The sequence below is a fragment of the Onychomys torridus genome, chromosome 11 (assembly GCF_903995425.1).
Source record: "Onychomys torridus chromosome 11, mOncTor1.1, whole genome shotgun sequence".
Taxonomy (NCBI): Eukaryota; Metazoa; Chordata; class Mammalia; order Rodentia; family Cricetidae; genus Onychomys; species Onychomys torridus.
The window spans coordinates 38,782,495-38,895,963 of record NC_050453.1 but is presented as its reverse complement, the minus strand read 5'-3'; the positions used below and the strand labels follow the sequence as shown (position 1 = coordinate 38,895,963).

The following is a 113,469-nucleotide window of genomic DNA, read 5'->3' as shown; positions in this document are numbered from 1 at the left end:
TTCTGGTCTCTGCATGGTTTAGCTTTGATCCCTTGGTGGCCCTCAGCCTGTCTTGGGAAGGAAATGACATAAGCAAACAAAAAGGCACTCTGCACCAAGGGGACCCGTCAGACTGTGTGAAGATCCAGAGTCACTCGGCTCTCGTCTCAGTCACTTGCGTGGAAGCCACTTCTTGCCATCAGGGGTTCAGCAATACAGATGGGATTTTTTTTTAACCCCAGACCTACTCTGGGTCACACTTGCAGGTAGGAAAAGAGTCATATTTTCCACAGCAACCAACAGAATGGGGTGGGACCATTTTTTATATCACACTGTGGCCATCAATGTTTTTAACTAGCCTTTCATAAGTGACTTTATTTTGAAAATGAGGGTGTCATCAAGGTGGTCCAGAAACCATTTTATTATTCTCAAGGGCCGTGGTGCCTCTCCCTCAGGAATCCTGGTTCTGGTTAAAGCAGTGATTTTGGAGGCAAAGTATGAGCTTTGCCGGAGCAGAGTTCCCAAAGGCCAAGGTGGCCTGTCGTGGTCACCTTGTGCTGCCAAAGCACTGAGCAGCCAAAGCCTCGAAGCAAGGTGAGAGGGAAGGGAGCCCATAAGCCAGCGTCCCTAGAGCTCTAGGCTGTCACCCCTGTGCTGTGGCTGAGATGAAGATGCTCTGTCATCTCCCAAGAAAGCGGTGTCCTAATACCGTCTCAGCCTTCTAGGAACAGCAGAGGATTTCCATTGAAAATAATGGAAATTCACATTGGTGTACTTTCGATCCGTAAGAGGCAAATCTCTTTTGATCCTTGAAGATATGCATTCTCTCAAGTCGGGAGGATAGGTAAGGTGGGGAGGAGAGTCTAAAAAGGAGGATGGTCCATTTCATCGAGCCAAGAGGCTGGGCTAGTTGGAAAATCGGGGTAGCCTACACTGCTTCCTGTGGAGAGGTCAGAGGTGGGTCCCCCGGCCATGGCTCTCAGTGTCTGGCTTACTCCCTGCCCTGCATGCGCAATGATGCCCAGATTACTGTCCACTGGGTAATCCAGCCCATTGAGCAAAGGAGCATGGGATGGCAGGGACGATATGGAGGATGGAGACTGGGGGATTCCGTAGGGGCTCCCATCCCTCAAGTCCTGATAGGATTGTCCTGTCCCATCCATGGAGAAGCTCCCATTCATTAACTGTCCGCCTGTAACGTCCCCCACGTTGCCATAAATCCTATTGGTGTGGCCAAGCTCTGAAAGAATTTGATCCTCTGTGGACAAAAGAATGGAGATACATTGTCAGCTGCCAGGACTCTGGTGGTTCCTGCCCTTCACAACCAGCAATACAATGACCAGGAAGGATGCCCACAGGCTGCAGCTGCCTCCCTGCCAAGCACAGGTCAGACACCAACATGTCAGCCTACCATCCAGAGACCAACCCAGACCAAAGGGAAAACAAGGATCCCCTGTACCTAAATCCCCAAGCACCATGGGCTGGGAAGTGTCTGGTGACTGTGGTGGTCCTGAGTGGCTCTGAGATACCCTGGTTACACTGAGCAGTGTGAGTGCCTGGGTTTGGTGGGTCGCACTGTCTGTATGACAGATGGAAGCTGTGTAGGGTTTACTCTGAAGGCTTTCAAACCAAGGAAAAGTGCTTGGTCGGGCTGCTTGGGAAACAGGCCTGTATGATAAAGGGGCTGGAAACCACTCTTAGACCTGTATATAAAATCCAGATCCACCCGAAAACGGAGTTCCGTATCAAAGAACTCAGTTTCTTTCTATATCCAATAACCTACTTACTGAGGATAAAAAATGACTTGATTAAGGCAAATGGACCTCCTAGTTTCTTGAAGAATTTCATTAAGAGGATCTAATGAAATTTGCTGAAAGAATTTCTCTCTTCAATAGGGTTGAGCAGGTTTAGTCTTAAGAATTACAGGATTGTGTGATACCCAGAGAGAGACCCACTCGTACCCAAGAGAAATGAGCCACAAAACAAGGTCTGGTATTCCAGACGTGGATTTGAGCAGCTCAGATGAGATGAACTGGTTTCCCCAATCCTGCCAAGATGCCTGGGAAATGGGCATAAATCTCCTTGGCTCTCCTTGGGTCCTAAGTGTCTAAGACCACTGAGTTTGAGCTCTGCAGACCCCTGGGCTAAAGTCAGAGAGTTTGCAGCTTTGTGCTCATGGTAAGTAACTTGCTCCAGTATCTTTTCCCCCCTTTCTACCTGGGCCTACACATTTGTCTGCTACAAAAGGTCACTTTCGACTGGACTTCAATGCCCTATCTCTCTGATCCCCACATTCCACTCAGGAACATAAAAAGGGGGGAGCGTGTGTCATTCAAAGGGAGCAGGAAGGTAAGGACTTATACTCAGATCCACCTTGGCCCTTCACCTGGAACCTGCTGCCCCCTACGATGGGCTCTTAGGGGACAACCATGCCATCCATTCGTCTTCCTATACACAGGTGTGCTTAGCTTTCCCCGGGCACATCCACAGTTGGCTATGTTCACTGCTGCCCAGGACAGCTCTGAGATGCGTAAGGATGTGACACTCCCCTTGTTTAGACTGAGACTTGGGAGAAACAGATGGCTTTGACCGAGCTACACTAGAAATCAGGTGTCTGGTCTGAGGACTCTTCCCTCCCCGACCCACAAAAAAAGATCTTCTGTTTTTGAGGGCTCAGTGACCAAGAACAAACAGTCGTGGTTATTTGCAAACAACCTGAGGATCCACTCATGCGGTCATTTGCAGTTTTGCTGATGCACAGATTTGGATGTAGCGCATGCTGCGAAGCTTGTATGCGGAGGACAGGATGGAGTGAGTGGTGGAGCGGGGGAGGGATTTCAGAAAGGCAGCCAGTTCCCCATCATGCACTCACATTATTGATTTCCCAGGAAAAGGCCTGTTGAGCATGTCCTCCTGCCACCAGGATTGGAGGAACGGCTCACTCTAGGGGACCGTGGGAGGAGCTTAGTGTCCCTGCAAAGGGAGAAGTGCAGGAGGGCTGGTGCAAAGCCCGAGGCGTGGCCATCTGTTCGCCACTATGGACTGGTGAGGGCGGGCGCCTCTGGCAGCAGGAAAGTGGGGGAGGCCTCTGGGCCTGGACAGGGCTAGGCTGGGTCCCGGGGACCCCAGCCTCGGTATCTCAGCAACAGCGGTCTCTTGCTCTCTACTCCTCACCCCTTCCGGAAGGGCCACTAACACCCTTCCCACCCTTTACGGAAAGTCTAGGAAAACCCTGTGCCCGGGAGGGCGTCATCAGAAAGATCCCTCCTGCGGCTGGCAAGGATGACTGTCCCCCAGGGCCTCACCGAGGGCCTCAGCCTCACCCCTCCAGCCCTGCTCACCTTGGAAGCTCAGCTCACTGTCACTAACCCCACAGTCCTCTGCCGAGCTCTCCTTCCCCTGCTTGCTACCTCCTCCCCGGGTCCTCTTGACGCTCTTGTAGAACTGTCCCCAGCGATGCCGCCCCGCGTCCTTCTTCAGCCGTTTCTCTTTGGCCCTTCTGTTCTGAAACCAAACCTGCCCACAAAGCACAGAGAACACATCCAGGGGTTGCCTAAAGACCCCGGCGCCACCCCCCTCCCCAAGCACTCAGGAGGTACCTAACCCCCACCACCACCGCCCTCGGACCCTCAAGGCAAGTGGTTGGAAATGGACCAAAGCTTTGGTGGTGGGCCAGCACGAAGGGTAGGGAAGCCTCATGCCCAGGGCGGTGGTCCTGAACTCATGCCCAGGGTGGGGGGTTCTGAACTCCGTTCCCTATAGACTCAATGCCACCCACTCACCAGATGGTGTCACTCGGGTCCCCAAGCGTCCCTTAGGTGGAGGGCGCAGACAGACCTGCCCCAAGCCCGCATCAGTCAGGGGCAAAGCAGTTGGGGGGTCTCACCTGTACCACCCTCATGTCCAGGCCTGTCTCGGAGGAGAGTTGCTCCCTCACGTGCCGGGCGGGCTTCGGAGAGTTCTTGTATGCGTTCTTTAGCGTCTCCAGCTGCTTTGCCGTGATGGTGGTCCTGGGCCGCTTAGCCCCAGCCTCCGAGTCATCTGCAGTGAAGACCACCTTAATGGAATCAGCCAAGCTGGAGCAGCTGGGCCTCCCCTGCCTCCCTTCCCTCCCCAGAACAACCTGGGGGAGGCAGTGCTGCCCACCCAGGGATGCCGACACTGGTGAGCAGCCTTCCTGTCTTCCCTCAGCTGCGTCTTCTCCCTCCCAGGTCATCTCCCTCCCAGGTCAGTTTAGCCACACAGAGGCCTGTCACAAACAGAACCCAAATAATTCCCCTCATTTCCCTGTCTCAGGGAATACTCTGTCTAGACACCTCGAGAGTCACTCACTCCCCAGGCTGTCAAAGGACAAAATAAGATGTATCCGGAACTGCCTCAGGCAGCCTGTCCCCTCACCTCTCCTGAGCTCCAGTTCACTGACCCATCCTAGGCCTTATCGCCTCTGCCAACCTGCCAGGCCTCACAACTGAGGGGGAGCCTGTGCTTCCCTAGTCATCTGTGTGTTTATAAACTATGGATCAGACCCACTCTCCCCCATCCCTCAAGTTAGGAAGGCAACTTAACCACAGCTCAAAACTCACAGGATAAATAGAATAAGATACACATCTCTCTGTGAAGCATGTGTTGCTTTCGGAGCGTGGCTGCACCCTTGGTTGGACAGGTCAGACCGTTTCACACTGTGGGTCACAGTCAGCTTTTCTGAAAAGCACTATTAATCAGGGCAAACAGTGGTCAGCCTCCAGTTCTTGTTAAAGCTGGGTTGTTACGTTTGGGCAGGGCGGCATCCTGGATGTTCAGTGATGCACAGTGAGGTGAAACGTTTGTCTGTCTCCCAGCCCTTAGACTCGGCTCTGCCCAGACTATGGGGGGGGGGGGGAGCCAGGAATAAAGTTGGCAAGAAACAAAGTGGCCCCCAACTTTTCTGGGCTTTCACATGTGTTCTTGCCTGCCTCCCTACCGTTTTCCCCCTTCCTTTCAATTAAAAAAAAAAAAAAAAAAAAAAAAAAAAAGCCCTCATTGAGGACCAACAATGCTGGCCAACATTTATTAAGTACCTACTGTGTACGAATTTGCTACGAGCCTTACATGCATTCAGTCCCTGGTTCTAGGAGATGCTGGGAGTCAACACACAGAGCTGGGTCTTCCTGGCGAGTGACTCTGATAAGCAGAGTCTAAAGCTGGGGGCCAAGTGCTTCCCCGTGTGGGGTTCCACGCCCTGGGGATTCAGCACACAGGGAAGGGTGAGGGCCTCAGTGTCTTGTCCTCCTCAATCACTGTCATCTCAGAATTGCTCTCAGCTAACTCAACCGACAAGGGGCAGAGTCCAGAGTCCCTCGGCGGGTCACTGCCTAGGAAAGCCCCTTCACTTTAAACGTAGAGAGGGCTGGGCTGGGCCCTCCCTGCCCAGATTCATAGACCTCACAACATAACACTGCTTAACACAACCTAAATTATATAAACATGAAATGATGTGCTTTCGAAAAGTGCAGATGCCCTTTATGTCCAAAAGTCCAAATAAGGAACCTTGAAAAAGGAGTGTAAGCCTATAGTCCCAGCTACTCAAGAGGCCGAGGCAGGAGGATCACTTGAGCCCAAGAGTTTGAGACCAGCCTAGACAACACAATGAGAATCTCTCACTCAAAAGAAACCAAGTGTTATGGCAGTGTGTGTGTGTGTGTGTGTGTGTGTGTGTGTGTGCGCGCGTGCGCACGGGCATCAGAGGAGGGGACCCAATTCATGAGAGTCAATTTCAGAACAAGTTGGCCAAGTGAATCAGAAATCATTTTTTCACAGCCCATGTCAGTGTCCTGTCAGGATGGCGGGTGGCTGGTTGGTCCAACACCACTGCTCACGTGCACAAGTCTTTCTTCGTGTGATTATGGGAACTATTATGCTGTTATTTTAACATTCGCTGTTATTATAATTTAAAATCTTTTTTATATCCTATAACAATGTCATCCAAGTATTCATTAAGTAGTGGTGGTAGTGCTCATACTGAAAAATGTACCCAAAAATCAATAACTTTGGTGCGGAAGTTAAATGTGATAAAAAACACTATGAGGAGGGCCAAGCAAGACCATGACACCCTGGGCTGTTAATTTAGGAGAGAGCATTCAGCAAGGTACTGGAGATAATGCTGAGAAAATAAAAAAGGAACATTAGAGCAAAATACACTTTGGTTATGGATTGGTGTGGCTGCAGAATACACCCTCACAGCACACACTGACAACATTAATTCCTGTGGAAAATTAGGCATAACATATGTTCATTCTGAATTATGCAGTGTCTCCTAAAACTTGATCCTGGCATAAAATGCAGCATCGTTGGAAATGCAGATATCGAAGGAGATGAGATGAACGAGCAAAATCGTTCCCACTGAGGTGCAAGTAGCTGTCTATATTCAACCCTTTCTTTAGCTCAAGGGAGGGAATTGTGAGCTTGGAAAAAAGGTTTAGAGAAACAAGAAGAGATGAAAATTAACAACAGCCAAACATGCTACAGCAGACAAATGTCCCCTACTATGTCAAGGCTCCTGGGATTGCCCAGAAGGGAAGGGACAGCTAGGGGCAGAGAGTACCTAGGGGACAAGCACAGAAGTCTTGAGCTACTTTTTACCCTTTAGCACACATCATCTCCTGTCTACATTTCCCTCCACTAAGGCCTCACCCTTATTTAATATCCCCTTTTATAAGCATCATCCTAGTTAGCCTCAGGAAACAGCAGTGCAGCAAGGCTTCCTCAGCTTGCCAGAGAAGCTGCAAATCTGTAAGCCACCCACCCAGCCTTGGATACCAAGACTAGAGGTGTCCATTGTCCTATGGAGGCCACAGTAGGACAAACTGCTTCCATGAGATGACAAGCCCTGCAACATCATTCTTGCCTCCCCTGTGACATTACTGCTTGTCTCTCTCTTCTCTGGAATTACCCACAGCACCAGGAGATTCTGGGCTACGAACACACAAGGTCAACATGAGGTCTTTGACTGTAAGGTCTAGCACAGGCCTAGGAGAGGCGTGCGTGGCTTTGGTGCAGGTCTGGTAGGGCCCAGCTCTAAATTGTCTTGGTATCTCCAAACCCAGCTGTGTTGACGCCCTTCTGTGACAACCTGGTGAATTCCAAAGCAACAGCATGGGATTTTAAGGAACTAGAGCAGTGGTTCTCAGTGTGTGGGTGGCAACCCTTTGGGGGTCACCTAAGACCATTGGGAAACACACATATACACATTATGGTTCATAGCAGTAGCAAAGTTACAGTTACGAAGTTGCAATGAAAAGAATTTTATGGTTGGAGGTCCGCACACCATGAGGAACTGTGTTAAAGGTTGCAGCATTAGGAAGGTCGAGAACCACTTAAAATAGAGTGACTGAGCTCATCAAGGCAGAGGTTTGAATAGGATCTATAGAGGTCTCCAGTCTCCAGGGAAGAAGGCCACTGTCCTTGGTCCACTAGTAAAGGCCAGAGCTAGGAGTCCCCAAGAGAGATGAGGCCCCTGTCCCATCATGCCACAAGCCAAAACCAAGGTTAGCCCAGCTGGCTCACCCCAGGGCCCTGAAGAATTGCCTCAGCCAAAAAAAAAAAAAAAAAAAAAAGAATTTTTCCATGAATTAATCAGACCCAGATAGCATGGGTAAGTGAACCCAGGAAAGAACTAGAAATACATGAAATTGTCTGTCTGTCTGTCTGCTTCCATCAGGCCCAGACCCATCAACAGATCAACAGAGCTGCCTTTCACAGAAATACCTGAATTGCTAAAAATGCTAGGCAAGGACAAAGAGCCCTGACGTTCTGGGAGCCCTGGCTGAAGAGCCCTAGGTTGGGGGTCTGGTCAGATTCTGAATTCAGAGGCAGGACGTGATACTCTCACCCTCTTGCCAGAGCTGTGACTGAGAAGCCAGGAATGGAGGTGCTTCAGGAAAGTGAGAGTCAGGACTGCCTTCCTGGGGGTAATATGGGGGACACGCTGGTCTAAGCCTTGGACAGAGAGAAAAGTCTCTGCTCTGTGAGGCCGGGACAAGGCAGGCAAGAGCAGCAGCTTCCAAGGGGGTGTCTGGGAAACACTGAGGGGTGACATCAGCCTGCACTGAGCTCTAAGTTGTCACTGAGCAGGGCTGCGGCCTCGAAGTAAGGTAAAAGTCATCACACTGTTGACTCTCCCAAAGTGTGTCTCCTCCCAGCCATTGATCTGAGGGACACACTTACTCCAGCTTCAGGGCTTCAGGCACTCAAGGGTCTGTTCCCCTGAGCCCACAGCCTGAGGACAGACAGGAAACAACTGAAAACAGGCCAACCTGCAAGTCCTGTGGCTCTTGCTGACCGCAGCCTGTGAGGCATAGGATGATGGGGAAGTGTGTGTGTGCATCTCAAACATCCCAGCCAACCAAACTCAGCAGCCCCGCTCCAGGCAGTGATGACTGAGTCCACTGCCTCATAAGGGCCTCGGCATCTCTCAGTAACTACCGCTTCAGTAATGCTTCACAGAGCCAGCCAGGTCTAAGAAGGGTGTGGGGGTGCTCAGAACTAACTCTCCCTGTGGAGCTCTGGTTACAATTCTCAGTGGGGAGGCTGAGTAGTGGCAGTGTCCAGAGGGCTGGCCAGGAGGGACCCAGAGAGACAAGCACCTCAGTGAGTAGCACACGGGCAGCAAAGCGCTGGAGGAGCTCGCGCGGGGCCATGCTGCTTACCATTTTGCTTGGCCGTCTCATAGTCTTCTTTACACACTAGCCGCCCGTCCTCCATAAGGTAGAACTCGTCCCCCGTGGCCAGCTGCCGGTTGCAGATGATGCAGGCGAAGCAGGGCAGGTGATAGACAAAGTCCTGGGCCTTGCGGACCACCTGGGTTGGGGGGATGCCCTGCTGGCAGGCTGTGCATTTTGTGCCAAAGCGCCTGTCAGGACAGCGGTAAAAGGGATAAAAACAAGAGGGTTGTGGTTGGAGTCGCTACCATTTATCAGCCCTCTCCCACCCCACCACTCCAGTGTCCGAGAAACACCAAAGCGCTGCACAGTACTCCGGGCCTTCTACTAGCTTCCTTGCTTTATGCCAGGGGTGCTGGTAAGGGATTGGACAGCAAGCTAAGGGATTGGACCAGAGTTAGAGTCATCAGTTCCCGTCCCACGGCTGACATCCCAGGGATCCACAGCGACACCCGCACTGTACAGAGGCAGAGGGAGGGGCTTCTAAGTGTCCCCCTGTGTAGGAAGTCACCCTTCACCTCCTGCTTTTCTCGTCTTTATGGTGCTTCCTAAAAGACCAGCCTGCCAGGGAACCATGTACGCTGTGGGCCACTCAGACTAGCATACACAGTCTTCGACAAAGTTTCCTTTTTTTTTTTTTTTTTTTTGTTTTTCCAGGCAGGGTTTCTCTGTAGCTTTGTGCCTTTCCTGGAACTCACTTGGTAGCCCAGGCTGGCCTCGAACTCACAGAGATCTGCCTGCCTCTGCCTCCCGAGAGCTGGGATTACAGGCATGCGCCACCACCGCAAAGTTTGCTATAGGAGAAAGCCCTGTGCGCGGTTGGCTGGGGGTCAGCACATGCCTGCATCCACACTGGCACTCAGGAGATAACACTGTCAGCAGAGTAAGGCTCTCCTGAACACTTCTCCTGTTCCTTCTGAGCCCTCACACACACACACACACACACACACACACACACACACACACACACACACATGCCCAAACCGCTCCATGTATCCTGGGATGTCACTGTCCCAGGAAGGCCCAGGAAGCCACACTGTCAAATCCTTACTATATCCTCCAGTAAGGAACCTGCAGATCTGACTTTGGAAAAGCCTTCTTTCAACAGCTCTCTTCTGCTGTACCCCTTCCTGGAATGGCACCAAGGCAAGAGGAAGCCAACCACTGCCACCCTTTACCAGGGCTGGCAAGGGAGGAGAAATAGATTCAGTGGAAGAAGCATCCAGCGAGGTCCTTGAAGCCCATCTCCCCATCCCAGACATAGGGAGGGCCACGCGGAGCCCTCGCGGTGGCTCCAGAGACGAGAGTACTAGAGTCGAGGCAGCGAAGGGGGTGGTTGGCCGCAGGTAATTCTTCCCGGGCCTGGAAGGAAAGGGGGGAGGCAGGAGGGGATGGGAAGCTGGGGCAGAGTTTAAAACGGCAATCAACCTAATTATTCATGACACTTCACACAGCAGAACTTTATCTTCTTCAGGATGAGAGACTTCGCCTAATGGATCTGGGGAAGGTTTGATTTTAATGGTCCTTTTAACTAATGCTTATAGGCAGCCCGATTTCCCCTGAAAGGACAGTACATATTTCATCCACATTAATACCAAATAAATTAATTATGGTCATGGCTATCATGATGAATCCCAGATTAATGCAGAATGATGGGTCTCTTATGCAGCAAGGATACCTGTGGAGGGGGCTGCACGGGCCTGCAACAGGCATGGACAGCTGTGGCTTCCACAGCACCCCCACCAGGGACATAGTGTCCTGGAGGGAAGTGGGGGGTCTCCATCAAGCGTAGATTCCCACCTGCCAGTACTGTGGTAGGGAGACTGCTTTTCTGAGAGCATAGGAAAAAGGGCTGCGTATGAGGGCCTGAGAGGTGCCTCTTAGTTTAGAGAAAGCTAGCCTCTTAGAGCAGGAGTTTGGGACCTTATGAGCCCCCCAGATGGTCAGAATCCTACATAGAGGGGCCCCAGCTTTTGTCAGATTTTCATAGGGATGCAGAACCCAGAAGAGCAGTTTCTATTTGCAGAATAACAAAGTTAGAGGATGTTCACAGAGCACTGAACTTGAGTGTGCAAGCACAGTGCCAGGTCTGCACCGGCCTCAGCTGCCCGGAACATGGGTGATGCCCAGGCTCCCTCCACAGGCAGCAAAGCTTTCAATGGAAAGGCAGGACAGCTCTGTCTCATGTGTGCAAGCGCCTGGGTGTCCCTGTGCGCATGGGAAGTGGGACAGGGAGGCAGACTTTTCCCATCCACCCCTGCCGATGAACAATACCTCCGCTATGCCCACTACAAACCCTTCCAAGAAGTTCTAGAAGGGATGGGAGAGTGCATCCACACTTGCAGGCCGAAGATGCTGGGGCAGGAGCCTCTCTAGGGAAGATGTCTCTCACGCCAGTCCTTCCCAGGAGAAGAGGGCGGAGGGGAGAGCCCAGAGCGGAGCAAGACCCCACAGCAGGCTCTCCCCAGAGAAAACCGCTTCTCCTGGCCCCTAAAAAGCAGCTGGACTTTCAATCGCCAGAAGAGCCCGGCTGACACGAGCAACAGAGACGTGAACGATACCGCGGGATAAACTTAATCTCATCCCGACAGTGATTCATGCCCGAGGGTGCAAGTGCACAAGGAAAATGAAAAATAAATGGACTTGCACACTAGCGTTTTTTTTTTTTTCCTTCCAGCCATTGAAGCAATTTTCCTGATTGTGGGATTTATACCAGTGGTAAGTGGAAGCTGCCCCCTCGCTACCTTTTTCTCCTGAAGTATGGCCAACAGGATCCTTGCCAGGGGCTCTCTGTGCACTGCCTTGTTCCTGTTGCTCCCCTGGCTTGTTCTAGCCCCACGGAGCACCCCAGGCACAGCCTGTGGTCCCAGAATAAGTAGCTCGGCTATTAGGGTGGGGCAGGTTGTACAAGGCGAGGACAACGGTCAGTGTCCAATCTCAGACCAGTCACAGTCACAGATGAAGAAGCTCTGGCAGGTGACACAACTGTCATGTGACCAGACAGAATGCAACACACGGCCATGTTTAAAAACCTCAAACAAACTAAAACTCTGAGCGTGGCTGCTACACAGTCAGTTTTAAAGGATGCTGGGGTGAGGGAGGAGGTGGACAGTAGCTAGGGAACATGGCTTCTGGGGGGAATTCCCAGGCAGCACCCCCTCAGTGCCCATTCCACAGATCCTGCATCTGGCTTCACTCTCTAGAAGGCCATTCCTGCCAGCTGTGCCCAACTAAGCCTCATAGGACGGTCAGTTTCCCACAGACAGCAGCTAGAGCTCATCCAAAATGAGCACAGAAGTGGCTTGACTTAGGGGTAGAGAGCTTGCCTCGCATGCCCAGGACACTCGGCCCACACAGTGCCACAAAGATAAAGGAATGCCAGGGAGAACTTGATGACGGCTCACCTCCTATTTGTTGTTCTCTTCCTCACCCAGCATGCAGTGGGGGGAGCAACAAGACCTGCAGAATGAATGAACACCCGAAAGGTGCACCTGAGTAGCCGGGAAGAGCAGCTCCCAAGAGCAGAAGGGCTCACTCCCATCAAAAGCTTTTCTAGTGAGGACATGGCGTCCTGTGTTGCAGTTCACTAAAACAGGAAACTTTCCACCCACTCTCATTGTCTTCACATTCATCTCAGAGATGTCTCCAGTGTCCAGGCTGAAAAGTGGGTGTCGTGATGCCCTGTAACAAATAGGAAACTGGGGGGGGGGGGGGGCAGAGTGGTAGCAAATGAGAGAGCGAGGATTTGAACTCAACACTTCCAAAGCAATATAGGTTGTGCACAGCTGGCATCCGAGGAAACAGACACAGATTTGGTGCCTGGGATGGCTTGATCTTGCTTGTCAACTTGATTGATGGAGAGACACCTGGGAGATTAGTGCAGCCCACTCTGGCTGTGTCTGTGACGGTGTTTGCAGAGAGGACTAACAAAATGTGGGAAGACCTGCCCTAGTGGAGATGGCATCGTCCTATAGATTGGGGTCCAGGGTGGAATAAAAGGAGAAGGCTGGAATGCAGGTCATTGCCCCATCTCCCTTCTCTGCCTCCTGATCAACACAATGCAATCTGCTCCTCCATGCCTTCTCTGCCGTAATGAGATGCGAACCCCTGATGTGGTGAGCTAAAGCAAGCCTTTCCCTTCTCGTGGTTACTTCTCTCTGGTATTCATTACAGCAACAGGAGGCTAACACAGTACCCCTGACCAAAGCCAAGCCTAAATACAGGACCTCATGCCCCTCACATGCCTCCAGCAGCTCCCGGGGCAGTAGAATCCCAGTCCCGTAAGGCTGGGGCTGCTGTGGTAGCCAAAATGTGTTCACCCATCACACAGCTCAGGGGCTAAGGAAGTGACAAAGACATCAGAGCCATCTCTCAGAGCTACCCGTGAGCCCAGGAAGGGCCAGGGCTTCTGTCCTTGTCCCACCCTCTGCTCTAGTGCCTTGCCTGAGTTCCTGCCTCTGTCTACCCACCCCCCTGATCTTGATGGGCCTGGCTTGGGCACTCACAAGTGCAAGAACAGTCACAGTGTCTGGATTCTATGGAAAGACAGCGGTGGGCAGGCCCTGCAGGCACAGAGCTTCTAGAACTAGGGTCACAGAAATCCTACACTACAGACATCCCACACTTGGACAGTTTTAAATGCTGCCACATGACCAGATCCACACAATTGTTTTGTGGTCCCTGAGACATCAGTAAGTGCCCCATTCACCAAGCTCCTACTGCGTGTCCTGCATGGTAGGTCCTGTGACATACATGAGCAACCATTCCTCACTACCAGGCCCTCAACTCAGCACTCTCTTGTCTTCCCCATGGCACCCACTGTCACCCCAGCACCTCCTACTCAGTCCTTGGTGACTACAGCTCCTGGCCCTGCCTCTGGGCCAGGACCTCCAGTGACTTCATTACACAGCCCTTCTGTTCTGCCCACTTGGGTACCTGATCTCCTCCTGAAGGTCATAGCCTCCACCCTTCCTCAGCTGCTCATTCTGAGAGTCTTCCCAAGATCTTGTCTCTAGTTATCCCGCCGGGGGATGACAGCCACCTGTCCATTAAGCACTCGTTCCCAAGTGCACTCTAGCATTGACTACAGGACACTCTGCCTGCATTATCTCTGCCTCTGCCTCTCACACCCCAGCCCTGTGGCCTCAGTTTCACCTCTACCCAGCAGAGTCCACGTCCATCTGACTAATCCTTCCCTCAAACCCTCTGGCTTTCCTGGCGTCTCTCTACCTTCACCTTTCCCCAAAGCACAGGTGTAGGGGCAGAGCTGAGGAAAAACACACCACTTCACTGCTTAGACTTCCTTCAAACAATAATCACACCCCAAGAGGACTGTAGAAATCAACACAGGCCCGAAGAGTTGCCCTAGACACAGACCAACCATGTGTTACCCCAACCCACCACCCCACCCACCATAGTACCAGGAGATTTATTTCCCCAGCCCTGGCTTCCGATAGGTGGCCTGAGCTACTGTTCACAGCCCACACAGAGTGTGGATTCCCCAGACAGCTGTGCCCTCAGCCTTCCACATCCTTCTACCTGTCTCCTTGATCCTTCCCTTCAACACACAGGACACATGACCCTATCTCTGATACTTGACCTGCACAATTCCTATCTACCACCCATGCCTCGACTTCCCTTTAGAGCAAACTCCATGCCCCATCTACACCACCTTCTACACAGCTCCCTCCTTTAGCAAACTCCTCAGAGAAGGTCTAGAATTGATAACTCCTGTGCTCCTGGGCCAAGCTTCTTTTGAAGCCAGCCTGTCAGTGTGCTGCCGGGCCAATCAAGCCTGCATGGATAGCCTTGTATTGCTAAATCCAGCAGTCAGCTCCAATCCCCACCCCCCCCCCCCCCCCACCCCCGCGCGCGTGCGCGCGCAACATCTTATCTCTAGAGCTGTGTCCCCTTCCCAGAGTAGGGCCTGGGTTCCAAGAATATGTGGAATAGCCACACAAGGGCCTATTAAAGATGAGAAGTGGGTAAGGTGCCGCCACCTCACAGCTGAAAACCACAGAGATGGGGTTGGATCCTAGAGCCCTTCCTAAGGGCTTCCCTCACGCTTGGCTGCTGGGAGGCAGGCAGTGGGCACCAAGCCAGGCCCCAGTTCAACCTCCCATGAGCGGGAGCTGCCACCTCATGACGCGCCATCCAAAGGAAACAAAATACTGCCTAACTTGATTTTATGCTTTAATTGCGTGGCGGTGATTTACTGCTGGCTGTATATTTTTTTTCTCGGCTGACACTTCCCTACATGTATTTCTTTTATCTATCACCACACTTGACAGGTGAGTTGCTAATATTTACTGTTACTGTATGTACCAATATTTCCAACATATATCACCACCCACTCTACGGCCACAACCATGTCATGGGCATGTAAAGTTCTGCCCGCGCTGTGGTCAGCCTGCTCCACACATAAAAAGGGGGTCACATCTGGAGAAGACTGATACCAGAGTACAGGAGAGGCTTTGGGATGGGGATCTAGCCCCGCTCACAGCATGAAAACCATACAGTCACATTCCCACAGTGCCAGGATTGCCCCATGATCTCATTTTTTTTAAATGTGTGTATACAATGTCTGTGCAGTATGTATACGTATGTGCATGTTCAAGGGGAGTGGTCATGCAGATGTTGCACATGTGTGTGGAGGGTCAGAGGGCAGTCTTGGGTATTAGTCCTTGCCTACCACCTAATGTGAGGTAGGGACTCTTTATTCTGATGACTGCCAGGATGGACTCTTACACCACCGCCAGCCAAAAGAAACCCTTCCTTCCTCAAGTTGTTGTTTTTTTGTTTTTTGTTTTTTTAGATTTATTTATTTATTATGTGTACAGCATGTATGACTGCAGGCCAGAAGAGGGCGCCAGATCTCGTTACAGATGGTTGTGAGCCACCATGTGGTTGCTGGGAATTGAACTCAGGACCTCTGGAAGAGCAGCCAGTGCTCTTAACCTCTGAGCCATCTCTCCAGCCCCCCCCCAAGTTGTTTTTAACTGAGCATTTTACCACAGCGACGAAGAAACTAAGGAATACAGAGGCCACATGTCCTCTCTTGCCTTGCTACAGTCATATGTACTTCCTAAGAAGAAGCGGGGCACAGAGAACCTGCACTCCCAAAGCTTTCAGAAGCTGAGCCTTTTTCTGTCTGTGGTCACCTCACCCCCATTGCCTCCTGAAACTTCCAAGCTCAGCAATCCTGTTCCCACAATCTGGCTCCCCTTCATCTCCTGCTGAATCTCTGGCCAAGGTCTCACTATGGTTGTCAGAGCCAGTGTCTGCCAATGCCCATGTAATATGCACCAAGAAATGTCATTTGAATAACCCTATTAAAGCATTCAACAGCCCTTGTAGGTAGATGTTATTAGTCTTCCCAAAGGCAAGAGACTTGGAACCATCAATTCGGTGCACAGTAGCCCTTCATCCCCCACTCATCTTCCCTAGGCCTAAAAGACCCTTTTCACTCTGGGTTGGTCAGCATCTGCCAAGAGGTTGGTGCCAACAACCATGGGCAGAAGACTCACCTTGTATACTTGATCCTGGGCCAGGGTCCAGGCTGTGACCAGAACCATGGTGCCACACAAAGCTGTGAACAGATAGTCTGTAGACCTTACACGCTTAGTTTGTTTCCTGCAGCCAGAGATTGCTGATCTCTGAGTCCCAAACTACAGTGGTTTGGCAGACACTGGCAGACAGTGGAAAGCGAACTTGGAGACAGAGTGCCACCCAGTCCCTCAGGATTTTTTTTCCCCTCTGCTCACTGCTAACACTGACCACAGAACTCAACCTTCTTCTGTTTCTCCCTCTCAAAGTAGGATTCTAGGGACATAGAATGTTCTCTGAGCAACAGAATCACAAATCAGACACTGGCTCTGACAACCATGATGTGACCTTGGCCAGAGATCCAGCAGGAGATGGACGGGAGCCAGACTGTGGAACCAGGATTGCCAAGCTTGGAAGTTTCAGGAGGTCGTGGGAGTTAGTTGACCAGAGAAGGGCCTGGCAGGAAGGGATGGGTGGGTTGATGGAACTGCAAGGGGAAAGGGTGACTGTCTGAAAGCATTGGTAGTGCAGAAGTGTCTACCAGGAACCTGTGGGACAGCAGCAGCAGGCATGACAAGGAGATGGCCCCGATGTGGCTTGCCACCCGAATAGGAGAGCATAAAAAGGCTTGCCTGGACTGCTGCTGCCCACAGCTGCCGCTTCTGTGTCACCCAGCTAGCTCTGTGATGCTTAGGGACCTGTTTATTCAGCCCACTGCCATCTGCCCCCCGGACTGATTTGCAACTGTTTAGTTTCAAAGCGTCCCCATGGCAGGAGATCCCGGGGTGTGATTTCCACAGATGTCGGGAGGCTGGGCTCTGGAGGGTGGACATAGGGCACAGCTGAACTCAAGGGATCTGGGTGGTCAGACAGATAATCCTGGGCTCATCACCACCTGATATATGGCTGCTGGTCCCCAGAGGGACCTGCTGGGCTAAGTAATTGCTTCTGTCTTGATTACTGGCTGTCACAAATGACTGTGGCTTGGTCCCTCCAGTGTGTTCAAGTCTTACAAATGTCCATGCACACAGGCACTATCAGGACCATCTGATCGTTACCTTAAAAGGTTTAATTTGTTTAGCAAGGGAATTAGGCTATAAACTATTCAGAAATTATGGAAAGCCACATGTCAAAGAGACCCTCCTGCCTGCAGGTTCCTTCTCTCTCTCTCTCTCTCTCTCTCTCTCTCTCTCTCTCTCTCTCTCTGTAGGTGGGGGTCTGTGTGTGTATGTGTGCATGTGTGGTGTAGGGGTGTGTGGTGTAGAGGTGTGTGTGTGTGTGTGTGTGTGTGTGGTGTGTTTGTGTGTATGTTTGTGTGTGTGTGTGTGTGTGGTGTGTGTGTGGTGTGTATGTGTGGTGTGTTTGTGTGTGTGTGTATGTGTATGTGTGTGAAGTGTGTGTGTGGTGTGTGATGTGTTTGTGTGTATGCTTGTGTGTGAAGTGTGTGTGTGGTGTGTGATGTGTTTGTGTGTATGCTTGTGTGTGTGTGTGTGTGTATGTGTGTGTGAAGTGTGTGTGTGTGGTGTGTATGTGTGGTGTGTGTGTGTCTGTCTGTCTGTCTGTCTGTCTGTCTGTCTCCCAGCAAGTATATAGTTATCAGGAATACAAATGGCAGAGCCAAAGTCTGGCCCCATACGGCATCTACAACCATTGACCAGCTCCAGAATGGTCTCAGCCTGGAGCAACAGGCTCCCATCCTACATCCACATCAGAACTGGCTCCAAGGATCTGACCTGTCATGGCCACAACTTCTGCCTAGAGTGCTGTCTGGCCCTGGGCTTTTTACAGCCCCAAGACCCCAGCCCCCAACCCTGGGACAAACCTTCTCTCTTCCTTTCCTACCACTGCATGGACATCACTGCCCTGATGAGAGTTCATAATGGTAAGTGGCTAGCCTTTGCTTCCTCTTACTCAACCCTACCAGTAACTCAGAAGCACTGGCCCTCTCATTCCCACTTCAGAGATGGCAAAGCGAAGCTCAGCGAAGTCTGACGCTTCAGGTTCACACGGATCATTAACACCTCACTCCTACACGGTCTAAGAAGCCCACCAAGGAGAGGCCAACCTCGTTCCTTAAAGACGAGCCCACATTCAAATCAGGTAAGGAATAGAGAGGTTCTGGTCACTGAGAGACTAGGTGGAGGACACCAGCGAGGAAGACCTGTGCTCAGCCAGCAAAACCACCCTGTGGCAGCCAAATAGCCAGCATGCTGCAACACAGCATCCCCAACCGCAGGGATAAATCACACAGCCCCAAGGACGCTGCCTACCTGCCCTTGGCTGACAGCCACTTGGAGATTGACTGGCTGGGGGAGGGGCCGGCGAGGCAGAGAGAATGCTCACCCATGTAGCTCCCTGGAGCTGTGTCCTTTGCCCCTTGGGAGAGCCCCTTAGCTACCTGTCAGAGTGAAGGCTGCAGGATTGGGGAGGTACCCCCTAAAAGCACTACCTTTCAGATAGAAGCCCTCTAGCATCACAGCCCCCAGAAAGCCCGAGCCTGTCTCCCACAGCCCCTGACAGACCCCTGGTGGCCCAGGGTAGACTGAAGCTCCCCACATCACAGAATGATCTTAAAGTCTTTCCTTTCCCTGGATGCTGTATGAACCTCACAGCCCTCCGCTCCACAGCCATGTTTGTTCTCACATCATAAGCATCCTGTTTTCTCTTTCAAACCACATCAATCAACAGGACCAGTTTCTCTGTGGCTTAGCATCTAACACTCTGCTAACACCCTCCCACACTCCACTCGCTGCCCTACCTGGATGTGAGCCACTCTAGGCAGATACGGGTCATCTCTACCAGACGCTCTCAGAGCTGAAGGGGGGAGAACAGGAGAGTTGGGAGCAGCCCTGGCCCAGAAAGGGGGGGGGGTCTAACAGCCATAGCCTCCACATCAGGGCCAGGTACCCAGAAATAGTCACAAAGCCCCTAGTGTCATGTGGACATGGTTTCCCACTACCTTCTCCCCCACTCTAGAGGTCAGTGTGTGCTCTGGAAAGGCAGAGAAAAGCTGGGTACTTGCTTTTTTTTTTTTTTCAGACAAGCAGCTAGTAAAAGATAGGACAGATGCCACCAAGCACCATCTAGGGTCACCAATCTGCTTCTACAACTCCATTTTGCAAAGTGATCCTATGCACTGAGGATCTTCTATAACAAGTAACATCAGAATTCTTACTTTTCCTAAAGAAAGCAATAAAGCCCAGAGATGTTAAGGGATCTGTCTAACCAGCATAGGAAGCCAGCTCCTGGGTGCACTGTGCTTCAGTTGGTGAACTCCCGGGGCTCCCTGCTTGATGGTGATGACACCCCTACTGTCCATCCTCAGGCTCTGGCCCTGAGACAAGGAGACACACTGGACAAATGGTCTGGAAAGCACTTGCCTAACAAACATGGTACAACAGGATTTAGGGTGCCTTCTGCATGGAGGGTGGCTCTCCTAGCCCGAGACTGGACTCAGTGAATGACATAGCCCCATTTCTATGTATTGGTACCTCTCCCCTTGGGCTTGAGGATTTTATCTCCTTTGGCGAAGAGAAACTAAAGGCTCAGAAAGCAAAAACAACAACAAAAGAAAAAAAAAAATCAACCCGTGATACCGAGCAAGCAGGTCAGAAGTCAACAACCCCGGAAGAAAAGAATGCAACCTCCCCGTAGTAATGTTTTCTTTGGGTTTATAACAACATCGCCCCCTGCTGCCTGTGGCCAGTACTACCACAGCTCCCTGGTGGAAGGACAGCCAAGTCCTGACCCCTGTGGCTCTCAGTTCCCACCCTTTGCTGCTGAGACAATACACGCTTCCAAGGGCACTCACTCTTCACATCACGTTCTTGACTTGCAAACTTCACATAGAACCCAAGTGAGGAATGCCCCTGTGACTATGCAAAGCAAACAGATTATTCCAGGAACTTAGAACCACAGTGAGGGTCAACAGAGCAGGTGAGTCCCCTCCCTGTCTAGGGGCAGGGCTATGCAGCAGCTGCCAGAAAACAAAAAACAAAACAAAACAAAAAAAACCACAGTTTTCTTCCTCTGTTCCTTCAAAGAGCACAGAGAAAGGATTTTCCCCTGCTCTGACCAGTGTCTTCCAAATTCCACACCAGAGAGCACACTGCAGTACGTGCTGATTCCTTTTGCAGAGTTCCCAAAGGTGTGACATCTGGTAGCCAAATGTGACTGGAGGAAATATTCCTGCCGCACCTCTAAGCTTCTCGAGGCAGCACATACTTGTATGGAAGCAGGTGACATCTAATGAGCTATAATAATGAGCAGATTGCCCCTGAACTCCAAATAGGCAGCAGATTCTAAAGTACCAGGAGATTGGGAAGTACAGCTCTAACTGACAGCTTGCTGACAGCCTGCTCCCTCCCGGTCTTTACCTGGGATGGGGTCTGCAGCATCATCAAGAAGCCTCAGTCCCAGGGAATTGGGCGAGATGCATAAATCAAGTCTCCTCACTGGACACTTGGAAGTTGCCAATCTTCCCCTCTGGTTAATGGCCTTGTCTTGACGTTCCTTCCACATGGCACCCCTCACAGAGCTAATGGCCTGCTTCAGCACTGAACCTGTGGCCAGCTCCCTCCCTGCCAACCCCGACCGATGCTGAGCTCTCTTGCAGAACAAAGGGAATAATTACCGCTGTGTTTCTCAAGACAAAATACAGAAGAAACGGTTCACCAAAGCCCCAGTAACCCCGCTGTGGAATTTACTACTGGTTTCTCAAACCCAGCAACGGTCTATGGGCAAAGGTTGGGTGTTTATGTGGAGGAACACACAGGTCCCCAGCCAACAAGGAAGATAAGACAGGCTCAGGGGATTTAGCTCAGTGGTAGATCGCTAGCCTGGCAAGCACAAGGCCCTGGGTTTGATCCTCAGCTTAAAAAAAAAGGCTCAGGAGGAATGAGCCTGCCCAAGTCAGCCTTGTGAGGAGAAGGGGACCACAGGAGAGGGTGTGATGCCTCTCCAGGGCTCCTGCTATCAGGGACTTGTCTCTGAGCTTCCATAGAGGGAACATCACCCTTAAGAGCATAGTCATCCTGCCTGGAGGAGGAAGCAGCCTGGAACACATGCTGAAGCAGGAGGAGAACCACAAGGAAGCAGTGAGTGTGGACCGGAAGCCCTGGGCCATGGAGAGTGCCACCAGGCAGTTCTACCGGAAAGGGGCCCTGGAGAAAGAGTGAGCTGGGATCAGGACCTGAGCTGTTAGGCAAGGCAGCTAATCTGGAGAGGCTTCTGGACTTCAAGGGGAGGGCCACTTAGAAGCTACTCCTACAAGGCCAGGAAAGGGGCCAAGTGAGAGCCAATGTGTGGGGAGACCATGGAGGCAGGGGCTGCTGGGGTACTGGCCGTAGTGAAGAAGGCCTGTAGCCTCCCTCCCCTGCCCTCACTCTAGGCCCCTCCTGGACTTAGGGAGACCCTCTTTCCTTGTTATTCCTTCTCCTAAACCCTTGTGTGCCCCCCCCCCCACTTTCTCAACCTAGAGCAGCTAGACACTGTCAAAACTAGACAGGCCCCTGAGGCAATACTGAGGAGCTCAGGGGGAAACTTCTGATGAGGAAGCCTGAACCCAAGGCTCTGGCAGCCTCTGCCTCTACCACACCTGCTACCCTCACCTGCCAGGCTAGATCAGCCAGAGTCCCTGTGGGCTGTGATGTCTGATCCAGGGACCTCTCAGTACCTGCCCCAGCTCTATCTCTCGGTGTCTGAGAGGGTAATTTAGACTTCGCCTCACCTCTGAAGCTCTCTGAGGCTGTCCCAAAGTTCAGGAACAAACTGGAGGGTGCTGCCTTCATCACAGAAGAAGGCCAACCCTTCCCCAGCCTCTCTGGCCCTCCTTACACACACACACACACACACACACACACACACACACACACACACACACACACACTACTGAAGGAATCCACCCCATAAGGGCTGCCAGGCTGCCTGGCCAAGGCATCACTGAGGCACCAAGACAGACTTTGTCACCCACTGAGCCACAGCATGAGTGAAACAGAGGAGTCAGAGGTGGAGAAAACCAGAGGAGGATGGGAAGAAGGAGAAGCAGTGACGGTCCCCTCCAAAAAAAAAAAAAAAGGAAGAGACGGGGTCGGTAATGTTTGATGAAAGAAATTAGAGGGACCTCATTATTCCTCCTCCTTGTCCCCAGAGCACAGGTGATCAGGAGGCTGTGCGCTGCCCCTCCATGGCTGGTCATTGGTCTCAAATGCTTCAGGACTGGGTGAGCCTCCCTGGCAGCAGGGGTGGGGGGGGGGGGGGGGTGGAGGGTGTTAGTCTGAGTGAGCACCAGGCTCAGGGTCACTAATGTGTCACTCATCCACTCCTAGCCCCGGGCTTGGTTTTCCTTTGGTTGGACAGTCCATGTTGACTAAAACATCAGCCTTAGGTAATGAATGGGTCCTAGGAAGGAACTAGGATTCAGGAAATAAATTCTGGGAGACTCTCCCTGACCCAAAGGCCCAGCAAGATTTTCCTGGTAAACTCTATCCCAGAACGAAAAGTCCAGAACAGCCTTGAGAGCCAATGTCAGGTGACCCTTCCTCCCAAGAATTTTACATATATCCCCCTATTTAAAGCCAATGTGAGATGAGAGCTCTATTTATAGCCCCATTTTACAGATAAGCAAATTGAGGTACACCAATGTTAACCAACTGATTAAAAGAACACAGCCAATAAGTAGTTTCAAACCCAGACAGGGCTGGGCTCTTAACTATCATATGAGACTGCCTCCTCACGTATTTCCATTCCAGACAACAAAACCCATCGAGCCTGGCTCAGATCCCTCAGAAGCAACCTTCCCTCACCTCTAAGGCCAGAAAGCAGCCAAGGAAACAGTCATGAACACTCCTCCAGGTGTAGGGCACAAACTAAAAGCATTTGCTCTGAGAGTCCCCGGAATGATTTGGCAAACCCTGAGCCCCAACTCATGGAGGCAGAAAGCACAGTTCCTCATACAAAGCCTGGCCCGTGCCCTCTGCTACATCCCCGCTCTGAAGAGCCCCAGAGAGGCCAGATGGTAGCAGTGGGGTTGAGGGGGGCCTCAGCAAAGGGCATCACCAGAATTCCTTAAGCTCCTTGGAAACTGAAGACCCTGTTCTCTTTACTGGCCGAGGGAAGGCAGGGCAGCCAAGTGAGGAGCGCAGGCTGTGACTCACTTGAAGAAGTCATCCTTGCAGTAGACGCTCCCGGCCCTGGAGAAGCACCTGTCAGCCAGCTGCATCTGGCAGTCTGCACACTTGAGGCAGGAGCTGTGCCAGTGTCTATCCAGGACCTTCAGGATGAACTTATCCAGGATGTGCTGATTGCAGCCAGCACACTGGGGGATCTCTATGGAGAGAAGAGAGAGAGAGAGACAGTGTGAGCCTTCCACAGCCAGACCAGGTCCTGAAATGGATGCCTCATGGACTCAACCCCCAGGCTGCCACATTTTCACGATTAGGTAGAAGTTGTATTGAAAAACACCAGCCCAGAGTGAACAGTGTCTAGGCATGAATGGAGAACATCTGGCCTAAAAAGCAAATGCTATCAGGAGTGGGGTTAAACCAAGGTCCAGGCCTGAGGGTGCTCAAGGGAATCTCAGCATCTTCATGAGCTGAAAAAGATGTCATGACTGGCCCAAGCCTGTGTCCCCTGGTGATGTTCTTGGCTGTGCTTCAGGCAAGAAACGCACACATCGGTTTTCCAGACTCCCTTCCAGCTTGGGTTCTGAAATGCCAGGGATGGAATCCAGGGCCTCACACATGCTGGACATACTCTACCACTGAGCCACATCCCCAGCTCCCAGTTTGTGTTTTGAGTTGATGGAAGCCCACCAATCAGAGGTACTGCGAGAAATTCAGACCTGAATGAAATGGATGACAGCTGAGGAACAGCCTTGCATCATACTGGTGTGGTCATAGCAGAGGCAAGAGGAGCCGTGGTCCAAACACCCTGAACCATCATGGCAGAGGCAATGACGTTCTGGAGGCAGGTATCATCCCTGGAAGCTCAGTGGTTAGCTGGCTCCTGCAGGCTGAAAGTCACTCAGCACCTGGTAATGGACCATCGTCTACTACAATAAGGAAAGTCGGTTCTGATGCCTGCAACTGAACTCTAACCACTGCCCCATCCTTTTCCTCAGCGAGTCCTGGTTTGCTTTTCCAACTAATCCTATCAAGGGATTGCTTGGAGGTTTGAAAATATCTTGGACCACTACTTCAAAATCTGTGAAATGATCAAGCTTCCGCACTGGATGAACAAAGCGTGCTAGTGTATGCAGTTATTTCCCCCATACTTCTACACACACACACACACACACACACACACACACACACACAACACACACACACGGGAGGTAACAGATAAGAAGACATAAAGGTCCAAGCATTGCCCTCCTCTAGGCTCCTCCAGATGAGCACTCATGGAGTTCACAACCACAAGTTTCCCTTCTCTGTTATAATTAGTTTTTTTGCTAATTGTTTGCACATAGCTGCTCTCACTGGAAAGAGGGATCCTCAGGGCCAGAGGCAGTGCCCTCTCTCACCAATTAGCAGGCCTGGCACAAGAGGACAATTCCACAAGGTTATCTACTAGACAGCAACTGCTCCCTCCAGCTCTCACTACCAACATTGGCTCGAAACGGTTCCCATGTTCCCTCCACGCTCCACAGTGTTGATGAAAGTACCAAATCCAAACAGCCCTTGAATCCTGCACGTTTCTCCACTCATGCCATGCTCAAGAGTGAGATACAAGTTTTAAAATGTCAGCATGGGGAAAACATTGAGGGGGAAAATGACATATCAAAATCTACATAGCCACTGAGATTTCACTCTCAGCTGAATGTCTGTCGTGGAGAAATGAACAGCAAATGTCAGGGAAGATGTGGGTGATGGGAATACAAGTTAATGCAGCCACTATGGAAAGTCCTGTGGATGTTCCTCAAAGACTAACACTAGAACTGGTGGGTGCCTAGCTGCACCATTCCTAAGGACATATCCTAAGCGACCACAGGTAGCACACAGTAGACACCCTGTGCCATGGTTAGTGCAGCACTATTCACCATAGCTGAGTTGGGGGATCAGCCTAGGTGTCCATCAAGAGGTGAATGGATAAAGGAAATAGGGAATGGGTCTAGAGAGATGGCTGAACAGTTAAGAGCACTTCCTGTTCTTCCAGAGGACCTAAGTTTGGTTCCCAGTACCTACACATCAGGAGGCTCTCAGACTGCCCATAACTCCAGCTTCAGGGGATCTAATACTCTCTTCTGCCCTCTGTGGACACCTGCACACATGTAGTATACACACACACACACACACACATGTATGTATATGTGTGTGTAGCATGTGTGTGTGTGTGTGTGTGTGTGTGTGTGTGTGTGTATGTGAGTATGTGTGTCTGAGTGTGGTGGTGTATCCCTTAAATCCCACCTCTCAAGAGACAGAAGAAGACAAGTCTCTGTGTTTGAGGCCAGTCTGAGCTACATGTTCCAGACCAGGCACAGCAGCAATAGGGAGACTGTCTCCAAAAGGGGGTGAATATATTTGCACAATGAGTTTTCATTCAGTCATAAATAATGAAATTAGGACTGAGCAGATTCTAAGGGGGGGGGGGAGATAGGACTGGAGAGATGGCTCAGCAGTTAAGAGTTCAGAGGACCAGAGTTCTGTTCCCAGGCCATGCATGGTATCTCACAACCATCCTTAATTCCATTTTCAGAAGATCTAATACCCTCCTCTGACATCTGCAGGCACCAGCCAGGTACATGGTGCACAGACATGCATCCAGGCAAAATACTCATACACATAAAATAAAACTGATTAACTAATTAAAAAAATAAGTCTGTAAGTAGAAGGAAGCTAGATATACCTGTAATTCCAGCAGCTGGGGGGTCGAGGCAGGAGGATCAGGAGTTCAAGGATAGCCTGAGTTACATAGAACATTTGAGGCTAGTCTGGATTACATGAGATCCTGTTAGAAGGAAAGAAAGAAAGAAAAGAAGGGAGGGAGGGAGGGAGGAAAGGGAGGAAGGAAGGAAGGAAGGAAGGAAGGAAGGAAGGAAGGAAGGGAAAAAGAAAGGTGGCTATTTGGCAAAAGAAAGGAAATGTGGGATCAGGGAACTAGAGAGATATGGGGACAAACAAATGTGATCAAAATACATTATATACGTGTATAAAAAGCTCACAATGAAGCTGGGCGGTGGTGGTGCATGCCTTTAATCCCAGCACTCGGGAGGCAGAGGCAGGCGGATCTCTGTGAGTTCAAGGCCAGCCTGGGCTACCAAGTGAGTTCCAGAAAAGGCACAAAGCTACACAGAGAAACCCTGTCTCAAAAAACAAAACAAACAAACAAACAAACAAATCTCACAATGAACTCATTATTATGTATTAATATATGCTAACAAAAAATGTCTTACAAACATCCATGTTCAGAGAAAGCTTTCTTAACTATCAAGACACTCATTTGAACTTGGGATGTTTGCTAAACATCATCAATAGTCCTGTAACACCCAAGTGGCCACCTTGAATCCAATTAAACCCCAGACTCACCTGCCCCTTTCAGAGCCTAAATACCGCCAGCATTTGTTTGAAAATCAGATCTGCTAGTGTGTGCCTTGCTCCGTGACTACTTTTTCAAATACCACAAGGGAGAGACACAGGCTGGACACTCGCTAATTATCCCAGTTTGCATTATAGGATTTCTTTTTTCTTTCTGCTTCATAGATTTTTTTTCCCCAAAGCCAGGAATGTGACACACACCTGTTATCCCAGCACTTAGGAAGCTGAAGCAGGATTGAGCGCTTGAGAAATTAGGCTATCTAGCAAGGCCCTGTCTCAAACAAAATTAGTTTTCCTCTGTGAGAAAGGCATTTTTTAACTGCTAAGTACTTACGGAAGAGTTCTAATTGCCAGTGATAGCGACTTAACAAGAGCGACCGGGAGGTCACAGTGTTAATTCGTGGATTCTAGAACCAGACTGCCTGGGTTTGAAAACTGGCTCTGTTCGTTCACCTTGGACAAATGACCACCTGCCTCAGCTCCTTACTTGGAAAACTGGGGAGGTGGGGTCAATATTGCGCACACAATGCCGCCCAGCATGCGCCCCAGGACTATGGCTGTGAAAGAACAAACACCGGGAAAAAGTCAGGAGAGGGCAGGGTACACAGCCAACCTCCATGGGGTTCTCTGTGGTTACAAGATGGACCAGCGCACTAAGGCGGGCAATATCCTGCCGGTGTGTCTGCAGGCTTGTCTGTCTGTCTGTCCCTTCATAAGCATTTCTCCACAAACTCACTGCCCTCCAGTGCAGATGCAAAGCATGACCATTGTAGGGTAACCCAGAAACACTTGAGGCATACCTGCCAGCCATAAAGTATTTATCCCCAACTCCTGTGGTCCCTCTCTCTCTCTGGCCACCAGGGAGTGCACCCCAGCCCCCAAGAGGCGAGGCAGGCTTGGAAAAAGTGCTGGCTAGGAGAGATTGCGGGGAGGCACAGCCCTGCGGTGGATAGCCAGTTCAAGCCTATCCTCCAGCAAGGGACAGTGGCTGGTCCTGTCCTGAGGTGGAGGGTTGGGCTGGTGGAGGTCAGTTAGCAGGGATGGCTGCTGTCACCTATCTGGCAGAGAGAGGCAGACAACTCAGAAGCCTTCCAGATCGAGTAAGTGAGTCAAGGACAGAAAGATGCAGGGCCCGGGGAAGCTGAACAAGGACCCTGCAGGCGGGTCACGGTGCAGCGCCGGTGGCCATTTGACTGCAGAGCAGGCTGCGCCAGCCACCTGCCACCATCGCCGCGGGGCATGGGCGCTGCTCCGCAAAGCACAGTTAGTGACACTTCGGACAGACGCCTCACCGGAGACTTCTTTGTGGAACCGAGAGAGCGAGTCAGCCGCAGGATTCCCAACAGGGGAACTGGGTGTCGCAGCGGGCTTTCTCTTGGCTTCCCAGGGCCTCAGCCTAATCCTACCCCCCAATTGTTTGAGGGTAGGATATGGCTGTATTTCTCCTCCAACCTACAAATGCATGTGATGAGGGCGAGGATGTATGGCCATAAAATTTATTTCGAGCAAGGTACCTAGCGGGAGACTTAATATGATGGGTATTCGAGAAAGAATACATTAGGGCTAATGTATGCAGGGAGCAGCGTCGGCGGCGGAGCGGGAGCTCAGGGCACACCGCCGAGTAGCAGCACCAAAGGCTGACTGGGCGATCCAGTCTGCAGCTAGGAGACAACACAGCTGGTCAAGCTGGGACACCCAACCAGGGGTGGCCAGAGGAGGCCCGGGAACCAAACTATACCCTTGGGTTTGGCACAAATGTAAGGTATAGATTAAGGGCACATTTTATGTTCAAAAGCCTTTCCAAATGTATTCTGCTATCAACCGAGAGACATGACGGAGACACAGAAAAGGGGAGATTTTTTTAAAGTAAAAAATAAGTTAGGGACAGTTGGAGAGACCTAGATGTGCAACAGTAAGAATAGTAAAACCAACCGGTGTGGCGGGCCTGCTGTAAACGGTAGCAGGTCTCAGGTGGATTTTAACTCCAAGTTCACACAACTAAGCAGAGAGGATTGTGTCATACCCCACCTCAAAGATGAAGAAATGCCTGCCGGGTCAGCAGTGTAGCCAGAGCCTAAGCCTGGCTGAACTCGGGAAGGCAGGCTAACCCCTGGCCAGTGCTGAAAGGGACTGACCCCCACACCCACCCACCTTACATTTCTAGACAGGAAATGGACTCTTGTGCTACCTAACATTTGAGCAAATGCAAGTATTTGAGACACACATTTAGGATTTGTTTCATCATGGGATAAATGCCTAATGCCCACAGGAGAGCTGGGAGCCAGGAAGACCCTGTCCATGAAGAGCTCCTGGGAGGAGCTGGCTTGTTGATGGCACCTGTCAAGTTCAGACCCATCCTTCCCCTCAGAAGGTGCTGATCTGGGAACTCAGACCCTGCATTCTAGGCTACCCAGCCCCATTTGATTAGCAAAAAAAATGAAAATTATCTGCAAAATTTTCAAACAGCTACAATGTCTTTTTTGGTATATGGAATTATTATTGTTGTTGTTGTTTGTTTATGATTTGGAGAGACTAACCAGGTCATGTAACCGTCCCACCAAGAAATAGAGCTGCACACACCATTTTAGAGGCATGAGACTTTCCAGCTCTTTAGTAATCTCAACTTCTGGCAGTTTTTAGAAACATCTCAAAGTCCTCCTTTGGAGACTGGAATTTAAGAAGATCCTTAGAGTCACTAAAGACAGATTCTGATCTGTAAAGTCAAGTCCCAGTAAGAGGAATCATTTCATTTGAAGTGGGACTTTTAATCCTAGGGCACACAGTATGTATCCTGTGGTGATGGTCTCTGCAGACAGCAGAAACTCAGAGATAGCAAAAGAAGGTAACAGTGATGCTGAACCACACACCAGAGCAGTCCTGCAGAATGGCATGGCTCAGGCATGGACTTAGGTCCAGCTGCATGTACACATAGGCACCCTAATTACCCATGCAGATCTCCTCACATACAGCCACACTCTCATAGTCTCAATAGACAGAGATGTGCACTACACACAGAGAAACACAATCACAGATAAACAAAGACACATCCTGAGACACATACACCTATGCACAAGCCTTATCTGGCTCAATTCTGTCATTTTATGGAGGGCAAATGAAGGCAGAGAGAGAGTCTTGAAACTGATATTTTGTAGAGTGACTAGAAGATAGATGAGCCACTGGCCAAAGGTTGCACACACACACACACACACACACACACACACACACTCACTCACTCACTCACAAATACTTAAAAACACACACATGTACACAAGTGCAAACAGGCCACCTGTTTTGCACAGATGTGCACACATGTGTAGCAATGCATATAAGCATGCATATATACATAAGCTAAGGCATTGCCATTTTGGCAAAAAGCTAAGCCTGAAGTAAATGAAGCATGGTAGAAAAAAAAGCCGCTACTGGCCCAAGGGCGCTGTCCAGCCTGGGTTGGTTGTGGGAGCAAGCGTGAAAGACACAGAAAGCTCTTGGGGAGGAGAGATAGAGGGATGGATGGATGGATAGATAGATAGATAGATAGATAGATAGACAGACAGACAGACAGAGAGTTCAAAACTCCTGGGTGGTTTTGAAAGCTCTTAATGCTGTCTCAAGTTTGGACCTCCACATCCTTAGGTCTGCCCTCTTAGAGACTGGAGCCAGATTTATATACAGATCCAAGATGTGAGCAAGTTACTGAACTTCTTTGAGCCTCAGTTTTCTTATGCATAAAATGGGAGTGATGGCACCTGTCTGTTATTGCCAGATCGTTCCCTGCCAATGATCAGGGAACACCCAGTTTACTATTGCCCAGTGGTTAGTTCCCCTCTCCATGATCTCATAGCCAGTCACAAACAAGGTGAGTTTACGTATTTGAGGAGCCTCAAGATGGCTTCAGGACTGGGGCTGTATCTCAGAGCAGCGGAGCATTTGCCTAGCATGTGTGAGCCTCCAACTTCAACCTTAGGTACTGTCAAGAAAAACATTACTTCGCATTTCTAGTGAACATGTAAACAAACCTTCTATCATTGTTCTTAGGGACATCTAAATGTCCAAAAGACTATAGAACCTTCCCTGGAACCATAAGCTATTTCTTTTCTTTTCCAGACAGGATTTCTCTGTGTATCCCTGACTGGAACTCACTCTGTAGACCAGGCTGGCCTTGAACTCACAGAGATCCATCTGTCTTTGCCTCCCAAGTTCTGGGATTAAAGGCGTGAGCCACCACTGCCCAGCTCAGAAGCTATTTCTTCATCAAGAGTCTACAAGCCCCACAACCTGCCCTCAAAGCCCCTGAAGTATTTGCAGAAGGGCCTGATGAGGCTTAGTTCACAGACTAGTCCAACAGAAGGTGGGCTGCGCTGCTTTTAAGGCCCCAATTCCTCCATCCGGAGTTTCAGGAAGCTGAGAAGTGGAAGAGGCCAAAAGGTCTGATGTGGTCTGTGGCAGATCAAATCATCCATGCATGCCCTCTTGTGCTATCTAAAGAGCACTGTCCATTTTCATCCCCTACCTGTGGGTTTTTTCACTTCCAAGAAACTGCTCTCAAGGAAGCAGAGGCCACCAGCAAACATTTCAGAGGGTATGTGTTTACTGGATCGATTTTAATTCTTTGAAAAAAAAAAATGGTGTTTTCTATCTCTTTGGTCACAGAAGGTCAACAGTGTAGAAGGGGAAAAAATCACCAACGAGACCCCAACACACCCACCAGTGCCTTCTAAAATGTACTTGAAAAAGTTCACCTTTCTGGGGAAATGAATCACAGTTTCAAATCTTCCCAGTGGAATCACAATGCTGATGCATGGCTCTGAGGTTTTTAAAGCAAGTTAGTTTGTACTGATAGGGCTAATGTCCATTTGACCATGCTCTGATGCCAGATTAACATTTTGCAAAATCTGAACTTGCAGTCTTTATGGGGCAATGCTTTTTAACTGCCTTGCGAATGGCTAGAGTCCAATTTCTCACAATTGGGCTCAGTGGTCTGATGGTCAGAATGGGATTTCTCCTGGCTGCTTTCAAGAAAGGGCTATGTGGAAGATGCTTCCTTGGTTCCCTGTTTGTGAACCCCACAATATACTCTCACTCAGTTTGGTCATCTTCTTGGGACATCAAGGAGTGCACCCAGCCACTCCATCCGCGAAGTAAGAACTGTGGGTCTAGTCTCCTGTCACCTCTGAACATTATCACTTACTCTCAAACTCTCATGGTCATTCAGTTATTTCCAGACACCTTTTGAAGGAGATCATTACAAGGTCGTGGGACTAAGGATCTTCCCTAAGGGCTGAATCAGGACTAGGACCTTCTTTGTCTCCAGGACAGTTTCTGGGGCTGACTGAAGGCCCTGGCTTCCACAGATAGCACCAAAACCACCTCTCCCTGAGACTTTTCTCCTCAAATTCTTTTATAGGTAACTCCACCTGAGTAGGTAGTTGGTTGATGTAAGTTTCAAAAAAAAAAAAAAAAAAAAAACAAAAACCAAAAAACTCAGTTTAAGTTTCTTTACTAACTCTTTAAAATGGGCACTAAGGAAATTCACACACCACTGAATTGTGCGCACTCCCTTCTTGAAAATTAGCACTCCTGCCATTGGTGTAAGGAGGAGAAAACAATGTTCCCTAAGAACAAAGTGGACAGCCCTTTCTTGTCTTTTGGGTTTTGGATTGTTTTGTTTTGTTTTGTTTTGTTTTGGCTTTGCTTTAATTCTGGGCTTGGGAAAATACAAATGTGGAGCCTCATCAGTTCACTCTGAGAATGACCAGCTCTAAAGTGTCCCCATGCGCTAAGACAGGACATACCAAGTGATAGCACACTTGGCCAACTCATCCCTGAATTCTGAAACATCTAAGTCTTGTGAGCATAGATCAGAGATAAAGCTATGTTGAAATTAAATTATAATTTTTGTGCCTGGACATTTGTCTCAAAAATAAACTTTCCAATTCAAAGGTGTCACCATTACTGCTGGCAATAAAATCCTATTTTCGAATCACATACTCTTTTTTAAGTTGTCTGATAATTGTGGCCTGTAGAACCAAGGGCTGGTTCAACCAGCAATTTACCATGAGGATGCCTAAGACCCAGGGTTGGGTCATATGGGACAAACTGTGATTAGATGCATGTGGCATTCCCCACCTTCTTCCTGACTCTTTGTTACTAAAGACATTTAGTTAAATTTTATTGAGCTATTTATAGTTACCTTTTTAATGTTTTTATTTATTCTAGTGTGTTTTCTAAAATGTCATAAAATCATAAGTGGTTTTTATAACCTAGTTCAAAGTAATCTCAAAAACAGCATTACTAGAGCACAGAATTCTGATGCTAATTATTTAAAAACAAAAAGAAAAGATGCATTGAACATCATAATATTTTGTGGTGGGAGAGAAAGGGCAAAGCCACAGAAATGTTGGGGGGGAGAGCCCAATTTAAAAATTGACACCACATTTAAGATAATCATATTCTCTAGATGATTATATCTGTTTCCATGCTTTAAATATATTAATCTACAAGCATCTTGATCACGAATTCCTACATTCCCCCCTAGTTTGTTTCAACAAATGTCTTACCAACTAGAAGAGAGCTAGGCAACCCTGGTGCCAGAAGTGACCCCTGATGGTGTCCTTCTATTTTCCCCAACAGATCTTACTTGTTTACTTGGCGGTCTGAGGTCCTTTTGAAAACCTCTTTTGTTCTGTTTCTGCTTAGACAGTGAAAAAAACAAACAAACAAAAAACAACAACAACAACAACAAAAAGGCTCCAGCCGGTTCTGGGGAATCAGCTCAATGTTGTCATTTTAAAGCTGTAATCTTGATAATATTTTCCTATGAGTTCAGCAGCAAACAACACTGGAGTGTCATGTGTATTGCAGAGAAAAGATTATCCTCCAGAAGATACACTGCCATGGAATTAGTATCCTTCACTGGGATATACAATATTCTGATAACTGTAAATAAAACAGAAAAATACACTAAACAAATCCGGGGTTGTCTGGCAGTGCTGGAGATACATCCCCATGTCTATTCCCCTTCCCCATCTAATCATTGCTAAATCTCCACACGGCATTTTTCTGATGTCACATTCTGTAGCAATAGCCCATATGTTTGGCAGCCTCTCCCTCATAAGAAGAAAGTTCCAATTAATTTGGCTGTGAAGTTTTGCTCTATTTGTCTATCCCCAGAACCAATCCTTTAACCCCCCAACATTATAATTAAAGCAAATTATAATTTAAGGGCATCTGGGGGTGAGGTACCGCAGTAAAGCATCTGTGACTAGACCCAGCTTGACAGAGAGAAGATAATGGGGAGTGTGGAGAAAGGAAATCTAGGAAAATAGCAGCAGAATCGAGGACTCACCTCAGGATAACCATCCAGTCTCCTCTAATACAGTTAACTCCAAGTATATTTCGTAAAGGAGAATCAATTTCAATTTTCCCAGTTAAACCCAATCTGGTTCTCTACCACCACCAACGGCCTTAAAATGGTTGATACATGCTCTATTTTGATGGTGGCCCCTATAAAACTGAGGGGGGGGGGAAGGTCGCATCTATTTGCAGTTGATTTTCTGCCACATACAGCGCCAGGGCCAGCTTATGTCCCACACCTGACATTTTGTGTCGTGTTGCCGATCCTGAGGACAGGAGGCGCGGCTCCCGTGGCCCTCAAAGTTGCTGGCACACACCTCTAAGAAAACCCAGGTGAGGTCAATTTCAGCTCCACATTCCTGCAAAGATTTCTCAAAGCATTGGAGGGGTGGAAGAAGACAGGGAGGGGACTAACCAAGAGGAAAGAGGACCTCTAAGCCAGCAAGCCAGGCTGGGCCCTGTCTGCACACATCTGTATTATGGGCATTGCTAATACCAGTTCCGGGAGGAAGGCAGGGAGAAAGGGCAGAAAATCCTTGGAGAGGTAAATCGGGCCCCCATCAAGCCATCTCCAAACCCGCAGTGCCTACAAAAGCGCCTAGTGCCGCAACAGCAAGCTTCGGAGTCTCTCTAACCTTGGGTTTCCCAAAGTGAGTAACATCACTCACTACTTCTTCCTCATCAGCGTCGTGCACCCAAAGCTTCTCAGCCCTGTTCTTGATAAATCTTCCTAATTGCAAGAAATGACACACAAGATCCCTTCATCCAACCCCATCCACCCTCCCGCATCCACAAGTCTTCAATTAGAAGGGCACACGCGTTTCCCAGCCAGAGAAATCCACCAAATAGTCACTATGTCAGCCCCAAAATTGGAGTCTCAAAGGACATTTCTTAACACAACAGAAAGTACCCTTAATCCCAGTTAATTAATTGTCCATTCCTGCAGAACCGCAAGCGCCTGCTCCTGGCCTCTGCCTCCGCCGCACTGGGCGCTCTCCGGCTCTCCAGCTCGTCCGCTAATGCGGGTGGTAAGTAATCGCTAATTGACTGTACTGTGGAGTGAAAGCGCACTGAAATCCGAAGCAAATGGGAAATTGGGACAATGCAAATATTTAGGACTTGAGACTCTCTACACCTGGTCAGCGGGGTCATCAGGTCACTGTTCAAACACTGTCGCCCATGTTTTTGTCTACTCAATGGGAAGAAATTGCTTTGTGGGTTTCCCACCTCCCCCGGTTCTCGCTTCACCTGCAAAAAGACTGGGTCTTAAAATCATTCCGGAATTTGCAGTCAGATGGGGCGGGGCGGGGGGGTGGTGTCTCAACGACGTCTAGGGGGGCTCCCGGATTCCTAATCCCCACCGTATTCAGCCACATTCTTGCCTTAACCTCCTTTGTCAGGGTGGAGGTGGTCCAGGCTGGCTCGGCCGCCTGCGTTCCCCTAACTTCCTGCGTTTTTATCCTAAGCCCGCTTTCCTAATAATTCCTTGTCGTTAGTTGCACCGTCGGGTCTCTTTAAAAGCACATTGCCCTTGTTGTATAAAAATAACTTAATTTATCTGTTAAAGTCCAGGCTAGGAAAAGGCGATCCTGGAGTGGCACTAGATAATGCCAGTGCCAGGTCGTAAGCCAGGCGCCGCCTTCTGGAAACGTGTATGTCACCCACGACCGGCGCGGGCTCGCCTTCCAGGGCTTGGGGTTACCAACTAGTCGGCCACAGGCCCAGCATCACCTCCTGTCCACCGACAGACCTTATTTTCTCTCGAGGCCGCGGCGGTCCAGCCCTCTCCAAGTCCTCAGCAAGGGGAGTGGAGACTCGAACCCGGAGGGAGGTGCGGGCCGTGCCACGGGACTGCCTGTCGCCTCCGGGCAGCTGGAGAACGCAGTGGCATCCAGCAGGCGAGCAGCGCTTTCCCAGGACGGCGACATCCTGCGGGAGCCCCTGGCCGGGGCTACGCTTCGGTTCGGTCTTTCCCGGAGTTGGGCACGAACTGGGCGCGGGCAGCACAGAAGGTCGCCCCGCGCGCGGCCTCTTGGGCACCACGCTCACGGTCGCTCGAGCGCCTGCCGCTCCTTCCCTCGCGGAGAGAGTCCGGGCCACAGCTCAGAAGCAAGAAGCGCGTCCCAGGCTCGGCCACCTTCTCGCTGGGGGTCCCAGAGAAGGAGGCGCGCGCGGAGCGGAGGGTAGAGAAAGGAGGCCGGGTGCGCAAGCGGGCGCAGCAGCCTCAGACAGTCCCACCCTTGCCCACTCAGGCCCGCGAGCGACCTCGACCTCCACCTCGCTCTCCCCGATGCAAATCACCCCGGCACCTGCCTGCACCGGGGAGTGTCCCCAAACCCAGGGCACAAGTCGAGCACACACGTCCAGGAGGAGCATCAGCCGCCTGCAGGTGCGCGGGAAGGAATCGGGCTTTGTCGCCCAGGCCACCCAAGCCCACGGTGCCCGCGGGGCAATGAGAGGTCACGCAGGTCGCGCTAACGGACCCAAACAATGCCACCCCCGCCTCACACCACTGCAGCCAAGCAAATTAGTCAGCGCCGAATTAGGGCCCGATTCCTTGCCTCGCTCCCAGCTCTGCAACTTCCCGGGACATTGAGGAACTGCTGAGCGCAGACCTTTGCCCTTCACCCACTTCACCCTCTCCCCCCGCGCGTCCGCGATGAGGGTTAATCGTTAAATCTACAGCCTAGGAGGAAGGGGCCGGTGACTTCCCAAATTTCCCTCCGCTCCCACCGCCATCCGCAAGGGGACTGCCAGAGCCGGCTGCCCCCCCCCCCCCCCCCCCCCAGGACGCCGGTTGTCCTAACTTTGATCTGCTGCGGTCACATTTTCTTCTTTTCACAGGTCTGGCCGAGGGCTGGACAGGGTTCGGTGGTTAGGGAAGACAAAACCCGACTCCCCAGGCTTGAAGCGCTAGCCGGGATAACCGGCCTGAACAGCAACAGAAAATAGGCTGGTCTTGAGTGTTTTGTTTGTCTGTCTGTTTTTGTTTTGGCAAGAATGAAAGGGAGGGCTGCACCGCACTGTACCGGGCTGAAATTCTGTATCGGAATCTGTTGACTTTCTCCCACATCTACGTTCAGTTTTTGTGGGGTCTTCCTCCCGCCGGGAGACAAAGCAGATACCGAGGAAGAAGCCCTGACCGGGAAAAAGAGTTCCTTCATCCCAAGCCAGCAGTCGGGGTAGTAAACACTGGTGGAGGGGTGGGTTCCGGACAAAACCGGCTGGGACAGGAAAGCTATGCACCTCAGTGAGTCTCTGGGAAGCGAGCGAAGGCAGCGGGGCTCTTCACTCTAGAGCCTACCCCATGCAAAGAAGAGTCGCCTCTTGCCACTGTTTGGATATTCTAGAGGGCTTACAGTCTTATTTTTTGCAGAGGAGAAGGGAGGCAGAGGTGCTGCTCCTGATTTTACCACGGCCGCCCCTCGGGACGTCTGGTCCCTCTGCTTCTCCCGCAGCGGCTTCCCCACTTGCCCGCCAGCAATCCCGGGATCGCGGGTGTCCATCGCCCTTTCCCTCGTTGCCGAGCAAGACATGTGAAGGGGGGTTAAAACCCAGGGCAAGGGGCAGACAATGCTCCCCACCTTCCTATGCATCCGAACTTTTCTAACTGTCCTTAGTGCGGGAAGGGGACCAACAGGACCCAAATGGTGTGACGGTGGGGACTGAGACCGGAAGCGCTCACCACACCTGAAGGTGCTGCCCGGGCCAGATGCTGAGAACTCACTCGCCCACAGCCCCAAAACTTCCACACCGCCCCCCCCCCAAGACACCTACGTGGAACCCTTTCAAAAAGGTCCAGGAAGTGACCTCGCGGTGTCATCAAAGGAACCCAAAGGTCACCCACCTTAAGGACTGGTGGTTTGGAGTTCCTTAGAAGGCCTGGCCCCCGAAGAGGAAACTGGGACCCAAGGAAAATCTAAAATCTAAGCAATAGGAACTCTGCTTCTCTACCCCAGGTTGCCTTGGGTATCACTGCCAGCCTTCTCTCTCCGGAATCTTTTGTAGCCAACATCTGGACAGCCGCTGGTAGAGGTGCAGTTTATCAGAGAAGAGCCGGGCCGCGTCCAGCCTGAGGCCACCTGAGCTGCGTGGCCAGGCAGGAGCCTCTGAAGGGAGAAGCACAAAGGGAGCCCCACCCCACCCCCTTAAGGACTGACCTGTGACAGAGAAGCACATAAGAGCTATACCGTCCTGGGCAGACCCGGAAGGGAGGGAGGGAGGTTACTACAGGAGAGGAACACTTTCCTGAGGGGAATGTGTTTATACCAGTCCTCAAACAGACACCCCCCCCCCCAAAGACCTGGATTTAAAGTCCTAAAATGTCCCTAGAGTCCAGGGCATCAGGGGTACCTAGGTTAGGGATCTATGCAATGCTTCCAAGTACTCAATTTATGGTAGTTCTGATAGATGGAAATGTAGATAGATAGCATCTGTAAGGAGGTTCAAGCCAAACTTGCTTGGCCCACTGGAGGGTCCATTTCGTGTGAAAGAGTCTGTGCTGTACCTTTTCCAGGGGTTGAGAGAGTCCATAGGCCTGAGGTTACCCTTATTTTTCCATCATGCCCAAGGATGTACCCCCACATTCTTCCAGCATGCTAATTCTTAAACCATTAAGTCCTACCACCTAGGAAGAGGAGGCTTGCCCCCTGCCCCCAGTCACAGCTTAAAGCTGGTGGATAGAACTGCTTGTGAAGGGAGACGCAGGGCTGAGAGGAAAAAAATCCTGAAGTCTTCCGGGATTGGACCCTTCAGTCTTGGCCGGTTCCTCCTCCAACCTACATCCTTTCTTCCACAGAACCCAAGAAAGACAAAAGGAAGGACTGACCGCCCCCTCTTGGTTGGTTTTGCCTGTGGGAGCAATCCTAGAGTAACTTCTATCTCTCTCTCTCTCTCTCTCTCTCTCTCTCTCTCTCTCTCTCTCTCTCTCTCTCTCCTCTCTGCCCAGAGTTCTTTTCTTTACCTCATTAAGTTTTCCACAGCATGGGCTCAGACTCAGAGCCTTGGCGAAATGTATGAAGCCAAGGTGATTTCCATGCCTTTTAGCAAAGTGAGTTCCTGACATTCAATATCCCTGGGCAAAGGGAACAAAAGTCAAGACAATCTGAATTTTGCACATGCCAAAAATGAACCATCACAGGAGAGTCCAGAATAGGGACAGAACATCTGTGGACCTAAGCTATTAGAGTAAGGGTGCAGGGAGTACGGAGGACCGGAGTCACACCCACACATCCTTTCTGCTTTCACAGACTGCCCTGACTCCTGCAGCTCGGCTACAAGTAGTTTCAGGACTTGAGCACCTTGGCCAGGGTTCACCTTGCTGTTTGTGCGGGGGTTGAGCATCTGCAGGGTCTCCGTGTGGGGGCTGATGGAAGCAATCGCCAATACTGCCTGTAGAATATTTTAACGGTACATTTTCCAAGGTGCCGCGAACTTTGAAACTGTTTGCCAACAGGTGACACAAAAAAACGGTAGGCTACAATCGAGGAACAACCTGAAACAGGTCTGAATGAAGCTATCCCTTCCAGTTTCTTCTCCAGAACTTTCCAACAAAGCTCAAGACGCTGGCTAGACAGCCTGCCCTGAGAGCTCTGCTGAGACAGAACCTCTGCCATGGAGAGCCGGGGGCGCAGGAGGGCGCGCTGCTGCGCCCTAGTCACGGGTAGTCTCCATCCCAGGGTGAGTCTGTTCTTACTTAAACCCCTACCGCACCACTAAAGCAATCAGGCGGAAGTCTCTTGGCAAGCTCAAGGAGGAAACCCTTCATCTCTCTAGGGTGCTCAGGGGTACCTAGCCCAATGCAGCCTCTGGTAAGTCAGGCCTTAAGCAGCCCACAAGCGCGCGCGAAGCTTGAGGACCTGTTCAGATCTCTGTACAGATTCCTTCTCTTTGGCTCTCCGTCTAGAAGCCAGAAACACGGACAGATTACCTTCCGGAAAATCTCTGCCATGCATGCACCTTTACATACACAGAAATCTGGGGCGAGCAACCTGCCCGAACTTCTTGGCCCTTGCTAATTGCAGGCGCTGGAAGAAATCGAGAGAGCAAGCAAAGTGCCCGCACATGTGAGTCTCTCCCTCTTCCAAACCCGCGCCGCGAAGATTGCCTGCCCTCGCCTAAGCAAAGGCTGAACGCCCAGTCCACAACTTCGTTCCAGAGCTCCTCGCCTGCATTCCTCGGCTAGCTGGAATGTAGCGAGTGCATTCGCTCACAGGGAGCAGTCTGTCAGCGGCGGCGACACAGGCGGCGGGTGCCTCGGACAGCAGCGGCTGGGGACTTACTTAACCAGGTGCTGAAATTGCCAAAACCAAGTGTGTGGCAGTGGGCGTCTGCACAACCAGCCCTGGGTACCCGGGACGCGCTCTCCAACTTCCCGCCAGCTAGGGTGAAGTTGTGCTAGCGGTTCTGCAAGCTTTGGCCATTGCCATGGAGGATAATCATTTGGGGGTGGGGGGGGACCACTTTTGCCCTCAGGCCTGGCCTAACAGCCTGAAACCTGTGTTGTCTCCAAACAGCATCCTCCCCAGGGTTCCCATAAAAGCCATTGGCCAAAGATGCTACTTTCTGTACCCTTGCGCCCCCCATGAACAGTATACGGGAAGCTTTTCTATTCAATCCCAAACAGCCAAGAGCCAAGCCCTTCATACACTGACGGGTACCCCTGCTCTGTGACCGCGTCTGCGCCCCGACCCCTCCCGGCCAGTGCCACAAGCGGCGTCCGGCCTGCCCGAACCTGCTGGGGCTGTTAACTGTCTTGTTATCAAATTAAATCAGCGAGAAAGGGGGGTGTCTTACGTTGCATCGGCACACCGAGCATCTCCGGGAGCCCCTTGACAGCCCCCTCCGTGGGGACAGCCGCGCTCTGCATCATCTTGGAGCCAGAGGCAGCGAGTCGCAGTCTACCGAGATCTCTCGCTCTCTCCCTCTGGCTGGATTCGGAAATTTGAAAATAATAATAATAAACCCAACCAGGCCGCTGAAGTCACAGTGGAAGCCAAGCCCTCCGCCTCTCCGGGAGGACTCCACAGGCTGGCTGGCCCCCTCCCCCCGCCAGTCCTCAGGCTGTTTCAAATCCCTTTGATCTCGCTCTCCCCGGCTAGTGCACATCCCGGGGTGAGACGCTGTTGCTGCAGCTCTGGCTTTTCTCCCCTCCTCCCTCCCCCGCCCTCTCGCCTCCCCCTCCCCCTCCACCCTTCGCGTGCCGGCTGCCCGGGAGGCCGCGGTCACCTAGGCATTTTGATTCATTCACACTGCAGGAGCGGCCGTGACGTCGCTCTCCGCAGGGAAGCCCGCCCTCCAGCCAGTCCTCCCAACCTGGCAGCTGGCTGCAGACCCTCGGCTGACCAGAGTGGGGAGCGAAGGGGGGTTTGTTGGGGGGGGGGAGTCCGGTAGCCGGGAGTCCGGTCGGAGGCGCGGGAGGGCGGGGCCGCTCGCAGCGGGGCGGGGCCTCGCAGCCCCTCCCCCACACCACCGTGCAGGCGTGCGCCCTGGTATAAATACTGCGGCGGCTGGGCCGCGGCAGCAGGTGGTCCCGGAGCAGGGTGTCCGCGCCCCGCAGGTTTCTGCGGGTGCTTCGGGATTCCTGCCTAGTCCTCAGCATCCTTCCTGCAGGATTAAAGGAAGGGGTGAGGGGATAGGTTGGGCCCCGCGGACCCTCGGTTGGCTCTCTGGGTTCCCGGCTTCTCCACCCGACCGAGCGTGTTCTGTAACTGGATGATTGCAGCCATCCTCCACTGATTTTTTCCTGGCCAATTTCTTTCCGGCCGGCACTAGCCAGACCCTGCTCCCTCTCCCCCGCGTCTGGCTGAGGCTGGGCCAGGGACAGCCCGTACTCGGCCGGGAACGCGCGAGTCACGCAGCGGGCGGCGGCGGGGCCCGGTGCAGGAAGGCGACCTGGGACGCGCGCGGAGGTGGCGGGGCGCGGGTCTCCGTGCGCGCCCACACTCGCCCTGGCCCTCCGCCACAGTCGGCACTCTCACTACCCAGGGTCCAGCCCTAGCCGCACTCTCCCCACGGCGGGGCCTGGGTCACCCAGATCCGCCTTCTTCTGGCTCCCAGAGACCGCTCAGCGGAGCTCGCTGCAACCGCGGGCGCTTTGAAATATCTCCGGCCACGTGTGCGCAAAGCGGAAGTGTGCCCCCGGCCCCCGGGGGTAGACCAGCGAAAGGCATGTGTTGCTATTGACACGCGAGCGTGCACACACACACACACACACACACACACACACACACACACACACACACACACACGAATGCTCGCGCTGAAAACTAATTCTCCTATGTCCATTCTCGGAGGAAATAAAGCAAAAATCAACGAAGTGTCTTCGGAGTCGCTATGACTTTTTCAGACATTCGACTCCTGACCATAGGCGTGGGAAACCCACGGTGTCAGCTTGGTGCACAGCCACCTCAACACCACCATTTCTAATTTAGTTGCCTACTAGACGTCAGAAGGGTCTTTCCAGCCTAATAGGATCCCGCATGGGCCGGAAGGGGGACTCTGCGCCCTCATCATAATCTTCCTGAAAATTTTTTTTTTTTAACTATTGGTGTTTTTAGGGTTGGTGACTGAGAAGCAAGAACTTCAAGAGGAGGGCGTGGCTGTGTGTAATAGTCTCTCTCCAATGAGGTTACCATGACTTCTATGGGTCCTGGCGCTAACTAGTGTCCTGTCTTGCTTTTTACCTGTGAGCTGGCTCAACAAATTCAGAGAATACTTGCAAGGGAGGAGGGGAGGCAAAGCACCGGGTGATATTTTAAATGTTTACCAAAATGTTTTCTATAGACATACTCTTGGAAAACAAACGCGGCGAGATGCCAGCTTCATTAGCAACCAAACACACGGAAAACAGCAGTGTGTTCCGTACTTTTTTTTTTTTAATCTGTTTGTTTGTTTAATTCTGGGAGGAAATAGGGAATTATTTGGTAAGGGTGTTTATAGATATTTCTCTCACAAATATTGCTGGAAAGAAATTTAGGGATATTTATCATATCCATAAAATTTTCCTACTTTTTAGCTCATGCAATTCCATTTTTGATTGTTTAATCCACAAAAATAACCTAGAGTATTTTTTAAAGGTGTATACATTAAGATGTTTATTAGAGCATGATAGTTTGGAGGGGGAAATGACCTAAATATCCAACAGAAGAAAATAAGTTGAAGAAATATATTAGATTTGCTAGGTAGTATCTTAAGCAATCATGGAAGCTAATTATAAAGTCCAGCAACATGGGAATGCTGTGTCAACCGGTAAAAAATGTTAGTTAATTAGGAAAGCAGTGATAATACCCATTGTTGGTTTGGGTGTGAAGAAGACAGGAAAAAAAAAAAACCCTAGGGGGAATATAAATGTCTTCTAAGGGCACTTTGACAATAGTTGTTCTGTACAGTTGGGGATAGAATTCAGGGCGTTGCATCTGCTGGACAAGTAATCGTGGGCTCTATCATGCAACTATATCCCAAGCCTAAGGCAAGACATACCCTAAAAATGTCATTTATATAAAAATGTATTCAAAGAACATGATTAAGAATGTTAAACAAGCCATTTGTACCTTTAAAAAGAAAATAACATAGGGGTTGGAAGAATAGCTCAGTTGTAGGATAGAAAACATAGGATTTGATTTCCAGGGGGGGAAAAGGAGAGGAAAGGAGGGGAGAGAGAAAGAGGGAGGAAGAGAGAGGTACAGGGAGTGATTTATTCAACACTATAGGATTATTGAATAAATTAGAGCAAACTAAATGCTAAGAAGTCATTAGAAATAATAAAAGAATATCTGGTAATGTAGAAAATGTAGGATATATATTAGAAAATGGGGAAAGAGATTATAAGCAATAGGAATTTAAGAACTTAAAAAAAATCCTAACTACCCAGGTGGTAGTGGTGGCGCACACCTTTAATCCCAGCGCTCGGGAGGCAGAGGCAGGTGGATCTTTGTGAGTTCGAGGCCAACCTGGTCTACAGAGTGAACTCCAGGAAAGGCACAAAGCTACACAGAGAAACCCTGGCTCAAAAAACAAAAACAAACAAACAAAAAAAAATCCTAACTAGAAAAATGATGCTAAAATATAAAAGTGGTTATCTACATAGCAGATAGTTTATTTCATTTTTCTTGCCTTCTTAAAAGTTTTCTCAATAAGTGCATTATTTTACAAAGCAGGAAAAACTGATAAAATTGCTTTTAAAAACAAAGGAAAACCAGAAAGAAATACATCAAAATACTATCCAAAAAAAAAAAATCTGTTTTTAAAGTATATTAGAGAAATGTATATGAAGCAATTTTTTAAATTTTATAGATTTTTCTGTTGTGTAGCTGTATTTTTTCAGTAGTGTTCATAAAGGATATCCTAGGCAATGAAATGTACAGCAAATATAGTAATTCCTAACACATACAGAAGGTCAGGTAGCCTGGGCTGGCCACACTCCTGCTATGTAGCTGAAAATGACTTTGAATTCCTGATCCTCCTGCCTCTCCACCTTCCAAGTGCTGGCTTTATAGATGTACACCACCATTCTTCAATCCACCCCCAACCCATCTCACTTCCCTCTGAGACAGTGTCCCGCTTTGCAGCCCAAGCTGGCCTAGAGCATACTATAATAGCTCAGACTAGCCTTAAACTTGTGGAAATCCTCCTGCTTCAGCCTTCAGCCTTCTGAGTAATTATAATCTAAAGCTATACTTTAAGCCAGGCAGTGTTGATGCATACTTTTAACCCCAGCACTCAGGAGGAAGAGATAGGTGGATCTCTGAGTTTGAGGCCAGCCTAGTCTATAGGGTGAGTACCAGGACAGCCAGGGCTATACAAGGGAACCCTGTCTCTAAAAACCAAAATCAATAAAATAATATTTTAAACCATCCTCTGCCACTCTTGTCCCACTCTAGTATAAACCAGCTGGATGCTGCCTGCTTCTCATTTGCAGGGTACTGGTCAGTCATCAAGTAGTGGATACATGTGTCCTGGTGCTGGGCTACGTATTCTTCTGTCCTGGGATGGTGTAGGAAATGCCAGTGTCACACCTGTCCCTTGACAGACGATTCCTTGGCTTCAGTTCTTGAACCTGTGGGCAGCAGCCTCTCAGTGCCGTCAGCACCCCCAAACCTACTCATAATGTACCTCAAGCCAATAAATACTCCCTTCTCCCTGGGCATTTGGCCCTGGTATGAGCTGGGTCTTGTTCCCAAGGATATTACATTTCACTTCCCTTTGGAGGCCTCCGCTTTTGCATCTGCCAATAGGGAAACATTAGTTAAAAGCTTTCCTTAAACTGGATGTTTAGCGTCTAGTACATATGGCAGTCACAGTAACAACTGGTATTTACTGAAAGTTTACAACTGTACCAAGCACCATGGTAAGTACTTCCACCTGCACATTGCCGTGTTTCTTCACCACAAGCCAGGAAGTGGTACTTGGTGGATAACAGACAGGCTAAGCAACCTCCACAATGTCCTGCCCAGAATGGGAGACTGACCAACTCCTGCAGAGCCCCAATATGAGGAAAGGCCCAGAAGACCCTGGGTAGGACTCAGAATTTAGGCCTCTATTTGGTTCAATCACCTTTTCTCACCAAGTGCCCAGGCTGGAAGGTGGAACAACATTCCTCTTGGGAACAACATTCCTTACAGACACCTACTCTCAGATCCTATCTTTGGGCAAGGATATTCCAGAGGGTAGGCACACAGGACAGGCAGCAGTGGTGTGACTTTCCTTGGGTCTGTCCAAGAAGTTGGCCAATAGCCAGCACAAAGAACCTAGTACTTTCTAGACATTTATACAATACATTTCTGGGAACCAAATCTAACATGTCAGTGGGTCCGATTCCAAGGGGGAGAAATCCAATTTGGGAGAATGATGATAGCTGGCAATTTGTCTAGCACTTATATTTTACAAAGGTTGTGCGTGCAGTTTATCTCATTTGATCTTAAACATCACGCTTGGACTCGGGTATGATTATCAGGAATCAGAGAGGTTAAGTGGTCTGCCTGAGGTCACAGAGCTAATAAGCTGCAGAGAGGCCTGCAAATTAAATCCAGCCTTTTGACTCCCGAGCCGATGTGTGTCTTCTAACCTTTACATTTTAGGAGTTTCGTGGAGTGGGCAGGCTCCCCCTTCAGAGCGAGGAATCCTGGCCTTCTTCCCCACTGAGAAAAAGACTCTCCCCACCCCTGTCTCCCCGTCACCTATCTCTAATCATCTCGTCCTCATCATCCCCATCCTCTCAAGCACTTTATCATTTGCATTTTGAAACTGTTTCCTTAATTATTCTGCTGCTGGTGCAAGCCTGCTTTCCCTGGCTTTGTGGCATCCTTTGATTTATCTCTGTCTGGATAACAGCTCCCCGATTCTCCTCGGGGAATTCAATTTTCATTCATTTTTCTGTAGGACTAGATTGATATAGACCCTCTGCCCCGGTCCATATTACTCATCCCGGCAGAGAGAACCAGGGAGACCAGCCCTCAGTCCAGCCCCCCGGGGAGCGTCTGTCTTGTTCAGGGAGCTGTGAGGAGTTCTCCAATAAACGGACAGGGGCCTTTGCTCTTCCACATCTGTCCACCCAGTCCTTCCAGTCATTTGTCACTGGCCCCTTTTGTGGACCCACCACTTTGTCATTTGTCTCCTTCTCTTCCCAGAACCTCAAAGGGATCTCTTCCCCCAGCTAGGATGCTGAGCAGAAGGCCACCCCTTCATAGTAAACCTGCCCCATGTCCTTGACAAAGAACCGTAAGGGACATGGGAAAGACACAGTCTTGCACTTGGACATTTAATTCTTACTCAGTAAGTAACTGAGAAACAGGACAGGAACACTAAGATTGTGTTGTTTTGTTGTTTTTTGTTTGTTTGTTTTTCGAGACAGGGTTTCTCTGTGTAGTTTTGGTGCCTGTCCTGGATCTTGCTCTGTAGACCAGGCTCACCTCGAACTCACAGAGATCCCCCTGGCTCTGCCGCCCCAAGTGCTGGGATTGAAGGTGTGCGCTACCGCCACCTGGTGACACTAAGATTCTTAGAGGAAACAGGAAAGCACATTCGTGGTCAATGCTGTTCTGAGAGCCCCTCTGTGTTGCTTATTTAATCCTCACAGATCTTTCTAGGCTGTCGATTATCATCCCTGTCTTACAGACAAATGAAGTGGAGTGCAGAGAAGCTGAGGGACATCCTTCAGGTTGCACAGGTGGTGAGCCAGCTTATACGTCCAGGTAGGCAGGCTCCATCCTTGCCAGCATTATCAAATAAGTCTCACTGGAGGATCACCGGGCATGGATCCATGCAATGTACATGACGCAGTGAGACTAAGGCCTCTAAGAACCATCTGTGTGGCCATCTTACCCCATACAGGCAGGGACTGAGAATCTGGGCATTGGCCTTGCTCTACTGTCAGAGTGAATCATATATATGTCTGCTCAGAAATCTAGATTACCTAGACCATTCTCTCGGGCATTCACGGGCACCTACTATCTGCCAGACCTGTGGTCGGCTCCGGAAAGCAGTGACCTGGAGTGCCCAGTCCATAGCTTACTTTGACAGCAGGCCTGTGCAATAATAAAGCCAGCAAAATTCTCTGGAGGCATCTGCCTTTATTCCTCAGATGGAATCAGGACTGGATTAAGTAGCAGGCTGTGATTCTCAACATTCAAACTTCAATTTAAATATGATCTGCCCTGGGGTAGCTGACGGCAAGTTCCTGGCTTTTCTGATTTCTCATTGGCTAATTAGGAATAAGAGAACTCTCCTTGCTGTGGCTGTCCAGACCACGGAGGAGCACTTCTCGAAATGTCAGTTAGCATCTCAACAGGACCTCTTTCTAGTATTTCCTCACCTCCAGGTTTTCTTCTCATATGCATATGGGAGAAATTAGAGGACAAGAAATTCTCCTGGATTTTTAAAAAATATTTATTTATTTGTATTTTATGTGCGCTGCTCTTTTGCCTGCATGTATGCCTGTGTGAGGGTGTCAGGTCCCCTGGAACTGTAGTTACAGACAGCTGAGAACTATATGTGGGTGCTGGGAATTGAACCCTGATCCTTTGGAAGAGCAGCCAGTGCTCTTAACCACTGAGCCACCTCTCCACCCCTATGGATTTTTAAAAATTTTAAACAGGATCTCATGTATATCAGGCTGGCTTGGAACTTGCTATGTAGCTGAGGATGACCTTGAACTTCTGACCCTGCCACCTCCATCTCCCAAGTGAAATTACAGATGTGTGCCACCAAACATAGTTTAATCAATGGTGGAGACTCAACCCAGGACACTGTGCATGCTAGGCAAGCACTCTGTCAACTGAGCTACATGCCTAGCCCTGTCCCTGTATGCTCCTGACTAAAGACTAGAACTCGGGAGATCATGGAGTTGACCCCACAGTCATGAACAGTCTTTGCCTTTCTCCTTTAGAAGTAGAGACTTGTTCTTTCCATTCATCCTGTGGTCAGTGTGCCCAGATTTCTCCTTGGATAACATTCTCACTGTCTTGCAGAAGTTCCCACCCTACCATGGAAACGGCTACCTTTGCCTTTGCTTGATACCAAGGAAACAAGAAAAATAGATCGGGCAGTTCTGCATCTTCTCTCCCAGGTCTGCTGTGCTCTCTCTGTTGTGTGTTTTCTGAGTTACTTTATTCTCATGTTTACTTGAAAAAATTTTGGGGCTCCACATGCCTTCAACCAAGCCTTCACCCCCCTTCATCTCCCTCTTCAACCTCCTGAACTCAGTTCAAGGAACCAATTTGCTAAGAGCCCTTGCCTCTCCTCTCATGGGGTAGGTAGTGTGATTCTTTCTAAAGGAGACTGAAACTCAAGACGGGGTGTCTCTTCTGGCAAACCCTAGGCTCAGTCACAGAGGTTCTAAGGGTCTGATCCATTTCCTCAGCTCCTCAAAAGGATGCTGCCCATGGGGAGGAAGAGGAGAGAAGGCCCAGTCTGGCTGCACTTGAAATCGCTGAGGGTGTCAAAGCTAATCTATTAAAAAAAAAAAAAAAAAAAAAAAAAAAAAACCTTCATCATCTTGGAGAAAGATTTTTACTGGAGGAGCTTAACTCAGCAATTTCCTCTCAGGAACTGACTTACAACCAAAAAGTGTAGATGTGTGATGTGTGCAGAGGTAACAGGAAAAAGCCCAGGAGGTCTGTGAGAGGAGAAGTGTGAGGCAGAAACCATCTTCCTGACTCTGGAACCAGCTGAACTCCAGCGTCAATGCCAAATTAGCTCACTACTAGAGGGTCGGCCACTCTGAGCCTTTACTTACCTGTTTGTGAAATGGAATTGCCATGCTTCTAACCTGATAGTGTCAACAAAGGGAGGCAGACCTGTTCGCACCGAGCCCCCACGCCACCCCCACGGACAAATGCAACTGTCTCTGCTGTCTGAGAAGGAGGAAGGGTCTCATGGCCTGTCCAATCCCTTTGCATGACACTGACGTACTGTGCTGAGCTTGCTCTTGCTCACTTAACCTGTCTGCTTGAGCAATCAGCCAGCAGAGAAGGGGCCAGGACATGGGACTATTGTAACCTTGGGCAAATCAAGGAGGGAATGTTGAGTGTTTGGAGGTAGGGGTAGGGAGAGGACATTAATCCTGGCTCTACTCATAGCTGAGTTTTATGGATATGGAGAGTTAAACTCTAAGCCTGTCTTCCTGTGCTTAAACAGGCTAACACTCAAATAAACCTAACTGTTGGGGAAATCATACATGATCCTGTATGAGAACATTCTAGGGTCCCGTGTCCCTAGAATGCCCTACAGACATCTCTACTTCTGTAATCACATGGGGGTTGATTTAAATACTATAGATTCTGGCTTAGTAGGTTTTAGGCCTGTGATTCTGTCTTTCTAATGGCTTTCTGGGTGATGCCAGTGCTTCTGGCTCCTGAGTCACACCAAATGCATCTTCCTTGAGGACTCTGTTTCACTGCACAGTGGACACTGACCACATGTAGCCGGCCACGGAACACTGCAACGTGGCTGGTCAGAATGGAGATGTGCCATAAATGCAAATTATGCATTAGATTCTGGGGGCTTGATAAAGAAAAAGAATGAGGAACAGTTCATTGAGATTTTTTTAAAATTTGTGTATCATAATGATTTTGGATATATTGTGTTAAATAACATCTGCTATTCACATGAATTTCATCTTTTTTTTTTTTCTTTTAGCATGACTGATAAGGAATGTAAAATGACTACATGGCTGGCATTTCCTTGGAGCAGTGTTGTTCTAGACCTTTCTGGCTTGCATGGGGCTGTACACACTCATGCACACACAACATATACATAGGGACAGGGACGGAGCAGTGCCTCTCCTCTTAGCTGCTAGCCCAGCCTCTAGCAATCAGTTAAGGACTAATTAAGCATTCACTGAGACAGATGAAGGGGGAGGGTGCCCACAAATGTAACTCCAGGAGCAGTGGGCCCCACACACTGAGCAGAGACCCCAGCTGCACAGGATTGCCGCAGGAGCCGAGCAGGTGGCCAGCCTGAGGAATGACTGTCTCCCCTTTGCAGTTGACCCCGACCCACTACCCATCCATTCTGTCATCCTCAGTCCCACCCTTTGCTCTTTTCAAGGCTTTGACAGAAAAGAAATAGGAATTCCGGTGCTCTTGCCCCAGAGCTACTAGATAAAGAGCCCAGGCTGGAGAGGATCCTCTAGGGACTGCTCAAGAGGAGAGCAAATCAGGACCCCTGCTTTTCTGAAACCCACACCCCCTCAGCTAACCCAGGGACCACACCCCTTTCTTCTGTTCTCTCTCCCGGTTCACATCATCCTCTGGGCTTTTCTTCTTCGTGGTGCTGGGCTCCATCCCTGTCATGACTAGGGGGTTCAGGCCAGTGGAGGACCTGCCCAGACCTCTATGCTCCTGTCACTCAGAAGGTGGGGCTACAAAAGGGATCTCAAGAGAAGGAAGAGGAGACTTCTGAAGATGACCCTCATGCACACCCAGGCTGGGGTTCCCACACCTTCCAAGACTCTCAGAGACCCAGAGTTAGGCTTCAGGGTACCGCAGTGGGGTCGGGGGTGGGGCATTCTGCCTTAGGGACAGCCAGTCCCAAGAGCAGCTCTGGTGAGCCAGAGGACCCCCCCCCCCAGGGCAGCAGATCTCTGAGATGATCTCTGTCCCCTCCACTGAGGACATGTGGGCCACACCCTCCCAGCTCCATGTCTTCCACACCCCTTCCTGACCACTGTGGTCCTAAGCCTTTCTCACTCAGCAGGACAAAGGGAATTCTGTACCCACGTGAACTTACCAGAGGTCAAGGGAAGGCTCTCTCTCCATGGTGTGGACTTGGGGGCGTGATGGGATCAGCTGTTCTCCCTGCTGTGGAAGGGAACCAGAGTCAGGAGAGGGGAGTGAGATCCCCATCCAGGGAGGGACGGTGGGGGTGCTCCAAGTAGCGGGACAGAGCACGGAGGAGTCCTCTCCTCTTTCTCTGGTAGAAGGCTCTCTGCTCCCCCTCATAAGCTGAGAAAGTCTGGTCTGCCAAGGGGGAGGGTAGCAGAGGGGCTGGAGACCGCCTCGGAGAAAATTAAATTGCACTTGAGGGCAAATTCTATTAGGGAATAGAGCCTGTCTCTCAACAGCCTGTGTCCATTTAGGTGATTAGCTAGACCCAGCACCTCCACCTAGGGCTGGGCCAGCACAGTCCCTCGGCCTGGGATGCCAGGTGGGTGGCCTCTGGGGACCCACCCATTCTTCTCCCGCAGTGCCCCAGCCTGCTGTGAGTATCCTCCCTCCCCACTCCCAGTACCACAGGACCTCTGGAAGGTAGTGAGGCGTGAGTGAGCAGGGTTCTAGAATGCTGCCTGGTGAGTATGCTGGAGCATACAGGCACATCTGGGGAGGGGGGGGGATTTCCATGGTGGATTTCCAACAGGGCCCAGGGAGGTCAGAGTTTTCTGGGGAGACACTAGAGATGTGGAAAAGTAGAGAAAGCACTGGTGGTGGGTCCGGGGCTAAAAGTGAGGAGTGGGGCAAGAGTCAGAACCTGAGTCAGTAGGAATGGGAAGCACACCTATGGGCCATGCAGCGGGTGATTGGAGAATATCAAGTACGTTAAATTAATGGAATATAACAGTGGATGGTAAAAATAAATTTATCTCTAAAATAAGCTTCATAATAGCACCATACACCTTGTGATCTATTGCTAAATTTCTTTCTTATGCAAGGGTTTTACTGTGGTGATATTCGTAATCTAAGAAGTGAATCTTGCCTGATGAGCAGAGGACAGAGCCAGCCACAGAGTTGAACATAGAAGTCAGGCAGTGGTGGCACACACCTTTAATCCTAGCACTCGGGAGGCAGATGATTCATCTGTATCTCTGTGAGTTCAAGAACACACTGGGCTCCATGAGATTGATCCAGACTAGGAGAGAAACAGAGCCAGGCAGTGGTGGCACACACCTTTAATGCCAGTGTTTGGGAAGCACACACGCCATTAATCCCAGCACTGGGAAGGTTGAGATAGGAAGTGAAATGGCTGGGCATATAAGGCATATAAGGCCTGAGGAGGCAGGAACTAGAAGGCCCTTTCGCCTGAGGACTCAAGAGCATTATTCCATCTGAGGATTCGTGGAGACAAGATCCACTGAGGAGTTGGTGAGGTGAGAAGGTGCTGTTCCTTTGTTTTTCTGATCTTTCAGCATTCACCCCAATATCTGGCTCTGGGTTTTTATTATGAGACCATTTAGGATTCATGCAACATCCCATGGACACTGGTTAGTAACTACTGAGTGGTGACTGTGTGTTCATGCTCTTCTCACGGTCTGTGATTTGACTGAAGCGTCCAGAGCTGAAGTCCCCTCTGGGGGCTCCCGAGGCCCCTGGAGCTCCTGAGGTTGAATTCTCTTAGTCATCTGTGAAGAGAGAGCTCTTCCTATGGCTGGTGAAAGAGTCCTGCTTGGTGTGCCTGAGTTTTGGGCTATCAAATCATTTCTTCTGCTTAGCAAAACTTGGTTGGGCATCTGCAGTGTGTTCTGAGGAGACCACAGGCTCTAGGACAAGAAGAAACATGCACAGACAAGACACAAGGAGTTCTGAGAAGATATAACAATCCAGAAAGCATTGTCTTGGGCTGGAGAGATGGCTTGGCAGTTAAGAGCACTTCTTGCTCTCCTCGAGGACCTGAGTTCAAGTCCCAGTACGCATTTGAGGCAGATCACAACAATACGGAAGTCCAGCTCCAGGGGATTTGACACCTCTGCCTTGAGGGCGCCTGCACTCACATGCTCATATTACACACAATTAAAAATAATAAGAATAAAATCTTAAACAAATAAAGGATCATCTCTGAATACCTATAGGAAGCATCTGGCTAGTGTTGTTCTCCCTTTACAGGCTCTCTGAAAGCCACCCAAGTATCCCCTTCCAAAGACACAACATTTTAGCTCCATGTGAGTTTAACCTTCAAACCAAGGATTAAACCGAGTATTTATTTGCCAAGATAGCTGCATTCACCCAAAATTCCATGGACTAGTATTCTTGGATGGGGATGGGTTGTCAGAAAGGGATGACTCCGAGGAAGAGAGAGGGAATTGTGGCATGCTGGACAAGGGTGTCCCTAGGCTGCAGGTTGGGTGACTTCCAGGCTTCAGTCCAAGGGGAGAATCCCAGCTCAGCCCCACCCTTGACTTTCAGCTCTTGGAGTGGAGGGGATGCTGTCCCTGTCTGGCGCTGGATTCTTGGGAGTCTCCTCCGCATCAGAGACCTTTGTTCAGTTGTTAGGGTGTGGGTTTCACATCTGGAGGTCCTGTGGGTCCTGGGAGCTGGCCAATGGAGCAGATAACCCAGTAGTCTCCCCAGTGGAGGCTGTTCAACTCTCCCAGGACCTGGATTCTCTAGCCCCAGACATACACACCATAGAGCTGAAGAGTAACCCACTCCCCAAGAACACTCTCTACCCACCCCCACTCATTAGCAAGAGGCCATCACTCTTCCTGGCGGTCATTCAGCTGGCAAGAACATTTCCTTGGTAGGCGTTGGGTACCTCTACCTCATACTATCACCGCACTCATGGGGGTTACTCTGGGTGACTTTGCGAAGACCTTAAGGACTGTGGAGGCACCTTAGCTCCACTTCTTAAAGCACTCTGTGCTACAGTACTGGACAGACACTCAACCAGGCAGCCGATGCCTTAGTCTGTGCCTCTCAGGAGGGGAGTCAACGTAGAATTACTGAGCCCTGCCCACGCTTGGACCTGCTGCAGACAGCCACACAGGACCGTTCCTCTCTCTGCCATCGGCCAGCTACAAAGGAATGGTCTTGTTCACTGTTCTGTTCCCAAGCACACAGCCTAGCATATTATGGCTTCTTTGTAAATATTTATTACATGAAGGGAGGAAGTAAATGGGATATATAAACACGCCTCTACGAACAGCCCAATAATAAGGAAAAATCCAAGCATATCCTCTTGGGTCTGTATGGCTAAGGAAGTGGCATCCGCTCCCAGGAGGGAGTAGCTGATGGTGGCTCTGTCAGTCCTGGTTAGGTGATGGGACAGGTTATTGGGGCAGTCAGCTGGCTAGAGAGTCACAGTGGGCGGCTGTCAGGGCCCCACTTACCTCTCATCTGTAATGTTCTCTGGCTTTTTATATAGTTCCTGCTCTCTCTGCAGCGCTCTATGGATTTTATTACATTCGCACATGGTCTCCTGTGGCAAGAGCCACAGAGGACAGAAACCTCAGAAGATAATGCAGAAGCGGAAGCGCAGGCCTTCTGCTTTAGATCTTGATGGAAGTGAGCCTGGGGTTCCTGCATAAGAGCTCTCCTAGTGAGGCCCCCAGACCGCAGTGAGGCCCCCAGGCCAAGATGGATGCCTGCCTGCCTACCTGCCTGCCTACCTGCCTGCCTCAGGTCCTTCCTTCTTTCCTGCTTCTCTTCCTCCCTCCTTCCCTTCTCCTTCCTCCTTCCTTCCCTCTCCTTCCTCCCTCCCTCCTTCCTTCCATCCCTCCTTCCCTCCCTCCCTCTTTCCCTTCTTGTTCTTCCTGCTTCCCTCCCTCTCTCCCTCTCTCCCTCCTTCCCTCCCTCTCCTTCCCCTTTTCCCTCCCTTCCCTCCCTCCCTCTTCCCTTCTTCTCCTTCCTGCTCCCTCCCTCCTCCCTCCTCCTGCTTCCCTCCCTCTCTCCCTCCTCCTTCTCCTTCCCTCCCTCCCTCCCTCTTTCCCTTCTTCTCCTTCCTGCTTCCCTCCCTCTCTCCCTCTCTCCCTCCCTCCTTCCTTCCATCCCTCCTTCCCTCCCTCCCTCTTTCCCTTCTTCTCCTTCCTGCTTCCCTCCCTCTCTCCCTCCCTTCCTGCTTCCCTCCCTCTCTCCCTCCCTTCCTCCTTCCCTCCCTCCCTCCCTCTTTCCCTTCTTCTCCTTCCTGCTTCCCTCCCTCTCTCCCTCTCTCCCTCCCTCCTTCCTTCCTCCCTCCCTCCCTCCCTCTCCTCCCTCCCTCCCTCCCTCCCTTCCTGCCTTCCTGCTTTCAAACTCCTGGCCATTTCCCGAAGGCAGACTCAGGAATAGAGTCTCATAGATCTGTTGTTCCCATGGCTTCTGTTCTTAGGTAGGAAGGCATCTCATAGCCCTGGCTGTCCTGGAACTCTCTCTGTAGACCAGGCTGGCCTTGAACTCACAGAGATCTATCTTCCAAGTGCTGGGATTAAAGGCAAGCACCACACTGCCTGTCTGTTATACAAGCTTTTTCATAAGCATTTAACCCACTGAAAATACTTTCAAAATGACTTTCATGTCTGAGGTTACTTTCATGTCTTCTCTAAAACTCAGGTTTCACAATTCCCTTCTCTAGAGCAGATAGCTGGCTTTTAATGGGATTTATAATTTCAACTATTTTCTTAAGGGACAAATATAAAATTTGGTTGCCAGTGACGTGACCACATCTTAAAGACTATGGATGTGCATTCAATACCTCGTGACACTTTCTCTCACATGGAGAAGACCCTGGGGGTTTATACTGCTCATGAGAGGCCACCAGGCAGCATCACACAGCTGTCTCCAATACTTTGCTCTTATGCAGAACCCCTTCCTTAATTTGAGCTTTACCTGCAACTTGTCCCCCACCCCCCCCCCACCCCCCCGAGACAGGGTTTCTCTGTGTAGTTTTGGTGCCTTTCCTGGATCTCGCTCTGTAGACCAGGCTGGCCTCAAACTCGCAGAGAACTCACAGAGATCCGCCTGGCTCTGCCTCCCAAGTGCTGGGATCAAAGGTGTGTGCCACCACTGCCTAGAGCAACTTGGGCCAGTGAGATGGCTCAGTAGGTAGGGGTGCTTTCATCCAAGGTTGATTCCTGTACACAGAGGAGGGAGAGTTGACTCCTGCAAGTTATACACATGCACATATACATGTAAATATTAAAAAGTGCTTTTAAAAAGAGACAACATAAGTAACATCATATGTATATACACACATACATGTATTTACACACACATATGAGAGAGAGAGAGAGAGAGAGAGAGAGAGAGAGAGAGAGAGAGAGAGAGAACCCACTATTTGGGCTAAGCCTAGCCTTTGGCTTGCCCATGAGCTGAACCCAGCCACATTAATAACCCTGGCAAGAGCTGCACAACTGCTCTCCAGAGGAAGCCAGCCTGGACTGCAGAGTCACAGGCAGGGAAAACGAGCATGGGTTGAAGCCATGACAGGCAGCGGTTTGTGAGAAAGCATTCCGTAACTGAAACAGGCCATAACAGCAGCTGGTTAGACTGAAGCTCCGGGACTGAACAGTCGTTGGTAGGAGGAACTAGCATTGTTTTAAGACGTCTTCTAGAACATGCAGATTCCTTGGTCACCTTGGTGGCTGAAACAGAAGTGGAGACATCCCCTCCCCAGAGCTGGGCATTTCGTAGCCCAACTGTCCTTTCCTCTCACGTCTCATTGGCTGGAACTAGTCACATGGCTCCATCTCCCTGCAAGGGCCTGGAACAGGGGAGCAAATGGGCTCTCGGCCTCTGCCAGCGTTCTTGGACTTAATGTCCGAATTCTCAGGACCAGGGAGTGCCTTCCAGTTCTTTGGGAAGCAGTAATTAGTCATTTGACTGAAGTATAAATTGTCCCCGTTTTATTTTGTGATGGAAGAAGTACACATGCTTTGCAAATAATCCAACGAGAAGAGCATTGGAACCGGGGATGACTCTTGATCCCCGGGAGGAGTGGCAGGGGAGCGAGGGGATCTGGGATGGGGACTCAGGCCACACCATTCCACCCGAGACCAGGGTGGCTTGTGGAGATGGCCAAACGGGCAGATGGAGAAACAGGCAAGCGTCAGAGCCAAGATGGGCGCCCACACCAAGGTCGCATGGTGGGACAGTCTGAGAGCTTGGGCCTCAGGCACTATCCTGAGGACACAGGACATCTTCTAAGGAGTATCAGAGGCTGTTTGTTCTTGTGTGGAATCTCTCCAGCAGCCCCTTCTTCAGTTCCAGCCCACACTTTGAGGCTGTTCTTCGGGCCCATTGTCTTCCCATTTACTCTCTCGGAGCCTCTGCTCCCTTACCTCATCATTCACATTAATTTAGTGGTGAACTCTCTGATTTTCCTGTAAGATCACCCTACACTGCACAGCTATACCCTATACCCCACCAACCTTCACCTAGCATGGGGAGGAGGTGATCGCCCACTTTGGAAGCAACTGTCATTCTGTTTACACTCAAGTTCCCAGGTGAATCGCATGGAACTCTACAATATGGCATCTTTCAGGACAGAGCGCCCCATAAATATTAGCAATGGGAGTTACTGCCCCCACCTTTATCTCCCTCAGGAGTAGCATACCACAGCTGTCCTCTGGAAGCGCACATAGTTTCAGGAAAGGTGGTTTGTAGGTAACTTTATTATTTGAATGAAGCATCTATGATAATTGCTTCTTGCAATTATCAAAATACACCCACGCCGGGTGGTGGTGGCGCACACCTTTAATCTCAGCACTCAGGAGGCAGAGGCAGGCGGATCTCTGTGAGTTCGAGGCCAGCCTGGTCTACAGAGTGAGTTCCAGGACAGGCTCCAAAGCTACACAGAGAAACTCTGTCTTGAAAAAAACCAAAAACCCAAACAAAACAAAAATACACCCACAAATTCTTTGAAATTGCGCCCTTCCCAACCCTAACACACCCAGAACGTTGATTCCATTTGTTTCAGGGACGTTGGTGACAAGAAATGTTGCTTGGGCAACAGGCTGGACAACAAAAGGAATTCTTCCAGAGAGAAACAGAATTAGCCACACTGTGTCCCCCTCACGCTTGGAAGGTGACAGCTTCCTTTAGCCTGGTAATCCACCGTGAAGGTCTGTTTCACACTTGAGCTGTGAAACAGGTCCGCAGGGAATTGCTCCTGGGGTTGAAAATTAGAACCTCGACAGGGTAATTTGTCCATTTTACCACATCCCTTCCTGGGCTGGGCCAACCGGCATTGAAACTGGTCTCTGAGTTTCGAGCATGCTGGAGCTGGTCATCCCTGGTTGTGGGGAGGGTTTGGCTCACTGGGAGGCCTGGCTGCTGGCCCTGGTGTGTCATTTTTCTGCTCTGTCCCTTCCTGCTCCTGGGTTTGTCCAGCGTGCCAGCGGCACTAGGGTTAAGCATTCCAAGTGTTGACTCCCAGATGTGGTTTTCTATCACTTTTGTATAGACACAAACGACTCATTCAGAGCTAAGAAGCCCATGAACATTGCCCTGATGACCTGTGCATTCTATTTGTTTTAAATATATATATATATTGAGAATTTCATACAATGTATTTTGATCATATTTATTCCCCACCCCACCCCCACTTCCCTTTTTTTTTTTTTTTTTTTTTTTGAAATAAAACACAATTAAAGAAAACTGACGGCCGGGTGGTGGTGGTGCACGCGTTTAGTCCCAGCACTTGGGAGGCAGAGGCAGGTGGATCTCTGTGAGTTCGAGGCCAGCCTGGTTTACAAAGCGAGTTCCAGGAAAGGTGCAAAGCTACACAGAGAAACCCTGTCTCAAAAAACAAAAAACAAAAACAAAAAAGAAAACTGACTCTCCCTCCCACAGAAACCACCAACTACCTATCTTTCTCAGTTAGGGGTGGGAGCTCATGAGCCCCTCCCACTTTGTGCTGGAATTTGACAGCCTTGGTCTTGTACAGGTTGTGTGCAGACACCCACAGCTGCTGGGAGTTCTTGAGGGCAGAGGTCCTGTCATGTCCAGAGGACACTGTTCTAGCTCTGGTCCTCCTCTACCTTCGGCCCTTATGGTCCTTGGCATTTGACCGTTTGTGAGTGCCACCATCCCCTGCACAAAGGAACTTCTCTGATGAGACCTAAGAACTGCACTAATCTATGGGTAGAGAGATGTATAAATTTAAAGGTCAGTTTGCTACTATGTCCATTTCGAAAAATAATAGTAGTATGTTGTGGAATATTATTTTACCTAGGCAAAGATGTGTTACATTGGTTTATGCTGAGGAATATTACTTTAACTATGTGAAGGTGTGTTGCATTTGTTTCTGCTGCCTTTGTTAATGATGCAAAGATGTGTTATATTTGTTTATGCTGCATTGGTTTAATTAAGTAAAGATGTGTTGCTCTTCCATCTTGCCTGCCTAAGGCACCCTGAATGGTCTAATAAAAAGCTGAACAGCCAATAGCTAGGCAGGAGGGGGCTAGGCAGGGCTGGAGGGCAGAGAGAATAAGTAGGAGGAGACATTTAGGCTTGAGAGAGAAGGAAGAGAGGATGAGGGAGAAAGAGAAGGACACGCCCACTTGGCGTCAGAAGCCAGGCAGCCACAGAGAAGCAGTGAAAGCAGGATACACAGAAGGAAAGAAAGGTAAAAAGCCCTGAGGCAAAATGTAGAGAAACAGGTTAAGTTATAAGAGCCAGCAAGAAACGAGCATAAGATAAGGCTGAGCATTCATAACTAATAATAAGTCTCCATGTCATGATTTGAGAGCCGGTTGGTGACCCAAGAGAAAGCCTGGTATAGTGATAGCTTCCCAACCTGTGAGTTCCCAACCATGGGTCCGCGGACAGATTTGCAGTGCCAGGCATGGGTTTCCTGTGTCTCCTATTTTAGAAATGCTTTCCTGCTTGCCCCAAAAAGGAGCTAGGTGTAGTGGTGCACACGTGCAGTGCCAGCACTTGAGAGGTGAAGACAAGAAGATCAGTGATCCATCAGGAGTTCAAGGTCATCCCCTGCTACACTGCAAATTCAAGGCCAGCCTGGGCTACCTCTGAAAGACCCTGCCTCAAAATCACATGGAAAGGAAATGCTTCCCTGCCGCCCTGTGCAATGGTATTCTCCATATTTCCTGTAGTTAGCTTTTAGGAAAATCTGTCAAGTTTGTGTTTGGTAAAAAGCTCAGACCCAGTTTCACTTTTCTCCATTTAGTGACCAGTTTCTGTGTCTCTGAGGGCTGGCTTGATGGACGATGGCACCTTTTTTTTTATATACAGTGTTGCCCTGCCTTCATGGGCTTTCCTTTGATCTATTTATTATGTTCTATTAGCTCACTTATTCCTGAATGCGGAAGTTACTAACCACAGCTGTTTTGTACGATGCCATAATTTCTCACAAAATCCTGCCCCACCCCAAACTGACTTAGCAGTCCATTGACTTTAAAACATATTTAAAATATTTCGTATGTCTGGGTGTCTGGCTGCAGGCATGCTGTCCACCATGTTCTTGCAAGGAGGCAGAAGAGAGCATCGGGTGTCCTGGAACAGGAGTTACAGATGGTCGTGAGCTGCCATGTGGGTGCTGGGAATCAAACTCAGGTCCTCTGCAAGAGCAGCCAGTGCTCTTAACCACTGAGCCATCTCTCCAAACCCAGTCCATTGATTTTTTTAATGCCTCATGTAAATTTCAAAATTTCAGGTTGATTTCAACAAAAATCCATGTAAACTTTTGATTATTGAATGATATTTTATTTTACATTAATTTACAATTTTCAAGTTTTACAATCTTTTTCTTTTGGAGGGAGAGGGTGCTTGGGTTTGAACCCAGGGCTTTGTGCTAATCACAGGATTTCCCCCTGAGTTAAGCCCCCCCCCCCCAGTCCCTGCCTTTACAATCTCCAGCTCTCCATCCACAACCACATAATACCGGTCTGGTGACATCTCTGTGTCCTCTGTAAGAATGTTCTTTTTTCCATATCCTCTATCACCACGTGGGATCCTTGTTCATTGTTTCTGTACCTGTTAATTGGCTTTCTTTTTCTATCTCTTTGCCACAGAGACAATCAGAGACCCCTCTGCTACCCTCCTTACATCTCCCATGCCTGGGTGTTAGCTGAGCCTGCTTTACTAGAAAAAAAAACCCTGAAGTTCAGAAAAATGGAACTTCCTATGCTCCACAGGTTAGTCAGCCACAGGGCCATGGTAGGGAAGAGGAGGGAAGTGAGGTAAAGTGTACTGGGCCAGGCAGTGGGGGACACAACACGGCCATTAGCATTTATTCCTGTCTGCAAACAGGAGACTCTGGAAGACTAAGCAGGGACCAGGGGACAGGATAGAGATTTCGGGGCTTGTTGTAGATTGTTTTAAGCTGTGTTACCTCTGTTTATGTTGCATTTGTTTAACTCTGTGGAGCTGTGCTACTGTGCCTGCCTAAAACACCTGATGGTCTAATAAAGAACTGAACAGCCAATAGCGAGGCAGGAGAAAGGACAGGCAGGGCTGGCAGGTAGAGAGAACATGTAGAGGGAGAAATCTGGGAGAAAGGAGAAGAAAGAAGGAGGACTCCAGCGGCCAGCCACCCAGCTACACAGCAAGCCACAGAGTAAGAGTAAGATTTATAGAAGTAAGAGAACAGGAAAAGCCCAGGGGTAAAAGTAGACTGGGTAAGTTAAGGAAAGCTGGCAGGAAACAAGCCAAGTTAAGGCCAGGCATTCATAAGTAATAATAAGCCTCCGTGTGTGGGTTTATTTGGGAGCTGGGTAGCAAGCCCCCTAAAAAGAACAAAATCAACAACAAGGGGTCCCCAGCACACCCTAGAAAGTGGAGTCAGAGGCACAGGAGCAACAGCAACATGACAGGGGACTCACCTGCAGAAAGGCTGTCTCCATGAAAATGCTGCAAAGCGGGCTTTGTGGTCCCAGACTGGGAACTGAACTTCAGCAGGAGAACCGGGGAGTCAGAGACTTCCCCCAGGAACAGGTGAGCACAAGCTGAGGACAGAGGTGGAGCTCAGAAGTGAGGCTATGAGGAGAGAAGATCTGAGAACAGCAGGGTGGCTGTTGTTGACAGCCCCGGACACACTGATGCCGAAGGGTCTTCACTGCATAGTCCTGTTCTGTCACGATGTGGCATCTTTCCTTGTAGTGCACAGAATGGGTGAAAAGCGCAATCCCGTCCTTAGTGGTGCTGTTTGCTGGCTGGGAGGGGTGATTTCACCAGGTGTCCTTTGGAGGAGTCGATGTGCTACCCTTTTAAAACAACTCATGGCATTACACTTTTTGTTTTGTTTTCTTCAAAGACAGGGTTTCCCTGTGTAACAGCCTTGACTGTCTGGAACTCACTCTGTAGAGCAGGCTGGCCTGGAACTCAGATCTGCCTCCTGAGTGCTGGGTTAAGGGGGCATTGCACTTTTTAAGACTAAGGACACAGAGAAGTATCAAGGACTTTGGAAAGAAAATGTGCTTTTTCTTCTGAGGAATGGCACTGTTTTCTTTTCTGAGAAAGGCCCTCTATGAAATTCCCAAACAGTAGCCCCTCATTGCTAATGTTCCTCACCATAATAACCATAATAACAGAGTTACCAGGATACCATGTCACTTCTGATTCCTGGTGCCTCCTTCAGCTGGCTCACACTGCTCCTAGTGTCTGGCTATCTGGCTGTCTTTTATGGTTGTGCAGGGCCCCAGAGGGCTATACAACTACACACTACATTTGGGGAGGTGTGTGCATCCTACAGTGTGTCCCATGCATTCAGGAGATAGTTTTGGAATACCTGATATGCGGAGGCCCTGTGGTAAGCCACAGACCACGGTGGGGAAGACCTCTATCTTTCCCTGTGGAGCCTGAAGCAGGGGAGAGAGTAGCCAGATGCTTTCCCTGCCATGGGATAGGTACCCTTGTTGGGGGTGCTGAGGGTTCTGGAAACTCAAGGGAGGGCTCTGGCTTGGGTTTGGCAGGCTAGCAAATCTTCCCAAAGGGAGTTATGTCTCAGCTGAGCTTGACACATGGTCACAAGGGAAATGCCTGTAGGGCAAGAAGGTAGAGTTGTGTGGGGTCCGCAGGAACACTCCTAGATGTAGAAGGGCCCTATCTAAAGTACACTTCCACACAGATAATCCTGCCTTCGATACTTTCTGAAATGTGGCTCGGTGGTTAGAGACCTAAGTGCATGGGAGAAGTCCCCTTTTCTGCTGTGGGAACACGTGTGGGCCAGGACAGCTTGTGGGAGTTAGCCCCCTCTTCCATCACTCAGGGCTCAGAGTCAAACTCGGGTTTTAGTCAGAACTTCGGATTATTTCCTTAGCATGGATTTTTCAGCAAGTAGCATTACTGAACCTGAGGAAATAAACATTTTGAAGGCTGATCATATTGGCATATTGTTTTTCAGACACACTATACAGCTCACATGGTTGCTCCTCAACATCAAGTTATATCGTTATAGGATGTATAAAAATCATGTCCCATGAACTTTTTACTTCCTTGGTGTTTTTGTTTTATTTTGAGATGAGGTCTCATGTAGCACAGGCTGGCCTCATACTGCTGCATAGCTGAGGATGAACCCCTGCTTCCTCCACCTCTCAGGTGTTGGGATTACAGGCATGCCATTAAAGACATCTTAGCTCATGTCTTTGATTAATAAAGTAGGCGGTTGTTCATGCAAGTCTATTGAGTGGCATCTCCTCCCCCTCTTCCCTGTCTTATCTTCTTCTGACAGAGTCACATACGCACCAGGCTAGGCTCAGACACGCTATGTGGCCTGGACAGTGATTCTCCTGCCCCAGCCCCTAGTCTCGGTCCCAGAAGTTGGGATTACAGATGTATGCCACAATGCTTCAGCTTGGGAAAATCTTTGGAATAGAAAAATCTCATAAAAACTAAGACAAGTACTGAGTGATCAGCCTGAGGGCATCTACCTGAGTGTGACTCCCGGGACTGGAGGAAGGTGCCAAGGGGCAAGCACTGGCTGACCGATACTACTTTCAAGGGATTGCTGGTGGTGCTGAGGCCCTGCAAAGAACAGGGGAGGTATGGGCTTAATTGGATCCAAGGTGGCCACTTGGGTGTTGCAAGGCTATTGCTGATGTTCAGTGAATGTCCTAATAGCCTGTCTACACATTTATTATTATTTTTAGACAAGATCTCATATATCCCAGGTTGGCCTAGAACTTGGCATGCATTGACCTTGAACTTGTGATCCTTCTGCCTCCACCTTCTGAGTGCTGGAATTGTGTGTGTCACCTGTCCAGTTTATGTAAGGCTTCACGCATGCTCAGCAAGCACTCTGGTTAGCTACATCCCCTGCCAACAGTTCACGTTCTCAGTCCATTAAAAGTGCTTTCTTTCCAGGAGTGGTGACAGATGTTTGTAATTCTAGGTCTCAGTAGTTTAAGGCAGGGGACACAATTTGAGGCCAGCCTGGGCTACATCAGAAGATCCATGCCCCCCACCCCATGTCTTAGGTTTATTATTGCTGTGATGAAACAACATGGCCAAAAACAACTTGGGGAGGAAAGGGTTTATTCGGCTCACACTTCCACATCACTGTTCATCATTGAAGGAAGTCAGGACTGGGACTCAAGGCAGGAACCTGGAGCCAGGAGCCAATGCAGAGGCCGTGGAGGGGTGCTGCTGACTGGCTTGCTCAGCATGGCTTGCTCAGCCTGCTTTCTTATAGAACCCAGGACCATCACCTCCAGGTTAGCACCACCCACAATGGGCTGGGCTCTCCCTCATCAATCACTGATTAAGAAAATTCCCTACAGGCTTGTCTACAGCCCAATTTTATGGAGGCATTTTCTTAACTGAGGTTCCCTACTCTAAGATTACTCCAGCTTGTGTCAAATTGACTTAAAAATAGCCAGCCTACACTTCAAGGAGAAAGTGTATATATAATACTTTTTTCAAATAAAAAATGATCATATAGAAAAGGAAAACAAGCCAGGCGGTGGTGGCGCACGCCTTTAGTCCCAGCACTCGGGAGATAGAGCCAAGTGGATCTCTGTGAGTTCGAGGCCAGCCTGGGCTACCGAGTGAGTTCCAGGAAAGGTGCAAAGCTACACAGAGACACCCTGTCTCAGAAAAAAAAAAAAAAAGGAAAACAAATACCCATAATCCCACACTGACCTTTAACCATTAGGAATGGTATATGGGTGTATATATTCCATGTTCTCACACAGGGATTCAATATCCATAAGTATATACATATATTTGTCCTTTAAAAAACAAAATCATTCTATAAACTTCAAATTTTCAACAATGTAGTATAAAAATGCTTTCAGGTGCTGGGCAGTGGTGGCATGCCTTTAATCCCAGCACTTGGGAAGCAGAGGCAGGTGGATCTCTGTGAGTTCAAGGTGAGCCTGGTCTATAAAGTAAGTTCCAGGACAGCCTAGGCTGTTAAACAGAATTGAGAAATTCTGTCTCAAAAAAACAAAACAACAAAACCAGTTCAGATTTAATCAATTTCCCATTTGGGGCTTTATTTTAATCTTATTTTGATATTATAAATATGCATCATATAGTAAATCTTAGTAAATATCCCCAATTTGTTTCTTAGGTTGAATTCTAGAAATAGAATCATTGGATCAAAGGTTACATATATTAAGACTTCTAAAATGTTTTACCAGCTGTACCACATTGTGAATTACTGTATATGTTTCCCAAAGGTTCAGTTTTTCCCTGGCAGTGAGTGAGACAACCCAGAGACAGCCTGTATTTCTTGAGGATGGCCCCACAGCACCTCCATCTCAAATGGTTTTTCCAGAACTTTGTCATATCCTTCAATGGTGGTGATCTTTGACCCTTGACCCTTTGCAGGGTGTTGTTTTTGCATCCAGGGTCAGTTACCAGAGCTGCCTCAGCCGGCAGAGCAACAGTTGTGCTGTGTTTACCCTCTAGGCCAAGCCCTGCTTTAAGTCAACTCTAATTTGGCTCCATTTAGAACCACACTTCACACCTGAGCATGTGTGCATTCCTCCAGGCTTCTTCTAGACCAATATTAACAGATATAAATTAACAGATACAGATATAAACAACAAGTATGCATGGTTATCAAGACCTGTTCTTGGACATTTCCAGGTGAATACAGCTTCTAACTCGAGCACACAAAGGAGGAAGAAGACGTGGAGATCGAGACTCACTTCAGGACGAGCACAGGGACATCTGCTCTTTCACTGGCTTCCGGAAGAGTAAGATGGATGGCTATGGCTGTGTGGTCTACAGCTGGGCCCCACCTACATGACGGGACACTAGTAGATGCAAAATGTGCATAACGCACAGCCTGCCTCAGGTCACTACCAGCCCTTCTACAACATGCTGGTGGAAGGTTCTTGTAGATACACAGCCCAAGAAAACTTAGAGACCAAGATACAATGTAGAGCCTCAAGGAATCCTACTTAGACGTGCAACACCATCTGAGAGTTCATAGGCGCACACTCCATCCTAGATCAGAGCTGGAGAATTAGTATCTGAGGACCTAGAGTTTATGTTTGAGATGGCATAGAACCTTTACAGAACAAAGAAGAATCGTAGCCAATACATAGCCAAGAAGCATCTTCCAGGGACATCGCATTGCTTCGGCTGCTGCTGCTGCTGCCTCTCAAGAGAATGGGATTCTGGAAGGATGTGTTGTATGTCCTGGACTCAGCACCAGGACAGACCTTTCACCAGCAGCCACGTGTTTTGATCACATGCATTCTCGAGGTGTACACAGTCTGCTCCCTGCTACTCTAGTGGATACACTTGTGAGGTACTTTGTCCAGTGACAAGGCTTGTCTGTTTGCCTGTGGTGACATTGTCTTCATGAGATCTCACAGTTGACACTTCCCATGCCTACCTCTGTCTGCATTTGCCTCTGTGAGTTTCACATCTGGGATACATGGGTTCTGCATCTGCAGTAGTTTCTTTCTGGAATGTCGATACTCCTGAGTGAGGGTTGCTGACCCTTAGCTCAGTTGCCTGGCAGTGTGGAGAGATAGACAGGCTAATGCAGGTAAAATCTGTTACGAGTCTTTCTCTGTCCCTCCAGCCAGCTCCCAAATAATGACATGGAGATTTATTACTAATTATGAAAGGTTGGCCTTGGCTTAGGGTTGTTCCACTAAAATCATTAGAATTTATTATTAATTTTTTTGCTAACACATGAAAAACAAATTTAAATTGGCAAAGTACCACAATATTCCTCCCTGTATTCCGCTTGAATTTATGCACATTCCTACCAGTCATGAGCTTTTTAAAAAAGTTCATTTCTGCACACACAACACGCCACAGCATGCGTATAGAGGTCAGAGGACAACTTTTATGAATTGGCTCTTACCTTCCATCTTGTTGAGGTGACAGTTTCTGACACTGAACAGTGTACTCCTGGCTAGCTGGCCCACAGGCTTCTGGCACATTCTCCAGTCTCTCTTTCCTATCTTGCTATAGGAATGCTCATGGGATGACAGGTACATGCCACTGCATCTTTTAAAAAACACTGTTCTAGGCATGGAACTAAGGTCACCAGGCTTGCATGGCTTCCATGGCAAACACTTCTACCTGCTGAGCTGACACCCAGCCTGAGCTTTCTGTTTTATCACGTAGAGTCTCTGAATAAATGCCTGACAAATGCCTATGTAAGTGAACTGTCCCATGTCATCAATTGCTCCTTGCTTTAAAAGTGACTATTTTTTTAAAACCCTGTTCCAGTGCTATGAGTAGGTCTTAAGGGTTCTTTTTTTTTTTTTTTTTTTTTTTAGAAAGCTCTACAGATGATGTTGAAATATTTGTTCTTAAAAATCATACCTTCTGGTGTCCAAAGACTGGAGAAAAAAAACAGGTTTTGGTTTTTTAATCAAGGAAATAATGAACTCTAATTAAGAAAAGATTTTTGGGGCTGGAGAGATGGCTCAGTGGTTAAGAGCACTGACTGCTCTTCCAAAGGTTCTGAGTTCAATTTCCAGCAACCACATGGTGGCTCACAACCATCTGTAATGAGATCTGGTGCCCTCTTCTGGCTTGCAAGGACACATGCAGGCAGAACACTGTATATATAATAAATAAATCTTTAAAAGAACATTTTTGAAAGACAGAAGGAAAAGAAAATTTCATGCCCTGTAGTCTTTAACTTTTGGGGAAAGAGGTACATATGCTTTGGGCTTTAGGACACCAGTCTGAGGGCTCCTGGATGAATTCTGATCTCAGATCTCCTTGGTTCGGGCACCCCTGGCTCCTCTTGATACTTTGGTAACTGAGTATGAAGGGAGGACATTGTAGTTTAACCCTTTCTGTTCCCTGTAAAGATGCCTCTGCCTAAGGAGCCTTCTGATTGGTTTAATAAAGAGTTGAATGGCCAATACACACACAGGAGAGAATAGGCAGGACTTCTGGGGAGAGAGGAACTAGAGAAGAATCTGAAGCCCTTGGGATTTGCCAGTGAGACATGGAGGGAGTCAGATGTACAGAATGGAGGGAGAGCCATGTGGCGACACATAGATTAATAGAAACCAGTTAATTTAAGGTATAAGAGCTAGTTGGGAACAAGCCTAAGCTAAGGTCAAACTTTCATCATTAATAAGTCTCTGTGTCATAATTTGGGGGCTGGTGGTCCAAAGAAAGTCCAGCTACAGATGGAGCCTATAGTAGCTCAGATATTCCCAAGACTCCCTACACTGGTCACCTCTGGCTCTCAGGTGAGCTTTCCTGCAATACCCTGTAGAACTGACTTCTGACTCTGGGTGCTAGGCCTGTCGCTTCTGCTGGGCATTTAAAAGACAGTTGCTCTAGTGAATGAAGCATTAGGAAATCTGCTGATGTGTGCAGCAGCCTCAGACTGCTTTAAACAAATGTTCCTTTATTACCCTTGCCAACCCTACAATGACCAAGGAGGCCACTTAGTGACAAAGGGATGCAATTAGGCAGTCTCTAGGAAGAGATGGAGAGGTGGCCAGTGGGCTCTTCCAGATGAACTAGCTGTTGTCCAGTGTCGTTTCCTCCTAGTCAATTGCAGAGTCAGGCTTGGGCTTGAATTTGCAAACATTTATGTTTGGTATGTACCTGAGGTCACAGGGGTTTGACACTATTCATTGAAAGATAAAAATTATTGACTACAGAGTTCACACTCATGTGATGCATTACTGAAGAACAATGGAGCATGCAGAGCACCATTGTTGTTTTCTGTTTTAAATCAAAGATCTTTTAGAGTCACATCAAAGACAAGAAAGATGGCTTTCCTTCCACCTGAGAGATGGCTCAACGGCAGAAGGTATGGTACCAATGCCTGACCCATGTGGTGGAGGTAAAGATGTCAGAGTGTCTTCCTCAATCATTCTCCACCTTGTTTTCATTTTATTTTGAGACAGCCTCTCACTGAACCTTGAGCTTACAAGTTCAGCTAGACTAGCGGGGCAATGAGCTCAGAGGACTCATCCTCCTCCGTTTCTCCAGCACTGGGATTGCAGATGGCGCGGTGCCTGGCTTTTTCTGTGGGCTCTGGAGGTCGTGATGCTTGCACAGCCAACACTTTCTGACTGAGCCCTCTCCCCAGTCCCAATATGTACAATTTTTTTTTTTTTTTTGAGACAGGATTTCTCCATGTAGTTTTTGTGCCTGTCCTGGATCTCGCTCTGTAGACCAGGCTGGCCTCCTCCAACTCAGAGATCCACCTGCCTCTGCCTCCTGAGTACTGGGATTAAAGGTGTGTGCCACCATTGCCTAGCATTGTACAATTTTTAAAATGGGTTTGGGGTTTGTAGTTATTGTTTTGGCTTTCAAAAAAAGATTTACTTTTGTTTTTAATTATATCTATTCCTTTTTCTGTGTGGGGGTATGCGCATGTGAGTGCAGCTGTCTGAGCTGGAGTTACAGGTGGTTGTGAGCCACTGTTTGTGGGTTCTGGGAACTGAACTCTAGCCTTCTTCAAGAGTGGTACAAGCTGTTAACACTGAGCCACCTCTGCAGCCTGTTTGGCTTTTTGAGCCAAGGTTTTAGTCTGACCTTGACTGTTACCCTCCAACCTCTGGCCTCTTGTATGCTACAATTATAGGTATAAGCCCTGTATCTGGCTTTGTTTTTATTTATCAGTTAAGCATAATTTAAAAATCTAGCTGGGTGGTAATGCACGCCTTTAATGCCAGTACTCAGGAGGCAGAGCCAGGCAGATCTCTGTGAGTTCGAAGCCAGCCTAGTCTACAAAGTGAGTTCCAGGACAGGCACAAAGCTACACAGAGATACCCTGTCTCGGAAAACCAAAAAAACAAAAAAACAAAAAAACAAAAACAAAAACAAAAACAAAAACAAAAAAACCCAAAACAGTGACATCTACAATTGTATTTTCTTTTTCCTTTTCCTTTTTTTTTTTTTTTTTTAAACATTAGATTAAGATGTATTTTAACCTGGGCAGTAGTGGCATATACCTTTTATCCCAGCACTCAGGAGGCAGAGGCAGGCAGATCTCTGTTCTTGAGTTTGGTGTTTGGTGTGAAAGCAGTATCTTAATTGAATTTTCCTAGTCATGTTCTTAGCATCATTGACTGAACAATTCTTCCCTTCTCAAGGCAGAACTCTGTGGCCATGAGAAACTTTGAGATAGCTGGGAACTTGGTGGAGATCTTGTAGGCAGATTCAAGCTGGATTAGTGTTCAGTCTCTCCCAAGCCTGAGGTATGCTTCTGTGGTGGATGAAGGCTTCTTGACAGACTCCAGTAAGGGGCTAACCATCCTACAGTAATGACATAGTGGACCAAGAAGGTTAGCAGGCAGCAGCCAAGGCCAGCTCTTCTCCAGAAGAGCCTGGTGAGCAGAAAAGGACAGGGATGTCCCAGGCTGGAGGTTTCTCCACATGAGTTTCACAGACATTTGAGGCTCGCTCAAACTCCCTCCTAAGCCCCGAGGTCTGCCAGTGCCTTGCGGTTTCGAAGCCCTTCTGTCTGTGACCCATGACTGGTACTTCATGGTTTAGGACAGAGGCCAGTGAAGGTGACCCAAAAGACTGGGCCCCCAGCTGCCTGCAGTTCCCGGTTACCCTCCCTGCAACCATCAGCCAGCCCACTCACCAGCGTGTGTTCTTCCAGAGAGAGGCCAATCGTGCAGATTACGCTGTTTTCTCAGGATTTAACTCATTCTTCAAGCAAAGTGGAAATCTCACCTGCTGCTTCTGCAGCAGCCTTCCATCAGAGGCATTTGGCAGTGTGATGTGAGGTATGAACCAGGGTCAGGATGCCTGTGGCAGATTTGTGGGGAGCCTGCCGGTGTTGATATGAGAGTTCCCCTTTCCCAGCTGTCCTGCAGTTCCATCAGCTAGGACATCTTTAGGAGAATGCTGGGGCCAGGCTGTGAAGTGTCCCCCAGTCTCGTGTCCATGTGTATTTGGTTCCCAGCTGACGGTGCTGGAGTGTAAGGCCTGGCTGACAGACGTGGGTCACTAACGCTTTCCTTTAAGGGTTCGACTCCTTCGCCACCCCACAGCTCTGACATGTTCCTCAGCCCTCCCACCTGGATGGACTGAAGCTGAGTCAAACATGTCCCCTCTTGTTTCTGCCATATTGTTGAGAAAGGCAGCCAGTACAGAGGGCCAAAGGACAGGGACGGCCCCTCACATCTGCCTGTCTTGGGTTGGTGGTGAATAAACCTCTAGAGGCCCAGGAAGACCTTGGGGAGGGCCTGCAAGCAAAGCCCGAGGCCTCGTATTTGTGATGAGGAGGCAGAGTCTAGAAGTAGATGATCTCCCTAAGGTCATGCCCAGCTGCTCAGTGAGCCTTCAACAGCTTTTGACAAGAGTCCCTTTCCTATTGAGCACGCTATGGGTCTGAGACAGGGCACATCTACCTCTGTGTACCGAACCCTTTCCTGGAGGGTGTCCCTACACTGCCAACATCACATGACACAGCTCAGAAATGATCACATGGTCTTCTGGGGCTTGGAGAGGCCTGCTGGGTTTCCCTCCTGCAGGGCTTGTTGATCACTAGACCCTGCCCTAGACCCTGCCGCCACCTCAGTCTATAACATCAAGGACCTCAGCTGTCCTCTTTTGTGCCCTGACCCAGCCTAACCCAGCACAGGAAATCCTGACATAATGATAATATTAATACAGGTTTTGTTTTGTCTCTTGTTTTATAGCGATAATTTTTCTTTGTTGGACTGGGTTATGTGCTTTTTCATATTTTCCTTTTTTTGTTATTTTTTTTATGTGCATTGGTGTTTGGCCTGTGTATATGTCTGTATGAGGGAGTCAGATCCACTGGAACTTGAGTTACAGACAGCTGGGATCTGCTATGTGGGTGCTGGGAATTGAACCTGGGTTCTATGGGAGAACAGCCAATGCTTTTAACCACTGAGCCATCTCTCCTGCCCCACATTTTCCTATTTTCTTTGTTGGCACTTCATCCTTCAAAGCCCAGCTTGGCTGTCACTTTAAGGAAACCCTGAACTCCTAGCACATGATGTGCCGGACAGGTGGGTTTCTCTGTCCCATCCAGCTAAAGGGGTCTTTGCTCTGCAGGGCTCCGCTTAGCGGCCTCTTCTGCCAGAGAGTATCCTGGACAAACAGTCTGGAAAAGCCCCTAAGACACAGAAAGCCCCAGTCCCAGGATGGCTGTGTGAACAGGACAGGGGACCAGATGGTGGGCAGGCTGCCTTATCCAAGCCATGGACATGAGCCCTGGGGAAATCAAGGTAAAAGGCAGGGGGGCAGGAGGCCCACCCTCCCTATCAATCAGAAGGCCTGGGATAGGGCCAAGGGGCTATGGAAGGCAACCCATATCTCAAACAGGGACCTGCCTCTACTCTTAGTCCTGTGGCCGACCATCGTGGAGCAGCCTGAAACAGTATTTCCAGCAGAGCCCCATCCTAGATAGCCAGGTTTGATTTGGGGAAGTATGCTTATGGGAGGGCTAGGATTTGTTGACAGAAATCTTTCCTTCACATTTTAGGAGCAGCCAGGTGATTGAGCTTATTTGGTAAGGGATCTCTATGGTCTTGGATTGACAGGGCACTTCCTCGGGCACTGGTCCCTGGAGCTTCTTCCCGAAACCCTCCTTGATCATGTGCTGGCCTGACAGCCTCTTCGACCCTCAAGCAGGGTCCAGCAGGGAAGGCCCAGGAGGATGTGGGGTGGGGCTCACACACAGAGAGGGAAGCCACCCTCCGAGCCAGGCTGCTAAAGAGGTCATATGCCCTGCCAGCCGCCCCTCCCCCACCCCAGCTGCCCCAGCACAGGAGGTGTCCTTGGTATTCCACCTGCTGCACCCAATGCTGAGGCCATCTGAGCTGAGGGAAGATGTCAGAGAAAACCCCAAATCGGATTGAGGCTTCTGCTCCCCCGTAATGAGGTTCATTATCAGCTGCTCTGATCCCTGTAAAACCCAGAAGGCTGGATTAGGGACAAAGTCTAATCCAGGCTGACTCCTCCTGGCTGAGGAGCCAACCCAAGCTGGCTGGAGAGACAAACCCGTCGGTCCTGGAGGAAGAGCTGAAGGTGGCAGGTCTCGGGGAGGGTAGAGAGCAGGAGGCCCGAGGCCCGAGAGTGCTCTGTGGGGAGTGAGGGAGAGCCTGCTCCTGGACGGCTTTGCTGCTGAATCTCAGGTGAGGCCAGGCACTATGCATTTGGTACAGACCTGGACAGTAGGTCTCCAAGGAAGAAGTCAACACACTATGTGTGACTTAACAAAAATAATTTTATTCGCCCCTCCCACGCAGAAGTGGGAGAGTGGGAACGAAACATGTGTCCCAGCCTCTTTCCACCTCTGTCTGCCCGCAGTGGAGCCTGAAGAGGAAACCCCTCCTTCACTGCACTCAACCCGAACCTTCCACATCCAACAGTCAGCATTGATTTTAGAGAACAAAATAAAAGACAAGAGCCGCGGCTCAGAGAGGAGAAGTCTGCCCTCTCACAGGACTACCTGGACCCCGGCGTCCCCCACCCCTTTCCCCTGCCACCAAGGAAGCACCACACCCCACAGCCCAGCCACTGTCACCCACCTGGCCTGCCAAACCCCACCAACCTCCAGCTACACCCTTGCAGCAGAAACTCTAGTTTGAACCTGGGAGACCAGGATCATCTCCTGAGGCTTCCAGACCCACTCCTGTGGCCAAAGCCCACTCAGGTCTGAGGTGCCGAAGCTGGGTCGGCCAGGAGTGACGCTGCTTTTTCTTCACGTTGAGAGGGAGGGAGGGAGACAGAGCCTCACAATGTACCGAGGAGCTCCACTCCAGCCCACCCAGCCCAGGATACTCTCTTCTGGATGGAAACTCTGGACTTGTCTGCCTCAATTTAAGGCCAAGACCAAGCAGGAGACATTGAGACTTCAGCGGGAATGGGGAGGACTTCACATAAGCTGAAAAACAGGAATTGGGTGCTGAAGCCAGGGCCTGAGCCTCCCGGAACCCCACCCCCCCACCCCTGCCCCGTGCTGGTCAGGTGACACTGGGGCCCTGTTTGTCTGTCTATGGACCCCTTCACAGCAGACTCCAGGGCTCACTGTAACAGCTAGCTTTCTTGGACTTGCTACTCTAAGGTAGAAAAGGGAAGCAAGGGACCAAGGGGGCCAAAAAAGCTCGGTGGATAGCAGCTCCGTTTCCTGTCCTCTTCCTGGACAGTTCAGGCTACGGGGGGACTAGCATGGCCCTTCAGGTTCCTCATCCTGGCCCGGAAGTAGATGTACATGGCTAATAAGCCCATGAAGGACACAGAGTAGAGCCCCACACAGAGGCTAATGTCCAGGTGGGAAAAACCCCCTCCCACAACCTGTAGCCACGGGCCTTGGCCCTGTACAGCTCGGGCCTCTGGCTCCCCTTCAGGTATGCTGGCTAGCTGCTTGGGGCTGCGGCCCCCTCGCCTTAGCTCTAAAAGGCCTTGGAGGTGGTTCACCTCAGGCAGCAATAAGGCCTCAGTGTATCTCTTCCTCAAGTGATGCTGGCCCTGCGCATGCTCCTGCGTATCCCTCTGGAGCTCTTCCATGTGCTCAGGAGGGCCCTGCCCTGGTGGAGCTCCGCTCATTCTGAGGCCTGTGTATGGTTCCTGGGGACCACTTGCTTCAGGCTTCTCAGCTGGAACATCTAGGGTGGTAACTCCAGGGGACTTTGTAGAAGCAGCCTGCTCATGGCCCAGCACTGAATTTCTGGTCTCCAGTTCTAATGCATCCATTACCAGCTCTAGGGTAGTTTCCGGATTCTGGGGACCCCTCTGGGTTGTTAGTCCAGCTGCAGGAGAGTCCGTGATGATGTTTCCTGGGGAGAAGTGAGCCTTGAGAAAGTTGAAGGTGGCATCTACATCCCACACAGGCTGCTGTCCGCTGAGTTCATTATGGCAGGCAAAACACAGGTCACGGGGTGGCCACTGCACTTTGGGGAAGAGGGGGTCCTCACTCGGAGCGCCTGGGGAGAGAAACACATACAGTGTTGGTTGTAATATCTGGTCTGCCTAGGAGCTCAGGTTTCTTGTGTTCAGAACACCAGCTTTTTCATCTACAAAAAGGCTCCCCAAGCCTTTAAAAGGATGGAAGATAAAATACAGATACAGAAACAAAACTAACATGTGGCCAGGCCTGGTGGTGTAGGTCTGTAACCCTGCCTACTCGGGGGATGAGGTTAGGAGGAGGATGATCAGGGCCAGTCTGGCCTCTGCCTCAAAAAAAAAAAAAAGGCAGAGGAGACTTTGGGGACATAGCTCAGTGAGCTAGGCCCTAAGTTCAATCCCCAGCACCACCCCAAACAACCCCTGGACACAGCCACTGCAGCATTTGGTGGCAGGGCTGAGGCAAAGGTAGGAGAAGAGGCGGGCCTGCCAGCAGCGAAGGCAGGCATGTGTCCTGTCTTTTTCAAGTCACCAGGAGGCTCCTGGAGAGGGGACCAAGTGTGGCACCACCTGCTCCATCACTCCCGCCCTGGGAGGGCCTTCTTGCTCTTCAGACGTGTAGTATCCAGTCTCCAGAAGTCATCCCTCCCAGGCTCTGTGTGCGGACCCACTGTGCTCCCATGTGCAGGGGGAGCACACTGAAAATAAGGGGAACTAGGAAGACAGGCTCCCTGTCTGTCTCTCCAGCCCACACTGATGAGAATGGAAAACCCCTGCTCCTCCTCCCTGTCAGTCTGAGTGAGAGGCTAACAGCCAGGAAGCAGTACAGGGGAGGCAGAAGAGATTCTAGCAGGCCAAAGAGGGTCCTGGTTCAGCAGGGGAAGAAGCGCTGGTACTGAACACCGGGGTCACACAGTGTCCCAATCTGTTCCCTCTAGACACAGAGCTGGCGGTATTGGACTGGTTAACAGCTATGTGGAAGAAGTATAGGCCGTCGCTGAAGAGACAGTGAGAATGCCCCCAAATGCCACCTCCAGCCTTGCAAGTGGCCTTTCCTTACCTGAGAGGCGAGCATTAACCCTGTTGTGGCTAGTCCAGAGCCAGAGAACTGCACTCTTGGGACTTGTCACCCGGTGCATAGAGGCAGCAGCCATCTGCTCAAAATGGTTAGCACAGTCTCGACAGCCAAAGAAGAACCGAACATAGTTCCTCATGGCTTGGAGGACCTCCTGGCCATCAGCTGTAGGAAAAGGAGACACCACACAAAGGCCTGTTGCCAGCCTCTGCTGTCTCCATCACGGTTCCCCACAGGCTGCTCTGTCCTCAACTCTGCTGTGGTCACCCTGCACAAGGGCCTCACAGCCAGCCTGTGTAAACAGAGGCCTACTGTTCCCCGGCCTACTCCTCTCCCTGCGGGGGCCACCCTAGAGGTGGTCCATCCCTCCAAAGCTCCCAAGCCTCAGGTCCTCCTCTCAGGTCCCCGTTGTTACATTCTTCAGAGGGACATTCGGGCTTGTGTGACTGGAGAGTGGGAAGGAACAGCGCGCTCAATTCCAGCTCCCATCAGCCTCCTCTGCCTACAGCCTTCAGGTTTCCCATTCAACTTGCTCTCCAGTGGGCCTTGCCTCTCTGGGGCATTCTCAGAAGTCCATCCTGAGCTGGTCTGAATATCTTCTAATTTCTCTTCAGGTCCCCTCAGTTTTCTCACTCTGACAACCCCCCCCCCCCCCGTCATAGGCTGGCACAGCAAGGGTCTCTGTCGAGACTCACACGTTTTCCTTAATTGAAACCAGCCTCTTCTGAAGGTGTACCCACCCCAACACTTTCGCACCTTTTTTCTCTTCCATACTCTATATACCTCAGGATTTGCTTCCTGTTGCTTCTAAATGTTCCCATCTCCAACCCTTTCGAAGGCAGCCTCCTACCTCCATCCACCAGGATGTCACACACAGAGAGAGACAGAGACAGAGACAGACAGAGAGAGAGAGAGAGAGAGAGAGCACACACACACACACACACACACACACACACACACACACACACACAGAGCTTCAAAACATCAACACCTGTACTACTGTGCCCTTTACCTCCTCAGCCTTCCAAGCTCCATTTCTTCTGCACCCACTCTAGGTGTAACTGGCCCCCACACTCCAGCTGGCCTTGCCACTCTGCCGCCCCTTCCCAACAGCTCCACAATTGCATTCCTGCAAACATTTCCTTCCCTCCTTTCTGCCTCATCAGTTGCCCCCCTAATCCAGGCTCACTCCGCCTGGCTCCCTCCCCGCGGAGCACGGAATAAACACGCATCTGAGGAGCAGGCCCCGACTCACCTGGCTCTTGCGGGTAGTTTTCACTATGCCGACTTGCCTGCACAGTCAGGAAGTGGAAGAGAACCCACAGGGAGCAGGGGAAGCCCCGGAAATGGGGCTCACTGCCCTGGCAGCCAACCCAGTTCACCTTCTCATCAAGAACCGAGTCCTAAGGAATACACATGACCATGAGCGCACAGCAGAGAAGAGAGGGCGAGAGGGGACAGGAGAAGCTCCCGGGAGCACACAGCACTCAGCAAAGGAGGGTCTCTTCTTGGCCTGTCACCTCAATGGGGCACCTCTGCCATCTCTACCCTCCAAAGGACAGCAGAGCTGAGAACCCATGGCACAGACCAAGCTCTGTCTTTGGAAGAGCAGAGCTGTTCTGATCACTGAGGTCCTGCAAGCCTTGTCACCTTATAAATCCACGTGGTTTTGGCACGTCTGTTGGGTGTGGCTTGCTTTTGCAGCCAGCAGGAAGAATAGGTGCCCTGCTGTGGGCCACGATGAGGATGCTGCTTGGAAGCAGGCAAGAGTTATGGTTAAGAACTCTTGTGTTGTAAATAAATGTGGTAGCTCATCCCTATAATCTTCACATTTGGGAAGCAGATGAAGGAAGATGGCCGTGAGTTTCAAGGTCAGCAGCCTTTGATACAGAGTCAGAAGACCTTGTCTTAAAAATAGGACTCCACTGTCTCAAGCCTTGTTTTTAGTCCCAATCACTTACAGGTACCATGGGCCCTTAGAGTACAAAAGTTATCTAACTGCTCAAACTTGGTTTCTTCAGCTACTAAATGGAAACTCTAAGGTCCGAGGATTCAATGAGACAGTCTATAGAACCCATGAAGGGCGGCTCATTAGTGATAAATGGAATGACCTAATGCAAACTACCGAACAACCAGTAATGTTGTCGGAGATCTCAGTCCCTCCAGTCCCAGAAATGTCAGGCCACTGCTAAGTCTTTACTTGCCTTCCAGACTCACCTTCTTCCTGTCTTCCATAGCAGTTCTAAAAAAACTATAGGGCATCTTCTTCCTCTGCTGTTTGTAAAGCCAGTCGTTTAAGGAGTACAGGAAGTTCTGGACTGAAGGCCGGCCAGGGAAGTACTGCAGATGGGACACAATGCAATGGGAGAGTAAAGACAATTCCACAGCTTTACAGTCTTAGAGTGGGGGCTGTGTAGACGTGGGCCAGTGCAGGTCTACTAGAATGTCCTAAAGCCAACAGTCACCAATGTAGATTCCTATAGTCTATTCTGGGCAGAGTGGAAGAGACTCTATGTCTCTGAGGCCCTGTGGGTCTCTCCTGTCAAGGCTCATGCTCTAATGCTGACCTAACCACTCAAAGGAAGGGCCAAGAGCACGCCACTCCCAGGACTGCTGTGAGCACTGGGCACAGGTCTTTACTTCAGGTGGTCCTCGGATGAGCAATTCACTGATTGATGAGCTGGACTTAGGTGGGTAGGTGAGGGGATAAACATGGGGTAATAGTGGAGAACTGAAGCTGCATCCTGGCAGCTCTTTTCTGATGCTCAGAACCCCCTTTTACAGCCCAACACCCTTGGAGCAGCAGTTGGGTTCCTCAGACTTTGAGATCCCGGGGCACTTTCCCCCGGCCCACCCCTGACCACCAACAAACCTCCTGAGAAGTACAGGAGGAAGACGACAGCAGGGACATCTTGAGCCATCCTCAGTAGTGAGAGGATAGGAAGACAGACTCAAGGGCAGGGACTTTCAACGGCATCACAAGAGGGAGGAACCAGAGAGCCTTAAGTCCCTAATGCAGGAGCCAGCCAGCTTCTGCCCGCCTCCTTTGGGACACCCACTCCAAGCTGCCTGGGCTGTGCTCTCTGCTCTTGTTAAGTAAACTGTTCTGGCTGTCGCTGTTTCTTTGCTCAGTTCTTTCTTTTGAAAAGACAAGAACCAAACTGAGGTGAAACCTTCAATGGTAACAGGCTGGCAAAAGACCTTTTGTTTTTAGCCCACAGGCCGCCAATGCGGACAGGCGAGCCCAGGGCTTAGGGCCAAGATCCAAATCTTGATGGTAACTCCCAGGGGCCTCTGAGGAACATGAAAAGCTACTTTGACAATAAGTCAACTCAAATCTGATTAGTATCAGCACTTTAAAACCACAAGGACTCAAGGGAGGAGGGACTATGTGCATGTGTGCATATGTGTGCATGTACAAGTGGGGGTGAGGGACAGAAGGGGGGGCAGGAGCGGAGCAGAGCCGATAAAGCCACAAAGAGGAAAGAGGTAGGTAGAGAAGACAATGACCCTGAGAAATGTAACGAGGAGGAGTAAAAAGAAAACCATTTGAGAGAAGAGTCCTGGATACAAGATGGCACAGGAAAACCTACCAGATTCAGTCCTCTGAGAAGACATTAAACGTCCTTATCAAACCGCGGGCTGGCCATCCCCCAGAGTGAAAAATGGCTGGAAAGACTTGTGCTTCAGAATGCTCCCTCCTGGCTAGCTCCTGGGAGCTCTGGGCCCACACACTGATTTACAGCTCAAAGTCAGCATTTCTCACTGACCTCCGCCTGCCATCCTGACTTGGCACCTTCCTTCTGCCTTCTAAGGCCATGCAGCAGAAGAAAGGATGAATTTAAGGGCTCTGGACAGCACAGGGGGGAAACCCTGGTGAGCACACGCCACCCAGTGGCCATCCCTGATGGCTGACCCAGGAGCTCTTCATTCCAGGCTCTCCTGGCCCTGGAGTGCTCAGTTGTGAAAGGCAAGAGAGGGTTAGAGGAGATGTGGACTTTCTCCTCAGACAAGGTGCTTCACTTCTCTGAGCTGTCATTTCTTCTATAAAATGATGAGTACTACCCACAGAGTTTAAGAATGGAAAGTAAGCAAATACCCAGTTCACCATACAGTCAGCTGCCAGAGCTCAGGAAGGGAGCAACTTTGACTATTATTCTTCAGGAAAGAAGCTTCCAGGAAAGTAAGGCAGAATGCGACAGTGGTGCAGGCAAAGGTCTCAGGTCACCCTGCTCCCACTGTGGGTCATCCACATATGTGGCTTCCCTCAGTCCTCTGCTTCAATGCCGTCATCCTGTGTTCTGAGAGACCTGGCTTCAGGCTGAAGGGCCCCCCTCCTCCCATACTCTTCTCCTGTCCCACTGGAGTGTGCTGTTCAGGCCTCTAACCTGGGTGTTTTCAGTGTCTCCTCTCAGATGGGCTTCACACAGCGCAAACTAAATACCAAATTACTTGTAGCTGTGAATGGATACAAGCCGCACAGGAAACGTACTGCTTTGGGGGACTCCTTTGGAGTAGACTGACCTGGGCTGAGAAGTCCTTCTCATTGAGGTCTGCAGGAGTGGGGGAGCACATAGGAGCTTTCCCTCACCGCAGAGGTAGGAAAACAGTACAGAGGATTGCTCTAGATTTGTCCCCTCTGAATGCTCAACAGGATGTCTGTCCCAGGCCTCGGGACTGTGGAGCACAGGCTGTAGGCCCCAGAAACAAGGTCTGTATCCCGGGAATGGCTCTGCCTTGCCTGCGGCATTCCTCACAGGGTCCTCTGTGTACAGACACACCGACCACCAAGCCGAGAGGGTGGGGACAGCAGCAGAGTAGGCAAGATGGGGAGAGAGCGGAGGTTCCCACAGACCTGGGAAGGGCGGGCTTCAGTCAGCTGGGACTGAGGGAAGCTGAGTCAGCAAGCAGGCCCAGGGGACAGGCAGTCCTGACTCAGCAGCAAAGCAGGGCAGGCTGGCCATGGATGGGAAGCCAGAGTGAGGAGGAAAGAGAAAGGCAGCTCTGGATGACAACGCCTCAGCTCAGGCCTTGGGTCTGGTCCTGCTGGCAACTGTAAGGCAAGTCACTTAAGGCCCTGGGCCCCTTAAATGGCAGGGGCTTTGCAAAGCAGGTAAGGAGACTAAATGCTGTCAGACATCAGGGCCTTGAAAACCAGGAGCTTCGCCCTGAGGAGCAGCCACCTTTCCGTGAAGCCGGGGAGCACAGTTGAGGGTTAACACTAGGGATCTGGGTTTTACCGAGAAGACAGACAGAAGTGTAAAAAGTACCCTTCTTCACTCGGGTGACCCACAGTCCCATTTCCCCAGTCACCAACCATGGCAGGGAGTGAGAAGCCACAGTCTGGGGCTTAAGTGAGGTGGAGAACTCAGGTAAGCAGGCAGAGGAAGTCACTGGATGGCCGGGCACATTCCCAGCTATTGGGGTAACTGGCCCCATGTCTCTCTCCCCTCTACTCTACAGGGTGGGGTGGTGTCTGACAATGTGGAGCTGGTACAGAATATGGCTGAGAGGAGGGTAGCAGTCTGTGGGGGGCCTGGACAGCTATGGGCCCAGGTGTCCAGTCAGACCTGAATTCCTCAAGGAAAGGACTGGTGTGGTATACGGCTTCCAGATATGCATCCTAATTACATATGGAACTGCAGAGTCAAAGAAGGCTGGGGCTCTGCTCACCTTGGCCAATACTGCTATAAACTTTTTTAGGGCTGCCAGGCGATGTCCCTCCAGAACTGAGAACTTTCCCACTTCTACATGCAAGATGTAATGCAGTGAGGATTCCAGGTCGGCCATGTAGATCTTGGAGCTGAGGACCAACAGGAAGCAGAAAGAGAAGGCACATCAACCTCAGAGCAAGCGCTCAAAGGAACGGGGGGGGGGGGGGGGGGGCAGGGGGCATTACTGATGTCATGGGAATGCATAGTGCTTGCCTCTGACTGCAGTTTGCTGAGAGCCTTGGATGAATAACTTTTCTAGGTCTCAATCCCTCATCTGTAGAACAGACATAACACATTGCCCCCAGGTAGGTTGCTAAGAAGACTGAAAACAGATGTAAACCAGCTTGGTGCAGGTAGGTAGGGCCTGCTCTCCAGGTCTAGAGCTAGCCCCTTCTGCAACTCACTAATCAGGCTCATTCTGTTTTGAGCAAAGACCCTTAGGGACAGACTAACAGTGGATATACATAGCTCTAGAAAAGCTAAGCTCTCTGGGAAAGGGAAAGGCCTAGAGTTTAGCCTCCCACCAAGGCTAGGGGGTGGGACAGCAGAGACGGGAGAGGAAACACACTCTCTGTTTCTCTCAGAGCTCATATGCATACAGTTTCTAGACCGCTCAGGCCTCAGACCTCTCCAGGCAGTTGTGCCATCCCATGTCCACCATGCTTCCATGGGGTCAGCTCAGGTACCTCTGGGAACAACATTGAATGCTGGTCACTCCTCCACCTCTGCCTCCTGACACCTGGGTTCCAGCCTCGGCATGACTGTGAGCTAGTTTTATGAGCTTAGACGATTCCTATTCCCTGAGCTCCTTCACTTGTAAAACAAAGCAACAGTTCCGCCTCTTGAAGGTATGGGGCCAAGAAGGGCGGCTGCCGAGATGAGCAGCAACTATATACACTTCACTCTCAGGCAAAATCTCTACTGTGGTGTCCTCTGGCCTCAGTTTACCTCACCATTCTGATGTTCTGCCTCAACAAGTGATCTCATTGGTCTGGAGAGGTAGCTTAGCAGTTAAGAGACTGGACTGCTCTTCAGAGGACCTTAGTTCAATTTCCAGGACCCCCACCAGGCTGTTCATAACCTCCTGAAACTCCAGCTCCAAGGAATCTGATGACCTCTTTTGGCATGACACACACACACACACATGTATAAATAATAAAAATAAAATCTTAAAAAGTGGCCTTATGATAGAATGAGATGATGCAGGAAGGTGGCAAGCACAGAACTTGGCATAGCTCTTAGTAACCTGAATCATTCAAATGATAAAAATGACCAGTGACAGCTTTGTGTGCATGCATGTGTGTGTGGTGTACATGTGTGTGCAGGTGTGGCTGCATGTGGAGACCAGAGGCTGGCAGTGGGATGTCTTCCTCAATTGCTTCTGCACTTTATTTTTGGAGACAGGGTCCCTGCACTCACCTGGGAGCTCACCATTTCAGCCAGACTGGCTGCCCATGGAGCCCGATTTCTGCCTAACTGCATTCCTCAGCTCTGGGGTTACAGGCGCACCGCTACATCCAGCTTTCACATGGTGCTTGCGATCTGAACTCAAGGCTCACCTTTGCCCAAGGGCTTCACCCACTGAGCCATGCCCCGGGCACTCAGTGTCACCACTAAGTCTCTTTCCTGACTTGATTTACTAAAGTTCCTTCCACTGTACTTCTACCCATCGGGTCTGCTATGCTAGGATGTGAGACCCTTTCGGGACCTTCCCCCAGTTCTCTGTGCATGTCCCACTTACAGGCTATCTTTCTGAGCTAGCACTGAGCTGCCTGCTCAGACAGCCTTGCTTAGTACGTAGCTGGGCACTAGGGCAAGAGGTCTCCATCTCCATGTACAGCAGCATCAGGGTATTACTATAAAACCAAAGCCCAGGGGCCTCATATAACCAGCAGTTCTTTCACACTTAAAACTGCACAGATAAGGACTACCTGAAAAGTAGTGCACTCCCTGATACTTGTGGCATTGGAGGAAGGCTGCGTGACTTCCTAGAAGGGATGCTTTGAAGGGACTGTAAAGTCTATGAGCAGAGACTGCATCGGGCCTGAAGGTCAGCAAAGGCAACCACGGCCAGCGTGGTGACTGCCTGTGTCTTGAGCTTCATTCTGCTCTAAGCAAAAACCACCGAGGGGCAGAAAAACAGATGGGCAGTATGCGTGCGTGTGTGCGCGCATACACACACACACACACACACACACACACACACACACACACACACACACACACGCCCCTAAAAGAGCTGGCCCTCTGCGAGAGTGGAAAGCTAAGGACCCGGCTACTCACTAAGGCTGGAGAACTGGGATAGCAGAAGGGCCTGGGGGCAGCGTGGACAGCAGCAGTTTGTCCCTTTCAGAGCTGATGTGCACGCAGATGCCAGACCTCACCCTCTACTAGACAGATCAGAACCCACAGCCCTAGCACATGCGTGACCCTGAAGAAACAACTGCTCGGGACAGAAGTTGGTGTCGACCCTCCCTAGTAATCGTCCACGCTGACTCGACTTCTCCCTGCCCTTCCCTCCTCCTTTCCTTCCCTCCTCCTCACCCCTGCTTTCTCACTGTGTAGTCAGACTGGCCTGGAATGCACAACCTGCTGCTGTGGCCGCCTAGGCACTGGCATTGCAAGTGTACCGCACCATGCCTGGCTTCTACTTGCTTTGGAGGAAGGTTGAGCTTATGCAATGTGGGCGACAGACAGCATTCCTTCAGTTATGAAGGATAATGTGCGATGCTGTTTAGCAAACCCACACTTGGCGCTGAGGCCCTGTCACAAAGACAGGAGAGGCCACAGCAAGATTCCTGAGCATGGTCAGCAGTCATGGACCCCCAAAGGTCTACTGTGTAGCAGGGTATTACTCAACTGGGGATGTAGTTCAATGGTAGAGTTTCTACCTAGCATGTTCAAGTCCTGGGTTGAGTTCCAAAACCCACGGCCAGCCGTGAAGGGACAGATGTAGGCTATTCCCATGACAGGAACAGGAATGAGTAAGGCCGCGTTTGTGCAGGGGATGTGGCCTGTGATCAGAGGGGAGGTAGGAGAGGGATGAATGTGAGAACCCGGTGCGCTTACTGGTCTACAATATTCCACACTGTGGGTACTATATTCTCAGTAGTGACTGGCCCCACTGTGGTTGAGGGGGTATCCCTGGTCGGTCCAGACAGTCCCCGGAGGTAGGATGTGTAGAAAGACCTGGACTCCATCAGCCTGGGAAGAGAGCAAAGGGAAGAGTAAGTACAAAGGAAGGATCCCAGAGCCGGCCAGAGAGTCAATAGGGCAATTCCTCCAACAGAGAGGCGGAGCAAGAATGGTCTAAACTCACCCCACCTTGTCTACGGCGCCTCAGGCCTCACTTTAACCTGTCCATTCACTGACATGCTGTGGTAACCCTCTTTTACACCAGCCGGATATGGAACCTCTGTCTGAAAAAGTAACTGGGCCTGAGAGTTACTCAACCTGCCCCCTGGCTCCAAGCAAGGCCATGGTCTTTAGAGGCAGGTGGGTTCTAAAACAGCATCCATTTTGCCAGAGAGAACTGGGGTACACGTCAACAGGAGAGCTTCTACCTATTGTGCCAGTTCTGGGTTAGGACCCCAGCACCACAAAGACAAAAAACTACCAACTTCCTCCCATGGCAGGAGCGGCTGGGTTTGACTCTCTCCCTACAGACTAAAAGATGACGGGTCTCGAGGCAGTCCCCTCCCATAACCTTGTTCCAAGACATCACAAAGTAACATTACTCCCCAAGGAAGTCAGAGTTTGATGTGTAATTTTAAAAATAATATCAGTAACAGAGAACCAGGTTTGTCCAAATCCTCTAGCTTTCTTTCTCCTAACACAGGAGTCATAAGGGCAGGAAGTATCTCCTCAAATAGGTCTGGCCAAGATAAACATCAGTGACAGGTTGTCCCAGGGGAGCAGCATCAGGAAGCATGGCTTCCTTGCCATGCCATCCGGGCTCAATATTTATCAATGAGCAGATGGTTCAGGAGCAGCATCGTCACAAACAATTTTCTCCTCCACCAACTCCAAGTGAGGAAACAATGCCTCTTCTTGCCTCTAGGACTGGCACTTTCTGGGCCTGCTCAGGATCTAGCCTAACATTCCCCTTGTGAACATCATACTTCTTGACTCTGAGAGGCCTGCCTCGGGGGCACTAGTGATCTAGGCTAGGGCAAGGGCAAGAAGCTGCCTAGCTCAGCTTCAGTGTAGGGTGGTATTAATGGCCCCAAGAAGCAGATTTCTGGGTAGCTCCTTGGCCCCCCGGATTTCTGCCTGCAAGGCCAGGCTGACATCAATCATCTGCCTGCAGAGGGCACCAAGGCACCATCTGGTGCCATTTAACAGGCCATTCAGCAGCAGGAGGCTGACACAGCAGCTGAGGCTGGCTTGATTGTTTCCTCCTGACATTTTGGAACGGGCTATTGTCTGGCTCCTAATGGACTTTTCTGCAATTAGAAAAGGAAAGGGAGGGAAGGCCAGGCCTACACCCTGTCAGTGCACTCCTCTGCGGACAGAGGGGCTGGGGGAACATGGCCAGGGTGTGCTGTGGATGGCTTAGAAACATTCAGGGCTGAGTCAGGAACCCTGAGCTGCAAGGGTGGAGGTCTTGTCTCACACCAAGGATCAGACATCTGCTTCTCCTGCTTGGCTGTGCTTCCTAGTGCTCTCTAGGCAGCAAGAGTGAACAGACAAGGAGGAGACGGGCCATCACACTCACACAGGCACTCGGGAGGCAGAGCCATTCCGAAAGAGCAGGTAGCACGATGGAAAATCAGTGACGCCAAACTTGTTCACCACGTCTTTCTCTGTATTCAAGACCCTGCGCACCGGTATATGGTGCTGGGACAGGTCCAGAGCTACCTGCAGAGACAGCAGGGTGTCAGGGGCTTACCCAGTGGGGAGAGAGAGCCTGAGTAAATGGCTTGCTGCTTGGTAGGGACTAGGTAACAGCTGTATTCTATCTAGACTTGAAACCTTGCAGAGCAGACCACGGTGATAAAGTTCATACAACCCTCAGTTTATAACTACCAAATACCACCCAAGATGAGGGCCTTGGAACTGTGCACATGTCCTATGATAGTACCAAGTGAATAGGATAAAATATGGTTTTATTTTTATTCTTATTTATATATCTATATATTTATATATCTATCTCTCTATATGTCTTTATATCCTAGGTCAGAAAAGATACACTGATCAGACACAATCTTTTTGTTTTTAGGGAGAAATAATGGGAAATAGTATCTCCTGTTATGCACTACATTGTGTATTAGAATGCCGCGTTTAGTCTGCAGACTAACACTGGGCCAGCAGCCCCCGTCAGGCCCTTACACCACAGCTACAGCAGGTGAGTCCTGGCTCCATAGGACCAATCTTTCCTTGACTCAACTTCCTTATCTGCAAAATGATAATAATGACAGCAGTAACAAACCATAAATCTTAGAGGGCAGTTACGAAGACTGCACTGATAAAATTATTAAAAGGCTTGGAGTAGTGGCCAGTATATAATAGACATATATGCTATCTACTAAAAAGATATAATTTGGGCTGGGTAGATGGATCCATAGATAGTGTTTGAACACAAATGTGAGAATTGGACTTCAGACGCCCTGAACTCATGTAAAAGCTGGGGTGGTTGCACACATCTGGAACCCCAGTGTGCCTATGATGAAATGGGAGGTGGAGACAGGAAAGGCCCAGAAGCACACAGGCCAGCTAGTCTGGCCTGCACAGTAGTGAAGAAGAGACCCTGCTTCAGATAAAGTAGAAGGTAAGGACTGACCTCTGAGGTTGTCTTCTGACTTCTACATGTGCATCATGGTATGCAGATGCCTGTGTGAACACACACACACACACACACACACACACACACACACACACATATATGAAAAAAATTTCACCTGGGTATGGTGGTGAACACCTGTAATCCCAGCATTTGGGAGGTGGAGGCAAAAGAGTCATGAGTTCAAGGCCTGTGGTACCAAGGAGCAGGGTACTGCTATGACAGACCTGACCAGGCTGCTTGTTGGCAGAATGTGGACTTTGGATTAGGAAAGCAGTTGAACACTTGAAGCAGGGCTTCCTGGACCAGACTAGTAGGAATGTGGAAGGCAGAGGTGCTGAAAGCAATGTAGATTATGGTGGCCCAGCATAAGAGGTTTCAGAGGAGAAGAATATTATTAGTACGTGTTGGGGAATATTATTCTAAAGTGTGTTACTTTTGTTTATGTTGCATTTGTTTAACTCTGTGAAGCTGTGTTACTGTGCCTGTCTAAAACACCTGATGGTCTAATAAAGAGCTGAACGGCCAATAGTGAGGCAGGAGAAAGGATAGGCGGGGCTGGCAGGCAGAGAGAATTAATAATAGGAGAAATCTGGGAGAAGAGAGATCTAGGATCGAGAGAAGGAGGAGGACATCAGGGGCCAGCACCCAGCTACACAGCCAGCCATGGAGTACGAAAGAAAGGTAAAAGCCCAGAGGCAAAAGACAGATGGGCTAATTTAAAGTTAAGAAAAGCTAGCAGGAAACAAGTCAAGCTAAGGCTAGGCATTTATAATTAAGAATAAAGCTTCTGTGTATGATTTATTTGGGAGCCAAAAGAGCGCAAACAAACAGTAAGTAAGTGTCCCAAAAACTGTTCTTGTGATATCTTGGCAAAGAATGTGGCTGCTTCCTGATCTTGTCCAAAGAATCTAGCTGAGGCTAAACAAGAGTTATGGATTAATGACATCGGCAGAGGAGATTTCAAGACAATCTAGTGTTGATTCTGATATATGGTTATTAAGGGTCACTCTTATGCAGATCTATAGTGAAAGGAACAAACTGAGCAAGGAAAAATATAAAATGTACAGTTTGAGGAGAAAAAGGGCACCAGGAAATGGAGCTGAGTCTAATGCTCAAGGAGAAAGAAAGTTTAAAGAAAAGCCTGATCCTAAATGGAATAAAGGGAGTGGTGGCTTCAGACCCACCCAGCTAAGCTTCCAACTTTTGAAAAGGTTCCAACTAAAGTAAAGCTTAAGCAGTGAAGGAAACCATGGAAGACAGAAAGCTGGTGGAAATGTGTTTGAAGGAAACCATGGAAGACAGAAAGCTGGTGGAAATGTGTTTGAATGAGGACGTGGAGTTTCAGCCCCAGCAAGCAGTAGAACTTGGTAGGTTCAGCTCTGTGGTTCTGGCCACAGACATAAGAAATAGGTTGCTGGGGCGTTGGTGGCACACGCCTTTAATCCTAGCACTCGGGAGGCAGAGCCAGGTGGATCTCTGTGAGTTCGAGGCCAGCCTGGCCTACAAAGCAGTTCCAGGAAAGGTGCAAAGCAACACAGAGAAACCCTGTCTCGAAAAACAAAAAACAAAAACTTTAAGAAAACAGTTAACTCTGCAGCTCTCACATGATTGAGCCTGTATGATAATGAGTATTCAGAGATGGGTAATACCTGGGGGGCACTCACCAACCTAAGACAGAACGCCTGTGTGGCCTGGACAGGTGTCTCCATGATGGGTAAGGTGACCTGCTGACATCCCACACAACCTAAGTCAGAAGCTCATTTTTTAGTAATAGGAGGGGACCTGGCTCCCATTTTGGGTAACTGTTGCATTACTTGCTGACCTTGATCATGATATCATGCTAATTCCCTGTGAGATTCCACCCTCCTGAATGCTTAAGGGAAGCTCCTTGTTTGGGAATCCAGCATACTGGGCGTTAACAGCTTAGACACAAGACTGTAAAACATCAGAAGTGGGGTTGGGGATTTAGCTCAGTGGTAGAGCGCTGGCCTAGCAAGTGCAAGGCTCGGAGTTCGATCCTCAGCTCCAAAAAGAAAAAATCAGAAGCGAATTTCTGCCCACTGGGGTTCTCCCATTGTGCTTGCTGTAAGCCTGTATTTAAGACCTCCCTCCTTCAGTAAATGGCATTCGGCATTCAAAAAGAAGAAGGAGAAGGACAAGGAGAAGAAGAAGTAGTCGTTAAGATCATGATGGGGAAACCCACAGAGACAGCTGATCATGCTAGTTGGAGCTCACTGACTCTGGACTGACAGCCCAGGAACCTTCATGGGAATGAACTAGGCCCGCTAAATGTGGGTGACAATTGTGTGGCTTAATCTGTTCGTGGGGTCCCTGGCAGCAGGACCAGGACTTATCCCAGATGCATGAACTGGCTTTTTGGAACCCATCCCCTGTGGTGGGATACCTTGCTCAGCCTTGATACAATGGGGAGGGGCTAGGCTCTCCTTCAACTTGGTATGCCAGACTTTGTTGACTACCATGGGAGGCCTTACTCACTCTGAGGAGTGGATGGGGGCAGAGTGGGAGGGAGGTGAGGAGGCGGGAGAAGGGGAGGGAGGGGGAACTGGGGTTGGTATGTAAAAATGAAAAAAATTTTAATAAATATATTTTTTTAAAAAAAGAATTAATTAAATAATTAAAAAAAAAAACTCCTAAAAAAGAAAGAAAGAAAGAAAGAAATGGGTTGCTGAATCTCCCTCCACAGCTAAAGAAAGCCTCTGAGGCCAGATGTGTGTTGGGGGAGCCCCTGTATGGAGGCCCATAGAAGACATTGTGTGAAGCTGTGAAGCTGAAGCCTGGATTGCCTTGGAGACCCCAAGATGTTAGAGATGCCAAGAGGTGTGGGATATCTGCAGAGGAGAGCTGCTAACAGGGAGTGGAACCAGCCTAAGAGAGAGAAGTGTGTTGCAGTCAACACAGGTTAAAGGAGTGGAGATCTGAAGAGCGCTTTGACATCAGATATGGAGATGCAGAGTTTGGACTTTGCCCTGCTGGTTTTCAGTCGTGCTTTTGTCTAGTATTTCCTCACTCTGGTCCTTTTCCTCTCTTTTGGAATAGTAATGTATATGTTATGCCATTGTATTCTGGAAGTATGTGATCTGCTTTTTTATTCTGATTCTACAGGGGGTTACAGTTAAAGATTGCCATGAGTCTCAGAAGAAACTTTGAATTTTGGACTTTTGAACAGTGTTGAGACTGTTAGAGACTATGGGGACTTCTGAAGTTAGAATGAACGCATTTTTGCATTATGATATGGCTACAAGCCTAGGGGGGCCAGGGAGTGGAGTGGAACGTGGTGGTTTGAATAAGAATGGCCCCCGTAGATTTATATATTTAAATGCTTAGGGAGTGGCACTATTTGAAAGGATTAGGAGGTGAGGCCTTGTTGGAGGAAGTGTGTCACTGGGGTGGGATTTGAGATTTCAAAAGTCCAAGCCAGGACCAGTGGTTCTCTCTTCCTGTTGCCTGTGGATCAGGATATAGAATTCTTTGCTACTTCTCCATCACCATGTCCCTGCCATGACAATGGACTAAACCTCTCAACTGTAAGCCAGCCCCAATTAAGTGTCTTCATTCATAAAGTTGCTGTGGTCACAGTGTCTCTTCACTGCAACAGAACACTAAGACAAGGCCTGTCTCAGTTACCTAGTGAGTCAGAGGCCTTCCTGGGTTATGTGCACTCTATCTCATAAAACCAAATCAACCACATGCTGTTCTGTAAACAGACTAGACAGTAACAGTAAACGGAATCCCACTCTGTAGATGAGGAGCCACAGTGTAGAAGTGAATCATGTTGTGTGAGGTGAAGGGAGAACTGACTCTAAGCAGCATCTGTCAATCATCTGAGTTTGACAGGCCTAACCAAGACACAGAGAAGGACCCCAAAGGGGCAGGCACTGTAAGAAAGCTGCTGGCAGTCTCCCTAACTACACTCTGAAGAGCTGCAAGGTCCCAGGGTGTCATCGACAAGGAACACTGTCCTGGACCCACAATAGTATCTAAGTTCATCCCTCAGGTCTCTCCTCCCAGCATGCCCTTGGAACATGTACCAAGCATGGGCAGACCCACCTTGCTCTGAAGAAAGGCTCCCAAGTCATCTGTGGCAAGTCCGTGAACTAGCACTATAGTGCATGCTCTCTACAGCAGGCGAAGAGGTGGATCTTTATAAAGCACCCCCTGCATGCTGGCCACTGATTCAAGGTCTTTATCTAAATTGCTAATATGATTACTACGAATAAACAAAACTTCTATTCAATAGCTAGGGAATAAGGCTCAGAAAAAGTTGGGGACTTGAGTGAAGACATTCCTTGAACTGTTGGAAAAGTACTGCACTGCTGGTCACGAGGGACCAGGTTAATTCTCACGTGTCGGCTTCCCTCAGTTTTCCCTCTTCTTTTAAACCCCAAATCTGTGCAGTTAGGGCCGTGAAGAAACAGCACAGGTGGAGTCAGACAGCTTGGCTCCACATGCCTAGACCTTTTATCCCCCTGTCTTAAATTCGGGGTTAGCAGAAATGTGTTGGTATCTAGTCCCAACTCAGTGGACAGCAGCGATTACTTTTAGTTTCAGAGAGAGAAGCGAGAAGACACACCAACTCTTCGAAGTGGAAAGGCATCTCTACACTTCCCATATGCCCCACCAGGGGTCAGGCGGTGCCTAGCTAATACATGTACAAGGGCTAGCCCCCTGCATTGGTCTGAACTAGCCCTCTCCCCATGGCCTCTTCTCAGACTCGGGGAAGCTGGGGCAGCTCACCTCTCTACCCAGGTAGGAGTCTTTGTCTTCAAAGATCAGGGCCAAGTACTCTGTGTTATTTCTTGTAAAGAATTTGTTGATCTCCTTCATCCTGCAAGAGATAAATGGGGTCACTTTCTCTCCATAGTCCGTGGAAATAAGGTAAGACTCCCAGTGATGAGCACTTCCCCATAACCCTGTGGCCTCCCTCTGCCAGCCCGCCAATCTCAGAGGACGCCACTCACGCTACCTAATTCTTTTCATTTGATTCACCTTGCGTTTTATTGTTTTATACTTTTCTTTCTGTCCCTTTCAAGAGTCAGGAGTGAACAGGAGGCTGGCTGGGGAGGAGAAGTTGGGATGCTGTCAGACCAGCTGTCTCCACGCGTGGGTAAGGCCCAGGCTAACTGAAGGCAGTTTTACTGGCTCCCTAAGAGACTGGGGACTAGAACCCATTAAACACAAGCCCTGGTCCCAAGGCAAGTCATGAGCAGTGGGGAGAGCGGCGCTTTTCTATCAGGAAAGGAAGAGAAAGGGAGGTAACAGCTGGAGTCCTGAGGCAGGCAGGAGGATGCGGAAGCCATGCCAACCTCCTCCTCAGCTCAGGAGAGTGAGGCCCAGTTTTCTTTTCTTTTCTTTTCTTCCTTCCTTCCTTCCTTCCTTCCTTCCTTCCTTCCTTCCTTCCTTCCTTTCTTTTTTTGAGGCCCAGTTTTCTTGGGTAGAAATAATTAAGAAGGTAGATTCTCTCAACCAGAGAACTAAGCTACAGGTTGTTTTAAAAACTCAAAGAAAATTGTGTCTCTTCATTCCAGTTAAAAAGAGAGCACCTGGCACACGCTTTTAATCCCAGCACTCGGGAGGCAGAGCCAGGCGGATCTCTGTGAGTTCGAGGCCAGCCTGGTCTACAGAGTAAGATCCAGGACAGGCACCAAAACTACATAGAGAAACCCTGTCTAGAAAAATAAAAAAAGAAAAAAAAAAGAAAAAGAAAAAAAGAAGAGAGAGAGAGCACCCAGCATATGCTGAAGAGGAGGATGAGTGAGAGGCACAGGGGTGAGGAGAGAATGCATCTTCCTTTTATCCTCAGCCCGGTGTCTCACTTCCCCGCATTTAACCCAAAGACATGTAGCAAATACCTCCAAACAGAAAGGGCGACATTAGGTCACGCTGGAATCCAACCTGGTGGCAGTGTGAATGGATATGCCAGAGAGGTGGGGGTTAGAGTAAACCTTTGATGGGTAAAAGAAGTTCTGTAAATAATACCAGCCTCTGGGTGGCATTAGGTGGCCAGTCTCTCTGACCACATCCTCATACCTACCCCAGGCTGGCAGAGGAGCAAGTCCTCAGCCTTCTGGAAGAGGCAGTTCAAGTTTCATCACGTGTATCTGCCTATATTCTTCCTAAGGGGCATCAAAAGGATCACTTTGAGACAGGTTGACACATTTGGCCAGTTTGTTGCTTTTAAGGTTCCCAGGGCTGGCTGAAAATGTACTATAAAAGATGTGGGGTGTGTGTGTGTGTGTGTAAGAGAATGAGACAGAGACATAGCCCTGAGGAAATAGAAGGAAAAGAGGACCGGGTACAGGCTAGTGTGCATTTTCTAGAGGGATGATATTATGGCTTGGATATGAAATGTCCCCACAAAAGGCTCATGCATTGAAGGCTTAGTCCCCTGCTGGTGGAACCAATCATCAAGAGATGATTGGTTCATGAGGGTTCTGACTTAATCAGGAGATCACCCAGTGTATGGATTCATAATTTGATGGCAGAATCAGGAGGTGATGGAAACTTTCAGAGGTGGGACCTAGCTGGAATAAGTACACAACTGTGTACATGTCCCTGGGGACTACATTGTCTTGAACTCCTCTTTGTCTTTTTTTTTTTTTTTTCTCTTGTTCCTCTTTGGCTGCCATGAGGTGAGCAGCCTCTGTTGAATGCTCTGGCTGCCATGATATTCTGCATCATCTCAGACTCCAAATAATGGGTCCTGCCACATATGGACCAAACTTCTGAAATGATGAGCCAAAACAAATTCTTCTTTCTTTTAAATGATTTCCCAGGTATTTGTCATAGTGGAGGGTGAGGGGACCAATAGTTGCCACAGATGGGGTCTTGTGGAACCTCAACCTACATTAGGAGTATATGCTTGGCCCCAATGTCATCTAGGAAGATGAGGAATTGGCGAAGATGATAAGGGAGTCACTGTGAACTAGATTCAACACCAGTTGACCATTTTCAGTTTATAAACAGGGCTTCACTGAGCATCCTAGCCTTTTCTTCAGAATGGCATCTGACCTCCTTTGACTTCCCCTTTGCCAGTGGCCTTCTCTGGAGTAGGCAGAGAAAACATCCTACACCCACAGACACTCCTGAGGACCAGACAGCAGAAGCAAAGCTGAAGAACTCCCCTCATACACTTTTTCTTCCACCCAGCAGGTCAGGCCCTTTGACCCTCAGACAGCCCCTAAGGAACAGGCCTCCTCAACACCTGAAGGAAAAAAGGTCATTGCCAGCTACTCTAAAGTCTGTTCGGCACATTGGGGTGTCTACTCCAGAGGAAAAGGGCACAGGAAGAATCAGTGTGGGTCCTCTGCCCCATGGTTCCCAACACCTTCTCCATGCTTGGGCCCCTGACCAATGCTACACTAAGCCTGCCCCAACCCAAAATACTTGATAGGCTTCAGTGGTGGACAGGCTGAGGGCCATGTGTCATTGTGGGACTCCAGAGCATCAATGAGCCTCCTACGTAGCGTCTCCACGTTAGCACCGGCCACTGTAAATGCAAACAGGAAGAGGGCATCAGGTCAATCTCACTCACAAACAAGGGCCCCCAAACCAATTCCAAGAAAAAGCATATGTCAGCCCTCCTCTGAGAAGGTGGTGGGGTGAGGGCTCTTGTGGCTTAAAGCAAAGAAAGAAGCCCCATCCCTGCACCTTGTTTCTGGAAGCTATTCTGTGAACAGTGGAAGTCACTGGTGGTCTTCACGCAGACCATCTGAGGAAGAAAGTGACTCCTTGGCACAGGTTAGCTTTCCATGTGCCCATCTGCCCCTGCTCCTTTCCCTGGAAATGGGTCTCTGAGTCGGTGTCTCTTCAGTGAGAATTCCCAGCCTGTCATGGCACTCGGCCAAGGGTCAAGGATCCAGAGGGCAGAAAGGTGTCCCTCAGAACTAGCTGCAAGTTTAGGGCTATTCTGGGAAGATGGTGCCCCATCCACAAACCCACGACTTTGGACAGGCCACACTTGAAGGGCTGCTCAACTGAGCTTTCCTGAGGCATCTCCCAGGCTGACTAAGGAGACATGTGGGAAAACAGACTTCGCTTGGGGACCTCTTCTCCTTTGTGAAAGGGGTTTTCTTGACTCTGCAGGAACCTAGGTCAAAGCAGAAGAGCCAGAGGATTGGCAATTCCAATGCAGCAGCCAGAGCCAGAGCACCCACCTGATAATGCTGTTCCGGGACCACTCTTGGAGAAGGCCTTAAAAAACTGAAACAGACAGACAAGAGTCAGGGGTGATGTCGGGCGGGCCTGCATTTAAGGTGCAGCTGCGTTCTAACTGGGGGCTTTGGACAGACAGACAAGAGTCAGGGGTGATGTCAGGCGGGCCTGCATTTAAGGTGAAGCTGCATTCTAACCAGGGGCTTTGGACAGACTATTCTGAGTCCCACTTTCTTCACCTGTAACTGAGATCATAGAGGTTTTGTTCTGGAACTTTCTTTAGTGTCCTCACAGTCAATCCCGCCTCAATGCCAAAGCACTCTTAGAACTTGGAGGTAGCAGCTCAGAAACTTTTCCAGAGACCAACTCCACAAAGCCCTGGCACCTGCACCTTGTTTCTGGAAGCTATTCAGTGAACAGTGGAAGTCACTGGTGGTCTTCACACAGACCAGCTGGAGAAGAAAGTGACTCCTTGGCACAGGTTAGCTTTCCATGTGCCCGTCTGCCCCTGCTCCTTTCCCTGGAAATGGGTCTCTGAGCCGGTGTCTCCTCAGTGAGAATTGCCAACTCATCATGGCACTCAGCCAAGGGTCAAGGGTCCAGGACAGGGCCTGCTGAGAGGTGGACCTGTGTCCTAGGAAAACAAGACTGTAGCACACAGACCCCTTTCAACACCATGTTGTCCTCTTTCCCCATACGTGGGACACCCCAGGCCCAGTCTGTCACTGGAGTGAGAGATTGGATAACCTGGATTTGCTTCTGCCCAAGGGACATGACAGCCGCAGGCTCTTGCCTACGTCCTCCCATCTCAAGAGGAAACCATGGTTGTCCCGCAAGATACTCAGCTATCTGCAAAAGAGCCAGAAGCCTTCTCCAGGAAGTCCTCAAACCTCATTTTTGGCCTTTTTTTTTTTTTTTTTTGCAAATTTAGTCCTCTATTTCAACAGCATGGTCTCAGTCTTATTCCAAGTGGGTGGTTAGGTGCAGCCATAGGGTCTGGCAGGACTGAGTTCAAGACCCGGCTTTGGTATGTTCTTGCTGTATGACCTTGGGAAACCCTTTAGCTGCTTTACACCTTAGTATTCTGATCTTTAAAATGAGAATCTAGGCCACCAGCCTAGAAACTGTTACATGATTCAGTAACACAGAAGCTAAAGTAATCAAGGCACATTTAACCAGTACATATAATTGACCCAATAAATGTCAGTCCATCACCACCATTCCCTTCTACACACAAACCCTTTAGTACCAGGAAACAATGGCCAGCTGGGACGGGTCTGTTCCAGTCATGCATAGGCAGGAAGGGAAAATTCACATGAGTAAGAGACTGCAGAAAGCAGCCTGTCCCCTCCCTGTAACCTTGGCCTGCCTCCTGTCACCTCACTGCCTCTCCTCATGCTCTTTACTCCATTCTCTTTTCAAAATGATTGCAATACTTTATTCATGAATGAAAACAACCCATTTACATATGTCACTCATATACCCATGTTCCTGACAGTTACTGAACAAATCTTGACTTAGAAAAATTATTATTCTAATACTTGTAAAATGATCACAAGTTTCCTGAATTTTTTTGTGACATGAAATCAAGTTTATAACACAAGAAACGTTGCTTCTCAGAAGCAAAATAAATGGGACACTGTAGGGTGGTGTCCTCGGTGTGGGACTGCGGCTGTACTCACTCACTTTTGTCCAGACCGGACAGCCTTCAGCTTCCCCGAGACCTCTCACGTCGTGGGCCAGCCTTCAGTGATGTGGCTTTCTCATAGCTACAGCAGTTACATAGTCTGCAGAATAACATGGTGCTCTTTCCTCCATCAGCCATCAGGCTGCCTGAGTCTGAGCAAGTACTTGTCCTAAAAGGAGCTGGCATTCCGCCCCCTCCAAACAAAAGGCGTCTCCTTCACCCTCAGTTTCAAAGCTGTAATCTACCATAGGAACTCTGAGTTGAAACCAAGAGTGACTCAGGAGACCCCTCCCCCACACACAGAGTGTATGACAAAGGAGATTCTGTGCCGTTACTTGGCCTTCTCAGTATTCAGAAACGCCCTATCTACCTTGCAGAACACTATTACCCTCTGAGAACACAGCTCGCATACCTCATGATCTTTAGAAACTTTTCCCTACCAATTGACATTTTTCTCATTATCCCCTTTCTCTGCCAGCTCCTTTCCTAGAGATCCTAAGAATCCTCATGTAAATTGCTGCAGGACAGGAAGAAGGGCGGGCAGGACTATGGTAGGGCCTCCCTCCTTTCTCCTGCATTTCCTGCTTCCCTGTACTGCCAAATGTCTCTTCTGCTCCCCTGCTCCCCGACACCTCTCCCCACTCCTCAGAGCCCACCCCTCGGCTAAAGTCCCCCAGGAGAACTGAGCAGTGGTGGCTCTCTAGGCAGTCGCAAGCATTTCCCAGGCGAGGCTCGCACTCTACGCAGTAACCGCCCCGCTGTTTGCCACCTCCCTGTCTAGCTTCTATTTTGTTTTTCGTGCACGTTTTCTTGAAATTAGCTCTTTCTTGTCTTTTTCTTTCATGTTGCCACCCTCCCTGGTTGCTGGGCAGTGACCAGCTCTTCTTGGCTGTGAACCCTTGTCCTAACTTCACCCTTGACGGCTCTCCTGCGCCACTATCCTTACCATCTGCTGCTCTTAGTCTGTCCCCTGTTACCACACATCAGCTCACGTCGTTCTTTGTTCAAAGTGCCCTAAAGGCACCATCCAGAGGAGGGGGCTCAGCTTATACTTTCAAATGAATGAATGAATGAATGAGTGAATGAATGAGTGAATGAATGAGTGAATAAATGAGTGAATGAATGAGTGAATGAATGAGTGAATGAATGAGGAACAAACCTACTGGTTGTTAGCAAGCCATTCACTTTGTTCAACTGATTTTCTATCTGAGCCTTGTGTCTCAGGTCCTCACCTGTCCTAGACTTCTGGTTCCTCCTGGCAAACTCCGCAGAGGTGTCAGGCACCCCTACTCACACACCAATGCGGAGGTACCCCTCCTTCAACCTCCTTCTGCACCAGTGCTTCATCTCACCCAGCAATCAGTACTCCTTCCTGCTTCCCAAAGCAGCATGTCCCTTCCCTTCAGCCCCCATCCAGTCATCTGGTGAGTTCTGTGACTCTGCCTTGGGGATACCTCTTCAACAGCCGTCTCACCTGTCAACAATACCTCTCACCTTGTCTAGGCCAGGGCCAATAAGGAAAACCGAGTTCCTGATCTATTACATTAGTTCCTATCTGCTTTCTCTTCATGAGTCAGAAACATTAATCTTCAGCCAGGGAGGTGGCTCAGCAGGCATGGGAGCTCACTGCCAACTCTGACCGACTGAGTTCAATCCCTAGATCTATACGGTAGAAGGGGAGAACCGACTCCTCAAAGTTCCTCTGACCTCCAAACACATGTACACACACACACACACACACACACACACACACACACACACACACACACAATCTGTTCTTCAACTGTCTTCCTCCTTGCCACTGGGTTTCCTTCTCTAAGGAATAATTATGGAATCAGGCAGTGGTGGCACATGCCTTTAATCCCAGCACTCGGGAGGCAGAGGCAGGTGGATCTCTGTGAGTTCGAGGCCAGCCTGGTCTACAGAGCAAGTTCCAAGAAAGGCGCAAAGCTACACAGAGAAACCCTGTCTCGAAAAACCAACCAACCAACCAACCAAACCAAACAAACAAACAAACAAAAAGGGGGGGGGTTGGGGATTTAGCTAAGTGGTAGAATGCAAGGCCCTGGGTTCAGTCCTCAGCTCCAGGGGGATGGGAAGGAATAATTATGGGATTCCTCTTCTGATTGCTATAACTCTGTATGAGCTATGAATGAGATCCAAACTCAATACATTTAAGGCCTTCCTTTCAAGATCTGAACCCAAATTGACCTTCCCCCATTCCATACCCTCCAACCACAATGAACTTCAACCTGAACTTACCATCTAGTAACCCACTGTGGTGGTTCAAATAAGAATGACCCCCAGGGGCTCATATGTGTGAATGCTTAGTCAACCGGGACTGGCGTTATTTGAAAAGGATTAGAAGGTGTGGCCTGGTTGGAGTAGGTGTGGCCTTGTTATCACCGGGGGTGGGGGGTAGGGTGGGGTAGGGTGGGGTAGAGGGTGGGAATGGGGAGGTGAGGGTGGGCCATGTCAGGCCTAATGTCTGTCTGGTCACCCCTCACCTGGCTGCAGAGCAAGCTGAAGCTCTCAACTGCTTTTCCAGCACTGTGCCCACCTACATGCCACTGTGCTCCCCACCATCACAATGAACTAACCCTCTGAAACTGTAAGCCCCAGTTAAATCTCTGTAAGAGTTGCTTGGTCATGGTGTCTCTTCAGAGCAACAGAACAGTGAGCAAGGCACCTTCCCACCTGCCTGGCTTGGGTAGTACAAACAGCTTATACTTCACTGCAAGCCCCACTGTGCCTGGTACGGTGTCTAGCATACTTAGCTGTCCAATCCAGCAGCCATAGCCTTGAAGGTCAAGTGGAAATCTAGTCAGGGCACATTTTTGTCCTCTTAGGAAAGTGCATCCTTGTTAATAAGTCAGCCACTGGAGGTGTGTGCCTACCTGAGGTCAATTACCCCTGAAAAAAAAAAAAAAGGCAGCAGAGCATCCAGGAGTAAAGCAGATCACCAGGAACCCGACAGCTGAGCAGAAAGCACAAGCTCCAGGAATGACCAGTGGTGGCACTGGAGCCACGCACACAGAACAGTTTTCAGAAACACAATCAAGTCTCCAGGCATTTTATAGTGAGCTCAGACAGACCGACAGCCTTGGTTAGTTTCTGTGTGTGGAAGGTGGCTGGAAGGCAGCAGGTGACAAGAGGGGGGGACAACCCATGTCCTTTCCCAGATTCTCTGTCATCCTCGACACTCACCTCGGCTGCAGGGTTCTCTAAGAGCTCCACAGTGTAACAGCCCAGACTCTGCCCTCCACGGGTGCTCCACACTCTGCCTGGCTTTCAAGGACCTGCTATTCTTGGGCTCCTAACTTCCCTTGCCCTACCTCACCCTGAACATAAGCCTCCATGCAAAGTGCCACACAGTTCTGCTCATAACAGGGTCCCTGCCCAAGGTCCTCTGTGCCTAGGATGCACTCACCACACAGAAACTCCCATTCGATCCAGGGGATAAGAAAGAAGAAAACTAACATTTACCACCACCCCCCAAATGCCAGTGCCTCGACACTTTCACAGGTAAGGCCTCTCTTTATACTTGGGGATCTTATTAATAGACAGTGCCATCCCATTTTTAGAGGCAGGAAAACTGAGGCTGGTCGGGGCATTTAGTGACTTCCTAGGTCACACACAGTGAGCAGTGGAGCAGTGAGTTTGAATCTGCATTGGCAATCTTCTCAGAGATCACTAAATAGGCCTTCACCACCTAATGAGGGGCACTGCCCTGGCTTATTCAGTCAATACCTTCCGCAAACTCACCTCCCCACTCCCTGCATCTTCTAGTGCATTCTGCTCTGGCCTGAAGGGCTTGGTATTTTCTAAACTGGCTGGGCTAGTGGGGGTTCAACATGTGCTCGTGGTGGCAAGGGGCTGGAGGCAGAGAAAAAGACAGTGACACAGTCATTCACTATAGTGGCCCCATCACACCATGCGTCCTCACCTAGGACAGTCTCTCTGGGTAGTGAGCAAAGACAGGCTCTGGCCCCTAGAGGGCAGCAGTTAGGGCTACCCGGCTGCCAAGTTTGTAAATCTGGTGCGCATTTTAGGGAGCCTGGCACTTTAGGCTTTCATAGTCAAGACTGGAGATCTTGTGTGAGTACTGTTTTAAAACATGCTAGAAACAACCTAGCAGTAAGCTGAAAAGGAAATGTCAGTCCAGTAAACTGGCAGTTTCAAGTGTAACAAAAATATCATTAAACTTTTGCTTTAGCAACAGTTAACACAAACCAAATTTAGGATCACAATGAAAAATACACATTTCTGATTGCAGCTCACAGTAAGAGGTCATTTAAAAGGCACTAGGTCTTGGGGAACTCCAAGGCCTAGCAACAGCGTGAGCCACCTGGCCTTTATGTAGAGTGCTGAGAACAGGGCACTGAGTGCTTCTCCTCAGATGAAACTAAGCAGCAGGTTTCTCAGTGAAGTCATGGAAAGCTGTGCCAAGAAAGGCCAGACGAAAGCTTAGGAAATGGACAGCTGTCTACTAAACTGGCCCAGCCAGGTACTACCAGTCTGGAAATAAAGGAAAGCCAGAACAACCAGGTAAGGTCCCTCCCAGGCTCTCCCACACTCAGCTGAGCAGCTAAGGTGATTAATCACTTGAGGCATCCAGGCTGCGTGTACTTCGTGACTTGGGTAGGTGCTGAGAAGCCTCTGGACCTGCACCTGCCTGGGCCTCCTCCTCACACCCAGTGTCTGGCCTCTCCCTGGCTGAACAGAAAGCTCCAGGTGTCAGGGCCTACGGAACCCCAATTGATATCCTGAATGGTCTCCCTGTGGGCTAGGCAGTGGCTAAGCCCAGTGTTCAGGGCTCACTGAGAGGAGACTGTGAGTCTATGGTTGATGGTTCCAGCTACTAAACTGGAGCCCCACAGCTTCCTACTTAGTGTTGCTCACCCTGGCCCGCACAAAGCATACCCACTGAAGTATGTTGTTACATATCTTGGTGATGATATAAGTAGTATCCTTGCCAGGGAGACTTTCTATTTAAGGAGGTGACTGCTAAGAGCGTCCTGGATGGTGTGGCAGCAGGCACTATTTTGCCATACTATTCCCCAAACCAACCTGGTCTTAGAGCATGGGCCTGGGTTCTGATCTTAGGTGGTGGCCATTTAGCAAATAATGCCTCTGGGGTAGGGAGCCTCCGAATCCAGTGGGGGTCAGAGATGGACACTCCTGCATGTGAAACTGCCCAGTGATCATGCCCATGGATCTGACTGAGACTTGAGGTCCCTGAGTTCAGAGATACCTTGTTCCAAGAATAACACTTGGCATTTCAGTCTTCAAAGGCATCTCCTGATTATTCCTAATGGTTGAGGAGAAAATGCTTATCTAGATGCCATTCTGGTGGGCAGGGCTGAGCCCTGGGAGGCTCTTACCCTAACTGCTGCAACTCTTCCATTCCGGGCTGTGTAAGGGCTCTTGACAACCATGGCAATTGTTCAGTCATGAACTTGTGGGAGAGGCTGGAGAGATGGCTCAGAGGTCTTAACTGGCTGTTCTTCCAGAGGACCTGGGTTCAATTCCCAGTCCACACAGCAGTTCATGACTGTCTATAACTCCAGTTCCAGGGGAACTAACAACCTCACATAGACATACATGCAGGCCAAACACCAATGCACATAAAATTAAAAAAAATTTTTTTTGGCTTTTTTGAGATAAGGTTTCTCTGCGTAGTTCTGGATGTCCTAGAACTCGCTCTGTAGACCAAGCTGGCTTCAAACTCAGAGATCAACCTGCCTCTGCCTCCCAAGCACTAGGATTAAAGGTGTGCACCACCACTGCCTGAATATTAAAAACTATTTTTAAAAAACTGTTGGAGTTCTGTGATCACTGACAGGGAATCATCAGAAAGCTCATGTCTCTGCCAGAGCTGGCATATGAGAACCCTCATGCCTTGGATGTTAGTGACTTCTGTCCCTGGATGCTTTGCCATCTGAAACACTGTACATTTCGACTATGGGTGAGGTCATCCCTTAAGTCACTTGGGTGCACTTGTGTGTCAGAACTCTTCCTTGATGAGAATGAAGTACTCCAGTGTCTCTGAAGAATAGGCCCCAGAGGATGATGCTACCCACAGAAGGGCCAGAGCCTGAATCCCGGAGTGGGAGGTCAGAGGTGAGAAGAATTACAAAGGACCTTGAGAGCTAACAGAACTCACCAGCCTGTGTGACGACTACTTTACAACACAATGTTTGTATCCACCCCAACATTCCCATGTGCCATCTCCTTTATAAAGACAGACTTCCTCAGAATGAAAAGGCCCCTTCCGTTTCTGCCTCTATCTCTAAAACAGGCATTTCATCAGATGCTGACAGTGCTCCAGGACCAGGACTTGAAAGACTCAGGTCCAGAGGCATCAGAGGGCTCCTCAGAGCTCAGCAGCCCAGGGAGGTACCAGAGCCATCTCCAGCTCTCTTTTGCCCTTGCCACATACCCTCACAGTTGGGAAGCCTAGGATGTTGAAGTCTCTGCAGACAGCAGTATTGGCCTCATCAGCACAGTCCAGGACAGCAAGATGCAGGGCCGGCCTCCAGTCTGAAGGGACAAAGATAATTCCAGTAAGCAAGAGAAGCTGGCCTTCTGCTACTCTTCCATCCAAGACCCCACAGCCACTAATCCCCCAAACTCCTCTAAGGAAGGGCATACTTCCTTCAGAAAATGACCTCTAAGGCAGTCCCCTCAGCAGACTCACAAGAAAAGACCTATACTCAGCATGCAGTTAAGTAGCACACTACGTTGCCTTGTAACGGGTGTCTGCATTACCCTTGTGCTTAGTGGGGTGTGGCCTGGGACTGGAGGAGCTACAGAGAACAAATACGGAGTGCAGCCCCCAGGCCTCAGCCCCTTTGTCCCCGAGGAGCTACCTGAGAAGGTGATCAGTTTCCAGAGGGAGAACATGCTTTGGGAGCTTGTATTCCCCAGTGAGGTACCCAGCCAAAACAGAGGCACAAATCCCAGGGGAGAAAGAAGGCAAGAGACCCAGGAACCTCAGAGAAGGGACCCCTAGGGCAACAGTCAGGATGACTGGTCATGTTTCCTCTTCAGGCCCAGGCCTAAAGGCTACTCCCTCAGAGAGTAACTGGCAGAGGAAACAGTGGTACAGATGACCGGAAACTGACAGAATATCCATCCACACTAAGCAGCTCTCTGAGCTCTGACTCCGGTCAGGGACTCATTCTATTCCAGCACAGAGCAAGACATATCTACACGAGGCCACATAAACCTTGAGAAAGCAGTGGCCAGTGTTGAATTATACAGCACAGACCTCCAAGATTTGAGGCATTAAAGAGATTAGTCCTATGGGTCAAGGCATGGACTTTTCTAGCCTTACCCCTACTTCTGGCTCCCCTTGGTAGGAACAGGCAGTAGCCTGTCCACAGGCATTTGCTCACCTGACTCCAAATCCTGTCTACCCTCCCTCCTGTCTTCCCTATTTAAGCCAATGCTTCCTTGTCCTGTTCTAAGTGGCTTGGACTCCCGATCTGGCTTACTTTCTTCCCTTCTAAGCTACCCTCCACACCCAATGAGCTGGTGGTACAGCATCTCCCACAGAAGGTCTCTTGGGATAATCTCATACCTCCTACTTCTAACGTGTTTTCCGTTTCTTTACTCTCCATGGTTCTAACTGCGCTGCCCTCTACTCACAACTCCTTGGTAGTTCTGAGCATCTTGAGAAGATCTGCCCTCTGTCCACATATCTAGTTCCCTCTTAGCATTTCTCCAAAGCAAAGCCAAAGGTTTCCTTCTTGCCTGACAGCACGGTTCTCACGTATCTTCAGGCACTCTCCAGAAGCAAGGGCCTCTCTGCAGACTCCCCTGTCAGATCCAACTCAGCTGGAATACTACTTTCTCTCAGGAAGAGCTGCCTCATGTGTCCAAAGTCTGGACCCACACAATGACTGGTGTGTTCCTCTCTGCCTTTTGTCTTTGTGGATGGCCTGCTCTCCAACAGCCTTACCCAGCACATAGTAGGCACTCAACCTAGACCATGGACCAGCTCTCAGCTCTTGGTAGTTCTAATGCGTGGGTACTTCCTCTTTGTTTCCAGCCTCAGTTTTCCTACAGTCTAGGCAGTAGGTAAAATTAAAGCAGTCTCCTGTGATAACACCTGGATTCATTCATTATTCATTCATCCTTTAAAGCAGTGGTTTTCAACCTTCCTAATGCTGTGACCCTTAACACAGTTCCTCATGTGGTGGTGACCCCCAACCATAACATTATTTCATTATTGCTGCTTTGTTACTGTAATTTTGCTACTGTTAAAAATTGTAATGTAAAATATCTGTGTTTTCTGATGGTTTTAGGTGACCCCAGAGGGGCTGGGACCCACAGGTTGAGAACAACTCCTTTTTTCCCCCCCAGGGCTCAGGACCGAACCCAGGGCCTTGTGCTTGCTAGACAAACACTCTACCACTGAGCTAAATCCCCAACCCCAAGAACAACTTCTTTAAAGAAAGAGTAAGGACACAGAAAAGCTCCCAGTGGTCACCTCTTGCCCAAGTTCAGGGTTTCACACTGGATCACAGACAAGAGCGTAGTAAGTCCTTTCTGTGCCCATGCCAAGAGAGAGCAGGTGCTAGTGAGAAATACGGCATATCTTCTAGGGCCGTCGGGCATGCTCTGAGCAGAGTCCCTTCTGTTCTGCCTCTAGGGCAGAACTTCGTTCTGGAGAGACTTACAGGAACGTCCAGCTGTCCTTAAGAAATGTTGGTATGTACTACATAGAAAGAGGAAAGAACGGGACACTCTGTATCATCACACTTCACTGCCACCATCTGATGTGGCCATCATACCCCCTTCCTTACCTGCAAATGAAGATAGGGACTCAGAAGCCTCCCACCTCGAGGGGCCTATGAGACCTGACTAACTCACTTGTTCCTCTTCCCATTGTACCAGGGTCAGGGCATTACCTTTAGATGTATATGCTCTTGCTCCAATTACGGCCTTCTCTTAAGAGAAATGGCAGAAATAGCTGTGCCTTCCAGTTAAAGATTCTCTATAATTGGCAGCAACCTGGACCTCAGCCTTACTTAGAGGACTGTGCTATCTGCACGTGTAGTGAGTTTATTGTGTGCTCAATTTATCTAGTTCAGTGCTCTCAACAACCCGATGAGGAAGTACTAAGGCATTGATCTCCAAATCTGCTTTCCTTAACTATAAAGCAGATCAGATAACCATGACCAAGGCACAGTAAGCTAACTAATGATAAATCTAATATCTGAACCCAGGATTTCAGCCTTCGCACTAATTCCAGGAGGATTCAGAACAGACAGCTTCTATATTGGCTTTTCAGTATGGATGCAGACAGGACAATGATGCAGGCCAGTGGAGGACAAGAGGAGAGATGATGCTTGGGTTGGTTGCTTCTACAACCCTTCCACCTTTGGAGACAGAGCCTGGCTGTGTAGCCTTGGCTGGCCTGGAACTCACTATGTGGACCAAGCCAGCCTCCCACTCAGAGATCTGTGTGCCTCTGCCTCCCAAGTTCTGGGGTTAAAGGTGTGTGCCACCAGCTGGCCTTGCTCTCTTTATACCTTGATTACCTGTGCTCTATGAAATGAAACCAGCACCTCTTCTGACCTGCTTCAGTCTCAAAGGGTGGTGGAGGTGGGAGCTGGGGCCAGTTAGATGCTGGTTAAGCTCTGACCAGGGATGTTTTTCAGGTGTCTCCTATCAGTACAGAGCCACAGTGACACCTATAGCTATACGGTTTGTACTGTGCACTAGACCTGCATACCTGGCTAGTCATGATTCTAGTGAGTTAAATATCATTTCCAGGAGCCCACTGGTGTGGACTGAGCTAACGCACCAGAGACAACAGACCATACGAGATAGAATCAGCTCATGCTGAAGTTCTAAGCCACTAAGTTGAAACCAAGTTGTCTGACCTCCCCAGAGAGCAGGAAAGATAGATAACAGCCACATCCACAGAAGGTCAGCTTTAGCCAACATTATAATGAAGTCTCTAAAGCAGTGGTTCTCAGCCCGTGGGTCATGACCCCTGGGGGTCACATATCAGATATCCTGAATATTAGATATTTACGATTCATAACAGTAGCAAGAGTACACTTGTGAAGTAGCATTGAATAATGTTATGGTTGGGGGTCACAGCATGAGGAACTGTATTAAAGGGTCGCAGCATTAGGAAGGATGAGAAGCACTGCTCTAGAGCTTACAAGGAAGTAACTATGAAATGACCATAATCTGTTTGTTTGTCTCCTGTGTCTTCCTGTCTTCAGCCCTTTTGTCTGGAAAGCCACACCCTCAACTCAGCTCATCAGGACATTGCAGGATTCCAAAGTCACGAATAAAAGCCCAGTAAGCTATTTAAACTAAATTTCCTTTATCTGACTATCTCATTGCTCTAGCACAGCTAAGTGGTAGGACAGGGTAAGTGCTTTGGTGAGAAGGGCCTTTCTGGTGTTTGGTTTCTTACACCACCCAACTGGCTCTTGAGGAGACTCATTTCTCCAGTAGTGACACAGTAAGTGGGAAATAGACAGTAGAAAGGAAGGTTTGCAATGGTGGGTGAGGGGAAACCTCCCATGGGAATGCTGCTGTGCCCTTACACAGTGTCTCCTGGAGTCCCAGGCAGGGTCACCTCCTGAGCTCCCTAGTGCAAGTAGAACACTGAACCAGAGGCAGAAGAATGACCCTAAGGACGCCTGGCCAATGCATGTATGCTCCACATGCCTCCTCTCTGGTACCCAGCTCCTCATGGGTCCCAAGGCTAGGACCAATGGTCTCTACTGCCCTTCGCAGCTCCAACAGAAAGTTTTCTTGTTCATACCATCATCTGCTTTGACCATTGGCTGTCATGAGTGTGCTCCCACCCTATACACACTCTGTGGGAGGTATCACAGGGACATAAGTTCCAAGATGTCATCCATGCTCTCAAAAGGAAAGAAAGGAAAAGCCAGCAATGCTCACTGAAGTTCAAATACACGTTCTGTATGTACTACTTTCCTACATGGACAGCCCTACTTCCTCCAGCCACTGGTCCTCCTGCCCATGCTGTGAAGTCAGACACTGCTAAGGCAAGCACCCCCCAGGTGCTGGAGAGATGGCCAGGGGTTAAGAGCCGTGCTCTTCTTGCAGAGGACCTGCATTTGGTTCCAGCACTGATGTGGCGGCTCACAATCATCTGAAACTATGTCCTAGAGGACCCGATATCCCTTTTGGCCTCCGCAGACACCAGCTATACATGTGGTGCACAGACATACATGCAGGCAAAACACTCACTCACATAAAATAAAAACAAACAAATCTTGAAGGAAAAAAAAAAAAGAACCTCCCATTTTATAATTTTATAATCATACTTGTCTGTTGATTTTTTTTTTTAAAAAGGACATGTTTTTGCTCTGTTTCCTGGCTCAAACTGTGAGCACTCACTCTGACATGCCCTTGTGCCATGATGTACTATCCTTGCCAAAGGCCCAAGACAATGGGCTACCCTATCTTGAACTTGAGCCTTCATAATCAAGAGCCAAAATAAATGGAGGTGTGGAGACAAGGAATTTCATCATCCAGTTCCTCAGGTGAAGATGAAAAGTCCTTAGCAACGAGCTGGCCTAAGAGAAGTGTGTAACCACTGCCTGAACAAGGCCTTGGCAACTAGATCACCCTTCTGTGACTGTCCCCTTACTTGAATTCCTACCATAAGAAATGGGTGAACCACTCCTGTCTTTTTCAAACATGGCTTCGTACGGTGGCCCATCTTCCTGCTATGCATAGTCACTGGCCCAGTGGCTAGGAATCAATGCTTTGTCACTCAACAAATATTTGATGAATGATTAGCCCGTGAAGAGTAATGAAGGTCCTAATTGAAGGATCTTCTCTGGAATAGAAAGGGGTGGACAAGCCCCCAGAAACAAGTTCTCTGCCCCAGGGCAGTAACTTCCCAGAGACCCTCCCATCCAACTCACTAAGAAATGTGCCCTATCCATTCAGATGAAATGCCTAAGGCCAGCTGGTCAAGATTATAAAATGTCTCCCCAAGTGCTATATGATCTTCCATACACTCTCACTGTTCCTGTTCAGGACACTTGTGGCAGCATAGGGCAGTGTGACTACGGTCATGACTCAGACTGGTTTGAGTGTAGCCCTCTGCCAGCCCACAACCATACTTCCTCGGGAATCCCAGAACACAGAAGTGAGACAGACTCCCAGCTCCTTAGCAGGGAGCTCCCCTGTAGGTTCCAGAGAAAGATACTCCTCAGTGTCACAGGCCAACTTCAGGCTCTTCCCTCCACCTATATAATCTTGCTAAAGGAATGTGGCCAAAAAGAGACCCCCAGTTTCCATTGAGACCTCCTACCTCCCATTTTTCCCTAAATTATTACCATAGACTTTGATGGCTCTATTTTTCCTTCCAGAAGTTAAGACTTGCTTTTGTTTTCTTTTCAAAGAAGGACTATCCCTCCATGCAAGACCCTTTTTGGAAATGGTAACCCTCATATAGAAACAGGCTGCGTCAGTACCTGGATGTGCAACTCATAGGAAAACTCTGGGTTGCAAGAGGCCAAACATGTGAGTCAGCTGGAAACTAATCCTTCCCTTCAGCACGCTTAAAATACAAGAATCTTCTAGAATGAGTCTATATGCTGCCATTAGAGCCTTCTTACACACTCACCTTAGAAAATGGTTGGGGAGTTTTATGGTGTTTAGGCCTATGCTGTCCCGATATACCCTCCCTCAGTGTTTCAGTTCCATAGTCCACATTCTTTCTCCCTCCTGCCCTGACCAGATGTGTTGACATCATTAAAATAGTGTTAAGGACTGCTCATGGGGATGATGGGACCAGAGAGGCATGTGGGCAAGTATAAATTGGAGGTAGGGGGAAAAGCTTGTAAGTGCTGTTAAAAATTATTTTGGAAGCTGTTAAAAATTATTCCCAGCACTCGGGAGGCAGAGGCTGATGGATCTTTGTGAGTTTGAGGCCAACCTGGTCTACAGAGTGAGATCCAGGAAAGGCACAAAGCTACACAGAGAAACCCTGTCTCAAAAAACCAAAAGAAAAGAAAAAGAAAAAAAAAGATTAAAAAATTATTTTTGAAAGCTACACACCGATCCATGTGACCACTTCAGTACCCACCTTGCCAGCTGCTCAGGGAAGGGGGAGACTGAGTCTGGGAAGGAACATGGACGGACGGACGGAAAGCACTATTTACACACAGTGGAGCTTATCAAGAACCATCACCTGCACAGAAGGGAGACTGCAGTTCTAGTTTCTAGTTCTCCAGAAACGCCTGTTCCCTAAGATGCTTACAGTTCTCAACAATGACTGGATTAAGAGCTCTGCTGGTACCCTGCCTGACACCCAACACCACAAACCAGGGACAACACGCCACAGAGAAGCAGCAAAATCAGAAACTAGTCCCCATCACCACGCCACTCCTGCCCCACAGACATCCTTGACTGGGGTTAGGAAGATGTGCGCTACAGCAGGGATCTTTAAGCTGCAGAGAGGAAACAGCTCACTATTCAAGCACTCAGTATATATAATAATCACCTTTATTACCAGGTCTCCTCAGCTCTAAGTCTTAAGTTTTTAAATATTCTAACATTGCTATAACACAGCACACCTTAAAAATCTCTACACATTTTTGTGGTTTTCTAATCCTGCTACCCCTTAGGCTGTAATTAAATGAACAGTGGGTCCCACAACTGGCATTTCAGAATCAAAGAAACATGGTCTTAATGTCCAGGACAGTGTCTGGAGTACGGAGTGAGGGCCAACTACATACCACAGGCCTGTGTTTAGTTTGGTTTCGTGGGGTTAAAGGCTAAGGACTAAGGGAGCCCAGACCCAAGGGAAAAGAGAGGTAAGGATGCGGACAGGAAGCTAAGGAACTAGAGGCAGCAGGTCCAGAGGGGACCTAATTTTGGAAACAGGCAAACAGGAAAGCTACCCAACAAAGGCACCCAGCTCAAAGATGGGGATGAGAAAGGAAATGCGCGAGCCAGCTCTGTAACTAGCCACGGGGGTGGAGAAAGGTGGTGGGGGCGGCAGAAGGAATGTCAACTCTCTTTTCTCCCCAACACTGTTTCACCACAGCTAGGGAAGTTGGCAAGAAGAGTCTCTGGACAAGGAAGGGTACTGCCACAAATCTGGACTGGAGAAAGCCAGGGAAGAAGAGCACAGGGAACAAGGAAACCCCTCGCAGTTTAGAGACAGGAGTTGACAAGCCAGGAGCAGAAGACCGGGGTGGGGGTGGGGGGGGCGGGGAGGTTGCGAGTCCAGGAGAATTTGTAGGCTATGAATTGGGGGAAGGGAGGGGCTGCGACGGGCCAAGGAAGCAGCCGGGGGAGGGGACGGGCTAGCGGGATGGCTGGCGGGACCTGCCCGGGTGGGCCGGGGATGGGAGGCGGGGAGGCCTCCACTTCTCACCCTGCACGTCGTTGGCTAGCTCCCTCCACGTCGGGGCGAAGGCGATGCAGTGTCCACACCAGGAGGCGAAGAACTCCACCACCCAGGCGCTGGAGGAGCGGAGCACAGCCGGGCGCAGCGTGTCCGCGTCCAGCATGGTCAGAGGGTCGGAGGATGAGTAGAGCACCGAGAGCTTGGCCGCGCCAGCGCCGGGCACCGCGAGCAGCAGCGGCGGGAGCAGCAGCAGCAGCAGCAGCAGCAGCTGCTGCTGCGACGGCAACCCCGAGTGGCGGCCGCACCTCCTCATCCTAGGCGGCTGGAACGTCCACCTCGCTCAAGTTTGTGACCCGTCGGTACCGGGAGGCCGCCGCGAACCTCCGGCCTCCGCCCGCGAGGAGGAGCTACGAGGCTCCGCCCCGAGGCCGGCGCCGCCTCCGGGGCCGCCCCTGCCGGCCGCGGGCTCTGGAGAGGCGGGGCGTGAGCTGCCACCAGCCAGGGTCCCGGTGGAGGTCGGCGGCCCGGGAGGTCGGCGCCGGCCGGTCCCGCCTCCTCGCCCCTCCGCCCCCCAGCGATCTGGGCCCCGGGAGCCGGGTCCGCCAACCCCGTGCGGGGAGCCTCAGGCCGCGGCTCCGGGGATGCTGCGGGGGCTGAGGCGGCGTTTGGCCTCTCTCGGCCCCCGTATCCGAAGGAAGCGGCGTCGGTTGGAATGGTCGTTACTGGTTTATCCTATTCCCGGAGAGTTCCAGGGGCTCCCCCACGCAGTTTTGACAGTGGGCATTCGAAGTAGGTGGGAGAAAAGAGCCACGAGGTAGGAGACTGGGCTTGTCAAGGCCCGCAGGAGCCCGAAGCACGCACGCCTCCACGCCTTGGAGACCCGTGGCCATTCAGTGCTGGGAGCTATTGCTTGAGCGTTTTCCACCCACCGACGAGACGCCCCCTCCCCGCAGGCGCCTGGGCTCCCTTGCTTGCCCTGGAAGCAAGGTTTCTTTAGAGTTCCGAGGTTGTTTTGTTGGGTTGATTCCTCCAGGGGGGCTCCCCACAGCCCCCACCCTGCAGCTCCCTTAAGCCTGTTCAGAGAGTCCCATACCCCTATGTTCGCTCAAGTCATGCGATCAGCTAGCCCTGTGTTCACAAGTACCAAGGTGATCGTGGGTTTCCTATGGTGTCTTGGTCCTCGGAGGATCGTCACAC

At 49.7% G+C, this 113,469-nt stretch overlaps 2 protein-coding genes across 3 annotated transcripts; both read right to left on the bottom strand.

Moving 5' to 3' along the window:
• Positions 1–303: 303 nt before the first annotated feature.
• Positions 304–41,126, bottom strand: Lhx4 (LIM homeobox 4). The gene is made up of 6 exons (XM_036203020.1): positions 40,901–41,126; positions 23,375–23,546; positions 8,664–8,866; positions 3,866–4,020; positions 3,321–3,495; positions 304–1,237 (listed from the first exon to the last, which is right to left on the bottom strand). Exons 1-6 carry the CDS (start codon positions 40,974–40,976, stop codon positions 843–845), a joined length of 1,176 nt encoding a protein of 391 aa, XP_036058913.1. The 5' UTR covers positions 40,977–41,126; the 3' UTR covers positions 304–842.
• Positions 41,127–73,831: 32,705 nt separating this feature from the next.
• Positions 73,832–112,675, bottom strand: Qsox1 (quiescin sulfhydryl oxidase 1). 2 transcript variants are annotated; one of them, XM_036202782.1, is made up of 13 exons: positions 112,300–112,671; positions 104,344–104,444; positions 96,217–96,262; positions 95,447–95,549; positions 92,798–92,888; positions 86,975–87,117; positions 85,327–85,461; positions 82,217–82,346; positions 78,761–78,883; positions 77,799–77,946; positions 76,529–76,708; positions 75,322–75,548; positions 73,832–74,509 (listed from the first exon to the last, which is right to left on the bottom strand). In XM_036202782.1, exons 1-13 carry the CDS (start codon positions 112,583–112,585, stop codon positions 74,501–74,503), a joined length of 1,722 nt encoding a protein of 573 aa, XP_036058675.1. In that variant the 5' UTR covers positions 112,586–112,671; the 3' UTR covers positions 73,832–74,500. The 2 variants fall into 2 exon arrangements, with proteins under 2 accessions (XP_036058675.1, XP_036058674.1); XM_036202781.1 differs by lacking the exon at positions 73,832–74,509 and having other exon boundaries at positions 74,552–75,548; positions 112,300–112,675.
• Between the last annotated feature and the right edge of the window lie 794 nt (positions 112,676–113,469).

Bases quoted from the DNA above. Each gene is read 5' to 3' on its own strand.
- Lhx4 (XM_036203020.1), bottom strand. From the start codon at position 40,976: ATGATGCAGAGCGCGGCTGTCCCCACGGAGGGGGCTGTCAAGGGGCTC. The intron at 23,547-40,900 runs GTAAGACACCCC...TTCTCTCCATAG, and splicing joins GCTCGGTGTGCCGATGCAAC to AGATCCCCCAGTGTGCTGGC. The intron at 4,021-8,663 runs GTAAGCAGCATG...TCTTCACTGCAG, and splicing joins TGAGACGGCCAAGCAAAATG to ATGACTCGGAGGCTGGGGCT.
- Qsox1 (XM_036202781.1), bottom strand. From the start codon at position 112,585: ATGAGGAGGTGCGGCCGCCACTCGGGGTTGCCGTCGCAGCAGCAGCTG. The intron at 78,884-82,216 runs GTGAGCAGAGCC...TCCCATCTGCAG, and splicing joins TTATAGCAGTATTGGCCAAG to TACTTCCCTGGCCGGCCTTC. The intron at 77,947-78,760 runs GTGAGTCTGGAA...TGTATTCCTTAG, and splicing joins CTATGGAAGACAGGAAGAAG to GACTCGGTTCTTGATGAGAA.